Here is a 144,179-nt window from a genome sequence, read left to right on the forward strand (position 1 = left end):
AAAAGACCATTAAGAATTTTCAATAAAATTCTTATGAAATGAAATTAATTCACAAGGCCCAATGATCAAGTCATGGCCGAGTGACATTAAGTCATCAAATGAACTTGTCAAAAAATTTATTGACATTCATTTCATCCTTTGTCTCAAAAGACAAAAATACCCTTTTAACTATTTTCGTTCTTGTTTTGACTTAGCTTCCAGTTTAACTATTCCTATCGATGTGATTCGTGACAGTGACCTTATGGACCCAAATGAACAAAGCTTGAGCTAAACACTTGGACTCAAAAGTTCACAAACCTTTCCCAAGTTTAGCTTAATGCCAAATGACTCCACTAAAGAGCTGACACTGAAAATCTCTCGGTTCAAATGAATTTATTTTCTACTCAAGAATTCGACCTAATTATGATGAGCGGATCCACTGAATATTATCTATGTTTACCCTTCATGAATGTCATCAGCTAGTCGGGATTTACTAAATTACCATTTTACCCTTCTAGCTATTATTTCCTCAACTCCTTTGTCGCTTGTGAATAAGTTAGAAACAATGTATTGACGAGGAGCTAACAAGTCACATTGTTTCATCCAAAAAAAGTCAGGACTCAATTTGGACACTGGCCAGTTCATTTATTCACACTCCAAGGAACAAAGCATGAGGTGACATACATTGCATTTAAGCAATCTTGTACATGAATTCCATATCTATGAGAACTTCACAAAGTTACTCATGACAGACTCACAACTTAGTACTTCACCAATAGGCCTTGTTCGGAATCACATAGTGAGTCCGAACTTTGACTTTCTCAAATGAGAATACTAAGGTGTGAAATGGCATGTCTCATTTCAGGATTAAGGTAAGCATGATGCAATTTATACATAGTGACTTCGAGACATAAGAGGTTAAATGGTTTGTTCTTATATTGTCTCTAGAAGTGCACTGGTCAATTCAGTACCTTCGGAAGATACCTAGAAGAACTATAGAGTCCCCAACTTTCAATGCCTCATAACCAGACATCATAGATTCTTCTAACAATCATACTGAGGTCAATAGTCCTTTGACCCTAAGATTGCGAATATATCGTTTTAAGCAAACTACGAAGAGTTTGTTCATGCAAATCTACATTTGTCTCTTCGTAAGTTGTTAAGTTTGTTTATGGACTAAAAGACTATGGTTTTATCATAAAGCTTCAGACAAGGAATATTGAATGAACGTTTCAACTTTTTATTAATGAATAAGCAATTACAAGCAAGAGTCTTCGTAAGACTATATGACATCAAATGTACATAAATAGACACTACTACTCTTCTTGTGGGCACCATTGACAACACACTCTCGGTCCGCTGGCTAGGTGGAAATGGCGGGAACCACCCGGTAGAAGCCATCAGCTCAGGGGAACAAAATCGTTCGACGGCTTTCCGAGCCTCCGACATTCCCTGGATCTCCTTCACAAAGTCGAGGTCATCGGCCCCTTCGTTAGCAGAAAACTCGGCCAAGGGGCCGAACCGGAGCGGCGCGTCGCCAAAAGCCTCCGCCGAGACCCACACCCATGGTCGTTGATTATACTTCTCTGAATCGACGATCGGCTTAGTATTCCGGCGATCGCGGGCCACAAAGAAACTGGGTTGCCCGGGCGCAGGGAAGACCACGATGAGGTGGCGAAAATCACTCACGGTCATTACCCGCTCAGTCTGGCGATGCCACTCCATGTGGCACATCGCCACTATACGGTAGAATGCCGGGCTCATCTGACATGCGTGCACCCCCAGACAGGCAAGAAGCTGCTGAACGATGGGTTGAAACGGCAGCCGTAACCCGCAGTTGAGACTTGCAACTGAAACTGCGGCAAATCCACGACGAGGCCGGAAAGGACGGTCGTCCTGTAAAGGACGGAGAAGCGCCACGGACGACGGAATGGCGAATGCCTCCCGGAGACCAACGAATGTCCGGTAGGTGAGCGAGCTCGAAGCATCGACCCCCGAACAATCAAAGTCCTCGGGAGCAGCAAGGCCCTCCTCGGGATACCACTCCGTCCTAGCAAGCGACCTCGCCGATACTAACGCCTCTGCGTCAGGGGTCTCGGGCTGAGTGTTGGAATCGATCTAGGGTTTGAGAAAATAATTAACGCTTCGGTAAGCGGCAGAATTTTAAAAATTTTCTTTTACAAGTAAAACAGTTTTTACTAACCTAGACAAGTGCAAGTACATGTAATTAAAAAACCAATATGAGCTAGAAGTTTACTAACCTTTCTTGAAGCTTGAACTTTGAAGAAGCTTGTGGAAAGTTTGCAACGCTCGTCTCCCCTCACAGCACGTCTCTCTTTCTTTCCTCGGCACCTCGAGCAACCACGAAAGTTTCTATCACTAAATCACTCGAAAAGAAGGAATTAGTGAGTGGGCACTTTTAAACACTACGACTTAAGAACGAGTCTCGAAGTCGCAGAGCTAAACACTAGGTCGAGTGAGGACCTAGGTGCCAAAGCAAGAAAAATCGAAAATATAAACTAGAGAGAGAGAAGGGGCGGCCAAGTCTAGAGAGAGAAGCTCTCAATCTCTAAAACTTTGGATGAGTGAAATGTGAGGAATGAGGCTCCTATTTATAGGAGAGGTCTCACCTTCAATAAGGTAGTTTCCTCTTCTATAGAATATCACATATTCATGAGCAAATATTGCCCATTTCCCTCTTATTCCACACGGCCAAGGCAGCCTTCTAGAAGGCTTGGATTTGTTTCCTTTTTGGTTCCTTGCCTTGCCTTTCTCTTACTTGGCCGAAATTCTTAAGCATCCTTATGCAAATTTGTTTCCTCTTTTTCTTTTGGCAAGTATCTTGATACATTTATGCACAAAATATTTTCTCTATCCCTTGGGTATGTTGGGCGCCTATAGCCTTCTAGAAAAGGCTTCTAGAAGCTTTTCCATTTGTTCATGACAACATGAAAAAGGCCCAATAAGAATTTTCAATAAAATTCTTATGAAATGAAATTAATTCACAAGGCCCAATGATCAAGTCATGGCCGAGTGAAACATGTCATAAAATGACCTTGTCAAAAATTTATTGACATTCATTTCATCATATGTCTCAAAAGACAAAAATACCCTTTTGACTATTTTCGTTCTTGTTTTGACTTAGCTTCTAGTTTAACTATTCCTATCGATGTGATTCGTGACAGTGACCTCATGGACCCAAATGAACAAAGCTTGAGCTAAACACTTGGACTCAAAAGTTCACAAACCTTTTCCAAGTTTAGCTTAATGCCAACTGACTCCACTAAAGAGCTGACACTGAAAATCTCTCGGTTCAAATGAATTTATTTTCTACTCAAGAATTCGACTTAATTACGATGAGCGGATCCACTGAATATTATCTATGTTTACCCTTCATGAATGTCATCAACTAGTCGGGATTTACTAAATTACCATTTTACCCTTCTAGCTGTTATTTCCTCAACTCCTTTGTCGCTTGTGAATAAGTTAGAAACAATGTATTGACGAGGAGCTAACAAGTCACATTGTTTCATCCAAAAGAGTCAGGACTCAATTTGGACACTGGCCAGTTCATTTATTCACACTCCAAGGAACAAAGCATGAGGTGACATACATTGCATTTCAGCAATCTTGTACATGAATTCCATATCTATGAGAACTTCACAAAGTTACTCATGACAGACTCACAACTTAGTACTTCACCAATAGGCCTTGTTCGGAATCACATAGTGAGTCCGAACTTTGACTTTCTCAAATGAGAATACTAAGGTGTGAAATGGCATGTCTCATTTCAGGATTAAGGCAAGCATGATGCAATTCATACATAGTGACTTCGAGACATAAGAGGTTAAATGGTTTGTTCTTATATTGTCTCTAGAAGTGCACTGGTCAATTCAGTACCTTCGGAAGATACCCAGAAGAACTATAGAGTCCCCAACTCTCAATGCCTCATAACCAGACATCATAGATTCTTCTAACAATCATACTGAGGTCAATAGTCCTTTGACCCTAAGATTGCGAATATATCGTTTTAAGCAAACTACGAAGAGTTTGTTCATGCAAATCTACATTTGTCTTTTCGTAAGTTGTTAAGTTTGTTTATGGACTAAAGCACTATGGTTTTATCATAAAGCTTCAACCAAACAAAGAATGAATGAACGTTTCAACTTTATTAATGAATAGATAGGCAATTACAAGCAAGAGTCTTCGTAAGACTATATGACATCAAATGTACATAAATAGACACTACTACTCTTCTTGTGGGCACCATTGACAACACTGAGAACCCCCTGGCTCCACGGAAGGGTCCCTGCCCTCCGACACGACCGCGGCAGCTGCCGACGGTACCTCGGGACGCTCCGATGCGAGGCCTTCGGCCCCCGGACATGTCTCTGACTCACCTCCGGGATCTTCAGACTCGGGACCAAAGTCGTCCACGCAGTCTATCTCGTCGAGAACCGACTCTAGCGGAGTCACCGCATCCGCGGCCGTAACATCTCCCGGCACGCCTTGAAAGTCCAAGTCGGACTGCGGCACGTCGAGGCGGACTTTGTCGCGAACCCCCTCGCCAACTAAATTGATCACGAGGCGAGGGGCAGGCTCCCCGTACGCGGGATGATCAAACTCCCCACCTGTATCGCGCCCAGTTGGCGCGCACTCTTCAAGAGGCTGAGCAGCGGGCACGGTCCCACCCAGCTCGCCTTCCTCCAGCCACTGCTCTACTCCGCTTGGATTTTCTTCCACCTGCAGAGGAACTTCCCTTAATCCCGCGAAGAGATCATCCTCTGCGTGTTCAGAACCCTGAAACAAGAGAGAGAAATCAATCTCGGGACTCTCAGGTGAGAAAAGGGGAGGGACACCCATAATGCAAGCGTAAAAAAAGAAAACAAGCGTAGAGAAAAGAGAAAAAATAAAGTGAGGAATAAAGGGAAGGGGGGAGGTCTATTTATAGACTTCTAGGGGGGTAGGAGTCGAAATCCTACTCCCACAAGGAGCAAAATCGGAGAAAAAGCTCCAAAAAGTCGGAGTTCTCCCACGCAAGGCGAACCAGCCCCGCGCACGGGGCGCGCCGCGCAGGCCACGCTGCCCAAACCGCGCGCCGCGCCGTCCAGGGGGCGCGCCGCGCGGCCCCCTAAAAATAAAAAAAAAATAAAAAAAACGAAAGAGAAGAGGAAAAGATTTTTCCTAGGGGTCACAAGGCACGGGAAATATTTTCCCCAAACACCCAACTAGAAGGACAAAAAGTTCATCGCTGGGACGCCTCCCGAGCGACGAACTTGGGGGGCTAATGTTGTCGGTCGTTTTCGGAAAACCCGAGACGCCAAGAAGGCACGTCCCTCAAAGGGCCGATGGTCAGGCCGGAGGTCCCGAAGAGCGGCAGGTCTTCAAGCCCTCGCCCAAACTCTTGACTCCTCGAGTCAAGCTTCGCTCCTCGAGTCGAGCCTTGAGTCAATCTCCTCGAGTCGAGCTTCGCTCCTCGAGTCGAGCCTTGAATTGTTCCTCGAGTCATTCTCGAGTCGTTCCTCGAGTCAAGTCGCTAGTCGCTCTCGTCGAGCTGAGCCTTGCCCCTCGAATCGAGTCACTCTCGTCAAATGGAAATCTTCATATTTCACGTGGGAAGAATGATATTCGAAGGCCCGCAAGAACCCGGCAAGACGAGCCGTTCATCACGCACACAACACGCTACGCCGGCCAGCCGTGCAGCTGACGGCGCGCCGCGCCAGGCAGGCGCGCGCCGCGCGACCTGCGCCACGCCCGGTGACCCTCGCGCCGCGCTCGGTGACCCGCGCGCCGCGCGTTGTGCGCCGCGCTTTGTGCGCCGCACGCGCCGTGCGCCTCCACTTGATGGCATGCGCGTTCCTAGTCCCACATGGATGAAAAAGGGACCTTCTAAGGCTCCCAAACACCTATATAAACCCCCTCCCATTGAGGGGAAAGCCATCCCATTGAATCCTATTCAATACACAAAATTCTCTTCATCTCCTATCGACACGCTCGATTTCTTACTCTTCTCTGCTTCTCTGGATGCCATATTTGGCCTGAAGCAGACTCTCTTCTCCCTCCCTCGTTCTCAAAGGTTCCGAAGCACTCACGGGGACTTCCCGAACGTCGCTCCCTTTGACCGAACGTTCTCCGGTGCTCAAGCACGCCCCTAGGGTTCTCGCCTAGAGTTACCCTCGCGCGTCTAACACGCTAGACGCCTACGCGATCTCCGAAGTTCTGAGACGCCGCCGAGGATTCCTCGCGCCCCGTCTCCTTCGTCGAGCACGCCTCTCCACCAAGGCCCCGCGCCTCATACTGCGTCCTACACGCTTGAACTACGTTCTGACCTGATCCCACGCACGGGTACGTACGCAGCCGACAACCAAGGTACGGTCACTCTTCCTCCTCACCCCCTACCTCTCCCGAGAGGCGGGTTGATCGGAGAAAACCCTAACTCGAGACTATCGAGTTCCCACTCTTGGCCTGGGTGCGATCACTTGGTCCGGCCCTGGATCGAACCGCCCGAGGTTTTAAATAGTTGTTCATTTTCGTGCGACAACAGAAACCATCAGATTCTACAACGCTTATCCATAAGCGTTGTAGAAACACCGAGATTCTACAACGCTTAGCCATAAGCGTTGTAGAAACACTATGTTTCTACAACGCTTATGTTAAGCGTTGTAGAATCCCTAGTTTCTACAACGCTTATGTTAAGCGTTGTAGAAAGTGGGTTGTATAATCCAACATTTGTAGTAGTGTACGACTCTCGAGAGATGAGTCGTGTCCCCGCCACCTCCGTGGGCGCCCGAGCGACTAGCTCGAGGCACGACCTCCAAAGCTTCATGCACCGTCTCGAAGGGCAACCTCATGATAATGAGAGCCAGCCCCGAGACCCGACGAATGACCCCGAGGCTGCAGTCCGAGAGGACACGGCTCGAAGGCTCGCCGAGCTCCTAGACCGCCCCGGCGTCACCGGCACGCTCATCGCCGACCTCCTCGACTTCAACAACGTCGACGATGTCGACCACGACGAGAAAGACCTCGATTACGCGGGGTCGAGAGAGAAGTCGTCTTGGGACATCAACCACCCAACGTTGCTGACCGTGCACCCAACAAAAGGTGCGCCGCCCCACTCATGGCGCCGGCCACCGGTCTCGGCTCGCGAAGGAAGAGGCGTAGGAGCGGTCGAGTCCCTAATGACCATCTGTCTCCAGCCCCGAAGCAACCCTTCGTCCCACTCAACACGGCGCCCGACCGGATCCTGAGCTTACACAGGGAGAAGCTAGGATCTCCGGCCCCGTTAAAAACGGACCCCGCGACGAGGGACAAGAGCAAGCAATGCGAATATCACCATGTCCACGGGCACGCGACAACAGAATGCTACCAGCTTAGGAAGCGAATTGATTCCCTACTTCGAAGTGGGGACTTCAAGGAATTCGTCGCATCTGCTAGCAAGCCATGATTGTCGCAGCCTCCACCCTCAAACTCACGACCGAACTCGATCGACCTCGTGATCGCTTTTATTGCGAAAATGCAATTTTCTTTTTTACAAAAGGGCCAAGTGCCGTGACTACCTGCAACGACCCCCTTACTGCAATAAAGAATTATTCTAACACACTGTTGTACACCTCCAACACGAGAGTTTCTTGGCCTTCGTCTCACAAACGCAAGAAACTCGGGGGGCTAATGGGGATCAATGCTCAATCAAAAACAAAAACAACTCAAAAATAAAAAACATAAATATAAAAAAAGTCCCAAGGGGCCGATGGTCAGGCCGGAGGTCCCAAAGAGAGACTCCACGTTTCTCCTCGAGTTGAGTTCACTCCTCGAGTCGAGTATCGAGTCCACGAGTCGACAAGCTACTCCTCGTGCCGACTCTACGTTTCCCCTCAAGTCGAGTTCACTCCTCGAGTCGAGAACCGAGTCCACGAGTCGACAAGCTACTCCTCGTGCCGACTCTACGTTTCCCCTCGAGTTGAGTTCACTCCTCGAGTCGAGTACCGAATCCGCGAGTCGACAAGCTACTCCTCGTGCCGACTCTACGTTTCTCCTCGAGTTGAGTTCACTCCTGGAGTCGAGTACCGAGTCCACGAGTCGACAAGCTACTCCTCGTGCCGACTCTACGTTTCCCCTCGAGTTGAGTTCACTCCTCGAGTCGAGTACCGAGTTCACGAGTCGACAAGCTACTCCTCGTGCCGACTCTACGTTTCTCCTCGAGTTGAGTTCACTCCTCGAGTCGAGTACCAAACCCACGAGTCGACAAGCTACTCCTCGTGCCGACTCTACGTTTCTCCTCGAGTTGAGTTCACTCCTCGAGTCAGCTCGCTCATCCAGTCGAGCTCGCTCCTCGAGCTCAAGTTCGCTCCTCAAGTCGAGTTCGCTCCTTGAGTCGAGCTCAAGTTCGCTCTTCGAGACGAGCTCGCTCCTCGAGCTCAAGTTCGCTCCTCAAGTCGAGTTCCCTCCTTGAGTCGAGCTCAAGTTCGCTCTTCGAGACGAGCTCGCTCCTCCAGTCGAGCTCGCTCCTCGAGCTCAAGTTCTCTCCTCAAGTCGAGTTCGCTCCTTGAGTCGACCTCAAGTTCGCTCTATGAGACGAGCTCGCTCCTCCAGTCGAGCTCGCTCCTCGAGCTCAAGTTCGCTCCTCAAGTCGAGTTCGCTCCTTGAGTCGAGCTCAAGTTCGCTCTTCGAGACGAGCTCGCTCCTCCAGTGGAGCTCGCTCATCGAGCTCAAGTTCGCTCCTCAAGACGAGTTCGCTCTTCGAGACGAGCTCGCTCCTCAAGTCGAGTTCGCTCCTTGAGTCGAGCTCAAGATCGCTGTTCGAGACGAGCTCGCTCCTCTAGTCGAACTCGCTCCTCAAGCTCATGTTCGCTCCTCAAGTCGAGTTTGCTCCTTGGGTCGAGCTCAAATTCGCCCGTCGATACGAGCTCGCTCCTCAAGTCGAGCTCGCCCCTCAAGTCGAGCTCGCTCCTCAAGACGAGCTCGGTCCTTAAGTCCGGTTCGCCCCTCGAGACGTGCTCGCTCCTCGGGACGGGCTCCGAGTCCGCAAAGTCGGCTGGCACTCGCGCCAAACCTACGCATCTCCAGGAGTCGAGCTCGCTCCTCGGATCGAGCTCGCTCCTCGAGTCAAGCTCGCCCTTCAAATCGAGCTCGCTCATTGAGTCCAGCTCTCTCCTCGAATCGAGCTCGCCCTTCGAGTCGATCCCTGAGTCTACGAGTCGATTGATACTCCTCGTGCTGACTCTTCAAAAAAACAAAAGACACCGGCCTAACCCGGCGCAACCGCGTTCGCTCACCCCAGGGTGAGCGGGCCCAAAAGACGTCGGCCTAACCCGTTGCACAAGGCCTAAGTCCCCCACGGGAGCACAAACTTAGGAAGCTCGGACCCCGACCGCCCTTCGTGCATACGGGTTCGAGTAAAACGTCGGCCTTCCCGGCGTGCCGTAAGACGCGTAAAGGCGCAGGTGAAAGACGTCTTCCGAGACACATGTAAGTCGCGTAAAGGCGCTGCCTCAAACCCGAAAAGGCCAAATTTGAGCCAAAACTAAGGTTCGCTAGCCTTAGGGCACGAACACCAAATGACGCCGGCCTAACCCAGCGCATGTGGTTTGAGTAAAAGACGCCGGCCTAACCCGGCGCACCCATGTTCCGACGGTCAAGAGCGCGAACACCTAAAAAGACGCCGGCCTAACCCGGCACAACCATGTTCTGACGCTCAAGGGCGCGAACACCTAAAAAGACACCGGCCTAACCCGGCGCACCTATGTTCCGACGCTCAAGGGCGCGAACACCTAAAAAGACGCCGGCCTAACCCGGCGCACCTATGTTCCGACGCTCAAGGGTGCGAACACCTAAAAAGACGTCGGCCTAAACCCGACGCAAAGCGCGTTCGCTTGCTTCAGGGCACGAACCCAAAGATGCCGGCCTTACCCGGCGAGCTCGGTCTCTTAAGCAGCGCGAGCTCAAAGACGCCGGCCTTACCCGGCGAGCTTGGTCTCTCAAGCCGCGCGAGCTCAAAGACGCCGGCCTTACCCGGCGAGCTCGATCGCTCAAAGCAGCGCGAGCTCGAAGACGCCGGCCTAACCCGGCGAGCTCGGTCGCTTAAAAGCACGGGCTTCAAAATACGCCGGCCCAACCCGGCGCGACTTACACGTCCAGTCGCCAATGGCACGGATGCAAAGCCCCCGGGGACTACCTGGTACGACCTCTTCGATCGCCGAAAGGCACGAAGCGAAGTCACTGGGCCACGATAAGCCCACAAAGAAGGCACATGTGAGTAAAAAAGGGCTCGAAAAATGAGATATGCATTCAACATGAAAGCAACAAAAATGTCTCGTAAATAAAAAGAGCCACGGCTCTGATAAACACGTGCTGAACAAAAGTACGTGAAAAGTAAATCCTAGAAAAGGAAAAGAAACAAAGCGCTAAGCATACGGGCTGAAAAAGAAAGCCATCTCGGCTCAAGGAGCACCCTCGTCCAACAGAGGGAACAAAGTGTCGAAGAAATCAAAAGTGACCCCGCGGGACTCGTTCTCGGCCGCGGTCGCGTCTCGACATTCCACTGCTCCGCCACGACGGGCTTCCTCGATCCCTATGTCGTAGTCATCCTGCAAGTCGGACGCTCTCCGCTCCGCTTCAGCAATCCGGGACGAGAGTCGAGCGTTTTCCTCCGCCAGAGAGTCGCGCTCGCGCTCCGCCCTAACTCGCGCAACCTTGCTCTAAGTAAGCTGGTGGTGCGACGTCTCCAAGGCGTCGGATCGAGAGTCCAGCTGCCTCCGAAGGTCGGTAACCTCAGTGCGAAAAATCTCCGCTGATCGGGTCGCCACCTCGCCAGCTCCCCGCTCTTCAGTGAGCTCGCCCGCCATCTTGGCCACTGACAGTTGGGCTCCGTCGCGCTGGCCTTGTGCGATCTGGAGTTCCACCCTGGCCTCACGGAGCTGGTCTCGAAGCCTCTCGGTCTCCGCCCCCGGGTGCGAACCTCGCTCGACCTGAGCCAACATAGCCTTCGTCCGGGCGAGCTCCTCCTGAGATGCCCCTAAGCGCCGAATGAAGTCATGCAAAATCCTGTCTCTTCGCACGGCCCTTGCATATGCCTGCGATGACAAAGAAGCAGAGGTTAAAACTAAAAACCTACGCTTACAATAAAAGCAGAAGTACTGACACCCTGAGCGTCGGTAACACCCGCCTGGAAGAAGGCGATGTCACCCTTCGACACCACGCCCTTCCATCAGGATAGTGGGGATCCCTCGAGGTGGCAAAAACAGTCCCCTCGGGCCTCTATCGCCTCCAGCTTCACCGCCCTCTTGGGTTCGGAACGCTCATCGGGAGGTGCCGTTGTCGAAGCCCTCTTCAAAGAAGCCCGAGACTCCGGTTCGACTAGACCGGCGGTCTCCACGAGCTCGCCCTTCGCCTTGCGGTCAGCGACCCTAGAGCGAATCTCCGCCATTGACTCGGGGTCGCGAGAAGCAAGGGCCTACCTCCTAGCTCGCCTCCTCGCAGCTACACAAAACAAAGTGACAAAGGTCAGGTTCCTGTCAAAACAACAAGTTTTACAAAACCATAAGAATACCTCGGGAAGCAGGAGCGACTGATTGAGCCTCGGGACTCGGGGGCCTGCTCGCCCTAAGCGCCTCCTCGGTGCCTGGAGCAAAGGGCGGGAACCACCCGGGGAACGCCATCATCTCGGGGGAACGGAACCGCTCGCCAGCCTTGCGGGCTTCTGACATCCCCAATATTTCTCTCACAAAGGGGAGCTCCGTTGCCCCCTCGTCCGCTGAAAAGTCGGCCAAGCGGCCGAAGTGAAGGGGCGCCTCGCCGAAAGCGTCCGAGGTGACCCATACGCACGCCCGGCGGCTAGGCAGGTCACAATCTTCGACCAGCCTCACGTTGCCCCGGGCACGGGCCATATGGAATCCCAGCTGCCCCGGCGCCAGGAAGACGGCGACCAGGTTACGGAAGTCGTCCACGGTCATGGCACGCTGCGTATGGCAGTGCCACTCCATGAAACATGTGGCCAACAGGCGATAGAACGCCGGGCTCATCTGACATGCATGGACCCCGAGCCGGGTCAAGATCTGCTGGACGATCGCGGGGAACGGGAGACGCAACCCGCAGACAAGACTCCCGATCGCGGGGAACGCCGGCCTCACGCGCGCGCCAGTCTCCCAACGCCAGGCCGCGCGCGGGTCTTGCGGCCCGACCGGCCCGGTCCGGCCCCCAGGGGTCCGACCACAAGAGATATGCGTGCGGACGATCACATGTGATCGAAGGTAAACATACCTCAACGCCCTTCTCTTTTCTAAAAGTTCACGACTTACGTCCCGTAAGCCGTAAACTTGGGGAGCTAATGTTACCGGTCGTTTTCGGAACACCGGAAATTAAAAAACAAGTCGATGCCGGGCGGGATTTGCCGGCCAGAAGCCCAACGAGCCCTGGCCCACCAGGCCCGAACGCCCCGATGCACCCACGGTCCGGCACGGCCGGTGCGCGCGCACCTGCGCCCCCGGCCCTGAGGCCCCCGGCCCAATGGGCCTCGGCGTGCCCTATCGCGCCTGGCTCACGCGCACTCCACGCCACGGCCTCCCGGCCCGCGCGCGCGCTCCTGCATACCCCGGCCTCCCGGCCTGCGCGCACCTCGGCACCCCGGCCGAGCGCCCCTGCTGCCTCAGCCGGGTGTCCCTGCCACCTCGGCCACCTCGGTCGAGCGGCTTCGCCAGCTCAGCCGCTTCGGCCGAGCGTCTTCGTCAGCTCGGCCACCTCGGTTGAGCGCCTTCGCCAGCTCGGCCACCTCGGCCACCCTGGTCGAGCGACTTTGCCACCTCGGCCGAGCGTTCTTTCCACCTCTGCCGAGCGTTCTTGCCACCTCGGCCGGGCACACCCGCTGCCGGGCACGCCGCCTCCGGCCAAGTCCCGCGCCCGTCCAGGCGATATGTCCCACGCGCCCTGCGCCCTCTTAGGCGTGAGGCCTCGCGCACCTCGCTACCGGCCACCCGGTAGGCCTCTTTCTACTTTTGTCAATTGTGCCCACAAGAAGAATTGTAATCTTTATTTTGTACATTTGATGTAATAAAGTCTCATGAAGACTCTTGCTTGTAATTGCCTATTCATTCATTAATAAAGTTGAAACGTTCATTCATTCTTTCTTTGTTTGAAGCTTTATGATAAAACCTTAGTCTTTTAGTCCATAAACAAACTTAACAACTTACGAAGAGACAAATGTAGATTTGCATGAACAAACTCTTCGTAGTTTGCTTAAAACGATATATTCGCAATCTTAGGGTCAAAGGACTATTGACCTCAGTACGATTGTTAGAAGAATCTATGATGTCTGGTTATGAGGCATTGAGAGTTGGAGACTCTATAGTTCTTCTAGGTATCTTTCAAAGGTACTGAATTGACCAGTGCACTTCTAGAGACAAGATAAGAACAAACCATTTAACCTCTTATGTCTCGAAGTCACTATGTATGAATTTCATCATGCTTACCTTAATCCTGAAATGAGACATGCCATTTCACAGCTTAGTATTCTCATTTGAGAAAGTCAGAGTTCGGACTCACTATGTGATTGCGAACAGGGCCTATTGGTGAAATACTAAGTTGTGAGAATGTCATGAGTAACTTTGTGAAGTTCTCATAGATATGGAATTCATGTACAAGATTGCTGAAATGCAATGTATGTCACCTCATGCTTTGTTCCTTGGAGTGTGAATAAATGAACTGGCCAGTGTCCAAAATGAGTCCTGACTCTTTTGGATGAAACAATGTGACTTGTTAGCTCCTCGTCAATACATTGTTTAACTTATTCACAAGCGACAAAGGAGTTGAGGAAATAACAGCTAGAAGGGTAAAATGGTAATTTAGTAAATCCCGACTAGCTGATGACATTCATGAAGGGTAAACATAGATAATATTCAGTGGATCCGCTCATCATAATTAGGTCGAATTCTTGAGTAAAAAATAAATTCATTTGAACCGAGAGATTTTCAGTGTCAGCTCTTTAGTGGAGTCAGTTGGCATTAAGCTAAACTTGGAAAAGGTTTGTGAACTTTTGAGTCCAAGTGTTTAGCTCAAGCTTTGTTCATTTGGGTCCATGAGGTCACTGTCACGAATCGCATCGATAGGAATAGTTAAACTGGAAGCTAAGTCAAAACAAGAACGAAAATTGTCAAAAGGGTATTTTTGTCTTTTGAGACAAAGGATGAAATGAATGTCAATAATTTTTGACAAGTTCATTTCATGACTTAATGTCACTCGGCCATGACTTGATCATTGGGCCTCGTGAATTAATTTCATTTCATAAGAGTTTTATTGAAAATTCTTAATGGGCCTTTTTCATGTTCTCATGAATAAATGAAGAAGCTTCTAGAAGCTCCTTCTAGAGACATGTTGGGCGCCTACCCTATAGAGAAATGAAGAAGTTTATTTTGCATAAGGATGCATAAGGAACTTCGGCCACATGAGATAAAAGGCAAGGCATGGAACAAAATAGGAAACAAATCCAAGGCTTAATGAAGCCTACCTTGGCCGAGTATGTCATAGAGGAAAAGAGGAAATTAGCTCATGAATATGTGATATTCTATAGAAGAGGAAACTACCTTATTGAAGGTAAGACCTCTCCTATAAATAGGAGCCTCATTCTTCTCATTCTATTCATTCCACACAAGTTAGAGATTTAGAGACTCTCTCTCTAGACATTGTGGCCGAAACTCCTCTCTCTCTCTAGTTTATTTTCGATTATTCTTGTTTTGGCACCTAGGTCCTCACTCGACCTAGTGTTTAGCTCTGCGACTTCAAGACTTGTTCTTAAGTCGTAGTGTTTAAAAGTGCCCACTCACTAATTCCTTTATTTCGAGTGATTTAGTGATAGAAACTTTCGTGGTTGCTCGAGGTGCAGAGGAAAGAAAGAGAGACGTGCTGCGAGGGGAGACGAGCGTTGCAAACTTTCCAAAAGCTTCTTCAAAGTTCAAGCTTCAAGAAAGGTTAGTAAACTTCTAGCTCATATTAATTTTAATTACATGTACTAGCTCTTTGTCTAGGTTACTAAAAACTGTTTTTACTTGTAAAGAAATTTTTTAAAATTCCGCCGCTTCCCGAAGTGTTTAATCTTTTTCTTAAACCCTAGATCAATTCCAACATCCACAACATATATACCCCCCCCCCCCTTGGGGAAGGAAAGGGACCCCCCCGGTTTTTGACATAACTTACATCCTGGTTGATGCCAACAACACTTCTCTTCTCTCGAGAACTCTCTCTCGCCCTCTTGTGACATTTCCAAGAGCGCGCACTCCTCCTCCCTCGGCTCAGAAAGTCAAGGACCCCCCTCTACGAGAGGGAGCGCGCTCCTCTTCTGCGACCCGAGCCTCTGCAGTACATTCTGCCCTCCTGCTTCTTGGCCCTTGAGCTAGAACTCCGAGCTACGAGCACGCGACCCCTCTAAAGCCTTCACTAGAAGCTACGAGCTGGATCCTACTCTAAAGCCTGGGATTCACAAAGCCTCCGAGCCCCAGACAGCCTCCCCACGCAAATTGAACTACATTCTGACCTGATCCCTACTAAAGGGTACGTACGCAGCCAACCTTTGGCACAGTCACACCCCCCAAAACACACCTCAGGGTTTGGAGGGTGTAGCTCGGCCTACGAGCTCCCGTTTTTGGCCCGGGCGCGATCACTTGGTCCGGCCTTGGATCGAACCGCCCGAGGTATTTAATAGTTGTTCATTTTCGTGCGACAACAAATAGCGCCAGTCTATGTTATCCCCTGCTAAGCCCATGCTATCCCCAGCCGAGGGGCCCACCAGTGACGCCACCAGCTCTGCGACTTCAAGTGCCCACTCACTAATTCCTTTATTTCGAGTGATTTAGTGATAGAAACTTTCGTGGTTGCTCGAGGTGCCGAGGAAAGAAAGAGAGACGTGCTGCGAGGGGAGACGAGCGTTGCAAACTTTCCAAAAACTTCTTCAAAGTTCAAGCTTCAAGAAAGGTTAGTAAACGTCTAGCTCATATTAGTTTTAATTACATGTACTTGCTCTTTGTCTAGGTAAGTAAAAACTGTTTTTACTTGTAAAGAAATTTTTTAAAATTCCGCCGCTTCCCGAAGCGTTTAATCTTTTTCTTAAACCCTAGATCATTTCCAACAAATGGTATCAGAGCTATGGTCAAAGAGATGCATGTACATGTTTTTAAAATTATGAGCTTGAAAATCGTTTTCGAAAGTTTACTAATTTTGTGACAAGTTAGAATTGTTATCTTAAATTTTTTTTTAATTTATTGCTTTTCCCTATAAATTAAAAACCATGTTGTTTTTCTACAAGTTTGGGATGTTTTTAAAACACACTAGAATCAGTTCTAAAAGTTTTTAATTTTTTATATTGAAAAACGTGTTTTAAAGGTTTGAGCAATTTCGAGTAAAATTTTGTGACTAGTTTTGTTATCTTGCTAGTTTCTTTTTACTTGAATCGTTTTATGCTTATTGTAATTTCTTTTATGCCTTGTTATTACCTTGCTAATAAAACACAAATAAAAGCTTTAACAACCTTCGTTCCGTTACACTCGATTCTTTTTCGCACCTAAAAAGGACCAAGCTTTAATTATTTCTTTTTCTTCGAGCTGGAATAAACCCGCATTAAACGTGGCATAACTCTCTTCTCCGTAATCAAAACTCCAGTGGGCGTTGTCTGAAACTCCGAGGTGCGCGGCTGTCTGAAACTCCAGTTTTTTAGAAATTCGGATTTTCAAACCCCACTACCATGAGTTATAGAACTCTAATGAGAAAATTTTCTTGAGAAAAAATGTTTTTCATATGATTATAAACATGATGTATAAGATTAAAATGTTTTGATTTTTGAAAGTTTAATTGAAATTGAATTTTTAAAAAACTAGTTTGAATTTTGAAAAACCGTTTTCACTTTCAAACTTGAAAATAATTTGTCATCCAAATCAAATAAGTTTTCAAAATGTTTTCAAAACTATATCTATATCACATATGTTCAAAATCTATATGCTCTTGAAAATTTGAGTGGGAGGTCTCCTTGTAGACAAGTCGAAAAATAAAAAGATGTGTAATCTCAAACTTTCAAGTGTTCGAGTGAGTTGAAGTTCACGCTTCCCTTACGCACTTTCCCGAAATAGAAAATAGGAAAAGATTGAGTATGTACCGTGTGCCTTTATGCACTAATACTACTCTGAACATGTCGATCTAGGATTCTCTTCTAGTTGTCGGCTCTGTCGCTCTCTAACTAGGAAATCTGTGTCCATCTCCAAAAACTAAGTGGGAGGGTTATACTTGTTGTTTGTAACCCACGATCCCCAACACTAATGAAAGAAGCAATTAACGTGGGACTAAGAGCCGCTCTTGCGACCCTCACTTAAATGGGAGTACTCCAAGGCGTTATTGCTTCGATCATTGCTCAATGAGCTACGTCCGAGAGTGAGACGATGATGGCAAGGCCTCCCCTTGGGGGATTGTCTTTCAAAGTTGACCTTTTGGACCAAGTGGTTGGTTGCACACTTAGGCTCAATCCCTAGTAATCCTCCCTTGAGGCTCTGCGAAAGGATGTGAGTGATCAAACGAATTTAAAAGGCGGCTAGTCAAAATAGATGTATTGACATCTTGGCTTAGTATTAATGATTTGTCATTTACTTATAAATTATCGTTTGGTTTATAACACCTTTGAATTTTATAAAAGTCTTAATAAAACTTAAATCCTAAACCAAAGACTAATCATAAACTTGTTTCAACTTATATAGGCAATATGTCTCTCAACCATCTCTCTATCTTTCTTTCCTCGATCAAACTTGAAAACGAAAACTACGTAGATTCGAAACATAACCTCGACATAATCCTTACCAAGCACAAATGGGTACTCACCACTGTTGTCGCAGTTTTTCGGACAACGATTCAGGAGTCGTAGACGGTTAGACCCAAGGCCGGACCAAGTGGTCTCGTCTCGACTCGAGCGTGTCGGACTTGGTATCCCAAGTCTTCCCTTAGCTGTCTATGGTATCTGTCTCGTCCAGGCACCTGAAAAGCAAGCAAAGAAGGTGTGAACTACAAAGGGGAAACAGAGGGGTTGGCTCTGTTTACCTCTCCGACGCTCAACATTAGTAGGATTGAGGTGGTTTGTAGAGGGTTTAGTGTTTAGAGGTCGAGACTTGAGAGAAACGAGCGAGGTACGAGTTCGACAGCGTTTCAGTACTCAAATTCGGATTACCTGGACCAAGGGAGGTACCTTGGTATTTATAGGCGACCAAGGAGCATCGTGGACAGCCCCTTGGCCGAGGGCCGCCTCTGACCCGGCCATGGACGGCTCTGACCCGGCCATGGCCGGCTCTGACTCGGCCGTGGAGGCCATGGCCGGCTCTGACCCGGCCATGGCCGGCTCTGACTCGGCTGTGGAGGCCATGGCCGGCTTTGACCCGGCCATGGCCGGCTCTGACTCGGCCGTGGGGGCCATGGCCGGCTCTGACCCGGCCATGGCCGGCTCTGACTCGGCCGTGGAGGCCATTGCCGGCTCTGACCCGGCCATGGCCGGCTCTGACTCGCCCATGGAGGCCATGGCCGGCTCTGACTCGCCCATGGCCGGCTCTGACTCGGCCATGGCCGGCTCTGAGGTGGCCGTGCGCCGGGAAAGGCTCGGGGAAGCCGCCATATGATGTCGTTGCCGTACCGGGCCGGGACAGACCGGTAACATTAGCCCCCCGAGTTTATTATCGAGTGTAACTCGTGTGATAAACTCGAAGCCTCCGCCGTCATTGGCCCACCGGAATAGCCCATCGCCAAGAAGTACGTTTCGACGCCCTTTAATATTATTATTTTATTTTTGTCGGTCACTCTCGTCTTGTTATTCGCGCTCATGGACCCCATTGACCGCCTATCGGGGTGTGGGACCATTGAAGACGATTTGTTTCACTTGCTTGGGGATCAGCACGTGGACTTGAAGACCTTTTGGACTCAATTCTCATCTCTCCCAAGCGTTACTAACGCGCCTCACTCATCGAGCACGAGCAGCGTCGTTACGATGGCCGGGGAAGATCTCGCCTTGGTTGAAGCGTGGTTGACCGGCGATGGAGGGGGCGCTCGTGCCGGAGACTGCCAGCGCCGGCAGGTGGACGTCGGAGACAACGCGTGCGCCGGAGGAGGTGGCTGGGCTCAAGGCGGCGCCGGCGGCCCAGGAGATGTCGAAGAAGACCCACCCAGGCCGAGGGACAGCACCTTGGCGCTCACCGGTGGTTTGGATGGCGCGCGCGTGCCGGAGGCAGTCGCGCCCGGAGCGGCCGACGCTGGAGGGGGCGCGCCAGAGGAGGACGACCGCGGGGATGGTGCCTCGGCCACGGGGGGCACGACCTGGGTCGACCCCAACCTCGAGGGAGCCCTCACTCGGCCGGGCGAGGCCATCGGGACGCCAAGCTGTCGCGTTGTTGGGGAAAGCCACCCGGGCGCAGCGGTCGGCCCCGGGGAAGCCGCGCATGGCGAAACCAGCGCCGGGGGGGGGCGCGCCGGTCGGCGTCGGCGCCGTCTGGGTCGATCCCGACGCGGGGGAGGTCACCGGGTGGCCTGGAGACCGCGCCCAGGGGGAGAGCTCCTCGAGCCCAGCCGTGCCGGCGAAGACGAGCGCCGTCGGGGAGTTGTCGGCGCCGGGGGACGCCGCCCATGAAGGAGCCGACGTCGGGCAGGGGGCGGCCCGGCCTGGTGGCGCTGGGAAAGCGGCGGCGGCCTGCTTGGCCCCTGGGGAAACCCTAGGCCCGAGTGGGCCGGGCTTGTGTGGTGAAGACCCAGCCGGCCAGGAATTGGGCCGGGGGATTGGATCAGGCGCGCGGGAAGAGGGCCCGGCCGGGCAGGGGCTGGACTGGGCCAATGGGCCGCGCGCGCGCGAGGGAAGCCCAACCGGCCGGGAGCCGGGCCAGACCGCCGGGCCGGGCGCGCATGGGGCGAACGTCGGGGTGCCCGGGCAGAGCCCACGGGCCGAGAGTCCGTCTAGCCGGGAGCCGGGCCGGGCCGGCGGGCCAGATACGCGCGTGGGAGGCGCCGGGCCGCTCGCGCCGGGCCCGCGCACGGAGGAGTCACCCAGCCACGAGATGGGCTGGGTCCTTGGGTTACACGCGCACGCCGGAAGAAGCGCGGCCGGCCGGGAGCCGAGCCGGCCCGACGACGGTGGATTGACTGGACGGCAACCGGGCGCGCTCTCGAGCAACCACGCCGGGGCCGAGGGGAGCCAGCCGGCTTGTGAGGGCGGCCATGACGAGGCCCCGCCTTGTCCAAGCGTGGCTCCTGTCGCCGATCGTTCGAGCGACTCGCCTAACCACCACGACGTACCTGCCGCGCCGCTTTCCTTAACCGCGCGGGAAGAAACGCGGGCCTCGGCCTTCCCGATTGGAGAGTCGGCCATACGAGGCGAGCTCAATTGCTCGGGCGTCGACGTCCCGAGTTCGCTCTCGATCATCAACTTCATGAGTCTGAGAAGGCGTTACAGCATCCCAGAGTCCGTGTCGATCCTGAGACCACTACCCGACGATCTTCCAACTCTCCCGCGAAAGGGGTACGCCGCGATTCACGAGGCGAGTCTCCGAGGAGGACTAAGACTACCTTTCCAGCCGGTTATCCAAGAATAGTTGGTTCGATTAGGGGTGCACGCCTCGCAGATGTCTCCGTCCTTCTATCGGGTGGTTGCGGTGTGCCACATGATGTTTTTTCGGGCGAAGAAAAGGGACATCACTGCCGATGATATTCAGGACCTCATGATGGTGCGAGGGGTGCCCGAGAAGCCGGGCTTCTACCTGGCGTCGCATCGCAAGCGCCTCGCCATTCTCACCAAGGTGAACTCGAAGCACAGATACCCCTGGGTGTGGGTGTCCGAATCGGCTTTCGAGGTTGCGCCTCTCGTCTTCGGTGCAGCGTCTGACTTCCCACCCGTGGGTGACATCGAAGGATCCGAGCTCGACACGGTGATTAGAGCGGTCCTGGAATCGAGGCGGCAAGGAACGCTCTTCGAGTCCCCAGACCTAATGGCGAGGATTGGGTGGTTCGTACTTAGCGACGATATTCCTTCGTGCCCTGGCCCCGACACGGGGGCCACGGGGGATCCCGAGTCTGAGGCGGGGGGTTCGTCAGCTCCTTCCCCCGACGCGGGGGGTACTGGCCGCGCATATACTTTTGCGTTATTGTGCTATCGCTGTTTTCCATTACTTATGCTTATCGTTATGTTTTAACTGACCGACGCTCTTTTCTTCTCTGTAGGTACCATGGCTCGACGTCATCGACCGCGTACACAAATGCCGAGAGCAACGCCCACCGGCGATGCTACGATCGTGGCTCGTCCTCCAGCTGAGACCCGTCGCAGGGGGTCGCCATCGCGGGCAAGGAATGAAGCGATCTCCTCCAACAAGCGACCATCATCGTCGGCTTCTCTCGGGTCACCGTCTGGCCACAAACGCGCTCACACATCGACGGTGTCAGACAGCTTGGACTCTATGCTCCTAGCGGAGGCGGCAGAGTTGAGGGACCAATGCTCCCGAGGGATCCTTGAGACCTCCTTGCGGGATTTCAAGGGTCTGCTGACGACGAGCGACCTTCAGCACTTCCAGAACGGGATCGGCGACGCTCGAAAGGTATGACTCGTTTGCTTCTGTTATGTATGACTGTCGTGGTTATTGTAATTATCCGCGTTTCATTTGCTTGCAGATGCTCGCGTGCCAAGAGCGGAGCGATCACATTCTCCGAGATATGCTACGACGCATGCAGATCATGGAGAAGGAGAAGATGAGCATGGCGGCCGCGCACGCTGCCGCCCTAGCGGGGGCTCGCACCGCCCAAGAGTTTGAGGCGCTCGAGGGGGAGCTGGAGCGAGCTCGCGGGGAATCGGCCGCCGAGAAAGCGCTTTGCAAGAAGGCGGAGCAAGCGGCTGACACCTTTCTGGGGGAAACGAAGAAGCTCCAGGCGGCACTCTCGAGCCGGGATGCGGAGCTGAGCATCGTCCATGCTCGGCTATCGGCGAGCGAGATCGCTCGGGTTAAGGTCGAGAGGGAGAGGGATACCCTTCGGACGGAGATGCAGACCCTTGCCGAGGAGAAGGAAGACGCCGTGCGATCCAAGACCGACTTGGAGGACGATTGGGACTTGGCGTTGGAGGCGGCTCGTTACGAGGCGGCCAGGCGAGTTTGGGAAGCGACCGCGAAGGAGAACGCGTCTCGCGGGACCACGTTTTCCTTTTTCAACACCATGTTCCCTCCTTACGATGACGAGCTGCCGGAGGATGACTCGCATCCACGAATCCCCGCCGAGGCTGCGCAATCGACGACCCATCAGCCGGATGGAGAAGCCGTTGGCGGGTTCGGCGCTTCTTGCCCCGAAGAAGATGAGGAGCAGATCGATTTCGACTCGGAGTAGCCAACTTTTCTTTAGTTTTTCGCGCAATTGTTTAGCGCTTACGTATCGTTTGCTTTCGGATTCTCATTTGTTCGGCATGCATCGTATTTTCTTTGTTTTTCTCGCCGGTTTGATTGTGCAACTTGTCGACGTTTCGCTATCTCTCGGCGTACGACCTCAACCCGTGCGAGAGCGTCGCACGAGGAGGGTACGAAGTCGGAGGTCCGGTGCGCGGATCCGATTTATGGGTGTTTTGTTACCGCTTGGTGCGTGAAAAGTGGAGTAGGCGGGCTTGTCACCCTCACCTTATCCTCCTTAGCCCCCCGAGTTTCTTGGGTGCTCGTAGAGGATGCTAGAAACTAAGATACAATGTTTTGAAGTGAAATGTAATTCATTAAATTATTGAAATGGTTCAAAAATTACATCCCAGGCTGTTGGCCAAACTTGAAATTTTAAATTGTCTTTGCTAGAATCGAGAATTACATGAAAACAACAAAGCGAAAAATGGACGAATGAACGTCTACTAGTAATATTGCCGAAGGTGCTCCGCGTTCCACGGGTGTGTGAACACGAGTCCCTCCATGTTCTCGAGCTCGTACGTGCCGTTGTGGATGGCTCGGCGCACACGGTACGGGCCTTCCCAGGTGGGGCCTAGAACTATCGCACCCTGCACCTTGGTGTTTTGGAACACCCTTCGAAGAACGAGGCTTCCGTCAGCAAACTTTCGCAGCTTGATCTTCGAGTTGTAGTATTTCTCGACTTTCCTCTTTTGCGCAGCAAGTCGGGTGAGTGCGTCCGACCTCCTTTCGTCTATGAGGTCTAACTCGAACCTGATTGCGTCGTTGTTGGCGGCTTCTTCGTACTCCTCGATGCGCAAGGTTGGTAGCTTGGTCTCGACGGGTACCACGGCCTCAACGCCGAACGCGAGAGCGAAAGGGGTTTCGCCGGTCGCATTTCGAGCGGTGGTGCGGTACGCCCATAAGACCATGGTGAGCTCGTCGGCCCAAGCTCCCTTTCTTTCCTCCAGCTTCTTCTTCAAGTTCTCTTTAATCGTCTTGTTAACCGCCTCGACTTGACCGTTGGCTTGAGGATGGCGAAGAGAGGAGAAGGTCTTGCTAATGCCTAGTTGTTCGCACATTTCTAGGAGGCGCGCGTTGTCGAATTGTTTCCCGTTGTCGGTTACAATTGACGCTGGGATACCGAAGCGGCAGATGATGCTTTTCCAAATAAAGCTCGTCGTGTTCGCCTCAGTGATCTTCGCTAGCGGCTTGGCCTCTACCCACTTTGTGAAGTAATCGATGGCTACGATTGCGTGCTTGTATTGCCTCGGGGCCGTAGGTAGCTCACCAATGAGGTCGATTCCCCACTTCGCGAAAGGTCGCGGCACGATGATTGGGCACAATGGGGCCGGTGCTTGACGCGGGATGTGGGCGAACCTTTGGCACTTATCACACTTTTTGGCCCACTCGTGGGAGTCCTTTTTCAAGGTCGGCCAAAAGTATCCAAGTCTCAGTAGCTTCAATGCCAACGATTGCCCAGCGGCGTGGTTTTCGCACACCCCTTCGTGCACTTCGCGGAGCGCTTTCCTCGCCTCGACTTCGGTTAGGCAGCGGAGAAGGGGCATGGAGTAGCCTCTCTTGAACAGGTTATCCTCCCTCATTGTGTACTTTGGCGCCAAGCTTCTCAGCTTTCTGGCCTCTTCTTTGTCTTCGGGGACGACTCCTCGCCTAAGGAATTCCACGAGCGGAGTCATCCACGAGGGAGGCGGAGTCTCGTCAACTACCCCCACGTCGCCTCTCGAGACGTAGGGTCAGGTTAGTACCTCGATCGGGACGCTGCCTTCGCCCTCCTCGTCTATCCCAGATGCGAGGCGGGCCAGGGCGTCAGCGTCAATGTTCGCTTCTCGAGGAACCTGGACGATCTCGAACCACGACAGGGCCTCTAGGTTCTTTTGGGCCTTGGACAAGTATGCGATCATGTGTGGCTCCTTTGCGGCGTAGTCACCCTTAACCTGGTTCACAATCAGTTGCGAATCGCAATGGATGCGCAGGTTTTGGGCGCCTAACTTGTTCGCTAGCTCCAAGCCAACGATCAGAGCCTCGTACTCTGCCTCGTTGTTGGAAGCCTTGAACTCGAACCGTAGGGCGTATCTCAGCTTTTCCCTATCGGGATTTGTAAGCACAACGCCGGCGCCAGCCCCCCGGGCGTTTGACGCGCCATCCACGTGCAAGTCCCAGACCGGCCCTATCGGGTCATTGGTTCTCTTCTTTGACGACTCGCTGTGGTCGTCCTCCTTGTGTTCCGTGCTCTTACCACTCTCGTAGCCCTCGTTGGTTGGGGGCGCGCTTGTGAACTCGGCGATGAAGTCGGCGAGGGCCTGACCCTTAATGGCGGTTCTCGGTTGGAACTCGATCCCGTACTCGCCCAGCTCTTGGGACCATATTGCCATTCGAGAGGAGGTCCCTTTTTGAAGGGCCTTCTCGATGGGATGTCCCGAGCGGACCACAATGGGGTGCGCTTGGAAGTAAGGCCGGAGCTTTCTCGCGCTCATGACGAGGGCCAGGGACAGTCTCTCGATTTCCGGGTATCGCGTTTCAGCGTCGAGGAGCGCCTTGCTAACGTAATAGACCGGCCATTGTACCTTGTCTTCTTCGCGTATGAGAACCGCGCTCACGGCCCTATCGGAAACCGCGAGGTAGAGGTACAAGGTTTCGCCATTCTTTGGCTTCGCGAGGAACGGGGGGAAGGTGAAATAGGCTTTCATATCGCGGAATGCTTCCTCGCACTCCTCCGTCCATACGAACCCGTCGGTCTTCTTCAGTGCCTTGAAGAACGGTTGGCACCTATCAGTGGCTTTGGAAACGAATCGCGTCAGGGCGGCGATCCTTCCCGTCAAGCTTTGAACTTCTTTGACCTTTTGTGGCGACCTCATTTATAAGATCGCCTTAATCTTCTCACGATTGGCCTCGATCCCGCGGCGGCTCACCATGTAGCCCAGAAACTTTGCAGACTCGACCCCGAAAGCGCACTTGTTGGGGTTGAGCTTCATTTTGTAGCGTCGCAGGATCGTGAACATTTCCCTAAGGTCTCGAACGTGGTCGTGGGCTTTGAGGCTTTTGACAAGCATGTCGTCCACGTAGACCTCCATAGTTTTGCCAATTTGATTGGCGAACATGCGGTTCACCAACCTTTGATACGTCGCTCCCGCATTTTTTAGGCCAAAGGGCATGACCTTGTAACAGTAAAGTCCGCGGTTCGTAACAAAGGTGGTTTTGATCTGATCCGGCTCGTGCATGCGGATCTGGTTGTAGCCTGAATAGGCGTCCATGAAGCTCAGCAACTCGTGGCCCGCCGTGGCGTCCACGAGCTGCTCGATCCTCGGGAGAGGGAAGCTGTCTTTCGGGCAGGCTTTGTTGAGATCTTTGTAGTCAATACAGATCCGCCACTTCCCGTTTGGTTTCTTGACCATCACCACATTGGACACCCACTTGGGGTGCTCCGCCTCCCTGATGAAGTCGGCGGCGAGAAGTTTGTCAACTTCTTCACCAATGGCTTGGTACCTCTCCCCGCTGAACGCCCGTCGCGGTTGAACGCGCTCGGCCACTCTCTTGTCGTCATTGAGGCGATGAACCATTATTTCGGGGTCAATTCCCGGCATGTCGGCGTGTGTCCACGCAAAGACATCTTTGTGCTCTCGGAGGAAAGCGGCGAGCTCGATTCGGGTCTCAGATGAGAGTTGGGTGCCTACCTTGACTACTTGGTCAGGCTTGGCGTCGTCCAACACGACGGGAACGAGGTCGTTCGGCGTCTCCACCTTTCGACGCTCGACATCGTCTCTTTGGTCTAGCTCTCCGAAGGTGCCTCCCTCCTCTAAGTTGCACGGGAATTTGTCCCCGAGTTGGAAGACGGTGCTCACCATCTTTCCTTTCCCTTTTCCGTCCACGCCCTGGATGTAGCACATCCTAGCCATGGATTGGTCTCCCAACATCACGGCGATTCCTTTCTCGGTCGGGAACTTCATCATCAGGTGGTACGTGGACGTTATGGCTTTCAACCGATTGAGAGTCGGGCGGCCGACGATGATGTTGTAAGCCGAGGGCTGATCCACCACTAGGAACGACACGATGTGGGTAACCTCGAGCCCCCCCGGCGTACCGAAGGTAACCGGGAGGTCGATAGTTCCCTCCGTCATGACCCTCTCCCCGGAAAAGCCGAAGAGCGGGGTTGAGATTGGGGTCGGTCTTACCCCAGATAGCTTCATCCTGTCCAGTGCCGACTTGAAGATTATGTCGGCGGAGCTCCCGTTGTCGATCAGGATTCTCCGGATGAGGTTGTTGGCGACCGGGCCAGAGACGACTATCGCGTCGTTGTGTGGATGGAGTACTCGCGCCGCTTCTTGTCCGGTGAAGAACATGGACTCGAAGGGGGCCGGAGGAGGGACCTCGTACGTATGGTTGATGTAGTGCGCTATTTTCCCTTGGGAAACTTTGCGCACGTACTTCTTCCTTTGCGTAGCCGAGTCTCCGAACTCCGGGCCGCCCAAGATCGCGCCCACGACGTGAAGTTGCGAGCTCTCCGGTTCTTCGGTTGCCGCGCGGTCTGTGACAGTCACCGTCGCCGGACCTTTCTTTCCTTGCCGCGGGCGGCCCCCGTGCGCCGCGGCCGTCCCGATAGTTCTAAGGACGTACTCTTTTAGTTTCCCATCTTGAATCAGGGCTTCAATCTGACGCTTGAGTTGATAGCATTCGGATGTCAGGTGCCCGTGATCCTGATGGTAGTCACAGTACTTGCTTTGATCCCTTTTGGCGGGATCCTTCGTGAGAGGGGTCGGACTCCCCAACTTATCACGATGCAGAGCTAGGATTCGCTCCGGCGAAGTGTTCAGAGGAGTGAATGTCGAGAACTTTCAGAAGCTATCGACATGTGGCGGCCTTGGCCCGGGAAGGGAGCGGCCGTTAGGGGCCTGGCTTCCCTTATTCCTCCTCTTTCGAGGGTCGGGACGATCTTCATCTCGATCGTCGCGGCGGCGACTCCCCTGTCCTCCTGACTTTCGGCCATCGAGATAGTCCTCGACTCCCATATGTGTGCGGGCTCTAGCTCCGCCATGTCTCGTGGGACTTGGCCAACAATGGACTTGAGGAAGTCGCTCGTGCGGACTCCCTCGGTGATCTCCGTGATGGCGTCTCTGTCGTCGAACCCTTCGACCTTATCAGATTCCTCAGTGAAGCGAGCGAGGTATTGTCTCAGCGTCTCGTCTCTTCCTTGTCGGATAGAGAGGAGGTGGGTCTTTGGTTTCTTTTGCGCCACGAGGGTGGCGAATCGGGCAACGAACGCCTCTCGTAAGGCCCGGAAAGAGGGGATGCTTCCCGGCCTCAAACTTTGGAACCACTCAAACCCCGACCTTGTGAGGGTCAGGCTGAAGGCCTGGCAGAGGGTGGCGTCCATCTGCCCTTGCATCGTCATCCACGTCTCATAGTGTTGGACGTGGAAGTGGGGGTCCGTACGTCCATCGTAGGGGGGAATGGACGGTAACTTGAAGTTTCCCACGCATGGTTGCGCGAGGACTTGTGCGGCGAAGGGAGAGTATGATTTCTCGATCCCTCCGTACGGCCTTTGCCTCCCTGACTCCCTCATTTCGATGATTTGATTTTGGAGGCTCTGAATCATCGTGACCATGTCAAGCCCGTTAGCGGGGCCGACCGTCGGGGCCACGGGAGTCAGCGGTTGGCGTTCGTTGGATGCTTGGTCCACGACATTGGCCTGAGGCCGGCCGAGAGTTGCGGCGGGGAGCGCGTCCCTTCGAGAGTTTAGCCTTTGGCGGAGATCCTCCCCTCGGGAGTTTCTCTGCGCCGTCAAGCGTTCTCTAAGGTCCACGCTTGGTGCGGGGCGAGGCGAGGTCGCCCTTGGTCGAACCGTCCGGCGGGCGCTTCGGCTATCGGCCCCATCATCTACCAGAGTCGCTCTCTCCTCGGCGAGGGGCCGTGTCCGGCCGCCTCTTGAAACCGAGGGGGCGAGTCCCCGGGAATGTGACCGTGCCTGCTGCCGCGCTAGGTGCGACGGCCCGGCCAAAGCGTTGTTAGACCTCTCGGGCCGTGAAGGGGTAAGGCTTGGCGTTGCCTCATTGGTCCTCGACTCCCCCATATATTCGGGGTCGGAGTCGTCTTGGGCGGACCTATCTTCAATGTCATAGCCGAGGAGGTCGGCTATGAGCGTACCGTCGACGCCGGGGCGGTCAAGGAGCTCCGCAAGCCGCCGGGCCGTGTCCTCTCGGAGCTCGGCCTCGGGGTCAATCATCGGGTCTTGGGGCTGGCTCTCGCTATCGCGAGGTTGCCCTTCAACACGATGTGCGAGGCGTCGAAGGCCGTACCTCGAGCTCGTCGCTCGGGTACCCACGGAGGTGGTGGGAATATGACTCATCTCTCGAGAGTCGTGAGAACAAAGGGAGAAAACTGGTAGAGGGAATGCGTCGTCAAGGTCGTTCGAGCCCTCCTTCTAGCGTCAAAATGTTGTCGCAGTTTTTCGGACAACGATTCAGGAGTCGTAGACGGTTAGACCCAAGGCCGGACCAAGTGGTCTCGTCTCGACTCGAGCGTGTCGGACTTGGTATCCCAAGTCTTCCCTTAGCTATCTATGGTATCTGTCTCGTCCAGGCACCTGAAAAGCAAGCAAAAAAGGTGTGAACTACAAAGGGGAAACAGAGGGGTTGCCTCTGTTTACCTCTCCGACGCTCAACATTAGTATGATTGAGGTGGTTTGTAGAGGGTTTAGTGTTTAGAGGTCGAGACTTGAGAGAAACGAGCGAGGTACGAGTTCGACAGCGTTTTAGTACTCAAATTCGGATTACCTGGACCAAGGGAGGTACCTTGGTATTTATAGGCGACCAAGGAGCATCGTGGACAGCCCCTTGGCCGAGGGCCGCCTCTGACCCGGCCATGGACGGCTCTGACCCGGCCATGGCCGGCTCTGACTCGGCCGTGGAGGCCATGGCCGGCTCTGACCCGGCCATGGCCGGCTCTGACTCGGCCGTGGAGGCCATGGCCGGCTCTGACTCGGCCATGGCCGGCTCTGAGGTGGCCGTGCGCCGGGAAAGGCTCGGGGAAGCCGCCATATTATGTCGTTGCCGTACCAGGCCGGGACGGACCGGTAACAACCACCCCGTGTCCTCCTCTTACGAATGATGATTCGACTCAAGAGGACAATGACGCCTTAGCGGCCTGGCTTCGATCCGATGAGATTGTGAGGTGCTATATCTTGGCATCTATGAACAATATGCTGAAAGAGAACCATTGTGACATCGAGACCGCTGCCGAAATGCTCTACAATCTCCTTGAGATGTTTGGAGGGCAAGGGCGTCAAACTAGGCAACAAGCAGTCCGACAGTTTATGAACTGTCATATGAAGGCTAGGACTCCTGTTAGAGACTTTATGATACTGATCATTAGTTTTCCAAATAAAATGGAAATCCTAGGATCTGAGAATGGTGGGAAGAATATCATAGATATGATCTTAGAAACTCTCCCCGCATCTCTTGATACCTCCAAGATGAACTACTTCATAAACAAGCTAGAGTACACTGTTACCATGCTTATGAAGGAACTTCACACTGCTGTAGGTCTCACTAAGAGAAAGAGGAATCAAGGAGAGGCATATGATGCTGAGCAAAAAGCCTCCGCCTCTGGAACTAAGAAGAGACCTCACAAAGCCGATAATAAGAACTGTTCAGCCTATCTCAAAGCAAAGGAACATAGTATTGTACTAGTTACCGAAACATGCTTAGTAGCTGATAATGTATCAACGTGGATTCTTGACTCCGTTGCTACTAACCATATTTGTTGTTCCTTGAATGGTTTCAAGAAAACCAAAAGCTTAGAGGAAGGCGAGTTCTGTTTCAAATGGGGTGATGGGAGCCTGGTGTCTGCAAAGGCTGTGGGATCCATGACACTGTCTTTTGAAGACCGCACTTTAAACTTGAATAATGTTTATTTTGTTCCTACCTTTGGGAAGAACTTAATATCCGTTGCTCGTCTTCGTGAGCAAGATCATTGTGTTGTCGCTGATTTTCGGACAACTATTTAGGAGCCCAGAGTGGTTAGACCCAAGGCCGGACCAAGTGGTCTCACTCCGGCTCGAGCGTGTCGGACTTGGTGTCCTAAGTCATCCCTTAGCTGTGGGTGAAGCTCACCATGTCTCGATACCTGAAAAGCAAGAAAGAGATTGTGAACTACAAAGGGGAAACAGGGGGTACCCCTGTTTACCTCTCCGACGCTCAACATTAGTGGGATTGAGGTGGAGTATAGAGGTTTTAGGGGTGATGAGAGGCCAAAGATGAGCGAAACGAGCGAAGTACGAGTTCGGCAGCGTTTCGGGACTCAAAAATGGATTACCTAAACCAAGGGGGGTGCCTTGGTATTTATAGGCAGCCAAGGGGTGGTTTGAAGACCCCTTTGCCGAGTGAACAAGTTTGGGTCGGCCAATGGCCGAGGGAAGGCTCTAGAGCCGGCCATTGGCCGAGGCAAGACTCTAGAGCCGGCCAATGGCCGAGGCAAGGCTCTAGAGCCGGCCATTGGCCGAGGCAATGCTCTAGAGCCGGCCATTGGCCGAGGCAAGACTCTAGAGCCGGCCAATGGCCGAGGCAAGACTCTAGAGCCGGCCAATGGCCGAGGCAAGACTCTAGAGCCGGCCAATGGCCGAGGCAAGGCTCTAGAGCCGGCCATTGGCCGAGGCAATGCTCTAGAGCCGGCCATTGGCCGAGGCAAGACTCTAGAGCCGGCCAATGGCCGAGGGAAGGCTCTAGAGCCGGCCATTGGCCAAGGCAAGGCCCTAGAGCCGGCCAATGGCCGAGGTAAGGCTCTAGAGCCGGCCAATGGCCGAGGCAAGGCTCTAGAGCCGGCCATTGGCCGAGGCAATGCTCTAGAGCCGGCCGTTGGCCGAGGCAAGCCTTGGGCCGGCCATTGGCCGAGGCAAGCCTTAGGGCCGGCCAATGGCCGAGGCAAGCCTTGAGCCGGCCAATGGCCGAGGCAAGCCTTGGGCCGGCCAATGGCCGAGGCAAGCCTTGGGCCGGCCATTGGCCGAGACAAGCCTTGGGCCGGCCAATGGCCGAGGCAAACCTTGGGCCGGCTGCATGGGCATTTGATTTGGCTCTTGGTTTGGGCCGGCACCTGGTTGGGTCAGGGCCTCGCCGTTCAAGACCTCGTACCGGCCGCGAGGGTCGAGGAAGTGCCTTTGTCCTTGTCGGCCCTAGACGGGCCGACAACATTAGCCCCCCGAGTTTCCGATCGAGCGTAGATCGAGTGGAAACTCAAAATCTATGCATTTATACAGATGCGGGACGAACGCTCTCGGGTTTGCGTCATAAGGAATGGCCTTCGCGCGTCGCAAGGGACGTCCTATGGTTTCGGGTTGATCGTGCGCGGCTTACTTGCTCGATCTACCAATGAGGGCGTGATCGATTAGCACGGCTTTATTATGCGTGGCCTATTTTCTCGACTTGCCAACGAAAGCGTGATCGATTTGCACGTCTTTGTTGTGTTGTGCGCGTCTTGTTTTCTCGATTTGCCAACGAAGGCATAATCGATTTGCACGTCTTTGTTGTATTGTGCGCGTCTTATGTTCTCGATTTGCCACCGAAGGCATAATCGACTTGCACGTCTTTGTTGTGTTGACGCAGACCTTGAACCCATTGGTAACTCGTTGCCTATCGGCCCACGAGCTGGGCGGCGAGCGCGACGCCACATTTGTGTGGCGAGGTTTCCCGTGGACGCTGGCTAGACCAGATACGCCCTGCGGACGCAGACCTTGAACCCATTTGTAACTCGTTGCCTATCGGCCGACGAGCTGGGCGGCGAGCGCGATGCCACATTTGTGTGGCGAGGTTTCCTGTGGACGCTGGCTAGACTAGATACGCCCTGCAGACGCAGACCTTGAACCCATTTGTAACTCGTTGCCTATCGGCCGACGAGCTGGGCGGCGAGCGCGATGCCATATTTGTGTGGCGAGGTTTCCCGTGGACGCTGGCTAGACCAGATACGCCCTGCGGACGCAGACCTTGAACCCATTTGTAACTCGTTGCCTATCGGCCGATGAGCTGGGTGGCGAGCACGATGCCACATTTGTGTGGCGAGGTTTCCCGTGGACGTTGGCTTGACCAGATACGCCCTGGCGGACGCAAGCCTTGAACCCATTTGTAACTCGTTGCCTATCGGCCGACGAGCTGGGTGGCGAGCGCGATGCCACATTTGTTTGGCGAGGTTTCCCGTGGACGCTGGCTTGACCAGATACGCCCTGGCGGACGCAAGGCTTGAACCCATTTGTAACTCGTTGCCTATCGGCCGACGAGCTGGCCGGCGAGCGCGATGCCACATTTGTGTGGCGAGGTTTCCCGTGGACGCTGGCTAGACCAGATACGCCAAGCGGACGCAGACCTTGAACCCATTTGTAACTCGTTGCCTATCGGCCCACGAGCTGGGCGGCGAGCGCGGACTTGAGACTCAGCTCGAGGACTCATGTAGAGCCTGCACGAGGAGTAGTTAGTTGATTTGTTGACTTGGGACTCAACTCGAGGGCTCTCGTAGAGCCTGCACGAGGAGTGGTTAGTTGGCTTGTGGACTCGTAACTCGACTCGAGGAACGAATTTATCTCGAGGAGACATATGAAGAGTCGGCACGAGGAGTATCAGTCGACTCGTGGAGTCGAACTCGACTCGAGGACTCGCGTAGAGCCTGCACGAGGAGTTTCGTGAAGAGTCGGCGCGAGGAGTCTCGGTCGACTCGCGGACTCGTAGCTCGACTCGAGGAATGAATTCATCTCGAGGAGACATGTGAAGAGTCGGCACGAGGAGTATCAGTCGACTCGCGGACTCGAACTCGACTCGAGGGCTCGCGTAGAGCCTGCACGAGGAATTTCATGGAGAGTCGGCGCGAGGAGTATCGGTCGACTCGTGGACTCGGAGCTCGACTCGAGGAATGAACTCATCTCGAGGAGTCATGTGAAGTGTCGGCATGAGGAGTATTAGTCGACTCGTGGACTCGGACTCTACTCGAGGAGTGAACTCAACTCGAGGAGATACGTGAGGAGTCGGCACGAGGAGTATTAGCGACTCGTGGACTCAAACTCGACTCGAGGAATGAACTCGTCTCGAGGAGATATGTGAAGAGTCGGCACGAGGAGTATTAGTCGACTCGTGGACTCAAACTCCACTCGAGGAATGAACTCGTCTCGAGGAGATACGTGAAGAGTCGGCACGAGGAGTATCAGTCGACTCGTGGACTCGGACTCAACTCGAGGAGTGAATTCAACTCGAGGAGATATGTGAAGTTTCGGCACGAGGAGTATTAGTCGACTCGTGGACTCGGACTCTACTCGAGGAGTGAACTCAACTCGAGGAGATACGTGAGGAGTCGGCACGAGGAGTATCAGTCGACTCGTGGACTCGGACTCAACTCGAGGAGATATGTGAAGAGTCGGCACGAGGAGTGTCAATCGGCTCATGGACTCGAACTCAACTCGAGGAGTGAATTCAACTCGAGGAGATACGTGAAGAGTCGGCACGAGGAGTATCAGTCGACTCATGGACTCGGACTCAACTCGAGGAGTGAATTCAGCTCGAGGAGATATGTGAAGAGTCGGCACGAGGAGTATCAGTCGACTCGCGGACTCGAACTCGACTCGAGGGCTAACGTAGAGCCTGCACGAGGAATTTCGTGGAGAGTCGGCGCGAGGAGTATCGGTCGACTCGCGGACTCGGAGCTCGACTCGAGGAATGAACTCATCTCGAGGAGACATGTGAACTGTCGGCACGAGGAGTATTAGTCGACTCGTGGACTCGGACTCTACTCGAGGAGTGAACTCAACTCGAGGAGATACGTGAGGAGTCGGCACGAGGAGTATTAGTCGACTCGTGGACTCAAACTCGACTCGAGGAATGAACTCGTCTCGAGGAGATATGTTAAGAGTCGGCACGAGGAGTATTAGTCGACTCGTGGACTCAAACTCGACTCGAGGAATGAACTCGTCTCGAGGAGATATGTGAAGAGTCGGCACGAGGAGTATTAGTCGACTCGTGGACTCAAACTCGACTCGAGGAATGAACTCGTCTCGAGGAGATATGTGAAGAGTCGGCACGAGGAGTATTAGTCGACTCGTGGACTCAAACTCGACTCGAGGAATGAACTCGTCTCGAGGAGATATGTGAAGAGTCGGCATGAGGAGTATTAGTCGACTCGTGGACTCAAACTCGACTCGAGGGCTGAACTCATCTCGAGGAGATATGTGAAGAGTTGGCACGAGGAGTGTCAATCGACTCGTGGACTCGAACTCAACTCGAAGAATGAGCTCGTCTCGAGGAATTACGTGCAGGTTGTCTCTCTTTGGGACCTCCGGCCTAACCACAGGCCCCTTGAGACTTTATTATGCTTTTATCTGTTTTTTGTTTTTGAGAGAGTTAGCCCAACACGGTTGGGCGAACTGATGAACCGAATCCTAAGACGTTTGGACAAAGCGACGAAGTCCCTCCAGCTCGTCTAGACGAAGTGCCGAGCTCGACCAGGCGAGGCAACGAACTCAACCAGACGAGGTGACGAGCTCGACCAGACGAGCTTGGCCAGGCGAAATCAACCAGGCGAGTTGACGAGCTCGGCCAGGCGAGGCGAGCTGATGAGCTCGGCCAGGCGAGGCGAGCTGCTGAGCTCGGCCAGGAGAGGCGAGCTGATGAGCTCGGCCAGGGCGAGGCGAGCTGATGAGCTCGGCCAGGCGAGGCGAGCAGATGAGCTCGGCCAGGTGAGGCGAGCTGATGAGCTCGACATCCCGAAAATTCGTGAGAATCGGCACGAGGAGTATCAGTCGACTCGTGGACTCGGGCTCAACTCGAGGACTCATGTAAAGCCTGCACGAGGAGCTACGTGATGAATCGGCACGAGGAGTATCGGTCGACTCGTGGATTCGAACTCGACTCGAGGAATGAACTCATCTCGAGGAGTTACGTGAAAAGTCTTTCTTTGGGGCCTCCGGCCTAACCATCGGCCCCATGAGACTTTATTATTATTATTATTTTTTTTTTTTTTGAGTTGTTGTTGAGTTGTTTTTGATTGAGCATTGATCCCTGTTAGCCCCCCGAGTTTCTTGCGTTTGTGAGACGAAGGCCAAGAAACTCTCGTATTAGAGGTATACAATAGTGTGCGTTACACTTTTTCATGTGTGAAATAACTCTTTATTGCAATAAGGGGGTCGTTACAGTTTGTCATGGCACTTGGCCTTCTTTGAAAACGGGAAATTACATTTTCGAAATAAAAGCGATCACGAAGCCGATTGGGTTCGGGCGTGAATTTAAAGGTCGAAGCTGCAACAATCACGGCTTGCTAGTAGATGCGACGAATTCCTTGAGATCCCCACCTCGAATTAGGAAATCAATTCGTTTCTTAAGCTGTTTGCATTCGATCGTCACGTGCCCGTGATCCTGGTGGTATTCGCAGAACCTACTTCGATTTCGCTTCGCGGGGTCCTTTGTGAGTGGAGCGGGGCTTCCCAGCTCATCGCGGCGTAAGCTTAGGATCCGGTCGGCCGTTGTGTTGAGCGGGACGAAGGATTGCCTCGGGGCTTGAGAAGGGTGCTCATTAGGGACTTGACCCTTCCGGCGCCTTTTCCTTCGTGACTCGGGACCAACGGTCGGCGCGGCAAGTGTGGTGGCGCGTTTCTTGTTGGGCGCGCAGCTAGTAGTGTCAAGTGGTTGGCGTCCCAAGATGACCTCGCTCGCGATCTCGCGTCGGGCGTCGAGTTTTTCTCTCAAGTCGAACTCGTGATCCTCTCTTTGAGAGTTGAGGCGGTCTCTCAAGTCTCCGGAGGCCGTCCCTATCACCCTCGTTACGGGCGCGTCATTCAGGCGACGCCTTTGGCGGGGGCCGAGACCATCGACGTCGTCACCTTCACAAGGGTTTTAGACGCGGACGGTGAGCTTGGAGCGTCCCTTTCGGGACCTCGAGATCGAGCGTCCTCGGGTATTGTGCGAGCTTTGGCGCCTTGACGTGGTCGCCCGAGGGTGTCCCCTTGAGGGCGCGTGCGCGTGCTCATCAGAAAGTTGACGTCTCGGCGCGGTCGCCCGAGGGTGTCCCCTTGGAAGCGTGCGCGTGCGTCCCCTTTCGTGAACAGCGTGGTCGGGGTTGGTCTCGTGGTTGACGTCGTCGACGTCGTTGGAGTCGAGGAGGTCGGCGATGAGCGCGCCGGTGACGCCGGGGCGTTCTAGGAGCTCGGCGAGCCTTCGAGCCGTGTCCTCTCGGACTGCGGCCTCGGGGTCATTCGCCGGGGCTCGGGGCTAGCTCTCATTATCATGAGGTTGCCCTTCGAGACCGGGCGTAGAGCTTTGGAGGCCGTGCCTCGAGCTAGTTGCTCGGGCGCCCACGGAGGTGGCAGGCACATGACTCATCTCTCGAGAGTCGTAGGTGTAGTGATAGAGGAATGGAAGGGAGAGTGTCGAGGTCCCCTCCTTCTAGCGCCAAAATGTTGTCGCTGATTTTCGGACAACTATTTAGGAGCCCAGAGTGGTTAGACCCAAGGCCGGACCAAGTGGACTCACTCCGGCTCGAGCGTGTCGGACTTGGTGTCCCAAGTCGTCCCTTAGCTGTGGGTGAAGCTCACCTTGTCTCGATACCTGAAACGCAAGAAAGAGATTGTGAACTACAAAGGGGAAACAGGGGGGGTGCCCCTGTTTACCTCTCCGATGCTCAACATTAGTGGGATTGAGGTGGAGTATAGAGGTTTTAGGGGTGATGAAAGGCCAAAGATGAGCGAAACGAGCGAAGTACGAGTTCGGCAGCGTTTCGGGACTCAAAAATGGATTACCTGGACCAAGGGGGGTGCCTTGGTATTTATAGGCAGCCAAGGGGTGGTTTGAAGACCCCTTGGCCGAGTGAACAAGTTTGGGTCGGCCAATGGCCGAGGGAAGGCTCTAGAGCCGGCCATTGGTCGAGGGAAGGCTCTAGAGCCGGCCATTGGCCGAGGCAAGACTCTAGAGCCGGCCAATGGCCGAGGCAATGCTCTAGAGCCGGCCATTGGCCGAGGCAATGCTCTAGAGCCGGCCATTGGCCGAGTCAAGACTCTAGAGCCGGCCAATGGCCGAGGCAAGACTCTAGAGCTGGCCAATGGCCGTGGCAAGACTCTAGAGCCGGCCAATGGCCGAGGCAAGGCTCTAGAGCCGGCCATTGGCCGAGGAAATGCTCTAGAGCCGGCCATTGGCCGAGGAAAGACTCTAGAGCCGGCCAATGGCCGAGGGAAGGCTCTAGAGCCGGCCATTGGCCGAGGCAAGGCCCTAGAGCCGGCCAATGGCCGAGGCAAGGCTCTAGAGCCGGCCATTGGCCGAGGCAAGGCTCTAGAGCCGGCCATTGGCCGAGGCAAGCCTTGTGCCGGCCATTGGCCGAGGCAAGCCTTAGGGCCGGCCAATGGCCGAGGCAAGCCTTGAGCCGGCCAATGGCCGAGGCAAGCCTTGGGCCGGCCATTGGCCGAGGCAAGCCTTGGGCCGGCCAATGGCCGAGGCAAACCTTGGGCCAGCTGCATGGGCATTTGATTTGGCTCTTGGTTTGGGCCGGCCCCTGGTTGGGTCAGGGCCTCGCCGTTCAAGACCTCGTACCGGCCGCGAGGGTCGAGGAAGTGCCTTTGTCCTTGTCGGCCCTAGACGGGCCGACAACACATTGTTTAAAGTTTATTAAAGAATGGAATTCGTATTTCGTTTCCTGATAATTCTTTTGTCACTGATGCATGTATGAAGAATGCTCTTTTGTACATCTATCCCACTCAACCTTCTCTTTTAGACACCGAAATAGATAATGATCTAATTAGGGAGCCAAAGAGGATCAAACTTTCTGAATCCTCCGATCTAACAAAATCAACATACCTATGGCACTTAAGACTTGGTCATATCAGTCTAGATATGATTAAGAGACTTGTGAGGGATGGTCCACTCCAAGCCTCTGCAATAGGTTCACTACCTACTTGTGAATCCTGCATAGAAGGAAAAATGACTAAGCGACCTTTCTCCGATAAGGGTCGAAGAGCCACTGAGTTGCTGGAACTAGTACATTCTGATGTATGTGGTCCACTCAACCAACAGGTACGTGGAGGATACGAATACTTCATTACCTTCACCGATGATTACTCACGATATGGGTTTGTCTATTTGCTCAAACACAAATCCGAGACCTTTAACGTATTTAAGGTCTTTAGGGCTTTAGTGGAAAAGCAAACTGGCAAAGTGATCAAAACCCTTCGATCTGATCGAGGTGGTGAGTATATGTCTGGAGAGTTCGATGAGTTTCTTAAAGAAGAAGGTATCGCTTCTCAGCTTACCACACCTGGCACGCCTCAACAAAACGGAGTGTCAGAGAGAAGAAACCGAACTCTTATGGAGATGGTTAGATCAATGATGAGTTACTCATCACTCCCTCTTTCCTTTTGGGGATATGCCCTTGAAACAGCCGCCTATATTCTGAACCAAGTTCCGTCCAAAACGGATCCTGGTACTCCTTATGAACGATGGACTGGCCGTGAAGTGAATCTTGGCCGCATCCGAATTTGGGGTTGCCCTGCACACGTGCTGAGGCAAAAGACTAGCAAGTTGGCTAGTAGGTCAGAATTGTGCCTGTTTGTGGGATATCCAAAGGAAACCAAAGGTTTTACTTTCTATAGTCCCGAGGACGATAAGACTTTCGTTAGCACGAATGCTCGTTTCCTTGAGGAGGACTTTATGAAGGATGCAAAACCTAGAAGCAAAATTGTGCTTGAAGAAAAGTTGGGTGAGGAAGCTTCTACCTCATCTGTAAGAACTGTTCTTACCCCAACTGAAACACAACCTAACTCATCAGAATCTCGTCAAGTAGTACTTCGACGTAGTGGGAGGGCTACTCAAAAGCCTGACAGGTACATGTCTTATGGAGACTCTCTTGTAGCCATCTCTGACATGGATGATCCTGTTTCCTATAGCCAAGCGATGGCTTGTTCTGAATCAAACCTTTGGCTTGACGCCATGAAAGTTGAAATGCACTCGATGTATGTCAACAATGTCTGGAAACTTGTAGACCTTCCTGAAGGGATTAAACCCGTAGGGTGTAAGTGGATATACAAGAAGAAAAGGGGTCCTGATGGGAACGTCGATACGTTCAAAGCACGACTTGTGGCGAAGGGTTATGTTGGAATTGATCTAGGGTTTGAGAAAATAATTAACGCTTCGGTAAGCGGCGGAATTTTAAAAATTTTCTTTTACAAGTAAAACAGTTTTTACTAACCTAGACAAGTGCAAGTACATGTAATTAGAAACCAATATGAGCTAGAAGTTTACTAACCTTTCTTGAAGCTTGAACTTTGAAGAAGCTTGTGGAAAGTTTGCAACGCTCGTCTCCCCTCGCAGCACGTCTCTCTTTCTTTCCTCGGCACCTCGAGCAACCACGAAAGTTTCTATCACTAAATCACTCGAAAAGAAGGAATCAGTGAGTGGGCACTTTTAAACACTACGACTTAAGAACGAGTCTCGAAGTCGCAGAGCTAAACACTAGGTCGAGTGAGGACCTAGGTGCCAAGACAAGAAAAAATCGAAAATAAACTAGAGAGAGAGAGAGAGGATTTTCGGCCACAATGTCTAGAGAGAGAGTCTCTCAATCTCTAACTTGTGTGGGATGAGAAAACAATGAGAATGAGGGCCCTATTTATAGGAGAGGGATTACCTTCAATAAGGTAGTTTCCTCTTCTACAAAATATCACATAAATAGGGCCCTCATTCTCATTGTTTTCTCATCCCACACAAGTTAGAGATTGAGAGACTCTCTCTCTAGACATTGTGGCCGAAAATCCTCTTTCTCTCTCTCTAGTTTATTTTCTATTTTTTCTTGTCTTGGCACCTAGGTCCTCACTCGACCTAGTGTTTAGCTCTGCGACTTCGAGACTCGTTCTTAAGTCGTAGTGTTTAAAAGTGCCCACTCACTGATTCCTTCTTTTCGAGTGATTTAGTGATAGAAACTTTCGTGGTTGCTCGAGGTGCCGAGGAAAGAAAGAGAGACGTGCTGCGAGGGGAGACGAGCATTGCAAACTTTCCAAAAGCTTCTTCAAAGTTCAAGCTTCAAGAAAGGTTAGTAAACTTCTAGCTCATATTGGTTTTTAATTACATGTACTTGCACTTGTCTAGGTTAGTAAAAACTGTTTTACTTGTAAAAGAAAATTTTTAAAATTCCGCCGCTTAACGAAGCGTTAATTATTTTCTTAAACCCTAGATCGATTCCAACAAATGGTATCAGAGCTATGGTCAAAGGAATGCATGTGCATGTTTTTAAATTATGAGCTTGAAAATCGTTTTCGAAAGTTTACTAATTTTGTGACAAGTTAGAATTGTTATCTTAGATTTTTTTTTAATTTATTGCTCATGTCTTTAAATTAAAAAGCATGTTGATTTTCTATGAGTTTGGGATGTTTTTAAAACACATTAGAATCAGTTCTAAAAGTTTTTAATTTTTTATATTGAAAAACGTGTTTTAAAGGTTTGAGAAATTTCGATAAATTTTGTGACTAGTTACTTTGTCTTTCTAGTTTCTTTTATTTACCGTATTCGTTTTATGCTTGTTGTTATTTCTTTTATTCTATGTTATTACCCTGCTAATAAAACACAAATAAAAGCTTTAAACAACATCTTAAAACGTTCCGTTACACTTGATTCTTTTTCGCACCTAAAAAGGACCAAAGTTTTAATTTATTTCTTTTTCTTTGAGCTGGAGTAAACCCGCATTAAAAGTGGCATAACTCTCTTATCAGAAATAGAAATTTAATGATTCTTAAATCAAATTAAAGCTCTGTATGTCCTCTGTCCAATGCCACCGGTTTCGGCTGAAAAGGACATCGGAGCCGCCAGATATGGCGATTTTACTCCGAGGTGCGCGGCTGTCTGAAACTCCAGTTTTTTTTAGAAATCCGGATTTTCAAACCCCACTACCATGAGTTATAGAACTCTAATGAGAAAACTTTCTTGAGCAAAAATGTTTTTCATATGATTATAAACATGATGTGTAAGATTAAAATGTTTTGATTTTTGAAAGTTTAATTGAAATTGAATTTTTACAAAACTAGTTTGAATTTTGAAAAACCGTTTTCACTTTCAAACTTGAAAATATTTTGTCATCCAAATCAAATAAGTTTTCAAAATGTTTTCAAAACTATATCTATATCACATATGTTCAAAATCTATATGCTCTTGAAATTTTGAGTGGGAGGTCTCCTTGTAGACAAGCCGAAAAATAAAAAGATGTGTAATCTCAAACTTTCAAGTGTTCGAGTGAGTTGAAGTTCACACTTCCCTCACGCACTTTCCCGAAATAGAAAATAGGAAAAGATCGAGTATGTACCTTGTGCCTTTATGCACTAATACTGCTCTGAACATGTCGATCTAGGATTCTCTTCTAGTTGTCCGCTCTGTCGCTCTCTAACTAGGAAATTTGTTTCCGAACTTATAAGAGTCGATGAACCAACTCCAAAAACTAAGTGGGAGGGTTATATTCGTTGTTTGTAACCCGCGATCCCCAACACTAGTGAAAGATGCAATAACGTGGGACTAAGAGCCGCTCTTGCGACCCTCACTTAAATGTGAGTACTCCAAGGCGTTATTGCTTCGATCATTGCTCAATGAGCTACGTCCGAGAGTGATGCAATGATGGCAAGGCCTCCCCTTGGGGGATTGTTTTTCAAAGCTGATCTTTTGGACTAAGTGGTTGGTTGCACGCTTAGGCTCAATCCCTAGTATCCTCCCTTGAGGCTCTACGAAAGGATGTGAGTGATCAAACCAATTTACAAGGTGGCTAGTCAAAATAGATGTATTGACATCTTGGCTTAGCATTAATGATGTGTCATTTACTTATAAATGGAGATTTTTTGCGGCCTTCTCTTGAGGGAGTAAATTATCGTTTGGTTTATAACACCTTTGGGTTTTACAAAAGTCTTAATGAAACTTAAATCCTAAACCAAAGACTAATCATAAACTTGTTTCAACTTTTATAGGCAATATGTCTCTCAACCCTCTCTCTACAATTCTTTCCTCGAATAAATTCGAAGGCGACAATTACGTCAACTGGAAACGTAACCTCGACATAGTCCTTACTGTCGACAAGCACAAATGGGTTCTCACCACCCCCTGTCCTCAAACGAATGATGATTCGACGCAAGAGGAGAAAGACGTCCTGGCGGCCTGGCTTCGATCCGATGAGATTGCGAGATGCTACATTTTGGCATCGATGAACAATGTGTTGCAACAACAACATCGTGATTATGAAACTGCCACCGATATGCTCCACAATCTCCATGAGATGTTTGGAGGGCAAGGACGTCAAGCTAGGCAACAAGCGGTCCGACAATTCATGAACTGTCGTATGAAGGCTGGAACTCTCGTTAGAGATCATATGATGCTGATCATTAGCTATCTCAACGAGATGGAGATTCTTGGATCTGAGATTGATGGGGAGACTAAAATAGATATGATCTTGGAAACTCTCCCCGAAACCTTTGATACCTTCAAGTTGAATTATTCCATGAACAAGCTGGAGTACACTGTTACCGAGCTCATGAAGGAACTTCAAACCGCTGAGGCACTCACTAAGAAATAGAGGACTCAAGGAGAAGTACATGCTACTGCCTCCACCTCTGATCTAAGAAGAGACCTCGCAATGCCGAGAAGAAGAACCAACTTAAGGTTCAAACGAAGAAGAAGGCGCCAAAGGCTCCGAAGGTGGACAAGTCTAAAGACAAGTTCCACCACTGCAACGAGCCTGGTCACTGGCGTAGGAACTGTCCTGCCTACCTCAAAACCAAAGCAAAAGGTATTGTACTTGTTACTAAAGCCTGTTTAGTAGCTGATAATGTATCATCGTGGATTATTGACTCCGCTGCTACTAACCACATTTGTTGCTCCTTGAATGGTTTTAGGAAAAGCAAAAGCTTAGAGGATGGCGACTTCTGCTTCAAGTGGGGTGATGAGAGCGTGTTGTCTGCGAAGGCTGTGGGATCCGTGACGCTATCTTTTGAAGATCGAACTTTAAATTTGAATAATGTGTATTATGTTCCTTCCTTTGGGAAAAACCTAGTATCTGTTGCTCAACTTTTCGAGCAAGATTATTATTTAAAGTTTATAAAGAATGGAATTCGTATTTCTTTTCTGATTCTTTCGTCACTGATGCATGTATAAAGAATGGTCTTTTTTACATCTATCCCACTCAACCTTCTCTTTTAGACACCGAAATAGATAACGATCTAATTAGGGAGCCAAAGAGGATCAAACTTTCTGAATCCTCCTATCTAACAAAATCAACATACCTCTGGCACTTAAGACTTGGTCATATCAGTCTAGATAGGATTAAGAGACTTGTGAGGGATGGTCCACTCAAAGCCTCTGCAATAGGCTCACTACCTACTTGTGAATCCTGTATAGAAGGAAAAATGACTAAGCGACCTTTCTCCGATAAGGGTCGAAGAGCCACTGAGTTGCTGGAACTAATACATTCTGATGTATGTGGTCCGCTCAACCAACAGGCACGTGGAGGATACGAATACTTCGTTACCTTCACTGATGATTACTCAAGATATAGGTTTGTCTATTTGCTTAAACACAAATCCGAGACCTTTAACATATTTAAGGTCTTTAGGGCTTTAGTGGAAAAGCAAACTGGCAAAGTGATCAAAACCCTTCGATCTGATCGAGGTGGTGAGTATATGTCTGGAGAGTTCGATGACTTTCTTAAAGAAGAAGGTATCGCTTCTCAGCTTACCGCACCTGGCACGCCTCAACAAAACGGAGTGTCAGAGAGAAGAAACCGAACTCTTATGGAGATGGTTAGATCAATGATGAGTTACTCATCACTCCCGCTTTCCTTTTGGCGATATGCCCTCGAAACAGCTGCCTACATTCTGAACCAAGTTCCGTCCAAGACGGTTCCTGGTACTCCTTATGAACGATGGACTGGCCGTAAAGTGAATCTTGGCCGCATCCGAATTTGGGGTTGCCCTGCACACGTGCTGAGGCAAAAGACTAGCAAGTTGGCTAGTAGGTCAGAATTGTGCCTGTTTGTAGGATATCCGAAGGAAACCAAAGGTTTTACTTTCTATAGTCCCGAGGACGATAAGACTTTCGTTGGCACGAATGCTCGTTTCCTTGAGGAGGACTTTATGAAGGATGCGAAACCTAGAAGCAAAATTGTGCTTGAAGAAAAGTTGGGTGAGGAAGCTTCTACCTCATCTGTAAGAACTGTTCTTACCCCAACTGAAACACAACCTAACTCATCAGAATCTCGTCAAGTAGTACTTAGACGTAGTGGGAGGGCTACTCAAAAGCCTGACAGGTACATGTCTTATGGAGACTCTCTTGTAGCCTTCTCCGACATGGATGACCCTGTTTCCTATATCCAAGCGATGGCTTGTTTTGAATCAAACCTTTGGCTTGACGCCATGAAAGTTGAAATGCACTCGATGTATGTCAACAAAGTCTGGAAACTTGTAGACCTTCCTGAAGGGATTAAACCCGTAGGGTGTAAGTGGATATACAAGAAGAAAAGGGGTCCTGATGGGAACGTCGAGACGTTCAAAGCACGACTTGTGGCGAAGGGTTATACCCAACAAGAAGGGATTGACTATGAAGAAACCTTCTCGCCAGTCGCGATGCTTAAATCCATCCGCATACTCCTATCCATAGCTGCAGCTCTCGACTATGAGATCTGGCAAATGGATGTCAAGACAACCTTTCTGAATGGCAATCTTGACGAGTGCATTTACATGGCTCAACCAGACGGTTTCGTGGATAAAGGTCAAGAGACCAAGGTTTGTGAGTTGCTTAAATCCATTTATGCACTAAAGCAAGCATCTAGGTCATGGAATATTAGATTCGATGAAACTGTAAAGAGCTTCGGCTTTGAACAGTCAATAGATGAGCCTTGTGTTTACAAGTTAATACACGAAGGCAAAGTTGTGTTTCTGGTACTATATGTCGATGATATACTACTCATTGGTAATGACGTGGGTAAGTTATCTGAGGTTAAGGTCTGGCTAGCAAAGCAATTCGATATGAAGGATCTAGGAGAAGCCGCGTACATTCTGGGAATCCAAATCTTTCGAGATAGGAAAAACCGGACCCTGTCGCTCTCTCAAGCATCTTATATTGATAAGGTGATGGATCGCTTCTCGATGCAAGACTGCAAGAGGGGTCAAACACCCTTTAGGCATGGAGTTTCACTCTCTAAGGACCAGTCTCCCAAGACTGCACAAGAGATTGAAGACATGAGAAAGATTCCTTACGCCTCTGCCGTGGGAAGTCTCATGTATGCCATGCTTTGCACTAGACCTGACATCTGTTTCGCCGTTGGCGTAGTTAGCCGTTTCCAATCCAACCCTGGACCCGAGCACTGGATTGCTGTTAAGCATGTTCTTAAGTATCTTCGAAGAATTAGGAACTTGATGCTTACATACTCAGGTACTGACCTGACTATGACGGGATATACCGACTCCGATTTTCAAGCGGATAAGGATTCCAGGAAATCCACTTCGGGATCTGTGTTCATCCTTAATGGTGGAGCTGTTGTGTGGAGAAGTATTAAGCAATCTTGCATTGCTGACTCCACAATGGAAGCAGAATATGTGGCTGCTTGTGAAGCATCCAAAGAGGCTGTATGGCTTAGAAAGTTCCTTAAGTATTTGGAAATTGTTCCAAACGTCGACGAGCCCATGACCCTTTATTGTGATAATAGTGGGGCTGTCGCTAACTCAAAGGAACCTAGAAGCCATAAGCGCTCTAAGCATATTGAGAGGAAATACCATTTGATTCGAGAGATCCTGCAGCGCGGAGACGTGGAAGTGAAGAAGATCTCAACGGTGGACAACCTCGCAGATCCATTCACCAAGGCCCTAGCGAACAAGGTCTTCGACCAACATCGTGAGGGATTAGGCATGAAGGACTACACACACCTTCTTTGAGTCAAGTGGGAGTTTGTTGTCAATGGTGCCCACAAGAAGAGTTGTAGTCTTTATTTTGAACATTTGATGTAATAAAGTCTCATGAAGACTCTTGCTTGTAATTGCCTATTCATTCATTAATAAAGTTGAAACATTCATTCAATCTTCCTTGTCTGAAGCTTTATGATAAAACCATAGTCTTTTAGTCCATAAACAAACTTAACAACTTACGAAGAGACAAATGTAGATTTGCATGAACAAACTGTTCGTAGTTTGCTTAAAACGATATATTCGCAATCTTAGGGTCATAGGACTATTGACCTCAGTAGGATTGTTAGAAGAATCTATGATGTCTGGTTATGAGGCATTGAGAGTTGGAGACTCTATAGTTCTTCTAGGTATCTTCCGAAGGTACTGAATTGACCAGTGCACTTCTAGAGACAATATAAGAACAAACCATTTAACCTCTTATGTCTCGAAGTCACTATGTATGAATTGCATCATGCTTACCTTAATTCTGAAATGAGACATGCCATTTCACACCTTAGTATTCTCATTTGAGAAAGTCAAAGTTCGGACTCACTATGTGATTCCGAACAAGGCCTATTGGTGAAGTACTAAGTTGTGAGTCTGTCATGAGTAACTTTGTGAAGTTCTCATAGATATGGAATTCATGTACAAGATTGCTGAAATGCAATGTATGTCACCTCATGCTTTGTTCCTTGGAGTGTGAATAAATGAACTGGCCAGTGTCCAAATTGAGTCCTGACTCTTTTGGATGAAACAATGTGACTTGTTAGCTCCTCGTCAATACATTGTTTCTAACTTATTCACAAGCGACAAAGGAGTTGAGGAAATAACAGCTAGAAGGGTAAAATGGTAATTTAGTAAATCCCGACTAGCTGATGACATTCATGAAGGGTAAACATAGATAATATTCAGTGGATCCGCTCATCATAATTAGGTCGAATTCTTGAGTAGAAAATAAATTCATTTGAACCGAGAGATTTTCAGTGTCAGCTCTTTAGTGGAGTCAGTTGACATTAAGCTAAACTTGGAAAAGGTTTGTGAACTTTTGAGTCCAAGTGTTTAGCTCAAGCTTTGTTCATTTGGGTCCATGAGGTCACTGTCACGAATCACATCGATAGGAATAGTTAAACTGGAAGCTAAGTCAAAACAAGAACGAAAATTGTCGAAAGGGTATTTTTGTCTTTTGAGACATAAGGATGAAATGGATGTCAATAAATTTTGACAAGTTCATTTGATGACCTAATGTCACTCGGCCATAATTTGATTAACTGGGCCTTGTGAATTAATTTCATTTCATGAGAATTTTATTGAAAATTCTTAATGGGCCTTTCTCATGTTGTCATGAACAAATGAAGAAGCTTCTAGAAGCTCCTTCTAGAGAGACTTGGGCGCCTACCCTAATAGAGAAATAGGAGAGTTTATTTTGTGCATAAATGTATTTAGATACTTGCCAAAAGAAAAAGAGGAAACAAATTTCCTCCAAGAGGAAAGTGGGAATCGGCCAAGTGAGAGACAAGGCAAGGCCTTGAACAAAATTGGAAACAAATCAAGGCTTCTAGAAGCCTTGAGTTGGCCGAGTGTCTCAAAGGGAAAAAAGAGGAAATTGCTCATGAATATGTGATATTCTATAGAAGAGGAAACTACCTTATTGAAGGTGAGACCTCTCCTATAAATAGGAGCCTCATTTCCTCACATTTCATTCATCCAAGTTTAAGAGATTTGAGAGACTCTCTCTCTAGAACTTTGGCCGAAAATCCTCTCTCTCTCTCTCTAGTTTATTTTCGATTTTTTCTTGTCTTGGCACCTAGGTCCTCACTCGACCTAGTGTTTAGCTCTGCGACTTCGAGACTTGTTCTTAAGTCGTAGTGTTTAAAAGTGCCCACTCACTGATTCTTTCTTTTCGAGTGATTTAGTGATAGAAACTTTCGTGGTTGCTCGAGGTGCCGAGGAAAGAAAGAGAGACGTGCTGCGAGGGGAGACGAGCATTGCAAACTTTCCAAAAGCTTCTTCAAAGTTCAAGCTTCAAGAAAGGTTAGTAAACTTCTAACTCATATTGGTTTTTAATTACATGTACTTGCACTTGTCTAGGTTAGTAAAAACTGTTTTACTTGTAAAAGAAAATTTTTAAAATTACGCCGCTTAACGAAGCGTTAATTATTTTCTTAAACCCTAGATCGATTCCAACAAATAATCCACGATGATACATTATCAGCTACTAAATAGGCTTCAGTAACAAGTACAATACCTTTTGCTTTGGTTTTGAGGTAGGCAGGACAGTTACTACGCCAGTGACCAGGCTCGTTGCAGTGGTGGCACTTGTCGTTAGACTTGTCCACCTTCGGAGCCTTTGGCGCCTTCTTCTTTGTGTGAACCTTAAGTTGGTTCTTCTTCTCGGCATTGCGAGGTCTCTTCTTAGATCAGAGGTGGAGGCAGTAGCATGTACTTCTCCTTGAGCCCTCTATTTCTTAGTGAGTGCCTCAGCGGTTTGAAGTTCCTTCATGAGCTCGGTAACAGTGTACTCGAGCTTGTTCATGGAATAATTCAACTTGAAGGTATCAAAGGTTTCGGGGAGAGTTTCCAAGATCATATCTATTTTAGTCTCCCCATCAATCTCAGATCCAAGAATCTCCATTTCGTTTAGATAGCTAATGATCAGCATCATATGATCTCTAACGGGAGTTCCAGCCTTCATACGTCAGTTCATGAATTGTCGGACCGCTTGTTGCCTAGCTTGACGTCCTTGCCCTCCAAACATCTCATGGAGATTGTAGAGCATATCGGTGGAAGTTTCATAATCACGATGTTGTTGTTGCAAAACATTGTTCATCGATGCCAAAATATAGCAGCTCGCAATCTCATCGGATCGAAGCCAGGCCGCCAGGGCATCTTTCTCCTCTTGCGTCGAATCTTCATTCGTTTGAGGACAGGGGGTGGTGAGAACCCATATGTGCTTGTCAATAGTAAGGACTATATCGAGGTTACGTTTCCAGTTGACGTAATTGTCGCCTTCGAGTTTATTCGAGGAAAGAATTGTAGAGAAAGGGTTGAGAGACATATTGCCTATAAAAGTTGAAACAAGTTTATGATTAGTCTTTGGTTTAGGATTTAAGTTTTATTAAGACTTTTGTAAAATCCAAAGGTGTTATAAACCAAACGATAATTTACTCCCTCAAGAGAAGGCCGCAAAAAATCTCCATTTATAAGTAAATGACACATCATTAATGCTAAGCCAAGATGTCAATACATCTATTTTGACTAGCCACCTTTTAAATTGGTTTGATCACTCACATCCTTTCGCAGAGCCTCAAGGTAGGATTACTAGGGATTGAGCCTAAGTGTGTAACCAACCACTTAGTCCAAAAGATCAGCTTTGAAAAACAATCCCCCAAGGGGAGGCCTTGTCATCATTGCATCACTCTCGGACGTAGCTCATTGAGCAATGATCGAAGCAATAACGCCTTGGAGTACTCACATTTAAGTGAGGGTCGCAAGAGCGGCTCTTAGTCCCACGTTATTGCATCTTTCATTAGTGTTGGGGATCGTGGGTTACAAACAACGAATATAACCCTCCCACTTAGTTTTTGGAGATGGTTCATCGACTCTTATAAGTTCGGAAAGAAATTTCCTAGTTAGAGAGCGACAGAGCGGACAACTAGAAGAGAATCCTAGATCGACATGTTCAGAGCAGTATTAGTGCATAAAGGCACAAGGTACATACTCGATCTTTTCCTATTTTCTATTTCGGGAAAGTGCGTGAGGGAAGTGTGAACTTCAACTCACTCGAACACTTGAAAGTTTGAGATTACACATCTTTTTATTTTTCGGCTTGTCTACAAGGAGACCTCCCACTCAAATTTTCAAGAGCATATAGATTTTGAACATATGTGATATAGATATAGTTTTGAAAACATTTTGAAAATTTATTTGATTTGGATGACAAAATATTTTTCAAGTTTGAAAGTGAAAACGGTTTTTCAAAATTCAAACTAGTTTTGTAAAAAAACAATTTCAATTAAACTTTCAAAAATCAAAACATTTTAATCTTACACATCATGCTTATAATCATATGAAAAACATTTTTGCTCAAGAAAATTTTCTCATTAGAGTTCTATAACTCATGGTAGTGGGGTTTGAAAATCCGGATTTCTAAAAAACTGGAGTTTCAGACAGCCGCACACCTCGGAGTAAAATTGCCATATCTGGCGGCTCCGATGTCCTTTTCAGCCGAAAACGGTGGCATTGGACAGAGGACAGAAATAGATTTAATTTGATTTAAGAATCATTAAATTTCGATTTCTGAACAGAGAGTTATGCCACTTTTAATGCGGGTTTACTCCAGCTCGAAGAAAAAGAAATAAATTAAAGCTTGGTCCTATTTAGGTGCGAAAAAGAATCAAGTGTAACGGAACGTTTTAAGATGTTGTTTAAAGCTTTTATTTGTGTTTTATTAGTAGGGTAATAACATAGAATAAAAGAAATAACAACAAGCATAAAACGAATCAAGTAAAAATAAGAAACTAGCAAGATATCAAAACTAATCACAAAATTTTACTCGAAATTTCTCAAACCTTTAAAACACGTTTTTCAATATAAAAAATTTAAAACTTTTAGAACTGATTCTAATGTGTTTTAAAAACATCCCAAACTCATAGAAAATCAACATGCTTTTTAATTTAAAGACAAGAGCATTAAATTAAAAAAAAAATCTAAGATTACAATTGTAACTTGTCACAAAATTAGTAAATTTTCGAAAACGATTTTCAAGCTCATAATTTTAAAAACATGTGCATGCTAATCTTTGACCATAGCTCTGATACCATTTGTTGGAATCGATCTAGGGTTTGAGAAAATAATTAACGCTAGGGTAAGCGGTGGAATTTTAAAAATTTTCTTTTACAAGTAAAACAGTTTTTACTAACCTAGACAAGTGCAAGTACATGTAATTAGAAACCAATATGAGCTAGAAGTTTACTAACCTTTCTTGAAGCTTGAACTTTGAAGAAGCTTGTGGAAAGTTTGCAACGCTTGTCTCCCCTCGCAGCACGTCTCTCTTTCTTTCCTCGGCACCTCGAGCAACCACGCAAGTTTCTATCACTAAATCACTCGAAAAGAAGGAATCAGTGAGTTGGCACTTTTAAACACTACGACTTAAGAACGAGTCTCGAAGTCGCAGAGCTAAACACTAGGTCGAGTGAGGACCTAGGTGCCAAGACAAGAAAAAATCGAAAATAAACTAGAGAGAGAGAGAGAGGATTTTCGGCCACAATGTCTAGAGAGAGAGTCTCTCAATCTCTAACTTGTGTGGGATGAGAAAACAATGAGAATGAGGGCCCTATTTATAGGAGAGGGATTACCTTCAATAAGGTAGTTTCCTCTTCTACAAAATATCACATATTCATGAGCAAAAAACTAGTTTCCTCTTTACCCATGTTGGGCGCCCAACTCATGCCTTTAAAGGCTTGGATTTGTTTCCTATTTTGTTCCATTCTCTAGTTGGCCGATTCCCATGTGCATCCATATGCAAATTTGTTTCCTCCTTTTCTTTTGGCAAGTATCAATACATTTATGCAGCAAATAAACTCTCTTCTCTTGGGTTTGGGCGTATAAGACTTTCTAGAAGCCTTCTAGATTTTTCTTCATTTGTTCATAACAACATAAGAAAAGCCCATTAAGAATTTTCAATAAAATTCTTATGAAATGAAATTAATTCACAAGGCCCAATGATCAAGTCATGGCCGAGTGACATTAAGTCATCAAATGAACTTGTCAAAAAATTTATTGACATTCATTTCATCCTTTGTCTCAAAAGACAAAAATACCCTTTTGACTATTTTCGTTCTTGTTTTGACTTAGCTTCCAGTTTAACTATTCCTATCGATGTGATTCGTGACAGTGACCTCATGGACCCAAATGAACAAAGCTTGAGCTAAACACTTGGACTCAAAAGTTCACAAACCTTTTCCAAGTTTAGCTTAATGCCAACTGACTCCACTAAAGAGCTGACACTGAAAATCTCTCGGTTCAAATGAATTTATTTTCTACTCAAGAATTCGACCTAATTATGATGAGCGGATCCACTGAATATTATCTATGTTTACCCTTCATGAATGTCATCAGCTAGTCGGGATTTACTAAATTACCATTTTACCCTTCTAGCTGTTATTTTCTCAACTCCTTTGTCGCTTGTGAATAAGTTAGAAACAATGTATTGACGAGGAGCTAACAAGTCACATTGTTTCATCCAAAAGAGTCAGGACTCAATTTGGACACTGGCCAGTTTATTTATTCACACTCCAAGGAACAAAGCATGAGGTGACATACATTGCATTTCAGCAATCTTGTACATGAATTCCATATCTATGAGAACTTCACAAAGTTACTCATGACAGACTCACAACTTAGTACTTCACCAATAGGCCTTGTTCGGAATCACATAGTGAGTCCAAACTTTGACTTTCTAAAATGAGAATACTAAGGTGTTAAATGGCATGTCTCATTTCAGGATTAAGGTAAGCATGATGCAATTCATACATAGTGACTTCGAGACATAAGAGGTTAAATGGTTTATTCTTATATTGTCTCTAGAAGTGCACTGGTCAATTCAGTACCTTCGGAAGATACCTAGAAGAACTATAGAGTCCCCAACTCTCAATGCCTCATAACCAGACATCATAGATTCTTCTAACAATCATACTAAGGTCAATAGTCCTGTGACCCTAAGATTGCGAATATATCGTTTTAAGAAAACTACGAAGAGTTTGTTCATGCAAATCTACATTTGTCTCTTCGTAAGTTGTTAAGTTTGTTTATGGACTAAAAGACTAAGGTTTTATCATAAAGCTTCAAACAAAGAAAGAATGAATGAACGTTTCAACTTTATTAATGAATAGATAGGCAATTACAAGCAAGAGTCTTCATGAGACTTTATTACATCAAATGTACAAAATAAAGACTACAACTCTTCTTGTGGGCACCATTGACAACATGTTATACCCAACAAGAAGGGATTGACTATGAAGAAACCTTCTCGCAAGTCGCGATGCTTAAATCCATCCTCATACTCCTATCCATAGCTGCAGCTCTCGACTATGAGATCTGGCAAATGGATGTCATGACAGCCTTTCTGAATGGCAATCTTGACGAGCGCATTTACATGGCTCAACCAGACGGTTTCGTGGAAGAAGGTCAAGATACCAAGGTTTGTGAGTTGCTTAAGTCCATTTATGGATTAAAGCAAGCATGCATCTAGGTCATGGAATATTAGATTCGATGAAACTGTAAAGAGCTTTGGCTTTGAACGGTCAATAGATGAGCCTTGTGTTTACAAGTTAATACACGAAGGTAAAGTTGTGTTTCTGGTACTATATGTCGATGATATACTACTCATTGGTAATGACGTGGGTAAGTTATCTGAGGTTAAGGTCTGGTTGGCAAAGCAATTCGATATGAAGGATCTAGGAGAAGCCGCGTACATTCTGGGGATCCAAATCTTTCGAGATAGGAAACACCGGACCTTGTCGCTCTCTCAAGCATCTTTTATTGATAAGGTGATGGATCGCTTCTCGATGCAAGACTCCAAGAAGGGTCAAACACCCTTTAGGAATGGATTTTCACTCTCTAAGGACCAGTCTCCCAAGACTGCACAAGAGATTGAAGACATGAGGAAAATTCCTTACGCCTCTGCCGTAGGAAGCCTCATGTATGCTATGCTTTGCACTAGACCTGACATCTGTTTCACCGTTGGCGTAGTTAGCCGTTTCCAATCCAACCCTAGACCCAAGCACTAGATTGTTGTTAAGCATGTTTTTAAGTATCTTCGAAGAACTAGGAACTTGATGCTTACATACTCAGGTACTGACCTGACTATGACGGGATATACCGACTCCAATTTTCAAGCGGATAAGGATTCCAGGAAATCCACTTCGGGATCTGTGTTCATCCTTAATGGTGGAGCTGTTGTGTGGAGAAGTATTAAGCAATCTTGCATTGCTGACTCCACAATGGAAGCAGAATATGTGGCTGCTTGTGAAGCATCCAAAGAGGCTGTATGGCTTGGAAAATTCCTTAAGTATTTGGAAGTTGTTCGAAACATCGACGAGCCCATGACCCTTTATTGTGATAATAGTGGGGCTGTCGCTAACTCAAAGGAACCTAGAAGCCATAAGCGCTCTAAGCATATTGAGAGGAAATACCATTTGATTCGAGAGATCGTGCAGCGCGGAGACGTGGAAGTGAAGAAGATCTCAACGGTGGACAACCTCGCAGATCCATTTACCAAGGCCCTAGCGAACAAGGTCTTCGACCAATATCGTGAGGGATTAGGCATGAAAGACTACACACATCCTCTTTGAGTCAAGTGGGAGTTTGTTGTCAATGGTGCCTACAAGAAGAGTTGTAATCTTTATTTTGTACATTTGATGTAATAAAGTCTCATGAAGACTCTTGCTTGTAATTGCCTATTCATTCATTAATAAAGTTGAAACGTTCATTCATTCTTTCTTTGTTTGAAGCTTTATGATAAAACCTTAGTCTTTTAGTCCATAAACAAACTTAACAACTTACGAAGAGACAAATGTAGATTTGCATGAACAAACTCTTCGTAGTTTGCTTAAAACGATATATTCGCAATCTTAGGGTCAAAGGACTATTGACCTCAGTACGATTGTTAGACGAATCTATGATGTCTGGTTATGAGGCATTGAGAGTTGAAGACTCTATAGTTCTTCTAGGTATCTTTCGAAGGTACTGAATTGACCAGTGCACTTCTAGAGACAAGATAAGAACAAACCATTTAACCTCTTATGTCTCGAAGTCACTATGTATGAATTGCATCATGCTTACCTTAATCCTGAAATGAGACATGCGATTTCACAGCTTAGTATTCTCATTTGAGAAAGTCAGAGTTCGGACTCACTATGTGATTCCGAACAAGGCCTATTGGTGAAATACTAAGTTGTGAGAATGTCATGAGTAACTTTGTGAAGTTCTCATAGATATGGAATTCATGTAGAAGATTGCTGAAATGCAATGTATGTCACCTCATGCTTTGTTCCTTGGAGTGTGAATAAATGAACAAGCCAGTGTCCAAATTGAGTCCTGACTCTTTTGGATGAAACAATGTGACTTGTTAGCTCATCGTCAATACATTGTTTCTAACTTATTCACAAGCGACAAAGGAGTTGAGGAAATAACAGCTAGAAGGGTAAAATGGTAATTTAGTAAATCCCGACTAGCTGATGACATTCATGAAGGGTAAACATAGATAATATTCAGTGGATCCGTTCATCATAATTAGGTCGAATTCTTGAGTAGAAAATAAATTCATTTGAACCGAGAGATTTTCAGTGTCAGCTCTTTAGTGGAGTCAGTTGGCATTAAGCTAAACTTGGAAAAGGTTTGTGAACTTTTGAGTCCAAGTGTTTAGCTCAAGCTTTGTTCATTTGGGTCCATGAGGTCACTGTCACGAATCACATCGATAGGAATAGTTAAACTGGAAGCTAAGTCAAAACAAGAACGAAAATTGTCAAAAGGGTATTTTTGTCTTTTGAGACAAAGGATGAAATGAATGTCAATAATTTTTGACAAGTTCATTTGATGACTTAATGTCACTCGGCCATGACTTGATCATTGGGCCTCGTGAACTAATTTCATTTCATAAGAGTTTTATTGAAAATTCTTAATGGGCCTTTTTCATGTTCTCATGAATAAATGAAGAAGCTTCTAGAAGCTCCTTCTAGAGACATGTTGGGCGCCTACCCTATAGAGAAATAGGAGAGTTTATTTTGTGCATAAATGTATTTAGATACTTGCCAAAAGAAAAAGAGGAAACAAATTGGCATAAGGATGGATAAGGAACTTCGGCCACATGAGATAAAAGGCAAGGCATGGAACAAAATAGGAAACAAATCCAAGGCTTAATGAAGCCTACCTTGGCCGAGTATGTCATAGAGGAAAAGAGGAAATTAGCTCATGAATATGTGATATTCTATAGAAGAGGAAACTACCTTATTGAAGGTAAGACCTCTCCTATAAATAGGAGCCTCATTCTTCTCATTCTATTCATTCCACACAAGTTAGAGATTGAGAGACTCTCTCTCTAGACATTGTGGCCGAAACTCCTCTCTTTCTCTCTCTAGTTTATTTTCGATTATTCTTGTTTTGGCGCCTAGGTCCTCACTCGACCTAGTGTTTAGCTCTGCGACTTCAAGACTTGTTCTTAAGTCGTAGTGTTTAAAAGTGCCCACTCACTAATTCCTTTATTTCGAGTGATTTAGTGATAGAAACTTTCGTGGTTGCTCGAGGTGCCGAGGAAAGAAAGAGAGACGTGCTGCGATGGGAGACGAGCGTTGTAAACTTTCCAAAAGCTTCTTCAAAGTTCAAGCTTCAAGAAAGGTTAGTAAACTACTAGTTCATATTAGTTTTAATTACATGTACTTGCTCTTTGTCTAGGTTACTAAAAACTGTTTTTACTTGTAAAGAAATTTTTTAAAATTCCGCCGCTTCCCGAAGTGTTTAATCTTTTTCTTAAACCCTAGATCAATTCCAACATCCACAACATATATACCCCCCCTTGGGGAAGGAATGGGACCCCCCCGGTTTTTGACACAACTTATATCCTGGTTGATGCCAACAACACTTCTCTTCTCTCGAGAACTCTCTCTCGCCCTCTTGTGACATTTCCAAGAGCGCGCACTCCTCCTCCCTCGGCTCAGAAAGTCAAGGACCCCCCTCTACGAGAGGCAGCGCGCTCCTCTTCTGCGACCCGAGCCTCTGCAGTACATACTGCCCTCCTGCTTCTTGGCCCTTGAGCTAGAACTCCGAGCTACGAGCACGCGACCCCTCTAAAGCCTTCACTAGAAGCTACGAGCTGGGTCCTACTCTAAAGCCTGGGATTCACAAAGCCTCCGAGCCCCAGACAGCCTCGCCACACAAATTGAACTACATTCTGACCTGATCCCTACTAAAGGGTACGTAGGCAGCCAACCTTTGGCACGGTCACACCCCCCAAAACACACCTCAGGGTTTGGAGGGTGTAGCTCGGCCTACGAGCTCCCGTTTTTGGCCCGGGCACGATCACTTGGTCCGGCCTTGGATCGAACCGCCCGAGGTATTTAATCGTTGTTCATTTTCGTGCGACAACAAATAGCGCCAGTCTATGTTATCCCCTGCCGAGCCCATGCTATCCCCAGCCGAGGGGCCCACCAGTGACGCCACCCTATGCTATCCTCGGCCTGGCCTATGCTAACCTCGGCCAAGGGCCGAACCCATGTTATCCTCGGCCAAGGGGCCGACCAATGGCCCCTTGGTCGCCTATAAATACAGGCGCCTCTCACCTTCTCCAGGTAATCCAAGTTTGAGGACTGAAACGCTGCCGAACTCACCTTTCGCTCGTTTCTCTCAAGTCTCGGCCCCTAAACACTTAAATCCTCTATTCTCCACCTCAATCCCACTAATGTTGAGCGTCAGAGAGGTAAACAGAGGCACCCCCTCTGTTTTCCCTTCTTAGCTCACGGTTCTCTCATCCTTTCCAGGTACCCCGGCGAGCTCAGACACCATCGACAGCCAAGGGAAGATCTGGGCAACCAGGTCCGACACACTCTAGCCCAGGCGAGGCCACTTGGTCCGGCCTTGGGTCTGACCGCCTGTGGCTTCTAAATCGTTGTCCAGAAAACGGCGACAACACTAGTCACAAAATTTACTCGAAAGTTTCTCAAACTTTTAAAACACGTTTTTCAATATAAAAATTAAAAAATTTTAGAAGTGATTCTAATGTGTTTTAAAACCATCCCAAACTCAAAGAAAAACAACATGATTTTTAATTTAAATGCAAGAGCAATAAATTAAAAATAAATCTAAGATAACAATTCTAACTTGTCACAAAATTAGTAAACTTTCGAAAACGATTTTTAAGTTCATAATTTTAAATACATGTACATGCATATCTTTGACCATAGCTCTGATACCATTTGTTGGAATCGATCTAGGGTTTAAGAAAAAGTTTAACGCTTCGGTAAGCGACGGAATTTTAAAAAATTTCATTTTACAAGTAAAACGATTTTACTAACCTAGACAAGAGCAAGCACATGTAAATAAAGACTAATATGAGCATTAAAGATTACTAGCCTTTCTTGAAGCTTGAACGTTAAGAAGCTTTTGGAAAGTTGCAACGTTCGTCTCCCTCGCAACACGTCTCTCTTTCTTTCTTCGCTAACTTGAGCGACCACGAAAGTTTCTATCACCTAATCACTCAAGATAAAAAGGAATTAGTGTGTGGGCACTTTTAAACACTACGACTTAAGAACGAGTCTTGAAGTCGAAGAGCTAAACACTAGGTCAAATGAGGACCTAGGTGCCAAAACAAAAAAAACCGAAATTGAATAGAGAGAGAGAGGAGAGGGGCGGCCAAGGTTCTAGAGAGAGAGTCTCTCAAAATCTCTAAGACTTGGATGAATGAAATATGTGGAATGAGGCTCCTATTTATAGGATAGGTCTTACCTTCAATAAGGTAGTTTCCTCTTCTATAGAATATCATATATTCATGAGCAAATATTGCCCATTACCTCTTTGATTCACACGGCCATAGAGCATCTAGAAGGCTCTTGGATTTCTTTCCTTTTATGTTTTGCTCTCTCCTTGCCTTAGTTGGCCGCCCATATTGTTTTCCACTTACAGGAAATTTGGTTCCTCTTTTTCTTTTCGCAAGTATCTTGATACATTTATACCCAAAATATTCTCTCTCTCCCTTGGGTAGTAGGCGCCCATTTCCCATCTAGAAGGAGCTTCTAGAAGCTCCTTCATTTGTTCATGACAACATGAAAAAGGCCCATTAAGAATTTTCAATTAAATTCTTATGAAATGAAATTAATCCATAAGGCCCAATAAGACTAATATTGGCCGAGGGATACATGTCATTAAATGACCTTGTCAAAAAATTTATTGACATTCATTTCATCCTATGTTTCAAAAGACAAAAATACCCTTTTGACAATTTTTGTAAAACTTGTCTCCTTTTTTTTTTGACTTAGCTTCTAGTTTGACTATTCCTACTCGATGTGATTCGTGACAGTGACCTCATGGACCTAAATGAACAAAGCTTGAGCTAAACACTTGGACTCAAAAGTTCACAAACCTTTTCCAAGTTTAGCTTAATGTCAACTGACTCCACTAAAGAGTTGACACTGAAAATCTCTCGGTTCAAATGAATTTATTTTCAACTCAAGAATTCAACCTAATTGTAATGAGCGGATCCACTGAATATTATCTATGTTTACCCTTCATGAATATCATCAGCTAGTCGGGATTTACGAAATTACCATTTTACCCTTCTAGTTGTTATTTCCTCAACTCCTTTGTCGCTTGCGAATAAGTTAGAAACAATGTATTGACGAGGAGCTAAAAAGTCACATTGTTTCATCCAAAAGAGTCAGGACTCAATTTGGACACTGGCCAGTTTATTTATTCACACTCCAAGGAACAAAGCATGAGGTGACATACATTGCATTTCAGCAATCTTGTACATGAATTCCATATCTATGAGAACTTCACAAAGTTACTCATGACATTCTCATAACTTAGTATTTCACAAATAGGCCTTGTTCGGAATCACATAGCGAGTCTGAACTCTGACTTTCTCAAATGAGAATACGTAAGTTTTGAAATGGCATGTCTCATTTCAGGATTAAGGTAAGCACGATGCAATTCATACGTCGTGAATTCGAGACATAAGAGGTTAAATGGTTTGTTCTTATTTGGTCTCTAGAAGTGCACTGGTCAATTCAGTACCTTCGGAAGATACCTAGAAGAACTATAGAGTCTCCAACTCTCAATGTCCCATAACCAGACATCATATATTCTCCTAACAATCATACTCTTAAGCAAACTACGAAGAGTTTGTTCATGCAAATCTACATTTGTCTCTTCGTAAGTTGTTAAAGTTGTTTATGGAATAAAGACTAATGTTTTATCATAAAGCTTCAGACAAGGAAGATTGAATGAATGTTTCAACTTTTATTAATGAATATGAAATTACAAGCAAGAGTCTTCTTGAGACTTTATTACATCAAATGTACAAAATAAAGACTACAACTCTTTTTGTGGGCACCGTGTCTGCTGTCGGGTCGGGTGACCAGGTCCGGCTAAAGTGCCATTCGACCTCTCGGGCCGTGAATGGGCGAGGCTAGGAGTTGCCTCATCGGTTCTTGACTCCCCCACATAGTGGGGGTCGGAGTTGTCTTGGGCGGACCTATCCTCGACATCATATCCGAGAAGGTTGGCGATGAGCATGCCGTCGACGCCGGGACGGTCCAGGAGCTCTGCGAGCCTACGAGCAGAGTCCTCTCGGAGCGCTGCATCGAGGTCGTTCACTGGATCTTGGGGCTGGCTCTCATTATCATGAGGTTGCCCTCCAAGATGGTGTGCGAGGCTTTGGAGGCCATATCTCGAGCTCGTCGCTCGAGTGTCGGTGGAGGCGACGGGAACCTGACTCATCTCTCGAGAGTCGTAGATGCAGAAAAAGAAGGGATTGGGAGGGAGAGCGTCGCCAAGGTCGGGAGGTCCCCTCCTTCTAGAGCCAAAATGTTGTCGCTCGTTTTCGGACAACGATTTAGGAACCGGAAGTGGTTAGGCCCAAGGCCAGACCAAGTGGCCTCGCTTCGGTTCGAGCGTGTGGGACTTGGTATCCCAACTCGTCCCTTAGCTGTCGGTGATGTCTATCTCGTCCGAACACCTGAAAAGATAAGAAAAGAGGTGTGAACTACAAAGGGAAAACAGAGGGGGTGCCTCTGTTTACCTCTCCGACGCTCAGCATTAGTATTATTGAGGTGGAATATTGAGGGTTTAAGTGTTTAGAGGCCAAAGATGAGCGAAACGAACGAGTTATGAGTTCGGCAGCGTTTCGGGACTCAAAATTGGATTACCTGTTACCGGTCGTTTTCGGGACTCCGGAAATTCAAAAATGATTCAAGGCCGGCCGGGCTTTGCCGGCCGGAAGCCCAACGGGCCCCGGCCCACCAGGCCCGAGCGCCCCGACGCACCCACTGCCCGGCACGGCCGGCGCGCGCGCACCTGCGCCCCTGGCCCTGAGGCCCCCGGCCCAACGGGCCTCAGCGCGCCCTATTGCGCCTGGCTCGCGCGCACCCTGCGCCCCGGCCTCCCGGCCCGCGCGCGCACTCTTGCGCCCCCGGCCCAACGGGCCTCAGGGCGCCCTATCGCGCCTGGCTCGTGCGCACCCTGCGCCCCGGCCTCCCGGCCCGCGCGCGTACCCTGCGCCCCGGCCCTCGCGCGCACTCCTGCGCCCCCGGCCCTGAGGCCCCCGGCCCAACGGGCCTCAGCGCGCCCTATCGCGCCTGGCTCGCGCGCACTCCTGCGCCCCGACCTCCCGGCCCGCGCACACACTCCCGCGCACCTCGGCCTCCTGGCCTGCGCGTGCCTCAGCGCCCCGGCCGAGCGCCCCTGCTGCCTCAGCCGGGTGTCCCTGCCACATCGGCCACCTCGGTGGAGCGCCTTCGCCAGCTCGGCCACCTCGGTGGAGCGCCTTCGCCAGCTCGGCCACCTCGGTGGAGCGCCTTCGCCAGCTCGGCCACCTCGGTCGAGCGCCTTCGCCAGCTCGGCCACCTCGGTCGAGCACCTTCGCCAGCTTGGCCAGCTCGGCCGAGCGTCTTCGTCAGCTCGGCCGCCTCGGCCGAGGGTCTTTGCCACCTCGGCCGAGCGTCTTTGGCCCCTTGGCCACCTCGGCGGAGCGTCTTTGCCACCTCGGCCGAGCGTCCTTGCCACCTCGGCCGGGCACGCCCACTGCCGGGCACGCCGCGCCCGGCCATGTCCCGCGCCTGGCACGCCCCGCGCTCATACAGGCGACATGTCCCGCGCGCCTCGCTCCCGGCCACCCGGTGGGCCTCAAGGGGCCGGCCCAAGGCCTCCCCTCAAATACTATAAATACCCCCCCCCTAGGGGAGGAAAGAAAGACATTGATATTTTTTCGAGAACAATACTCCTCTTCTCTGAAGAATTCTCTCGTGCTCTTGTGACATTCCAAGAGCGCGCACTCCTCTTCCCTCGGCTCAGAAACCAGGACTCCCCTCCACGAGAGGGAGCGCGCTCCTCTTCTTCGACCCGAGCTTCTGCAGTACACACTGCGCTCCTGCTTCTTGGCCCTTGAGCTAGAACTCCGAGCTACGAGGCAAGCGACCCCTCTAAAGTCTTCACTAGAAGCTACGAGCCCGGTCCCCCTCTGAAGCCTTGGATTCACAAAGCCTCCGAGCCCAAGATAGCCTCCCCACACAAATTGAACTACGTTCTGACCTGATCCCAACTAAAGGGTACGTAGGCAGCTAACCTTTGGCACGGTCACACCCCCCAAAACACACCTCAGGGTTTGGAGGGTGCAGCTCGGTGTACGAGCTCCCATTTTTGGCCCGGGCACGATCACTTGGTCCGGCCTTGGATCGAACCGCCCGAGGTATTTAATCGTTGTTCATTTTCGTGCGACAACATTTTGGCGCTAGAAGGAGGGGACTTCCCGACTTACACAACCCAAAATCCCTTCTACAGCTCGACCCCTTTCTTCTCGACTCGAGAAAGACATGAGTGGTCAACCACCCGTTCGTTCTGAGGGCGTGAATCACCCCGAAAATGCAACCGCGGTGAAGAAATACTTCCTGCGCTCCCGAGCGCAAGGCGACAAGGAGTCTCTCAACGACGAGAGCCATACTCCCTCGCCCCCTCCTCTTCAGGACAATCGGGACGACCGCATCCTTGAAATGGAGGAGAAAATCCGCCAGCTAAAAATAGCTAATGCAAGGTACCACCGCCAACTTGCGGGCAAGGCACCTGCACACGGCGCCCCCCAAGGGGAATCTGAGGACTTCATGGACGAGGGACATGATTATGACCCTGACTATGAAGGCTTGGAAATTTTGGCTGACATCGAGACTTCTCTCACGAAAGACGGGGAACTCCCTGTTGAGATCGAAGCTGGCCCGTCGAAAACAAGAGCAATACCGGTCTCCTCTCAAGAAGAGACCTCCCGACGTTCAGCCCATGACCGACTCGGTCAAAGAGGCAATGTCAGGGAAGGTACAACGACTCGGCGAGTAAGGCGTGTGGCTCGAAGCTCACGCGCCCATACCGCCGGGCCGGATCTTAGAGATCGACTTACCGCCCAACGGAACAACCGTGGCGAAGACCTCCGAGAGAGGCTGAGCGCTCGTAAGGGTCATAACCCTACGGCCCCAATTAATGGGGACCCTCGCACGGCGCAAGGGTCGAACGAAAGGCGACAGGTGACTCCTCCTGAACAAGGAGTGACCCCCAACACTGGCCTCGACGTCGTTACCATGATTCACAACCTTCGTAATGAGGTGCGTGACCAGCGTGAAGGCGGCTTGGCCGGTGATACATACGGGGTCGTGGAAGAACATTCCTCTCCCTTCACCGCCCAAATCCTTGCTGAGGTGCGTACGGGAAACTTCAAACTCTCGAATCTCCCTCCATACAATGGGAAATTTGATCCCACGTATCACATCCAACATTACGAAACTTGGATGACGATGCAGGGCGTCTCACCTGGGGCTCTATGCCAAGCTTTTAGTCTTACCCTCACCGGACCCGGTTTCGAGTGGTTTAAGAATTTAAGACCAGGGAGCGTCCAATCGTTCAAAGACCCGAAGGACATGTTCCTGGCACGGTTTGCTACATCCATGGTCCAAAAGAAGACCAAGATGTACTTATGGTCAATCAGGCAAGAGAATAACGAGTCCTTGAGACAGTATCTCACCCGGTTCACCGCAAAATCAAATAAGGTTGACCGCTTTGACGACAGTGGCGCAATTACAGCCATCATCGAGGGCTTGCGCACCGGAGACTTCCTAAAGTCCGTCATCGGCAGAGTCCCTTCTACGATGGCCGAGTTAATGAACCGAGCCAAAACCTTTATGGGGGTAGAAGATTACCTCGACGGCCGCAGGAGCAACAACCAAAGCTCCCACCGTCGGGACGAGTCCGGCAACGAGCCTGGAAACCCCTGCAAAAGGGTGAACAAGGGCGGTTGTTGTCGCTCGTTTTAGGACAACTATTTAGGAGACCAGAGTGGTTAGACCCAAGGCCGGACCAAGTGGTCTCACTGCGGCTCGAGCGTGTCAGACTTGGTATCCCAAGTCATCCCTTAGCTGTGGGTGAAGCTCACCTCGTCTCGATACCTGAAAAGCAAACAAGAGATTGTGAACTACAAAGGGGAAACAGGGGGGGTGCCCCTCCCCCCCTGTTTCCCTCTCCGACGCTCAACATTAGTGGGATTGAGGTGGAGTATAGAGGTTTTAGGGGTGTTTAGTGGCCGAGACTTGAGAGAAAGGAGCGAGGTACGAGTTCGACAGCGTTTCGGTACTCAAAAATGGATTACCTGGACAAGGGGAGCGGCCCCTGTATTTATAGGCAGCAAAGGGGTGGTTTGAAGACCCCTTGGCCGAGTGAGCAAGTTTGGGTCGGCCATTGGCCGGCTGAAGGGTTGGGTCGGCCAATGGCCGAGTGAGGAGTGTGGCCGGATGAAGGTTCACTCGGCCATTGGCCGAGTGAACTGCTGGAAGGTTCACTCGGCCATTGGCCGAGTCAACTGCAAGGCCGACTGAAAGGTTCACTCGGCCATTGGCCGAGTGAATTGCTGGAAGGTTCACTCGGCCAATGGCCGAGTGAACTGCTTGGGCGGCTGGAAGGTTCACTCGGCCATTGGCCAAGTGAACTGCTGGAAGGTTCACTCGGCCAATGGCCGAGTGAACTGCCTTGGTGGCTGGAGGGTTCACTCCGCCATTGGCCGAGTCAACTGCTGGAAGGTTCACTCGGCCAATGGCCGAGTGAACTGCCTTGGTGGCTGGAGGGTTCACTCGGCCATTGGCCGAGTGAACTGCTGGAAGTTTCACTCGGCCAATGGCCGAGTGAACTGCCTTGGTGGCTGGAGGGTTCACTCGGCCATTGGCCGAGTGAACTGCTGGAAGGTTCACTCGGCAATGGCCGAGTGAACTGCCTTGGTGGCGGGAGGGTTCACTCGGCCATTGGCCGAGTGAACTGCCCAATGGCCGAGTGAGCCATTTGACCCAGCCAATGGCCGAGCAAGGCGTTTGACTTGGCCATTGGTTTGGGCCGGCCCCTGGTTGAGTCAGGGTTTCGCCGTCCAAGTCCTCGTACTAGCCACGTGGGTCGAATAGATGCCTTTGTTCCCGTTGGCCCTAGACGGGCCGACAACATTAGCACCCCGAGTTTCCGGTCGAGCGTTGGTCGAGTGGAAACTCAACATCTACGCTTTTATGCAGATGCGGGATGAATGCTCTCGGGTTTGCAGCACGGGGAACGGCCTTTACGCGTCGCGAGGGACGGCCTTTGTGCGTCACGAGGGACGGCTTTTGTGCGTCGCGAGGGATGGCTTTTGTGCGTCACGAGGGACGGCTCTTGTGCGTCGCGAGGGACGGCTTTTGTGCGTCACGAGGGACGACTTTTGTGCGTCACGAGGGACGGCTCTTGTGCGTCGCGAGGGACGGCTTTTGTTGCGCATGGCTTATTTTCTCGACTTACCGATGAAGGCATAATCGACTTGCACGCCTTTGTTGTGCGCGGCTTATTTTCTCGACCTACCAGTGACGGCGTGATCGATTAGCACGCCTAGGGCCTCGGGGGGCCTCGGTGTCACGTTTGCATGATCGGGTTTTCCGCGGACGCTGGCCAGACCAGATAAGCTCTAGCGGATGCAAGCCTTGAACCCATTTGTAACTCGTTGCCCATCGGCTCACGAGCTGGGCGGCGAGCGCGATGCCACATTTGTGTGGCCAGGTTTCCCGTGGACGCTGGCTAGACCAGATACGCCCAGCGGACGCAAACCTTGAACCCATTTGTAACTCGTTGCCTATCGGCCCACGAGTTGGGCGGCGAGCGCGATGCCACATTTGTGTGGCGAGGTTTCCCGTGGACGCTGGCTAGACCAGATACGCGCTGTGGACGTAAACCTTGAACCCATTTGTAACTCGTTGCCTATCGGCCCACGAGCTGGGCGGCGAGCGCGATGCCACATTTGTGTGGTGAGGTTTCCCGTGGACGCTGGCTAGACCAGATACGCCCAGTAGACGCAAACCTTGAACCCATTTGTAACTCGTTGCCTATCGGCCCACGAGCTGGGCGGCGAGCGCGATGCCATATTTTTGTGGCCAGGTTTCCCGTGGACACTGGCTAGACCAGATACGCCCAGCGGATGCAAACCTTGAACCCATTTGTAACTCGTTGCCTATCGGCCCACGAGCTGGGCGGCGAGCGCGATGCCACATGTAAAGACTCGGCACGAGGAGTATTAGTCGACTCGTGGACTCGAACTCGACTCGAGGACTCACGTAGAGCCTGCACGAGGAGTTTCGTGGAGAGCCGGAGCGAGGAGTATTGGTCGACTCGCGGACTCGGAGCTCGACTCGAGGAATGAACTCATCTCGAGGAGACATGTGAAGAGTCGGCACGAGGAGTATTAGTCGACTCGTGGACTCGAACTCGACTCGAGGACTCACATAGAACCTGCACGAGGAGTTTCGTGGAGAGCCGGAGCGAGGAGTATCGGTCGACTCGCGGACTCGGAGCTCGACTCGAGGAATGAACTCATCTCGAGGAGACATGTGAAGAGTCAGCACGAGGAGTATTAGTCGACTCGTGGCCTCGAACTCGACTCGAGGACTCACATAGAACCTGCACGAGGAGTTTCGTGGAGAGCCGGAGTGAGGAGTATCGGTCGACTCGCGGACTCGGAGCTCGACTCGAGGAATGAACTCATCTCGAAGAGACATGTGAAGAGTCGGCACGAGGAGTATTAGTCGACTCGTGGACTCGAACTCGACTCGAGGACTCACATAGAACCTGCACGAGGAGTTTCGTGGAGAGCCGGAGCGAGGAGTATCGGTCGACTCGCGGACTCGGAGCTCGACTCGAGGAATGAACTCATCTCGAGGAGATATGTGAAGAGTCGGCACAAGGAGCATCAGTCGACTCGTGGACTCGAACTAGACTCGAGGACTCATGTAGAGCCTGCACGAGGAATTTCGTGAAGAGTCGGCGCGAGGAGTATCGGTCGACTCGCGGACTCGAAGCTCGACTCGAGGAATGAATTCATCTCGAGGAGACATGTGAAGAGTCGGCACGAGGAGTATCAGTCGACTCATGGACTCGAACTCGACTCGAGGACTCACATAGAGCCTGCACGAGGAGTTTCGTGGAGAGCCGGAGCGAGGAGTATCGGTCGACTCGCGGAATCGGAGCTCGACTCGAGGAATGAACTCATCTCGAGGAGACATGTGAAGAGTCGGCACGAGGAGTATTAGTCGACTCGTGGACTCGAACTCGACTCGAGGACTCACATAGAACCTGCACGAGGAGTTTCGTGGAGAGCCGGAGCGTGGAATATCGGTCGACTCGCGGACTCGGAGCTCGACTCGAGGAATGAACTCATCTCAAGGAGACATGTGAAGAGTCGGCACGAGGAGTATTAGTCGACTCGTGGACTCGAACTCGACTCGAGGACTCACATAGAACCTGCACGAGGAGTTTCGTGGAGAGCCGGAGCGAGGAGTATCGGTCAACTCGCGGACTCGGAGCTCGACTCGAGGAATGAACTCATCTCGAGGAGACATGTGAAGAGTCGGCACAAGGAGCATCAGTCGACTCGTGGACTCGAACTCGACTCGAGGACTCATGTAGAGCCTGCACGAGGAATTTCGTGAAGAGTCGGCGCGAGGAGTATCGGTCGACTCGCGGACTCGAAGCTCGACTCGAGGAATGAATTCATCTCGAGGAGACATGTGAAGAGTCGGCACGAGGAGTATCAGTCGACTCATGGACTCGAACTCGACTCGAGGACTCACGTAGAGCCTGCACGAGGAGTTTCGTGGAGACCCGGAGCGAGGAGTATCGGTCGACTCGCGGAATCGGAGCTCGACTCGAGGAATGAACTCATCTCGAGGAGACATGTGAAGAGTCGGCACGAGGAGTATTAGTCGACTCGTGGACTCGAACTCGACTCGAGGACTCACATAGAACCTGCACGAGGAGTTTCGTGGAGAGCCGGAGCGAGGAGTATCGGTCGACTCGCGGAGTCGGAGCTCGACTCGAGGAATGAACTCATCTCGAGGAGACATGTGAAGAGTCGGCACGAGGAGTATTAGTCGACTCGTGGACTCGAACTCGACTCGAGGACTCACATAGAACCTGCACGAGGAGTTTCGTGGAGAGCCGGAGCGAGGAGTATCGGTTGACTCGCGGACTCGGAGCTCGACTCGAGGAATGAACTCATCTCGAGGAGACATGTGAAGAGTCGGCACAAGGAGCATCAGTCGACTCGTGGAGTCGAACTCGACTCGAGGACTCATGTAGAGCCTGCACGAGGAATTTCGTGAATAGTCGGCGCGAGGAGTATCGGTCGACTCGCGGACTCAGAGCTCGACTTGAGGAATGAATTCATCTCGAGGAGACATGTGAAGAGTCGGCACGAGGAGTATCAGTCGACTCGTGGACTCGAACTCGACTCGAGGACTCACGTAGAGCCTGCACGAGGAGTTTCGTGGAGAGTCGGCGCGAGGAGTATCGGTCGACTCGCGGACTCGAAGCTCGACTCGAGGAATGAACTCATCTCGAGGATACATGTGAAGAGTCGACACGAGGAGTATCAGTCGACTCGTGGACTCAAACTCGACTCGAGGACTCACGTAGATCCTGCACGAGGAATTTCGTGAAGAGTCGGCGCGAGGAGTATCGGTCGACTCGCGGACTCAGAGCTCGACTCGAGGAATGAACTCATCTCGAGGAGACATGTGAAGAGTCGGCACGAGGAGTATCAGTCGACTCGTGGACTCGAACTCGACTCGAGGACTCACGTAGAGCCTGCACGAGGAGTTTCGTGGAGAGCCGGAGTGAGGAGTATCGGTCGACTCGCGGACTCGGAGCTTGACTCGAGGAATGAACTCATCTCGAGGAGACATGTGAAGAGTCGGCACGAGGAGCACCAGTCGACTCATGGACTCGAACTCGACTCGAGGACTCACGTAGAGCGTGATCGAGGAATTTCGTGAGGAGTCGGCGCGAGGAGTATCGGTCGACTCGTGGACTCGGAGCTCGACTCGAGGAATGAAATCATCTCGAGGAGACATGTGAAGAGTCGGCACAAGGAGTATCAGTCGACTTGTGGACTCGAACTCGACTCGAGGACTCACGCAGCCTACGCGAGGAGTTTCATGAAGAATCGGCACGAGGAGTATCGGTCGACTTGTGGATTCGAACTCGACTCGAGGAATGAACTCATCTCGAGGAGACATGTGAAGAGTCCGCACGAGGAGTATCAGTCGACTCGTGGACTCGAACTCGACTCGAGGACTCACGCAGCCTGCGCGAGGGGTTTCATGAAGAATCGGCACGAGGAGTATCGGTTGACTCGTGGATTCGAACTGGACTCGAGGAATGGACGCATCTCGAGGAGATGTGTGGAGTCACCACGAGGAGTAGCTTGTCGACTCGTGGATTCGAACTCGACTCGAGGAATGGACGCATCTCGAGGAGACATGTGGAGTCGCCACGAGGAGTATCGGTCGACTCGTGGACTCGAACTCGACTCGAGGGCTTATGTATCCTGCACGAGGAGTTTCGTGAAGAGTCGGCGCGAGGAGTATCGGTCGACTCGCGGACTCGGAGCTCGACTCGAGGAATGAGTTCGTCTCGAGGAGATATGTGAAGAGTCGGCATGAGGAGTATCAGTCGACTCATGGACTCGGGACTCGACTCGAGGACTCATGTAGAGCCTGCACGAGGAGTTATGTGAAGAATCGACACGAGGAGTATCGGTCGACTCGTGGATTCGAAACTCGACTCGAGGAATGAACTCATCTCGAGGAGTTACGTGAGAAGTCTTTCTTTGGGACCTCCGGCCTAACCATCGGCCCCTTGAGACTTTATTATTATTATTATTTTTTTTTGAGTTGTTGTTTAGTTGTTTTTGATTGAGCATTGATCCCTATTAGCCCCCCGAGTTTCTTGCGTTTGTGAGACGAAGGCCAAGAAACTCTTGTGTTGGAGGTATACAATAGTGCGTGTCAAAAAGGTTGTCATGTGTAGAATAACTCTTTATTGCAATAAAGGGGGTTGTTACAGGTAGTCATGGCACTTGGCCTTCTTTTGAGAAAAAAGAAAATTACAATTTTGAAATAAAAGCGATCACGAAGCCGATCGAGTTCGGGCGTGAGTCTAATGGCGGAAGCCGTGGTAGTCGTCACGGCGAGTGGTGGGCGCTTGTCTCTCTTTGGGACCTCCGGCCTAACCATCGGCCCCTTGAGACGCCTCATTCCATATGACGAGTCGGGCGCTCGGTCGGGGTTGTCACCTTGCCAACGGATGCGAGGAATTCCTTGAGATCCCCACCTCGAATCAGGGAGTCAATTTGCTTCCTAAGTTGGTAGCATTCAGTGGTTGCGTGTCCGTGATCTTGGAGATAGTTGCAGAACCTACTTCGATCACGCTTCGCGGGATCCTTTGTGAGTGGAGCGGGGCTTCCCAGCTCATCGCGGCGTAAGCTCAGGATCCGGTCGGGCGTTGTGTTGAGCGTGACGAAGGATTGCTTCGGGGCTGGAGAAGGGTGGTCATTAGGGACTTGACCCTTCCGGCGCCTTTTCCTTCGTGGCCCGGGATCAACGCCCGGTATCACAAGCGCGGCCGCACGCTTCTGATTGGGTGCTCGATCAATGTTGGGTGGTCGCAGCCCCAAGACGATCGCGGGCTCGCATTGAGCGTCGATTTTTTCTCTCAAATCGAACCCGTGATCTCCTCTTTGAGAGCTGAGGCGGTCTCTCAAGTCTCCGGAGGCCGTCCCTATCACCCTTGTTAAGGGCGTGTCACTCAGGCGACGCCTTTGGCGGAGGCCGCGACCATCGACGTTGCCACCTTCACAAGGGTTTTGGACGCGGATGGTGAGCTTGGAGCGTCCCTTTCGGGACCTCGAGACTGAGCGTCCTCGGGTATTGCGCGAGTTTTGACGCCTTGACGTGGTCGCCCGAGGGTGTCCCCTCGAGGGCGCGGGCGCGTACTCATCAGAAAGCTGACGTCTCGGTGCGGTCGCTCGAGGGTGTCCCCTTGGAAGCGTGCACGTGCGTCCCCTTTCGTGAACAGCGTGGTTGAGGCCGGTCTCGTGGTTGACGTCGTCGACGTCGTTGGAGTCGATGAGGTCGGCGATGAGCGCGCCGGTGACGCCGGGGCGGTCTAGGAGCTCGGCGAGCCTTCGAGCCGTGTCTCGGGGCTGGCTCTCGTTATCACGTGGTTGCCCTCCAAGACGACGCACGGGGCTTCGGAGGCCGCACCTCGAGCTCGTTGCTCTGGCGCCCACGGCGGTGGCGGGGCCATGACTCATCTCTCGAGAGTCGTAGAAGTGAGAAGAAGATTGGTAGAGGGGATGTGTCGCCAAGGTCGAGAGATCCCCTCCTTCTAGCGCCAAAATGTTGTCGCTCGTTTTTGGACAACTATTTAGGAGCCCCGAGTGGTTAGACCCAAGGCCGGACCAAGTGGTCTCACTCCGGCTCGAGCGTGTCGGACTTGGTATCCCAAGTCGTCCCTTAGCTGTGGGTGAAGCTCACCTCGTCTCGATACCTGAAAAGCAAACAAGAGATTGTGAACTACAAATGGGAAACAGGGGGGGTGCCCCTGTTTCCCTCTCCGACGCTCAACATTAGTGGGATTGAGGTGGAGTATAGAGGTTTAAGGGGTGTTTAGAGGCCGAGACTTGAGAGAAACGAGCGAGGTACGAGTTCGACAGCATTTCAGTACTCAAGAATGGATTACCTGGACTAGGGGAGCGGCCCCTGTATTTATACGCAGCCAAGGGGTGGTTTGAAGACCCCTTGGCCGAGTGAGCAAGTTTGGGTCGGCCATTGGCCGGCTGAAGGGTTGGGTCGGCCAATGGCCGAGTGAGGAGTCTTGGCCGGATGAAGGTTCACTCGGCCATTGGCCGAGTGAACTGCTGGAAGGTTCACTCGGCCATTGGCCGAGTGAACTGCCACTACTACAAATGTTGGATTACACAACGGATATTCCACAACGGAACACAGTACCGTTGTGGAATCTATATGCTTCCACAACGGTACAGTCGTACCGTTGTGGAATGTCCAAGATTCAACAACGGGACACCGTACCGTTGTGGAATATCCAGGATTCCACAACGGTACCACAGTACCGTTGTGGAATCTTTATGATTCCACAACGGTAATGTAGTAACGTTGTGGAATTCTGGACATTCCAGAACGGTACAGTGACCCGTTGTTCGATCTCGCCGCGGCCAAGGCTCAAACTCGCCGCGGCCAAACTTTTCCACAACGGTACAGTGTACCGTTGTGGGAAAGGTATGAAGTCAGACATCTCGCCGCGGCGAAACTTATGAGTCACCGCCGCGAATCGATTCCACAACGGGAAATTAACCCGTTGTGGAAATTTTTTACGACATTTCGCCGCGGCGAAGTGTCGTAAAAATTTTAGGGCTTCACTATAAAAGCATCATTTCGATTTCTTTTTTCATTTTTTACACTTTCTCTCGCCTCAGACCTTCATTTCGGCCGATTCTGTGCCATTTCTCCTCCCAAACCAACCTTGAAACTTCGCCGCCATTTCGCCGCCGCCAAATCTCGCCGCCCTCCTCGCCCAAGCAAAATCTCGCCGTGCTCTTCTTTCTTTCTCTCGGTGTTGCCTCCCTTGCTCTCTCTCCCACCAAATTCTTTTATCAAGGTATGTTTTTATCTCAATTTCATATCAAAATCCTTATTTTTATGAATACTTTGTGTGATTTATAAACTAATTTATGATTTTGGTTGATTTTGGTTGTAATTTATGATATTGGGGGTGTAGATTTGGCCGAAATTAGGGTTTTTTATTTTGGGTTTTTTGTTCTAATTTATGATTTTGGGTATAATGTTATTTTAGATTTAAAATGAGTTGTATTTTGATATTGTAGTTAAATTGAGGTCGGATTTGAGTTTGAATTTGTGTTTGTGATGAGTTTTATGTTTTATTTATTTGAATATAATGTGTTTTTATATGTATTTAGTGTTGAATTGAGTTTAATTTTGTGTTGAAGATGATTTATTGTTTGAAAATGTTGTTGAATTTGAGTTTGAAATGATTTGTTCAATTAGGTGAAAATGGGCCGTTCAAAGACAACCGCCGGTCACAAAGAAGCCGCCCCTAGCTCTTGTCGCCCCCCCACAAAAAAAAAATAAGAGGTCTCGTCAAGCCGAACCCGAACCCGTAGTGGATTATAATAGTCGGGTATTCACTAGCAAGGCCGCAGAAGAACGCTACGACATCCTCGTTCAACGAAGTCCGATCTTTGAACGAGGGTTGAAGGTGAGCTCAACCACGCCTATAGGGTCTCAAATCAACAATACCATCGAAGGTTTCTCTTGGAGAAAATTTTGTGCCACACCCGAGCACAAAGCAAACGTTACGCTCATGTACGAATTCTACGCGAACTTACCAGATCACGAGGATGATGTGGTGACGGTTCGTGGTGTAGACGTTGATTGTAGTGTCGGAGCCATCAACGCATTGCTAGGAACCCCGGACATCGAATTCGAGAATGAGGGTTATCGACAATGGTTGAGAAATCCTAATCTCGATGAAATGTTGAGTGTGTTGACTACTCCAGGAGAGAATTGGGTCATGGACAAAGGAGTTAGAAAGCTTTTCCGTAAATCACTGACGAGGTTAGACTTTTCTTCTTTTTTGCGTGTATTATTTTATCTATTGTATGTTTTAAATAGAACGGTGTTTATTTTTTCTATTAATTGCATGTTTTAAATATAACGGTGTTCAATTTACAGGCTCGCAAAAACGTGGATTTATTTCATTTGCTCCCGTCTCTTTCCGATAAAGCACTTCACCCGTCTCGACGAGGAACATGTCCATCTTTTGTTTTGTATCATTCGTGGTAACACCATCAACGTCGGTCGATTCATCTACAATTGGATGAAGAGAATCGACTACATGAATATCAAAAATGGGTTGCCGTATCCGTCAATCATCTACGGCTTGTGTCTGAATGCCGGTGTTGGAGGCGCAAAACACGACACAACCAAGAAGTGTGGGGCGCCTATTAATGACAAGACGATCGAGAGATACATTGTCAAAGAGCCGGAAGAGGAGGAAGAGGATGAAGAAGATGAGGATGAACCGTCACTCAACGAGCCACTGTTGTGTTTACAACCACCTCCGGGGTATGATCCCGCCACCCAAGAGTACATTGCTCGGTGTAGCCACTATCTCGTTGGCGGGTATCAACACACCCAAGATTACATGTACCAACAAGGACAATATGGCGCCACGGCTTTCGAAGGATTGAACGAGATGATTGGTCGATGGGACATGAATCAGGAGAATCAATACCGGTTTCCTCCATATCCTCAATACACATACTATCAGGCGCAAGCACCGCAATGGCCACCGCATATGGCACCTCCTCAGTACCCGGGGCCACCACCACCACCACCACAACCACCTACAAATGACAACGACGACAACGAGTAAATTTTTTTATGTGTTTTTTGAAACCTTCTAAGTTTAATAATTGTTTTCATCTTTTTTTTATGTGTGTGAGACTTAAATATTTATGTCTTTATGTGTGTTTGATACTTGTTTCAGATTTTAATTTGTGTTTGAGAGTCGTTATGGTATTGTATGAATTTATGTTTGAGACTTGTTATGGTATTGAATGGATGATTTGAGTATTTAAAATTTATGTATTGATTGTGTTTGATATTACTTCAGATTAAAAAGTAATAACTATAGATTCTCCCCGATGAAGAAGACATTAGCCGCGGCCACATGTTGTTTTGGCTGCGGCGAGTCATCTTCGCCGCGGCGTGTTTACAAATGGCCGCGGCGAATTGGGTTTCTAAAAAAACATAGACTCTGGAACTTATTTCGCCGCGGCCAGGTGTTCTATTTGCCGCGGCGAGACATCTTGGCCGCGGCGTGTTTTGTACATGGCCGCGGCGAAGTGGGTTCCTAAAAAAACATAGACTCTGGAACTTATTTCGCCGCAGCCAGGTGTTCTATTGGCCGCGGCGTGACATCTTGGCCGCGGCGTGTTTTGTACATGGCCGCGGCGAGGTATCTTGGCCGCGGCGTGTTTTGTACATGGCCGCGGCGAAGTGGGTTCCTAAAAAAACATAGACTCTGGAACTTATTTCGCCGCGGCCAGGTGTTCTATTGGCCGCGGCGAGACATCTTGGCCGCGGCGTGTTTTGTACATGGCCGCGGCGAAGTGGGTTCTTAAAAAAACATAGACTCTGGAACTTATTTCGCCGCGGCCAGGTGTTCTATTGGCCGCGGCGAGACATCTTGGCCGCGGCGGGTTTTGTACATGGCCGCGGCGATGTGGGTTCCTAAAAAAACAAAGTATCTGGAACTTATTTCGCCGCGGCCAGTTGGTCTATTGGCCGCAGCGTGTTTTCATCATGGCCGCGGCGAGTTATCATGGCCGCGGCGGAATATTAAGCCTTGACGTTTTATAGTCTTGGAAGCGGCCATATTAGTATTTATCAACAGGATATTAAAAATAATCATATAAAGTATATATCATAAAATAAACTAAAATACATATTTTTTTTGTTTTCACACTAAAATATGATTGATATCCGAACGATGTAAATGAGAAACATCGTCATCATCAAAATCTTCGATCTCTTCATCAACAAGTGGCAAGCCGGATGTGAATGGGGGGATATTAGACATGTTGTCGTCTTCATCTTCTTCAATATTTCTCGCTTTCATGTGAACCACTAATGACAAATCTGGATTGACGGGTTCTGGTACGTAAAACACTTGAGTTGCTTGTGAGGCCAAAATAAATGAATCATTCTCGTAACTTGTACGTCGAAAGTCGACAATCGTAACTCCGTCTTTATCAACTTTAACATGATTGTTGTCTGCCCATTTGCACTTAAACAAAGCTATTCGTAGCCCACAATAATCAAGTTCCCAAATGTCTTCAATGTACCCATAATAGTTCATAAAAGCTTTTTTTGGATTTTTATCCTTTGCCGAAGAAACGTGTAATGCTTCAGCAAGTAATGTAACACCACTATTTTGAACGGGATGCTTGTTGTCTCTTTCTTTGGTGTAAAAAGTAAAACCATTAACAGACCAAGCAGTGTACCTTGTAACCATTGACGAAGGACCGCCAGATATTTTGCTCAACGTTTCTGAATGTCCTGATTCTTGAAATAATCGTTTTCCAAGCCACTTCTGAAACAAACGATTGTGCTCTTCTTGTAACCATTTTTCATTTTTAGCTCTTTTTGGATCATTTGCCCTCAATTCTTTCAAATGAATATCCACAAACGGCGTGACCTCGGAAACGTTATGCAAGACATGGAGACTGGCTTGCTCCCACTCTTTCCGGTTGACGATAGAATAAGTACCTATACATAACCACTCATATAAGTAGTGGTCCTCTCATGAATAAGTTAAATACACAAAAGAAAGTGTCAGAAAACATACCTGTAGATAAAGCTTTTGATTCATGACTTGTGTTCTTTGGCAACCCAATCGCGTCTGCATTAGTTAAATACTCCGAACAAAATTCAACGGACTCCTCAGCTATATAGTTTTCTACTATGCTCCCTTCCGGTCTATTGTAGTTCTTCACATAACTCTTCAACACTTTCATGTAACGTTCGATTGGATACATCCAACGTAAAAATACGGGCCCACATAATTTCACTTCACGTACCAAGTGAACAGTTAATTGAATCATGATGTCAAAAAACGAAGGTGGGAAAAACTTCTCTAGCATGCATAGAGTTTTTACCAACTCCGATTGCATGGAATCCAACCGAGTAGGATCAATAACCTTCGAGCAAATCGAGTTGAAGAATACACATATCTTGGATATTGCAAAATCTCACATCGGGTGACAAAATTCCACGCAAGGCGAGAGGTAACATTTGTTGTAGAAGCACATGACAATCGTGAGTCTTCATTCCAATAAGTCTCAAATCTTTCATAGATACAAATCTCGTATAGTTTGAAGAATGACCATCGGGAACTTTGATAGACGCAAACCATTTACACAACTTCTTCTTCTCCTTCCGATCTAGAGTATACTTAGCCGCTGGAAATTTAGTTTTTTGTCCGACCTCCTCATCGGCGTGCCAAATACTTCTTATATTCAGCTCCTTGAGATCCCTTCTAGATTTTATTCCGTCTTTCGATTTATGTGGATCATCAAGAAGAGTACCGATAACGGATTCGCAAACATTTTTCTCGATATGCATAACATCCAGACAATTCCGAACGTAGTGCGTCTTCCAATACGGAAGGTCATAAAATATCGATTTCTTCTTCCAAGGATTCTCTTGAAACGACTCTTTAGTACTAGCACGACGCTTTCTTTTTCCAAGGACTTCATTGACGTTTTTTACCATCTCGTAGACATCTTCACCAGACAAAATTCGAGGAGGGAGCCGTTCTTCTGTGTTGCCATCAAATACCTGTTTTAACCTTCTAAATGGGTGGTCTCTTGGTAAAAATCTTCTATGCCCGAGAAAAACAGTCTTCTTACTATGCTTCAACCGAATGGAAGATGTGTCTTTCATACAAATAGGACAACCAATCGAGCATTTCACATAATATCCTGACAAATTTCCATAGGCCGGAAAGTCGTTAATAGTCCACAATAACATTGCCCGTAAGTTGAAAGAATCTCGACGATAAGCGTCTTTAACGTCATAGCCCTTATCCCATAACATCTTCAAATCATCAACAAGCGGTGCCAAATAAACATCGATATCATTACCTGGTTGACTCGGTCCTGATATCAGAAGCGTTAACATCAAGAACTTTCTCTTCATACATAGTTTTGGAGGGAGATTGTAGTTCACCAATATAACCGGCCAAACACTGTATTTACTGCTCATCATGCTAAACGGGTTCATACCATCAGTTGCTAAACCAAGATGAAGATTTCAGGGATCAGCACTGAAATCCTTATACTCAAAATCAAAGGATTTCCATTGGGCAGCATCGGCAGGATGTCTGAGAACACCATCATTGACACGTTTTTCGGAGTGCCAAACCATGTTCTTCGCGTGTTTGGCACTATTAAACATTCGTCGGAAGCGTGGCATTGGAGGAATGTACCATAACGACTGTAATCATAAAAAAACAATAAGAAGCATACCATTATAGGCTATACATGTATTTGATAATCGAGTAGTGAAAACATACCTTAACGGGAACTCCTTTGACTCCGTCACGTGGCATTTTACCCTTCTTCCACCTCGACTCTTTGCAGATCGGACATTCATCTAGATTTTCATGCTCGTGTCTGTATAAAATACAATCATTCGGGCACGCATGGAACTTCTCGTACTTCATACCTAATGTGCCCAAAGTCTTCTTCGCCTCATACATACTTAAAGGAACTTTATTGTCTTTCGGAAAGGCTTCTTTAAGTGTTTCCAACAATTTTGTAAAGCTAGTGTTTGTCCAACCACCCGACGCCTTCAAATGAAACAACGTAACTAAAAACGACAACTTCGAAAAGCTTGTACACCCTTCGTATAATGGTGTCTCCGCATCAATCATCATCGACTCAAACAACTCCGGCCGGTCAACAAAATCGTCCTCCAAATCATTCATCATTCCGGGCATATCATCAACATCATTTTCAATATCATCAACGCTATTGTTTATCGTCGAACGAAAAACCTCACCATGATAGTACCATCTTTGATAGGAGGTCATTATTCCATACGCAAACAAATGGGTTCGAACAACATCAAGCGAAAAATGCCTATGATTTCCACATCGAACACAAGGGCAACAAATAGATTTCACGCCGTCCATATTATCTCTAGCAAATTTACAAAACTCATCTACACCTTCTTGATATATCTCAGTTAATCTATTCTCCCACATCCATTTTTTCATCTTCCATGATAGAAAATCCTAGATTTTACAACAAATACCCATTCTAATTACCAAGTTATAAAAAACAAGTATATTCAAAGCAAGTAGGAGAATAACTTACAAGATTTGGACGTATAGTTGAGAGTGATATCCAAGAATGGTGCAGAACAGGTCGGAATTAGGTTTGGAGTGGGTTTCCGAATGAGGTTTTGAGATTAGAAAGTGAAAATGACGAGAAATTTTAATTTATAGATCCAGTGCGCGATGTTTCGCCGTGGCTAACACTATACCTAGCCGTTGTGGAATAGATTCCACGACGGTCATACCGTTGTGGAATGAACTCGCCGCGGCGACGTTGGACTTTGGCCGCGGCGAAATATCGCGGTCAGACCCTAAAACAGTTTTCCCACTCGATTTTTTTCAAAATTTTCAGAAATTTCATTTTTCTTCTTCTTCTCTCTTTCTCTCCGACCCACCCTCTTCTTCTCTCTTTCTCTCCGACCCACACCCACTCCGTCGCCGTCGTCTCTCTCTCTATCCTCTTCTTTCTCGGCCGCCGTCCCTCTCTCTCCTCTCTTCTTCCTCGGCCGCCGTCCCTCTCTCTCCTCTCTTCTTCCTCGGCCGCCGTCCCTCTCTCTCCTCTCTTCTTCCTCGGCTGCCGTCCCTCTCTCTCCTCTCATCTTCCTCGGCCGCCGTCCCTCTCTCTCCTCTCTTCTTCCTCGGCCGCCGTCCTTCTCTCTCCTCTCTTCTCCACAAATTTCTAAGTCCACAAAACCTTGCCTCCGACCACAACCCTCCGACCACAAGTCCCGACAACGTCATTGACGTTTTATCTCTCCACCACGCCTCCGTGCTCGTCATCTTCACTCCGGGTAAGTGTTTTTTCTATGTAATTTGTATTTTTATATTGAAATTAGGTTATGGGTAAGTGTTTTTTTTTATGTAATTTGTATTTTTATGTTGAAATTAGGTTAGAATTGTGTATTTGGGTTTAAGTTATATAGAAATTGAATATGGAATTTGATATTTATGTAGAAAATTAGTGTGGAATCGAATTTCGATTTGAGTTTATATTGAAATTGGTTTGAATTGAAATTGAATTTAAGTTTGAGTTTGTGTTGGAATTGGTTTGAATTGAGTTTATGTTGAATTTTGTTTTTTCATAGATTATGTCTGATACTTCCACTAGTACCGTTAGCGGTAAACGGAGATCCACCAATATCGATGGTCCCGGGAAAAGAAGAAATACTCTTATGCCCAAGATTAATAAGGTTAAAACTCTTGGTAAAAAGATAAACGTCAAATTTAATGATAGAGATGAACCATTGGATAAGGAGGGTGATGAGTTATCGAGTTATTTTGGCGTGTTAGCTAGAGAACACGTTCCAATTTCGATGATCGATTGGAGACTAAAAGAGCATAAACAGCTAAAAGAAAGGATTTGGAACGAAATATGTGAAGCATTTACGGTCCCTATCGAACTTAAGAATAATTGTCTTATGAGAGTTGGAGAAGCGGCGAGGTTATTCCGTCACGAGCTATACAACGATCTAGTCAAAGACAACCTCAATGATCCAAGCGTATTGAAGAGGCCGGAATACGTTTTAAAACGCTATGGAAATATCACCGAAGAAGATTGGATAAAATTTGTTGAGTATAGACGTTCCGATATGTTCAAAAAATCATCGGACAATGGGAAAGAAATAGCGAGGAAGAACGTGTACAAATCTAGAACCGGCCGAAATGGATATCGAAAACTTGATCAACAAAAGGTTAGATTTACATGATTTATTTTGTTGTCCATGTTTCATAATATTTATTAATTAATTTGTGGTATTGCTTGATAATAGTATGAGGAAACGGGTGAATGGCCTACAAAAGAGGTATTATGGGTTGAGTCGAGAATGAAGGGAAAATCATCTCAAGAAGTTACGGATGAGTCTATGGAAAGTGTCTTGCAATCTAAGGAACATCCCGGTCGTGTTCGTGGGCAATCTAAATACTCGTCAAGTTCCAATTCCGTATCTCGTCGGTCAAACTCGAGTGACGAGGTAACTAAGTTACGTCGAGAAATGTGTGAGTTAAAATCTTTCATTATGAAAGCCTTAACTCATAATGGTTTGAGTCTCAAAGATGCTAATGACGAGTTGCCTAGTGTCCTACGTCCCACAAATGAAGAGGAAAATATTGGTGTTGATGAAGAGATGCCTAAGGGTGATGATGTAGAGATGGCTAAGGGCGGTGATGAAGACATGGCTAAAGATGGTGATGAAGACAAGGCTAATGAAGTAACGTCTTTAGGTAATTTTTAATTTTTTAATACAAGTAGAAAAGTCAAATATTTTTATATATATTTTTTAATAACATTAGTGAATTTATTAGATAAACAATCTCAACATGAAGTTGCCGACAAACCCGATAGTGTTCGAGCAAGTTGCTCAATGAATCCAACCACGCCGGTGACACCGTGTTCGAATGAAAGCATAGAATGCATTCTCCTCCTTGATGATTTCATGAATGGAGGCACGATTCATGTAGCAAACGGGCGAGCGTACATGAATGCCGAACACATTCATTTTTCATCTTTGGAGGATGTAAACGTTCGAGTGAGCATTGCGACGGCTTTGATTAAGAAAGCTTTTTTGCCGATTCCCACCGATGAAGCCAAGACTATTGAAGAAGCCGTAGGGGGGCTTCGTTAAGTGGCCAAAGAGATTAATAGAAACTGAAATTGCAAAAGAGAGTCGCGGCCCGGTGGTCACACAAGTGTTGAAGGTCGGTGGTGGTAGTGAACCTAGCGCCGATGACGATAAGAAGATTTCATATACGTTGATTAATCCAAAGTTTCGATTGCTCGCCCAACATGCCAACCGAGTAATGTTACCGAAAGGGGATGCAATCAATGTCAAAGTTTGTGCAAGTATCGCCGTAGAGCGTATTCCGGTGATGTTTGACGATGTTAAAGAATTCCTTACATACGAGGAAATAGGCGCGTCATGCATAACGGTTTACATGGGGTAAATATTTCTTTTATATTCTTTTTCTTATATCAATATACAATATTTCATTTTATTAACTAATCCAATAATTGTTTTTCGTAGTTATCTACAATCCATATTAGACAAAAATAAGCGGAGTGAAGTAATGTGTTTTGTTGAAGCGGGTTTGAGTTGCTACCTCGAAACCAACAACGATGAGGCCCATTTATCCGAACGCGTCAAGCAAATTGGTAAAATAGTACGAAATTGCAAACCAAAACAACTAGTTTTGATGCCGTACAATTTAAATGAACATTGGATGCTTGTTGTCTTCGATCTTTGGAAAGATCAAGCGATGTTCTTCGATCCGTTGAAAAATAAAATCCCATTGGATTTAAGGATGTTGATAAAAAGGTAAATTAATTACATGTTATTTGAAATATTTCATTTCCACTAATGCTTCTTTTCTAATTTGTTTTTTTTTGGCGTATAAGGATTTTTTCGGATTTCAAGCTTCACAATCAAGAAGCCCGAAGTAACGGTCAATCAACCTTAATCACAAATGCCTCGGCTCCCAAACAAATCGGAAACACGGAATGCGGGTATTATGTTTTAAGTTATATGCGTGATATTGTTGGAGTTGGTATAGATAAATTACAAATGAAGAAGTCATATACACCGGATAACTTAGAGACAGTTCGAGAAGAGTGGGTGTTATACGTACAAACGTTTATAGAATGTGAATATTAGTTTGATTTTGGATATAGATATTTATTTTTGGATTTTTTGGATATATATTTGGTTTTGGATGTTATGTATATATTTTGGATGTTATGGATGTATTTGGATTTTTTGGATATATATTTGGTTTTGGATATATTTAATTTTCAGGTTTTTAATTGGAAAACAAAAAAATAGCTCTCAGGTACAATTTGGCCGCGACGTGTAATCATTACGCCGCGGCAAAGTTTCATGGGAATTCATCTCGCCGCAGCCAAAGGTATTCCTTGCCGCGGCGAGAATTTTTAAAAAAACAAAATTCTTGTTCGCCGCGGCCATGTATGTCATTGGCCGCGGCGAACTATTCCACAACGGTATGTCTGTACCATTGTGGAAGATCACGCCGCGGCGAGTACGTACCGTTGCCGCGGCGAGAAACGGAAATCAACATAATTCTTGTTTGCCGCGGCCATGTATGTCATTGGCCGCGGCGAACTATTCCACAACGGTACGTCTGTACCGTTGTGGAAGATCACGCCGCGGCGAGTATGTAACGTTGCCGCGGCGCGTTTCGGAAATCAACATAATTCTTGTTCGCCGCGGCCATGTATGTCATTGGCCGCGGCGAACTATTGCACAACGGTACGGGGTACCGTTGTGGAAGATCACGCCGCGGCGAAGTCAATACGTGGCCGCGGCGAGTGTTAAAAAAAATTGATTCATTTTTCACAACGGGACCGTCCCGTTGTGGAAACGTGGAGGTTTCCACAACGGTACTGTACCGTTGTGGAATCCCTAAGATTCCACAACGGTACTGTACCGTTGTGGAATCCACTCTTTGTAGTAGTGTGCAAGGCCGACTGAAAGGTTCACTCGGCCATTGGCCGAGTGAACTGCTGGAAAGTTCACTCGGCCAATGGCCGAGTGAACTGCTTGGGCGGCTGGAAGGCTCACTCGGCCATTGGCCGAGTGAACTGCTGGAAGGTTCACTCGGCCAATGGCCGAGTGAACTGCCTTGGTGGCTGGAGGGTTCACTCGGCCATTGGCCGAGTGAACTGCTGGAAGGTTCACTCGGCCAATGGCCGAGTGAACTGCCTTGGTGGCTGGAGGGTTCACTCGGCCATTGGCCGAGTGAACTGCTGGAAGGTTCACTCGGCCAATGGCCGAGTGAACTGCCTTGGTGGCTTGAGGGTTCACTCAGCCATTGGCCGAGTGAACTGCGCAATGGCCGAGTGAGCCATTTGACCCAGCCAATGGCCGAGCAAGGCGTTTGACTTGGCCATTGGTTTGGGCCGGCCCCTGGTTGAGTCAGGGTTTCACCGCCCAAGACCTCGTACTAGCCACGTGGGTCGAAGAGTTGCCTTTGTTCCCGTTGGCCCTAGACGGGCCGACAACAGCGGTCAAGCTACCGATAGCCGGCCCCCTACGTCTCGAAAGTCGCGCCTTGCGAGCAATTTTAGAGACTACTCGGGTTACACTCCCTTGAACGCCCCGGTATAGCAAATCTACGCCGTGGCGCGTGACAAGTTCGTCGCTCCGGCTCCAATAAGGGGCAGCCCCGCATCTGGCGACCGGTCCTGTTATTGTGAGTTCCACCGGGATTACGGCCACACGACCGCTCAATGCTTCCACCTTAGGAAACAAATTGGGGCATTAATCCAGAAGGGAGAGCTCAAAGAGTTCGTCCTTCGCTTGGTAGGAGTGGCAGCCCCCGCCGGCAACAGGCCGCAGCCTGAGAAAGGTGGAGGGAGCAATGCAAACACCGACCGCACAGCAGTCACAGCTACGGCTCATGCGTAACTCCACGTCGTCACCACCATACTAGGTGGCTTGCAAGACGGGGACTCGGCCCGGCAAAGGAAAAAGCTCCTCAGAGCTGCCTCTCAAGAAGGCCTTGCCGGGCAGGTTAACCTCACCTACGAGGAACCTCCGTCCGTACCTTACGAGACGATACAATTCACCAATGAAGAGGCCAAGCGAGTTGTGCACCCGCACAATGACGCTATAGTCCTCAAGGCGCAGGTGGCCAACAACTTGGAGAAAAGAGTTCTTATTGATAACGGCAGCACGGCCGATATAATCTTTAAGACCACCCTCGAGCGCATGAAGCTCGGGGGGCTCCCCCCTGTCCCAACTCAGACACCCCTGTTTGGGTTCACGGGAGAAAAGGTCATGACTGAAGGAATCATTGATTTACCAGTCACCTTCGGAACTACCGGAGGCATCGAAGTCGTTCACATGATCCCCTTTCTTGTGGTCGACCAGGAGTCGCCCTACAATGTTATCATTGGGTGACCCACGTTGTACAGACTAAGGGCTATCACGTCCACCTATCACCTACTAGTGAAATTCCCCACCGAAGAGGGAATTGGCGTCATGGCCGGTGATCAAACCCAGGAGAGGATATGCTACGTCCAAGGCGTGGATGGCAAGCACGCTGAGAAAAGGGTTAACACGATCTACCAACTGTAAGACGACTACCCGTGTGATCAAAAAGACGCACCGCAACTCGGGGAATTAGACCCCCGCGACGATGTCGAGATTGAAAGTTGACACCCCCGATGATCTCACTTCGATCGTTCTCGACGAAGCTAAGCCTGACCAGGTAGTAAAGATCGGTGCACAACTCCCTCTCGCCATCAAAACTCAACTCGCGTCCTTCCTTCGGGAGTTGAAGGATGTCTTTGCATGGACACATGCAGACATGCCCGGCATAGACCCCAATGTGATTGTGCACCGATTGAATGACGATAAAACCATCGCTGAAAAGGTACAAGCTAGACGTGCGTTCAACCCCGAACGGTACCTAGCAATAAACGAGGAAGTCGAAAAACTTCTCTTCGCTGGTTTCATCCGAGAAGCCAAGTACCCAAAGTGGGTGGCCAATGTGGTCATGGTCAAAAAGCCCAACGGGAAGTGGCGCATTTGCATAGATTACAAACATCTTAATAAAGCCTTCCCGAAAGATTGCTTTCCACTCCCACGCATCGAACAACTGGTCGACGCCACGGCAGGACATGAACTCCTAAGTTTCATGGACGCCTACTCGGGCTATAAGCAGATACTAATGAACGAGCCCGATTAAATCAAGACAACCTTTGTCACTGATCGCGGCCTCTACTGCTACAAGGTCATGCCTTTCGGCCTTAAGAATGCAGGAGCTACTTACCAACGATTGGTAAACCGGATCATTGCCGACCTAATCGGCAAGACCATGGAAGTGTACGTGGACGACATGCTCGTTAAAAGCCTGCTGGCTACCAACCACGTAGACAACCTGAGGGAGATGTTCTTAATCCTCCGCCGGTACAAAATGAAGCTCAACCCCAACAAATGTGTGTTCGGGGTCGAGTCCGGGAAGTTCCTAGGCTACATAGTTAGCCGTCGAGGTATCGAAGCGAACGCCGAGAAAATCAAGGCACTCCTTGACATGAAGTCCCCGCGACGTGTTAGGGAAGTCCAAAGTCTGAGCGGTCGGAGCTCGCTCAAAAGCTCAACGTACAGAATTTACGAATACACTGTTACTCATAGTTAATCGTAAATCAGGTTAAAGGCGACTACGTTGCCAAAGAACCTAACATGATCGCCTACTTGACAAAGACAAACGCCAAGCTAGATGCCTTCTCCTGGTTCGAGATCATCCAGATCCCACGAGAAGAGAACTCCAAGGCTGATGCCTTAGCTTGCCTCGGATCCGGTATCACCGAAGACGGGTTGGGAACTATCCCAATCGAGTCTCTCTCGCGACCATCCGTCTCACGTGACGAGGTTGGAACGATTGAGAGCACCGCTCATCCAACTTGGATGACCCCGCTTACGGACTTCTTGCGAAGAGGGGTACTTCCCGAAGACCGCAAAGAAGCCGAAAGGCTAAAAGCCCTCGCATCCAGATACGTGTTGAGAGGCGAAGCCTTATGCAGCGCGGGTATTCAACCCCGCTGCTCCGATGTCTCAACAGCGTCAAGTCGACCAAGGTCCTCCGCGAGATCCACGAAGGCCTCTGCGGAAACAACGCCGCTGGAAGGTCCCTCGCGCTCAAAGTGCTTAGACAAGGCTATTTTTGGCCAACGATGAAAAAAGACGCCTACGACTGGGCGAGAAAGTGCGACAAGTGTCAACGTTTCTCCAACGTTCCACGATAGCCGCCATCTCCCCTAAGTAGCATCGTTGTTCCACGCCCCTTCCAAAATGGGGCGTAGACATTATAGGCAAGCTTCCCAAAGCTCCGAGGCAATACGAATACGCCATCGTCGCTATCGAGACTTCACCAAGTGGGTCGAAGCCGAGCCTCTGGCCAGGATCACCGAGGCCAACACTACGAACTTCATCTGGAAGTCCATAATATGCCGCCACGGCATCCCCGCGACAATCGTGACCGATAACAGCGCGCAATTCGACAACGCGAGGGTTAGAGAGATCTGCGCCCAACTAGGGATAAGCAAAACATTCTCATCCCCGCGACATCCACAAGCTAATGGCCAAGTGGAAGCCGTCAACAAGACGATTAAGAGCAACCTCAAGAAAAAGCTCGAAGCCAAAAAAGGCGCCTGGGCTGAAGAACTGCCTTTCATCCTATGGGCCTATCGAACGACCGTTCGAAACACCACCGGAGAGACCCCCTTCTCCCTAGCTTTTGGGGTTGAGGCGGTGGTCCCCGTGGAAATAGGAATCCCCACCTATCGGGTTGACAATTTCGACAAAAAAGAAAATGATGAAGCCATGCGCCTCGAACTGGATCTAATCGACAAGAAAAGATCCGAGGCTCTCACCAGACTCGCTGCACAAAAGCGAAAGGTCGAGAGATACTACAACGCCAAAGTCAAAAGGCGGATCTTCGCCGTCGACAGCCTTGTACTCAGACGCGTGTTCCAGAACACCCAAGTGCAAGGCGCCAGAGTCCTAGGCCCAAATTGGGAAGGACCGTATAGAGTCCGACAAGTCATACACGACAGGACCTACTACATCGAACAGACGGAAGGAACTCCAATCCGGCACCCGTGGAACGCCGAACACTTGAGGCTGTACCACCAGTGATCAAGTCCCCTCATTATTGCTCTGATTTTCCTTATTCAATAAAGGCCTATGTGCCACTGTTCAAGGATGTTCCCCGTTAGCAAAAATCAATAAAAAGTAAAGTTCGCGGTCCTTTTTACCCAATTTATAAAAAAAAGAAGTTTTAAGTCATCATGGCACGGCCTGTAAACTAAAAAGTTGGGGGGCAAAGGGGTCCTGCGACATACAAGAATTCACGGCCAAAAAAAAAGGTAAACACCTTAAGCTCCCCACTTCCAGGATGAGGATCAGGTCGACCTAACTCGGCGAGCTCGGTCGCTCACCAGAGCAAGCTCCACGAGGCCGGCATCGAGTCGAGCTCGCTCCTCGGGTCGAGCTCAAGCTTGCTCCTCGAGTCGAGCTCGCTCCTCGAGCCCAGTTCGCTCCTCGAGCCTAGTTCGCTCCACAAGTCGAGCTCGCTCCTTGAGTCGAGCTCAAGTTCGCTCCTCAAGTCGAACGCGCTCCTCAAGTCGAGCTCCAATTCGCTCCTCAAGTCGAGTTCGCTCCTTGAGTCGAGCTCAAGTTCGCTCCTCAAGTCGAACTCGCTCCTCAAGTCGAGCTCCAGTTTGGTCCTCAAGTCGAGTTCGCTCCTTGAGTCGAGCTCAAGTTCGCTCCTCGAGTCGAGCTCGCACCTCAAGTCGAGCTCACACCTCAAGTAGAACTTGCTCCTCAAGTCGAGCACGCTCCTTGAGTCGAGCTCCAGTTCGCTCCTCAAGTCTAGTTCGCTCCTTGAGTCGAGCTCAAGTTTGCTCCTCGAGTCGAGCTCGCACCTCAAGTCGAGCTCACTCCTCGAGCCCAGTTCGCTCCTCAAGTCGAGCTCGCTCCTTGAGTCGAGCTCAAGTTCGCTCTTCGAGTCGAGCTCGCTCCTCAAGTCGAATTCGCTCCTCAAGTCGAGCTCGCTCCTTGAGTAGAGCTCAAGTTCGCTCCTCGAGTCAAGCTCGCTCCTCAAGTCGAGCTCGCTCCTCGAGTCGAGCTCGCTCCTCAAGTCGAGCCCGCTCCTTGAGTCGAGCTCATGTTCGCTCCTCGAGTCGAGCTCGCTCCTCAAGTCGAGCTCGCTCCTCGAGCCCAGTTCGCTCCTCAAGTCGAGCTCGCTCCTTGAGTCGAGCTCAAGTTCGCTCCTCAAGTCGAGTTCGCTCCTTGAGTCGAGCTCAAGTTCGCTCTTCGAGTCGAGCTCGCTCCTCAAGTCGAACTCGCTCCTCGAGCCCAGTTCGCTCCCCAAAGTCGAGTTCGCTCCTTGAGTCGAGCTCAAGTTCGCTCCTCGAGTTGAGCTCGCTCCTCGAGTCGAGCTCGCTCCTCGAGTCGAGCTCGCTCCTCAAGTCGAACTCGCTCCTCAAGTCGAGCTCAAGTTCGCTCCTCGAGTCGAGCTCGATCCTCAAGACGAGCTCACTCCTCGAGCCCAGTTCGCTCCTCAAGTCGAGCTCGCTCCTTGGGTCGAGCCCAGTTCGCTCCTCAAGTCGAGCCCGCTCCTTGAGTCGAGCTCAAGTTCGCTCCTTGAGTCGAGCTCGCTCCTCAAATCGAGCTCGCTCCTTAAGTCCAGTTCATTCCTCGAGTCGAGCTCGCTCGTCGAGACGAGCTCCGAGTCCGTCAAGCCGACCGGTACTCCCCACACCGAATCTACGCCTCCTCGAGTCGAGCTCGCTATTCGAGTCGAGCTCCGACTCTACGAGTCGACTGATACTCCTCAAGCCGACTCTTCAAAAAAAAAATAAGAGAAAAACCTTAAGCCCCCCACTCATGGGAGACAAAGGCTTAAGAAGCTCGGGCCCCCGATGGCCCATCAGACTTACGGGTCCGAGAAAAGACGTCGGCCTAACCCGACGCACCCGCGTTCGCTCACTCCAAGGTGAGCGGGCCCAAAAGACGTCGGCATAACCCGACGCACAAGGCCTAAGTCCCCCACGGGGATACAGACTTAGGAAGCTCGGACCCCGACGGCCATTTGTGCATACGGGTTCGAGTAAAACGTCGGCCTTCCCGGCGCACCTATGTTCCGACGCCCAATGGCGCGAACACTAAAAAGACGCCGGCCTAACCCGGCGCACCTACGTTTCGCCGTTCATGGAACGTCGGACACCCAAAAAGACGCCGGCCCAACCCGGCGCACCTATGTTCCGACGCTCAATGGCGCGAACACTAAAAAGACGCCGGCCTAACCCGACGCACCCACGTTTTGATGCTCCAGGGCGCGAACACTAAAAAGACGTCGACCTAAACCCGACGCAAAGCGCGTTCGCTTGCTTCAGGGCACGAACCCAAAGACGCCGGCCTAACTCGACGAGCTCGGTCGCTCAAACAGCACGAGCTCAAAGACGCCGGCCTAACCCGGTGAGCTCAGTCGCTTAGCAGCGCGAGCTTAAAGACGCCGGCCTTACACAGCGAGCTCGGTCGCTCAAGCAGCACGAGCTCGGAGACGCCGGCCTAACCCGGCGAGCTCGGTCGCTCAAACAGCGCGAGCTCGAAGACGCCGGCCTAACCCGGCGAGCTCGGTCGCTTAAAAGCACGGGCTCCGAAAGACGCCGGCCCAACCCGGCGCGACTTACACGTCCAGTCGCCAATGGCACGGATGCAAAGCCCCCGGGGACTACCCGGTACGACCTCTTCGATCGCCGAAAGGCATGAAGCTAAGTCACTGGGCCACGATAGCCCACAAAGAAGGCACATGCAAGTAAAAATTGCTCGGAAAATGAGATAGCATTCAACGTGAATGCAACGAAAATATCTCATAAATAAAAAGAGCCACGGCTCTAATAAACACGTGCTGAACAAAAAGTGCGTGAAAAATAAATAAAATCCTAGAAATAGGAAGAGAAAGCAAAGCGCTAAACATGCGCGCTGTAAAAGAAAGCCACTCGGCTCAAGGAGCACGCTCGTCCAACAGAGGGAACAAGGTGTCGAAGAAGTCAAAAGTGACCCCCCGGGCCTCGTTCTCGGCCGCGGTCGCGTCTCGACATTCCACCGCTCCGGCAGGATGGGCTTCCTCGGTCCCTATGTCGTAGTCATCTTGCAAGTCGGACGCTCTCCGCTCCGCTTCAGCAAGCTGGGGCGAGAGTCGAGCGTTTTCCTCCGCCAGATAGTCGCGCTCACGCTCCGCCCTAACATGCGCCACTTCGCTCGAGGTAAGCTGGCGGTGCGATGTCTCCAAGGCATCGGATCGGGCGTCCAGTTGCCTCCGAAGGTCGGTAACCTTAGTGCGAAAAATCTCCGCTGATAGGGTCGCCACCTCGCAAGCTCGCCGTTCTTCGGTGAGCTCGCCCGCCATCTTGGCCACTGACAGTTGGGCTCCGTCGCACTGGCCTTGTGCGATCTGGAGTTCCACCTTGGCCTCTCGAAGCTGGTCTCGAAGCGTCTCGGTCTCCGCCCCCGGGTGCGAACCTCGCTCGACCTGAGCCAACCTAGCCTTCGTCCGGGCGAGCTCCTCCTGAGATGCCCCTAAGCGTCGGATGAAGTCGTGCAAAATCCTGTCGCTTCGCACGGCCCTCACATACGCCTGCGACGACAAAGAAGCAAGGGTTAAAACTAAAACCCACGCTTATAACGAAACAAACAGAAGTACTAACCCTCTGAGCGTCGGTATCACCCGCCTGGAAGAAAGCGATGTCGCCCTTCTACACCACGCCCCTCCACCAGGATAATGGGGATCCCTCAAGGTGGCGGAAACAATCCCCTCGAGCCTCTATCGCCTCCAGCTCCACCGCCGAGTTCGCCCTCTTGGGTTCGAAACGCTCGTCGTTAGGTGCCGATGTCGAAACCCTCTTTAAAGAAGCCCGAGACTCCGGTTCGACTAGACCGGCGGTCTAGACGCGCTCTCCCTTCGCCTTGCGGTCAGCGACCCTAGAGCGAATCTCTGACATCGACTCGGGGTCCCAAGAAGTGAGAGCCAACCTCCTAGCTCGCCTCTTCGTAGCTACGCAAGGCAAAGTAACGAAAGTCAAGTTCTGCCGAACAGAAAATTTTTACAAAAACGTAAAAGTTACCTCGAGAAGCATGAGCGGCTGGCTGAACCACGGGACTCGGGGGCCTGCTCGCCCGGAGCGCCTCCTCGGTGCCCGGAGCAAAGGGCGGGAACCACCCAGTGAGCGCCATCAACTCGGGGGAACAGAACCGTTGGAAATTCGGCCAGACGACCGAAACAAAGGGGCACCTCGCCAAAAGCGTTCGAGGTGACCCACACCCATGCCCGGCGGCTAGGGGGGTCACAATCTTCGACCAGCCTCACATTGCCCCGGGCACGGGCCATATGAAATCCCGGCTGCCCGGGCGCCGGGAAGACGGCGACCAGGTTACGGAAGTCGTCCACGGTCATGGCACGCTGCGTCTGGCAGTGCCACTCCATGAAACATGTAGCCAACAGGCAATAGAATGTCGGGCTCATCTGACATGCATGGACCCTGTTGTCGCTGATTTTTGGACAACTATTTAGGAGCCCAAAGTGGTTAGACCCAAGGCCGGACCAAGTGGTCTCACTCCGGCTCGAGCGTGTCGGACTTGGTATCCCAAGTCGTCCCTTAGCTGTGAGTGTCCCTTGAGTTCGTCCAAGTACCTGAAAAGGAAGAGAGAACACGTGAACTACAAAGGGGAAACAGATGGGGTGTCTCTGTTTACCTCTCCGACGCTCAACATTAGTAGGATTGAGGTGGAGTATAGAGGTTTTTGATGGTGAGAGGCTAAAGATGAGCGAAATGAGTGAAGTATGAGTTCGACAGCGTTTCGGGGCTAAAAATGGATTACCAGGACCAAGGGAGGGGCCCCTGTATTTATAGACGTGGTTTGAGGCCCTCTTTGGCCGAGTAGAGCATGAGAGGCGCGAGTGGAGGTCGAGCTCGGGCGACCGAGTGGAGGTCGAGCTCGGGCGGCCGAGTGGAGGTCGAGCTCGGGCGGCCGAGTGGAGGTCGAGCTCGGTCGACCAAGTGGAGGCCGAGCTCGCGCGGCCGAGCTGAGGCCGAGCTCGGGCGGCCCAGTGGAGGCCGAGCTCGCGCGGCCGAGTGGAGGACGAGCTCGCGCAGCCGAGTGGAGGCCGAGCTCGCGCGGCCGGGCTGAGGCCGAGCTCGGGCGGCCAAGTGGAGATCGAGCTCGCGCGGCCGAGTGGAGGCCGAGCTCGCGCAGCCGAGTGGAGGTCAAGCTCGGGCGGCCGAGCTGAGGCCGAGCTCGGGCGGCCAAGTAGAGGTCGAGCTGAGAAGGCCGAGCTGAGGCCGAGCTAAGGAGGCCGAGCTGAGGCCGAGCTAAGGAGGCCGAGCTGAGGCCGAGCTAAGGAGGCCGAGCTGAGGCCGAGCTAAGGAGGCCGAGCTGAGGCCGAGCTAAGGAGGCCGAGCTGAGGCCGAGCTAAGGAGGCCGAGCTGAGGCCGAGCTAAGGAGGCCGAGGTCGAGCTCATCAGGCCGAGGTCGAGCTGAGGCCGAGCTAATCAGGCCGAGGTCGAGCTCGTCAGGTAGAGCTGAGGCCGAGGTCGAGCTCATGAGGTTAGAGGTCGGCCATGGAGTTGGAGGCCGAGCTCATGAGGCCGGAGGTCGGCCATGCGTCGGGGGAGTCCCGGGGTGGTTGCTATCACGGCCGTCGCTGCTCTACCGGGCCGAGATGGACCGGTAACATTAGCCCCCCGAGTTTCCGGTAGAGCGTAGGTCGAGTGGAAACTCATAATCTACGCTTTCATGCGGATGCGGGATGAACGCTCTCGGGTTTGCGTCACGGGGGACGGCCTTTACGCGTCGCGAGGGACGGCCTTTGTGCGTCACGAGGGACGGCTTTGTGCGTCACGAGGGACAGCCTTTGTGCGTCGCGAGGGACGACTTTCGTTCGTCGCGAGGGACGACTTTTGTTCCGGGTTGTTCGTGCGAGGCTTATTTTCTCGACCTACCAATAAAGGCGTGATCGATTAGCACGACTTTATTGTGCGTGGCTTATTTTCTCGACCTACCAATGAAGGCGTGATCGATTTGTGTGACCTGGTTTTCCGCAGACGCTGGCTAGACCAAGTGCGTCCGGCGGACGCAAGCCTTTGAAACCCATTTGTGATTCGCTGCCCGTCGGCGCACGAGCTGGGCGGCGAGCGCGGTGCCACATTTGTGTGGCCATGTTTCCCGTGGACGCTGGTTAGACCAGGTACGTCCGGCGGACGCAAGCCTTTGAAACCCATTTGTGACTCGCTGCCTATTCGCGCACGAGCTGGGCGGCGAGCGCAATGCCACTTTTGTGTGGCCGGGTTTCCCGTGGACGCTGGCTAGACCAGATACGTCCAGCGGACGCAAGCCTTTGAAACCCATTCGAAACTCGCTTCCTTTCGGCTCACGAGCTGGGCGGCGAGCGCGGTGCCACATTTGTGTGGCCATGTTTCCCGTGGACGCTGGCTAGACCAGGTACGTCCGGCGGACGCAAGCCTTTGAAACTCATTTGTAACTCGCTGCCTTTCGGCTCACGAGCTGGGCGGTGAGCGCGGTGCCACATTTGTGTGGCCGGGTTTTCCGCAGACGCTGGCTAGACCAGGTACGTCCGGCGGACGCAAGCCTTTGAAACCCATTCGAAACTCGCTGCCTTTCGGCTCACGAGCTAGGCGGCGAGCGCGGAGCCACATTTGCGTGGCGAGGTTTTCCGTGGAAGCTGGCTAGACCAGATACGTCCGGCGGACGCAAGCCTTTGAAACCCATTTGAAACTCGCTGCCTTTCGGCTCACGAGCTGGGCGGCGAGTGCGGTGCCACATTTGTGTGGCTTGGTTTCCTATGGACGCTTGCTAGACCAGATACGTCCGGCGGACGCAAGCCTTTGAAACCCATTTGTAACTCGCTGCCTTTCAGCTAATGAGCTGGGCGGCGAGCGCGGTGCCACATTTGCATGACGAGGTTTCCCGTGGACGCTGGCTAGACTAGATACGTTCGGCGGGTGCAAGCCGTTGAAACCCATTTGTAACTCGCTGCCTTTCGGCTCACGAGCTGGGTGGCGAGCGCGGACTCGGGACTCAACTCGAGGACTCATGTAGAGCCTACACGAATAGTTACGTGAAGAGTCGGCACGAGGAGTATCAGTCGACTTGTTGACTCGGGACTCAACTCGAGGACTCATGTAGAGCCTGCACGAATAGTTACGTCAAGAGTCGGCACGAGGAGTATCAGTCGACTTGTGGACTCGGGACTCAACTCGAGGACTCATGTAGAGCCTGCACGAGGAGTTACGTGAAGAGTCGGCACGAGGAGTATCAGTCGACTCGCGGACTCGGGACTCAACTCGAGGACTCATGTATAGCCTGCACGAGGAGTTACGTTAAGAGTCGGCACGAGGAGTATCAGTCGACTCGCGGACTCGAGACTCAACTCGAGGACTCATGTAGAGCCTCCACGAGGAGTTACGTGAAGAGTCGGCACGAGGAGTATCAGTCGACTCGTGGACTCGAAACTCAACTTGAGGACTCATGTAGAGCCTGCACGAGGAGTTACATGAAGAGTCGGCACGAGGAGTATCAGTCGACTCGCGGACTCGAAACTCAACTCGAGGACTCATGTAGAGCCTGCACGAGGAGTAACGTGAAGAGTCGGCACAAGGAGTATCAGTCGACTCGTGGACTCGGGACTCAACTCGAGGACTCGTGTAGAGCCTGCATGAGGAGTTACGTGAAGAGTCGGCACGAGGTGTATCAGTCGACTCGTGCCTCGGGACTCAACTCGAGGACTCGTGTAGAGCCTGCACGAGGAGTTACGTGAAGAGTCGGTACGAGGAGTATCAGTCGACTCGTGGACTCGAATTCGACTCGAGGAATGAACTCATCTCGAGGAGATATGTAGAGTCGGCACGAGGAGTATCAGTCGACTCGTGGACTCGGGACTCAACTCGAGGACTCATGTAGACCCTCCCCCAAGAGTTACGTGAAGAGTCGGCACGAGGAGTATCAGTCGACTCGTGGACTCGAATTCGACTCGAGGAATGAACTCATCTCGAGGAGACATGTAGAGTCGGTACGAGGAGTATCAGTCGACTCGTGGACTCGGGACTCAACTCGAGGACTCATGTAGAGCCTGCACGAGGAGTTACGTGAAGAGTCGGCACGAGGAGTATCAGTCGAGTCGTGGACTCGGGACTCAACTCGAGGACTCGTGTAGAGCCTGCACGAGGAGTTACGTGAAGAGTCGGCACGAGGAGTATCAGTCGACTCGTGGACTCGAACTCGACTCGAGGAATGAACTCATCTCGAGGAGATATGTAGAGTCGGCACGAGGAGTATCAGTCGACTCGTAGACTCGGTACTCGACTTGAGGAGTGAACTCAACTCGAGGAGAAACATAGAGTCGGCACGAGGAGTGGCTAGTCGACTCGTGGACTCGATACTCGACTCGAGGAGTGAACTCAACTCGAGTAGAAAGGAAGAGTCAGCACGAGGAGTAGCTAGTCGACTCGTGGACTCGGTACGCGACTCGAGGAGTGAACTCAACTTGAGGATAAAGAGTCAGCACGAGGAGTAGCTAGTCGACTCGTGGACTCGGTACTCGACTCGAGGAGTGAACTCAACTCGAGGAGAAATGAAGAGTCAGCACGAGGAGTAGCTAGTCGACTCGTGGACTCGGTACTCGACTCGAGGAGTGAACTCAACTCGAGGAGATATGTATAGGGTGTGTTTTTCTTTGGGACCTCCGGCCTGACCATCGGCCCCTTGAGACTTCGCTACACTTTTATTTTTGTTTGTTGTCTTTGTTTTTGAGTTGTTTCGAGTAGTGTTCCCTATTAGCCCCCCGAGTTTCTTGTGTTTGTGAGTCGAAAAGCAGGAAACTCTCGTGTAGGGGATATACAATAATGCGTTACAATGTGTGGAATAACTTTTTATTGCAATAAGGTGGTCGTTACAGGCTATCATGGCACTTGGCCTTCTTTGAAAAAAGAAAATTACATAATTGAAATGAAGCGATTACAAAGTCGAGCGAGTTCGGGCGTGAGTTTAAGGGCGAGAGCTGTGGCAATCACGGCTTGCTAGCAGATGCGACGAATTCGTTGAGGTCCCCACTTCGAATTAGGGAGTCAATTTGCTTCCTAAGCTGATAGCATTCCGTCGTTGCGTGTCCGTGGTCATGGTCATATTCACACTGTTTGCTCTTGTCCCTCGTTGCAGGGTCCGTCTTCAGCGGGGGCCACTAGTACAAAAAATAGCAACAGGTGCGACTTTTTTCGCACCTGAAATTAGAATCTCGAATAACAATAGATAAAACACAACAAAAAAAATATTGACATAAATCTTGAAATTAAAAAAATATTTTGAATCGCAGAGAGGGGTTGAGAAATTAGAATTCAGACCTTAGTGATTTTGAGTTTGTTAAAAACATCTTGAAGGACCTTGTAATTCTGGATCATCTCGTACTCGCTCTTGGCGTCGAAGTTGACCTTATGCATTGGCACCATCCCCGGATGAGCCGCGTCCATCAGCTGGCAGTGAACCGCGGCAGAACAAGCCTAATTTTGAACGAACCAACTCGAAAAAATATCATCAGAAAGAAACTCTAAATTGAACGAGGCCATGAAATTAGGGTTTCTATATCGTACCTCCTCGAGATGGTTTCGGGTCTCGGTGGCTTGCTGTTGGTCGAGCTTCCTCCTCCTCCGTGAGCTCACCCCCGTCGCTCACTCCCTCGCTCTCTTCCTCTCTCTCCTTCTCTCGGCTCTCTCTCTCCTTCTCTCGGTCTCTCTCTTTCCCTTTCTCTCTTCTTTCTTTTCTTTCTTTTCTTTATTTCTATTCTTTTCGCAAGATTTAGAAGTGAAATTTTAGAAGTGAAATAAGAGAGGGAACAAAATCCCGCTAATTTTTTAGACGAAATGTTTTGGACTTTTGGGTGCGACTTTGTCGCACCCAAAGGTATGATGAACTTTTGGGTGCGACTTTTCGCACCCAAATGTAAAAAAAAAATCAGCGAAGTTTTTTGGTTACTTCGGTGACTTTTGGGTGCGAAAAGTCGCACCCGAAAGTAATTTTGGTGCGACTTTTAGGTGCGAAAAGTCGCACCCAAAACTTATCCGCACCGAAAAACTGTATTTGTAGTAGTGGGCGGAGATCCCAGCTTCTCCCTGTGTAAGCTCAGGATCCGTCCGGGCGTCGCGTTGAGTTTCTCTCTCTAGTCGCCTCCATGGGATTCCCTTCGGGACTCGAGGTGGTCTCTCAAGTCTCCATTGGGCGTCCCTATCACTTTGGGCAAGGGTACGCCATTCGAGTGACGTCCTCGACAGACGTCGCGGCCATTGACGTCGTCACCTCCCAGGGGGTTTTGGACGCGGAAGGTGAGCTTGGAGGGTCCCTTTCGGGACCTAGAGGTCGAGCATCCCCGAGTGTTACTCGACACTTGACGCCTTGGCGTGGTCGCCCGAGGGTGTCCCCTCGAGGGCGCGTGCGTGTGCTAGTTATAAAGCTGACGTCTAGACGCGGTCGCCTGAGGATGTCCCCTTGGAAGCTTGCGTGGGCGTCCTTTTTCATGAAGAGCGTGGTGGTGGTCGGTCTCGTCGTGGTAGACGTCGTCGATGTCGTTTGAGTCGAGGAGGTCGGCGATGAGCGTGCCGATGACGCCGGGACGGTCTAGGAGCTCGGCGAGCCTTCGGGCCGTGTCCACTCGAACCACCCAGTGAGCGCCATCAACTCGGGGGAACGGAACCGCTGGATATTCGGCCAGACAACCGAAACAAAGGGGCGCCTCGCCAAAAGCGTTCGAGGTGACCCACACCCACGCCCGGCGGCTAGGCGGGTCACAATCTTCGACCAGCCTCACATTGCCCCGAGCACGGGCCATATGAAATCCCGGCTGCCCCGGCGCCGGGAAGACGGCGACCAGGTTACGGAAGTCGTCCACGGTCATGGCACGCTGCGTCTGGCAGTGCCACTCCATGAAACATGTAGCCAGCAGGCGATAGAACGCCGAGCTCATCTGACATGCATGGACCCTGTTGTCGCTGATTTTTGGACAACTATTTAGGAGCCCAAAGTGGTTAGACCCAAGGCCGACCAAGTGGTCTCACTCCGGCTCGAGCGTGTCGGACTTGGTATCCAAGTCGTCCCTTAGCTTTGAGTGTCCCTTGAGTTCGTCCAAGTACCTGAAAAGTAAGAGAGAACACGTGAACTACAAAGGGGAAACAGAGGGGGTGCCTCTGTTTACTTCTCCGACGCTCAACATTAGTGGGATTGAGGTGGACTATAGAGGTTTTTGAGGGTGAGAGGCCAAAGATGAGCGAAACGAGTGAAGTATGAGTTCGACAGCGTTTCGGGGCTCAAAAATGGATTACCAGGACCAAGGGAGGGGCCCTTGTATTTATAGGCGTGGTTTGAGGCCCCCTTTGGCCGAGTAGAGCATGAAACGAGCGAGTGGAGGTCGAGCTCGGGCGGCGGAGTGGAGGTCGAGCTCGGGCAGCGGAGTGGAGGTCGAGCTCGGGCGACCGAGTGGAGGCCGAGCTCGCGCGGCCGAGCTGAGGCTGAACTCGGGCGGCCAAGTGGAGGCCGAGCTCGCGCGGCCGAGTGGAGGCCGAGCTCGCGCAGCCGAGTGGAGGCCGAGATCGCGCGGCCGAGCTGAGGCCGAGCTCGGGCGGCCAAGTAGAGGCCGAGCTCACGCGGCCGAGTGGAGGCCGTGCTCGCGCAGCCGAGTGGAGGTCAAGCTCGGGCGGCCGAGCTGAGGCCGAGCCCAGGCGGCCAAGTGGAGGTCTAGCTGATGAGGCCGAGCTGAGGCCGAGCTAAGGGGGCCGAGCTGAGGCCGACCTAAGGAGGCCGAGCTATGGAGGCCGAGCTGAGGCCGAGCTAAAGAGGCCGAGCTAAGGAGGCCGAGCTGAGGCCGAGCTAAGGAGGCCAAGCTGAGACCGAGCTAAGGAGGCCGAGGTCGAGCTCATCAGGCCGAGGTCGAGCTGAGGCCGAGGTCGAGCTCATCAGGCCGAGGTCGAGCTGAGGTCGAGCTCATCAGGCCGAGGTCGAGCTCGTCAGGCCGAGGTCGAGCTTGTTAGGTCGAGCTGAGGCCGAGGTCGAGCTCATGAGGTTGGAGGTCGGCCATGGAGCTGGAGGCCGAGCTCATGAGGCCGGAGGTCGGCCATGCGTCGGGGGAGTCCCGGGGTGGTTGCTATCATGGCCGTCGCTACTCTACCGGGCCGAGATGGACCGGTAACTGACCCCTAGTCGGGTCAGGATCTGCTGGACGATCGTGGGAAACGGGAGACGCAACCCGCAGACAAGACTCCCGATCGTCACGGCCGCATACCCGTCCCTAGGGAGAGAGGGCCTATCCTCGGGAGCGGGTCTAAGCAATCCCACCAAGGGAGGGATGTTATACGTCTCCCGAAGCGTGCTGAAGACTCGGGAAGTGAGCGTGCTCGCAGCATCGACTCCCTTGCAGTCTAAGCCGACGGGAGCGACAGAGTCGCCTACTCCGTACATACGAGTTCTCTCCAGCGATCGGGCATAAGTGTAGCCCGAAGCCTCCGCGGACTCGAGGACCGGCCATGCCGTCGCCAACACCTCGCCACCATGTTTCTCCTTCCCCCGCGCGGGAGGAGCCTCCGAGTCCTCCTCAAGAGCCTCTGAGCCGGACCCTTGGGGATCGTCGGAGTAAATCTCATCCAAGTAAATCTCGACACTCACCGCCACTTCACCTTGCTGCTTGAGCAGGGGGGCTTCAAAGGACGCCTCGCGGGAGACAAGATTGATAACCAACCTTGACGAACACGGATCCTTGGACCCTTTTTCCTCCCCTTCGGGGCCGCACATAGCAGGTGGGCCGCTCTCGGGCCCCGCCTGCTCGGCGATCGCCACAGCGTCGGTCTCCAACTCCGCGAGCCATTTGTCGGCCGCACCAAAGTCTTCCTCGACAAAGATGGGAATCCCGTCGAGTTCCTCAAAGGGACCCTTGGCCGCCCCCCCAAAATTTGGGAGTGGGCAGGTATCGACAACCTCGGGATCATCAACATGGGAAACGAGCTCACTCCCCATCATGAAAAAGGAAAAAAGTCAACTGCCCGGGGGAAATTTCAAATTCAAAAGGAATTTTCCGATTACCCGCAGGCCGCCAGTGTGAACAAGAGAGAGCGGGAACTCTCCTATTTATAGAGAGGAAGGAGCAAACCCTGATCCTTCCCCCTACGCGCGCGACACAAGGCCCGGCCCGCGGGCCGGCCTCACGCGCGCGCTAGTCCCCCAGCGCCAGGCCGCGCGCGGGTCTTGCTGCCCGATCGGCCCGGTCCGGCCCCCAGGGGTCCGGCCACAAAAGATATGCGTGCGTGCGGTCACGCATGATCGAAGGTGAAATTACCTCAACGCCCTTTTCTTTTCTAAAGTTCACAACTTACGTCCCGTAAGCAATAAACTTGGGGGGCTAATGTTACCGGTCGTTTTCGGGACACTGAAAATTCAAAAACGATTCAAGGCCGGCCGGGCTTTGCCGGCCGGAACCCCAACGGGCCCCGGCCCACCAGGCCCGAGCTCCCCGACGCACCCACGGCCCGGCACGACCGGCGGGCGCGCACCTGCGCCGCCGGCCCTGAGGCCCCCGGCCCAACGGGCCTCAGCGCGCCCTATCGCGCCTGGCTCGCGCGCACCCTGCACCCCGGCCTCCCGGCCCGCGCGCGCACTCCTGCGCCCCCGGCCCTGAGGCCCCCGGCCCAACGGGCCTCAGCGCGCCTTATCGCACCCGGCCCGCGCGCGCACGCTGCGCCCCGGCCTCCCGGCCCGCACGCGCACTTCTACGCCCCCGGCCCTGAGGCCCCCGGCCAAATGGGCCTCAGCGTGCCCTATCGCGCCTGGCTCCCGGCCCACGCGCGCACTCCTGCGCCCCGACCTCCCGGCCCACGCGCGCACTCCCGTGCACCCCGGTCTTCCGTCCTACGGGCGCCTCGGCGCCCCGATCGAGCGCCCCTGCTGCCTCAGCCGGGTGTCCCTGCCATATCGTCCACCTCGGTCGAGCGCCTTCGCCAGCTCGGCCACCTCGGTCGAGCGCCTTCGCCAGCTCGGCCACCTCGGTCGAGCGCCTTCGCTAGCTTGGCCACCTCGGTCGAGCGCCTTCGCCAGCTCGGCCGAGCGTCTTCGTTAGCTCGGCCGTCTCGGCCGAGCGTCTTTGCCACCTCGGCCGAGCGTCTTTGCCACCTCGGCCGAGCGTCTTTGCCACCTCGGCCACCTCGGCCGAGCGTCCTTGCCACCTCGGCCGGGCACGCCGCGCCCGGCCAAGTCCCGCGCCTGGCACGCCCCGCGCTCATCCAGGCGACATGTCCCACGCGCCCTGCGCCATCTTCGGCATGAGGCCTCGCGCGCCTCGGTCACGGCCACCCGGTGGGCCTCAAGGGGCCGGCCCAAGGCCCTCAAATACTATAAATACCCCCCCCCCCTAGGGGAGGAAAGAAAGACATTGATATTTTTTCAAGAACAATACTCCTCTTCTCTGAAGAATTCTCTCGTGCTCTTGTGACATTCCAAGAGCGCGCACTCCTCTTCCCTCGGCTCAGAATCCAGGACCCCCCTTCCACGAGACGGAGCGCGGTCCTCTTCTGTGACCCGAGCTTCTGCAGTACACACTGTCCTCCTGCTTCTTGGCCCTTGAGCTAGAACTCCAAGCTACGAGGCAAGCGACCCCTCTAAAGTCTTCACCAGAAGCTACGAGCCCGGTCCCCCTCTAAAGCCTTCGATTCACAAAGCCTCCGAGCCCAAGATAGCCTCCCCACACAAATTGAACTACGTTCTGACCTGATCCCGACTAAAGGGTACGTAGGCAGCCAACCTTTGGCACGGTCACACCCCCCAAAACACACCTCAGGGTTTGGAGGGTGCAGCTCGGTCTACGAGCTCGCATTTTTGGCCCGGGCGCGATCACTTGGTCCGGCCTTGGATCGAACCGCCCAAGGTATTTAATCGTTGTTCATTTTCGTGCGACAACATTACCTATCTTGAGGGGTTGAGCATCGTATTTATAGAAGACCAAGGGACGTTTTGAAGGTCCCTTGGCCGAGTGAAATTGAGTCGGCCATCGGCCGAGTGAGACTCGGCCGGCCGATGGCCGAGTGAAGTGTTGGCCGCTGGGGGAGATTCACTCGGCCATTGGCCGACTGAGTTGCTGGACGTCGGGTGAGATTCACTCGGCCACTGGCCGAGTTAATTGCTGGCCGCCGAGAGAGGTTCACTCGGCCAATGGCCGATGTTGTCGCCGTTTTTCGGACAACGATTTAGGAGTCAAAAGCGGTTAGACCCAAGGCCGGACCAAGTGGCCTCGCCTTGACTCGAGCGTGTCGGAGTTGGTATCCCAAGTCTTCCCTTAGCTGTCAATGGTGTTTGAGCTCGCCGGCATACCTGAAAAAGATAAGAGAACCGTGAGCTAAGAAGGGAAAACAGAGGGGGTGCCTCTGTTTACCTCTCCGACGCTCAACATTAGTGGGATTGAGGTGGAGTATAGAGGTTTAGAGGTGGTGATAAGCCAAAGGTGAGAGAAACGAGCGAAGTATGAGTTCGGCAGTGTTTCGGGACTCAAAGTTGGATTACCTGGACCAGGGGAGGGGCCCTGGTATTTATAGGCGACCAAGGGGTGCTTTGGGCGTCCCCTTGGCCGAGGGCCGGCTCTGAGGCGGCCTTGGAGAGGAGGGACGGCTCTGAGGCGGCCTTGGAGAGGAAGGACGGCTCTGAGGCAGCCTTGAAGAGGAAGGACGGCTCTGAGGCGGCCTTGGAGAGGAGGGACGGCTCTGAGGCGGCCATGGAGAGGAAGGACGGCTCTGAGGCGGCCTTGGATAGGAGGGACGGCTCTGAGGCGGCCTTGGAGAGGAGGGACGGCTCTGAGGCGGCCTTGGAGAGGAGGGACGGCTCTGAGGCGGCCTTGGAGAGGAAGGACGGCTCTGAGGCGGCCTTGGAGAGCAAGGACGGCTCTGAGGGGGCCTTGGAGAGGAGGGACGGCTCTGAGGTGGCCTTGGAGAGGAAGGACGGCTCTGAGGCGGCCTTGGAGAGGAAGGACGGCTCTGAGGCGGCCTTGGAGAGGAGGGACAGCTCTAAGGCGGCCTTGGACGAGCACCGGCTCTGAGGCGGCCTTGGACGAGCGCCGGCTCTAAGGCGGCCTTGGACGAACACCGGCTCTGAGGCGGCCTTGGATGAGCGCCGGCTCTGAGGCGGCCTTGGACGAGCGCCGGCTCTGAGCCGGCCTTGGACGAGCACCGGCTCTGAGGCGGCCTTGGACGAGCGCAGGCTCTGCGGCGGCCTTGGACGAGCGCCGGCTCTGAGTCGGCCATGGACGAGCACCGGCTCTGTGCCGGCCTTGGACGAGCGCCGACTCTGAGGCGGCCTTGGACGAGCGCCGACTCTGAGCTGGCCTTGGACGAGCGCCGGCTCTGAGGTGGCCTTGGACGAGCGTCGGCTCTGACCCGGCCTTGGACGAGCGCCGGCTCTGAGGCGGCCTTGGACGAGCGCCGGCTCTGAGTCGGCCTTGGACGAGCGCCGGCTCTGTGCCGGCCTTGGACGAGCGCCGGCTCTGAGGCGGCCTTGGACGAGCGCCGGCTCTGAGGCGGCCTTGGACGAGCACCGGCTCTGAGGCGGCCTTGGACGAGCGCCGGCTCTGAGGCGGCCTTGGACGAGCGCCGGCTCTCAGCCGGCCTTGGACGAGCGCCGGCTCTCAGTCGGCCGCGGGCGGGGGAGTCTCAGGACGGCCGCCAGCGTGGCTGTCGTCGATCTACCGGGCCGAGACGGACCGGTAACATTAGCCCCCCGAGTTTTCGGTCGAACGTAGGTCGAGTGGAAACTCAAAATCTACGCTTTTATGCGGATGCGGGATGAACGCTCTCGGGTTTGCATCACGGGGAACGGCCTTTGCGCGTCACAAGGGACGGCTTTTGCGCGCCACGAGGGACGGCTTATGTGCGTCACGAGGGACGGCCTTGTGTGCGTCACGGGGGACGACTTTATTGCGTCGCGAGGGACGGATTTTGTGCGTCGTGAGGGACGACTTATGTGTGTCACGGGGGACGGCTTTTGTTCCGAGTTGGTCGTGCGTGGCTTATTTTCTCGACCTACCAATAAAGGCGCGACCGATTTGCACAACTTTACTGTTCGCGGCTTATTTTCTCGACCTACCAATGAAAGCGTGATCGATTAGCACGACTTGGGCCTTCGGGGGCCTTGGTGTCACGCTTGTGTGACCGGGTTTCCCGCGGACGCTGGCTAGACCAGGTACGCCCGGCGGACGCAAGCCTTTGAAAACCATTTGTGACTCGCTGCCTTTTGGCTCATGAGCTGGGCGGCGAGCGCGGTGCCACATTTATGTGGCGAGGTTTCCAGTGGACGCTGGCTAGACCAGGTACGCCCGGCGGACGCAGGCCTTTGAAACCCATTTGACACTCGCTGCCTTTCGGCTCACGAGCTGGGCGGCGAGCGCGGAGCCACATTTGCGTGGCGAGGTTTCGCGTGGACGCTGGCTAGACCCGATACGTCCGGCGGACGCAAGCCTTTGAAACCCATTTGAAACTCGCTGCCCTTCGGCTCACGAGCTGGGCGGGGAGCGCGGAGCCACATTCGCGTGGCGAGGTTTCCCGTGGACGCTGGCTAGACCAGATACGTCCGGCAGACGCAAGCCTTTGAAACCCAATTGAAACTCGCTGCCTTTCGGCTCACGAGCTGGGCGGCGAGCGCGGAGCCACATTTGCGTGGCGACTTTCCCGTGGACGCTGGCTAGACCAGATACGCCCGGCGGACGCAAGCCTTTGAAACCCATTTGAAACTCGCTGCCTTTCGGCGCACGAGCTGGGCGGCGAGCGCGATGCCACATTCGTGTGGCCAAGTTTCCCGTGGGCGCTGGCTAGACCAGATACGCCCGGCGGACGCAAGCCTTTGAAACCCATTTGTAACTCGCTGCCTATCGGCGCACGAGCTGGGCGGCGAGCGCGATGCCACATTCGTGTGGCCAGGTTTCCCGTGCACGCTGGCTAGACCAGATACGCCCGGCGGACGCAAGCCTTTGAAACCCATTTCTAACTCGTTGCCTATCAGCGCACGACCTGGGCGGCGAGCGCGGACTCGAGACTCAACTTGAGGACTCATGTAGAGCCTGCACGAGGAGTAGTTAGTTGACATGTTGACTCGGGACTCAACTCGAGGGCTCATGTAGAGCCTGCACGAGGAGCGGTTAGTTGACTCGTGGACTCGGTATTTGACTCGAGGAGTGAACTCAACTCGAGAACTCATGTAGAGCCTGCACCAGGAGCTACGTGAGGATTCGGCACGAGGAGTATCGGTCGACTCGTGGATTTGAACCTAACTCGAGGAATGAGCTCGTCTCGAGGAGGTATGTGAAGAGTCGGCACGAGGAGCACCAGTCGACTTCTGGACTCGAACTCGACTCGAGGAATGAACTCATCTCGAGGAGTTACGTGAAGAGTCGGCACGAGGAGTATCAGTCGACTCGTGGACTCCGACTCATGTAGAGCCTGCACGAGGAGCCACGTGAAGAGTCGGCACGAGGAGTATCAGTCGACTCGTGGATTCGAACTCGACTCGAGGACTCATGTAGAGCCTGCACGAGGAGTTTCGTGAAGAGTCGGCGCAGGAGTATCAGTCGACTCGTGGACTCGGACTCAACTCGAGGACTCATGTAGACCTTCACGAGGAGCCAGGTGAAGAGTCGGTGCGAGGATTATCGGTCGACTTGCGGATTCGAAACTCGACTCGAGGAATGAACTCATCTCGAGGAGTTACGTGAGAAGTCTTTCTTTGGGACCTCCGGCCTATCCATCGGCCCCTTGAGACTTTACTATTATTATTATTTTTTGAGTTTTTGTTGAGTTGTTTTTGATTGAGCATTGATCCCTATTAGCCCCCCGAGTTTCTTGCGTTTGTGAGACAAAGGCCAAGAAACTCTCGTGTTAGAGGTATACAATAGTGTGCGTTACATTTTTTCATGTGTGAAATAACTCTTTATTGCAATAAGGGGGTCGTTACAGTTTGTCATGGCACTTGGCCTTCTTTGAAAAAAGGAAATTACATTTTCGAAATAAAAGTGATCACGAAGCCGATCGAGTTCGGGCGTGAGTCTAATGGCGGAAGCCGTGGTAGTCGTCACGGCGAGTGGTGGGCGCTTGTCTCTCTTTGGGACCTCCGGCCTAACCATCGGCCCCATCCCCACCTCGAATCAGGTAATCAATTTGCTTCCTAAGTTGGTAGCATTCAGCGGTTGCGTGTCCGTGATCTTGGTGAAAGTCGCATTGCTTGCTACTGTCCCGTGTCGCGGGGTCCGCTTTCAACGGGGTCGGGGTTCCTAGCTTTTCCTTGTGTAAGCTCAAGATCCGGTCGGGCGTCGTGTTGAGAGGGATGAAGGCGCAAGGCGCGTGGAGCGTGGTGCTCGGACGGGCGAGGGGCGCGCGGGGCGAGATGCTTGGACGAGCGCGAGGTGCCCGGCCGAGGCAGCAGGACCGCCCGGACGGGGCAGCAGGAGCACCCGGCCGATGCAGCAGGGGTGCTCGGTCGGGGCAGCAGGAACACCCATCCGAGGGAGCAGAGGCGCTCGGCCGGGGCAGCAGGGGCACCCGGCCGAGGAAGTAGGAGCTCTCAGCCTGGGCAGCAGGGGCACCCGGCCGAGGAAGTAGGAGATCTCGGCCGGGGCAGCAGTGGCACCCGGCCGAGGTAGTAGGAGCACTCTACCGGGGCAGCAGGAGCACTCAACCGGGGCAGCAGGGGCACCCGGCCGAGGCAGTAGGGGCGCCCGGTCGGGGCAGCAGGAGCGCTCGGCCGAGGAGGCGCCGTGCGCACATGGGCCACACGGTCGGGGCACGGAATCGCGCACGGGCCGGAATGCCCGGGGGCGCAGGGATGGGCGCGGGCGCGCTAGGACGTGCGGGCCCGGTGGGCTGAGGCCCATTGGGTGATCCGGCCGGCGATACCGGCTGGTCTTAAATTATTTTTAAATTTCCGGTTTGACGAAAACAAATGGTAACATTAGCCCGCCAAGTTTACGGCTTGCGAGTCGCGAGTCGTGAACTTAAGTTTGATAAAAGGGCGTTGAGGTCTTTTTACGTCCTTGATCATGTGCGATCATTCGCGATTTTTTTTTTACTCGGCCGGACCCAGCGGGGTCGTACCGGGCCGGCTGGGCAGCACGGCTTGCGCGCGGCTTAATCCCGGCAGGACAGCGCGCGCGCGTGGCCTGCGCAAGGGACGGGCCCATCAGGCACACTTGAGAAAAGGGGGGGGGGGAAGGAGCAGGGTTTGCTCCTTCCTCTCCTATAAATAGGAGGATCTCCCTCCCCTTTTCTTCACACTGGCAACCTCTTGGAGATTGGAAAATTTCTCTTAGTTTGAAATTTCCTTTGGGCAGCCGATTTTTACCCTTTTAAATGGGGAGTTAACTTTTTTCCGACGTTGATGATCCCAAGGCTGACACTTTCTGCCCTTCACAAGATTTTGGGAGGGTTGTCAAGGGTCCCTTTGAGGAACTCGACGGGATTCCCATCTTCGTCGAGGAAGACTCTCGCGCGGCCGATCAATGGCTCGCGGAGTTAGAGACCGACACCGCAGCGGTTGCCAAGCCTGCGGAGCCCGCGAGCGGCCCACCTACCTGGAGCTGCCCCGAAAGGGAGGAGGAAGGGTCTACAGACTCGTGTTCATCACGACTAGTGGTTAACCTCGTCTTCCGCGAGGCGTCTTTTGCCGTCCCCTTACTCAAGCGGGGAGGTGACGCGAACGAGTGCGCAGGGCTTCCCCGGGTGCCGAACTTGCGATAGTACCATCCGAATCTTTCTTGGACAAAATCTACTCCGATGACCCCCTAGGGTCGGGCTCAGAAGGCCTTGGAGAGGACTTGGAGGCTCCCCCTGCGATGGGGAAGGCGAAGCACAGCAGAAAGGTATTGGAGACGGCCAGGACCGCCTTTGAATCCGTGGAGTCTTCGGGCTATACCTATGCCAAATCTTTGGAGAGGACTCGCCTGTACGGAGTAGGCAACTCTGTTGCCCCCATCGGCTTAGACTGCAAGGGGGTCGATGCCACGAGCATGCTTACCACCCGAGTCTTTAGTGCGCTCCGTGAAACATACGACATCCCTTCCTCGATGGGGCTGCTTAGGCCTACCCCCGAGGACAGGCCCTCCCGCCCGAGGAAGGGGTTTACAGCCGTGATGATCGGTAGCCTTATTTGTGGGCTGTGTCTCCCGTTCCCGCCAATCGCCCAGTAGATTTTGACCCAACAAGGGGTCCATGCTTGTCAAATGAGCCCGGCGTTCTATCGCATGTTGGCTACATGTTTCATGGAGTGGTACTGTCAGACACAGTGTGCCATGACTGTGGATGACTTCCGCAATCTGGTTGCCGTCTTCTCGGCGCCGGGTCAGCCGGGCTTCCACATGGCCCGCGCTCGGGGCAACGTGAGGCTAGTCAACAATAGTGACTTGGCGGATGAAGGGGCGGCAGAGCTCCCCTTTGTGAAGGAGATATCGGGGATGTCGGAGGCCCGCAAGGCAGGTGAGCGGTTCCATTGTCACGAGGAGATGGCACTTACTGGGTGGTTCCCGCCCTTTACTCCGAGCATCGAGAATGCGCGCCGGGCGAGCAGGCCCCCAAGTCCCGAGGCTCATCTAGCCATTCCGGCTTCTCGAGATAATTGTTGTCGTAGTTTTTCGGACAACTATTTAGGAGTCAAAGGCGGTTAGACCCGAGGCCGTACCAAGTGGTCTCGCCTCGACTCGAGCGTGTCGGACTTGGTGCCCCAAGACGTCCCTTAGCAGTGATTGAAGCTCACCTCGTCTCGATACCTGAAAATCAGTAGAGGATTCATGAACTACAAAGGGGAAACAGAGGGGTTGCCTCTGTTTCCCTCTCCGACTCTCAACATTAATAGGATTGAGGTGGATATAGAGGGTTTAAGTATTTAGAGGCCGAGACTTGAGAGAAACGAGCGAGGTACGAGTTCGGCAGCGTTTCAGTACTCAAGAATGGATTACCTGGACTAGGGGAGGGATCCCGGTACTTATAGGCGACCAAGGGGCATTTTGGGCAACCCCTTGGCCAAGGATGGCCTTGGCTCGGCCATTGGCCCAGGCAGACCCTTGGGCCGGCCAATGGCCGAGGCTATTTGAGTCGGCCATTGGCCGAAGATGGCCCTAGGACCGGCCAATGGCCGAGGCTATTTGAGCCGGCCATTAGCCGAGGCTGGCCCTAGGGACGGCCAATGGCCGAGGCTATTTGAACCGGCCATTGGCCGAGGATGGCTCTAGGGCCGGCCAATGGCCGAGGTTATTTGAGTCGGCCTTTTGGCCGAGGCTGGCTCTAGGGCCGGCCAATGGCCGAGGCTATTTGAGCTGGCCATTGGCCGAGGATGGCCGATGGCCGAGGATAGCCACGCTCGGCCATTTGCCGAAGATGGCCGATGGGCGAGGATAGCCGAGCTCGGCCTTAGGCCGAGGTCGAGCTCATGAGGCCGGGGGTCGGCCATGGAGCTAGAGGCCGAGCTCATGAGGCCGGAGGTCGGCCATGGAGCTGGAGGCCGAGCTCATGAGGCCGGAGGTCGGCCACGGAACTGGAGGCCGAGCTCATGAGGCCGGAGGTCGGCCATGGAGCTGGAGGCCGAGCTCATGAGGCCGGAGGTCGGCCATGGAGCTGGAGGCCGAGCTCATGAGGCCGGAGGTCGGCCATGGAGCTGGAGGCCGAGCTCATGAGGACGGAGGTCGGCCATGGAGCTGGAGTCCGAGCTCATGAGGCCGGAGGTCGGCCATGGAGCTGGAGGCCGAGCTCATGAGGCCGGAGGTCGGCCATGGAGCAGGAGGCCGAGCTCATGAGGCCGGAAGTCGGTCATGGAGCCAGAGGCCGAGCTCATGAGGCAGGAGGTCGGCCATGCGTCGGGGGAGTCCCGAAGTGGTCGCTATCGCGGCCGTCGCTGCTATACCGGGCCAAGATGGACCGGTAACATTAGCCCCCCGAGTTTCCGGTCGAGCGTAGGTCGAGTGGAAACTCAATGCTTACGCCGGTGTGTGGGCGCGGGACGAACGCTCTCGGGTTTGCGAGCGTGCCGCAAAAGGGCTTTTAATGCATCGGGAGGTTATTTGAACCGGCCATTGGCCGAGGATGGCTCTAGGGCCGGCCAATGGCCGAGGTTATTTGAGTCGGCCTTTTGGCCGAGGCTGGCTCTAGGGCCGGCCAATGGCCGAGGCTATTTCAGCCGGCCATTGGCCGAGGATGGCCGATGGCCGAGGATAGCCACGCTCGGCCATTGGCCGAGGATGGCCGATGGGCGAGGATAGCCGAGCTCGGCCTTAGGCCGAGGTCGAGCTCATGAGGCCGGAGGTCGGCCATGGAGCTGGAGGCCGAGCTCATGAGGCCGGAGGTCGGCCATGGAGCTGGAGGCCGAGCTCATGAGGCCGGAGGTCGGCCACGGAGCTGGAGGCCGAGCTCATGAGGCCGGAGGTCGGCCATGGAGCTGGAGGCCGAGCTCATGAGGCCGGAGGTCGGCCATGGAGCTGGAGGCCGAGCTCATGAGGCCGGAGGTCGGCCATGGAGCTGGAGGCCGAGCTCATGAGGCCGGAGGTCGGCCATGGAGCTGGAGTCCGAGCTCATGAGGCCGGAGGTCGGCCATGGAGCTGGAGGCCGAGCTCATGAGGCCGGAGGTCGGCCATGGAGCAGGAGGCCGAGCTCATGAGGCCGGAGGTCGGCCATGGAGCCGGAGCCCGAGCTCATGAGGCCGGAGGTCGGCCATGCGTCGGGGGAGTCCCGAAGTGGTCGCTATCGCGGCCGTCGCTGCTATACCGGGCCAAGATGGACCGGTAACATTAGCCCCCCGATGTTCCGGTCGAGCGTAGGTCGAGTGGAAACTCAATGCTTACGCCGGTGTGTGGGCGCGGGACGAACGCTCTCGGGTTTGCGAGCGTACCGCAAAAGGGCTTTTAATGCATCGCGAGGTTATTTGAGCCGGCCTTTTGGCCGAGGCTGGCTCTAGGGCCGGCCAATGGCCGAAGCTATTTGAGCCGGCTATTGGCCGAGGCTGGCTCTAGGGCCGGCCGATGGCCGAGGATAGCCAGGCTCGGCCATTGGCCGAGGATGGCCGATGGCCGAGGATAACCACGCTCGGCCATTGGCCGAGGATGGCCGATGGCCGAGGATAGCCGAGCTCGGCCTTTGGCCGAGGTTGAGCTCATGAGGCCGGAGGTCGGCCATGGAGCTGGAGGCCGAGCTCATGAGGCCGGAGGTCGGCCACGGAGCTAGAGGCCGAGCTCATGAGGCCGGAGGTCGACCACGGAGCTGGAGGCCGAGCTCATGAGGCCGGAGGTCGGCCATGGAGCTGGAGGCCGAGCTCATGAGGCCGGAGGTCGGCCATGGAGCTGGAGGCTGAGCTCATGAGGTCGGAGGTCGGCCATGGAGCTGGAGGCTGAGCTCATGAGGCCGGAGGTCGGCCATGGAGCTGGAGGCCGAGCTCATGAGGCCGGAGGTCGGCCATGGAGCAGGAGGCCGAGCTCATGAGGCCGGAGGTCGGCCATGGAGCCGGAGGCCGAGCTCATGAGGCCGGAGGTCGGCCATGCGTCGGGGGAGTCCCGAAGTGGTCGCTATCGCGGACGTCGCTGCTATACCGGGCCAAGATGGACCGGTAACATTCGCCCCCCGAGTTTCCGGTCGAGCGTAGGTCGAGTGGAAACTCAATTCTTACGCCGGCGTGTGGGCGCGGGATGAACGCTCTCGGGTTTGCGAGCGTGCCGCAAAAGGGCTTTTAATGCATCGCGAGGGAAAGCCTCTGTGCATCATGAGGGACGGCCTTTGCGCGTCGCGAGGGACGGCTTTTGTGCGTCACGAGGGACGGCTTTTGTGCATCACAGGGGACGGCTTTTGTGCGTCACGAGGGATAGCCTTTGTGCGTCACGAGGGACGGCCTTTGTGCGTCACGAGGGACGGCTTTATTGCGTCGTGAGGGACAGCTTTGACGCGTCGCGAGGGACGGCGTTGATGCATCGCGAGGGACGGTTTTTGTTCCGGGTTGATCGTGCGTGGCTTATTTTATCGACCTGCCAATGAAGGCGTGATCGATTAGCACGACTTTATTGTGCGTGGCTTATTTTCTCGACCTACCAATGAAGGCGTGATCGATTTGCACGGCTTTATTGTGCGTGGCTTATTTTCTCGAACTACCAGTGAAGGCGTGATCGATTCGCACGACTTTATTGTGCGTGGCTTATTTTCTCGACCTACCAATGAAGGCGTGATCGATTTGCACGACTTTATTATGCGTGGCTTATTTTCTCGACCTATCAATGAAGGCGTGATCGATTTGCACGGCTTGGGCCTCGGGGGGCCTCGGTGTCATGTTTGTGTGACCGGGTTTTCCGCGGACGCTGGCTAGACCGGATATGTCCGGCGGACGCAAGCCTTTGAAACCCATTTGTAACTCGCTGCCTTTCGGCTCACGAGCTGGGCGGCGAGCGCGATGCCACATTTGTGTGGCGGGGTTTCCCGTGGACGCTGGCTTGACCAGATACGTCCGGCGGACACAAGCCTTTGAAACCCATTCGTAACTCGCTGCCTTTCGGTTCACGAGCTGGGCGGCGAGCGTGATGCCACATTTGTGTGGTGGGGTTTCCCGTGGACGCTGGCTAGACCAGATACGTCCGGCGGACGCAAGCCTTTGAAACCCATTTGTAACTCGCAGCCTTTCGGCTCACGAGCTGGGCGGCGAGCGCGGCACCACATTTGTGTGGCCATTCAACCTTACGAGCGTGGCACCCTTGGGTGCGCGTGTCGTGCGATAGGCGGGGTTAGGTGTGGACTTGATCCCCCAGCGAGTGTGGCACCTTAGTGCACTGATCGCATTTTTGGGTTGAGTCTCTTATCCCCCGGCGAGTGTGGCACCTTAGTGCACTGGTCGCGTTTTCGGGTTGAGTCCTTCGGGTCGAGTCTTGTGCCCTTGCGAATGTGACCCCATGGCGCGCGTGTTACGCCTGGGGACTCAACTGGCCCATTCTTTCTCTCACGAGAGCGTCGTGGAGCGAATTTTGGTTTACCGTTTAGGGGCGATTTTTGTTGCTTGTGTGAGAGCATTTAGATTTATCGTTGAATCTTGTGAGTCTATCGTTGATCGGTAACTCAGGAAGTTGTAGCTTCTTGACACGAGGACTTTCAAGTTGACTTGTGGGTTTTGGGACTCGACTTGAGGAAAAGACTCGACTCGAGGAGTTACGCGTAAGGTTAACTCGGGGGCCAGTAAGGTGCAGAGCTGGCACGAAGACTTATCAGTCGACACATGGACCCGGGCCTATCCTCGAGGAGTGATCTCAACTCGAGGAGTCGTGTGGAGCCGGCACGAGGAGTAGCTAGTTGACTCGTGGACTCGGTACTCGGCTCGAGGAATGAACTCAACTCGAGGAGAAATGTAGAGTCGGCACGAGGAGTAGCTAGTCGACTCGTGGACTCGGTACTCGACTCGAGGAGTGAACTCAACTCGAGGAGGAACGTAGAGTCGGAACATGGAGTAGCTAGTCGACTCGTGGACTCGGTACTCGACTCGAGGAATGAACTCAACTCGAGGAGGAAAGTAGAGTCGGCACGAGGAGTGGCTTGTCGACTCGTGGACTTGGTACTCGACTCGAGTAGTGAACTCAACTCGAGGAGGCACGTAGAGTCGGCACAAGGAGTGGCTTGACGACTCGTGGACTCGGTACTCGACTCGAGGAGTGAACTCAACTCGAGGAGAAATGTAGAGTCGGCATGAGGAGTAGCTAGTCGACTAGTGGACTCGGTACTCGGCTCGAGGAGTGAACTCAACTTGAGGAGAAATGTAGAGTCAGCACGAGGAGTAGCTAGTCGACTCGTGGACTCGGTACTCGACTCGAGGAGTGAACTCAACTCGAGGAGGCACGTAGAGTCGGCACGAGGAGTGGCTTGTCGACTCGTGGACTCGGTACTCGACTCGAGGAGTGAACTCAACTCGAGGAGAAATATAGAGTCGGCACGAGGAGTAGCTAGTCGACTCGTGGACTCGGTACTCGACTCGAGGAGTGAACTTAACTCGAGGAGAAATGTGGGGTCGGCACGAGGAGTAGCTAGTCGACTCGTGGACTCGGTACTCAGCTCGAGGAGTGAACTCAACTCGAGGAGAAATGTATAGACCGTTTCTCTCTGGGACCTCGGGCCTAACCATCGGCCCCTTGAGATGTTGTTATGCTTTTATTTTTATTTTGTTTTTGAGTTGTTTAGTTGATTGGGCATTGATCCCTGTTAGCCCCTCAAGTTTCTTGCGTTTGTGAGACGAAGGCCAAGAAACTCTCGTGTTGGAGGTGCACAATAGAGTGTGTTGACATGTGTAGAATAATCCTTTATTGCAGTAAGGAGATCGTTACAAGTTTTCATGGCCCTTGGCCTTCTTTGGAAAAGGAAAATTACATAATTGAAATGAAGCGATTACAAAGTCGAGTGAGTCCGGGCATGAGTTTAAGGGTGGAAGTTGCGACAGTCATGGTTTGCTAGCCCGTGGTCTCGATGATATTCGCATTGTTTGCTCCTGTCCCTCGTCGCGGGGTCCGTCTTTAACGAGGCTGGCGAGCCTAGCTTCTCCCTGTGTAAGCTCAGGATTCGGTAGGGCGTTGCGTTGAGTGGGACGAAGGATTGCTTCGGGGCCGGAGAAGGATGGTCATTAGGGACTCGACCATTTCTACGCCTCTTCCTTCGCGAGCCGAGACCGGTGGCCGGTGCCATGAGTGTGGCGGCGCGTTTCTTGTTGGATGCGCGGTCGGCAACATTGGGTGGTTGATGTCCCAAGACGACTTCTCTCTCGATCCCGCGTTGGGCGTTGAGTTTTTCTCTCAAGTCGCTCTCATGAGATTCCCTTCGGGAATTGAGGCGATCTCTCAAGTCTCTGGTGGCCGTCCCTATCACTTTAGGCGAGGGGACATCACTCGAATGACGTCCTCGACAGACGCCACGGCCATTGACGTCGTCACCTCCCCGGGGGTTTTGGACGCGGATGGTGAGCTTGGAGCGTCCCTTTCGGGACCTAGAGGTCGAGCGTTCCCGAGTATTACTCGACACTTGATGCCTTGGCATGGTCGCCCGAGGGTGTCCCCTCGAGGGCGCGTGCGTGTGCTCAGTAGAAAGTTGACGTCTAGACGCGATCGCCCGAGGGTGTCCCCTTGGAAGCGTCCGTGTGCGTCCCCTTTCGTGAAAAGCGTGATGGATGTTGGTCTCGCTGGTTCCCAACTCCGCCACGTAATCGGGGTCTTTCTCGTCGTGGTTGACGTCGTCGACGTTGTTGGAGTCGAGGAGGTCTGCGATGAGCGTGCCAGTGACGCCGGGGCGGTCTAGGAGCTCGGCGAGCCTTCGAGCCGTGTCCTCTCGGACTGCGGCCTCGGGGTCATTCATCGGGTCTCGGGGCTGGCTCTCATTATCATGAGGTTGCCCTTCGAGACGGTGTGCGGAGCTTTGGAGGTCGTGCCTCGAGCTAGTCGCTCAGGCGCCCACGGAGGTGGCGGGGACACGACTCATCTCTCGAGAGTCGTATAAGTAGCGAAAATGTGGAATGGAAGGGAGAGCGCGCTAAGGTCGGTGGTCCCCTCCTTCTAGCGCCAAAATGTTGTCGCAGTTTTTCGGACAACTATTTAGGAGCCAAAGGCGGTTAGACCCGAGGCCGGACCAAGTGGTCTCGCCTCGACTCGAGCGTGTCGGACTTGGTGCCCCAAGTCATCCCTTAGCTGTGATTGAAGCTCACCTCGTCTCGATACCTGAAAAGCAGTAGAGGATTCGTGAATTACAAAGGGGAAACATAGGGGTTTCCTCTATTTACCTCTCCGACGCTCAACATTAGTAGGATTGAGGTGGATATAGAGGGTTTAAGTGTTTAGAGGCCGAGACTTGAGAGAAACGAGCGAGGTACGAGTTCGGCAGCGTTTCAGTACTCAAGAATGGATTACCTGGACTAGGGGAGGGATCCCGGTACTTATAGGCGACCAAGGGGCATTTTGGGCAACCCATTGGCCGAGGATGGCCTTGGCTCGGCCATTGGCCGAGGCAGACCCTTGGGCCGGCCAATGGCCGAGGCTATTTGAGCCGCCCATTGGCCGAGGCTGGCCCTAGGGCCAGCCAATGGCCGAGGCTATTTGAGCCGGCCATTGGCCGAGGCTGGCCCTAGGGCCGGCCAATGGCCGATGCTATTTGAGCCGGCCATTGGCCGAGGCTGGCTCTAGGGCCGCCCAATGGCCGAGGCTATTTGAGTCGGCCTTTTGGCCGAGGCTGGCTCTAGGGCCGGCCAGTGGCCGAGGCTATTTGAGCCGGCCATTGGCCGAGGCTGGCTCTAGGGCCGGCCAATGGCCGAGGATAGCCAGGCTCGGCCATTGGCCGAGGATGGCCGATGGCCGAGGATAGCCAGGCTCGGCCATTGGCCGAGGATGGCCGATGGCCGAGGATAGCCGAGCTCGGCCTTTGGCCGAGGTTGAGCTCATGAGGCCGAAGGTCGGCCATGGAGCTGGAGGCCGAGCTCATGAGGCCGGAGGTCGGCCATGGAGCTCGAGGCCGAGCTCATGAGGCCGGAGGTCGGCCATGGACCTAGAGGCCGAGCTCATGAGGCCGGAGGTCGGCCATGGAGCTGGAGGCCGAGCTCATGAGGCCGGAGGTCGGCCATGGAGCTGGAGGCCGAGCTCATGAGGCCGGAGGTTGGCCATGGAGCTGGAGGCCGAGCTCATGAGGCCGGAGGTGGGCCATGGAGCTGGAGTTAGAGCTCATGAGGCCGGAGGTCGGCCATGGAGCCGGAGGCCGAGCTCATGAGGCCGGAGGTCCGCCATGCATCGGGGGAGTCCCGGTGTGGTTGCTATCGCGGCCGCCGCTGCTATACCGGGCCGAGATGGACCGGTAATAATAATTTTGTTGTCTAGAAATTGTTTTGTTAACAGAAACCTGACCTTTGTTGTTTTGACTTGTGTAGCTGCGAAAAGGAGAGGTCGGAGACTGGCTTCTGCTTCTCGGAACCCCGACAGGATGGCAGAGATTCGCTCCAGGGTCACTGACATAAGGGCGAGAGTAGGTCGTGTCGAGTCTGCCGGCCTAGTTAAGCCTTAGCCCCGCGTCTTTGTTGAAGAGGGCTTCGACCTCAGTCCCTTTCGATGAGCGTTCTGAGCCCAAGAGGGTGAACTCGGCGGTAGAACTTCAGGCGATGGAATCCCGAGGCGACTGTTTTTGACATCTCGAGGAGTCCCAACTGTCTTGGTGGCAAGGCGTGGTGTCAAAGAGGACATCGCCTTCTTTCAGGCAGGAGTTACCGACGCTAAAAGGGTAAGTATTCTTATTCATTCTATTGTAAGCATAGGTTCTGTTACTGGTCTGTCATGGCTAGGTGAAACGACGACGGTCGCGGTAGCGGCCAGCCTTGGATCTCCCCTCCGCGCACAGTGGCCCTGGGCCATCACCCGGCCAATGGCCGGCCCATGGCCGTCACTCGGCCATTGGCTGGCCTTGGGAAGTCACTCGGCCGGACCCGGGCTGTCACTCGGCCAATGGCCGGCCTAGGGCCGTCACTCGGCCATTGGCCGGCCCTGGGATGTCGCTCGGCCAGCCCTATGCGTTCACTCGGCCATTGGCCGGCCCTAGGAAGTCGCTCGGCCATCCCTGGGCCGTCACTCGGCCAATGGCCGGCCCAGGGCCATCACTCGGCCATTGGGCGGCCCTGGGAAAGTCCCTCGGCCGGCCCAGGGCCGTCACTCGGCCATTGGCCGGCCCTGGGAAGTAGCTTGTCCGGCCCTGGGCTATCACTCGGCCAATGGCCGGCCCAGTGCTGTCACTCGGCCGGTCCTGAACCTTCACTCGGCCAAGGGACCTCCAAAACGTCCCTAGGTCGCGTATAAATATGAGGCTCGACCCCTCGAGTCAGGTAATCTGGAATTTGAGTACCGAAACGCTGCTGAACTCATAACACACTCGTTTCTCTCATGCTTCTACTCTCTAAACACCTAAGCTCTTTTACCCACCTCAATCCTACTAATGTTGAGCGTCGGAGAGGTAAACAGAGGTACCCCCTCTGTTTCCCCTTTGTAGTTCACCCATTCTTTCTCGCTTTTTAGGTTTTGGGACGAGACATGCATCTTCAATAGCTAAGGGAAGACTTGGGATGCAAAGTCCGACACGCTTGAGCCCGAACGCGACCACTTGGTCTAGCATTGGGTAGAACCGTTTAGGGCTCCTAAATCGTTGCCCGAAAACGAGCGACAACATTTTGGCGCTTGAAGGAGGGGACTTCCCGACCTTGGCGACGCTCTCCCTTCCAATCCCTTTTCTTGCGACCTCTACGACTCTCGAGAGATGAGTCAAATTCCTACTACCTCCGCAGGCACTCGAGTGACGGGCTCCAGATATGGCCTCCGAAGCCTCGCGCATCGCCTAGGAGGGCTGCCTCATGACAACGAGAGCCAGCCCCAAGACTCGGCGAATGACCCCGAGGCCGCGCTCCGAGAGGACACGGCTCGAAGACTCGCCAAGCTCCTAGATCGTCCCGGCATTGATGTCTCGCTTATCGCCGACCTTCTCGGTTATGACGTCGAGGATAGGACAGCCCAGGGTGACTCCGACCCCAACTATGAGGGGTAGTCAAGAACCGACGAAGCAACACCTAGCCTCGTCCAATCCCGGTCGGTAAGGACAAACGGTGCCCCGGCCGGACCGTCCCATCCGGCGTGACAACATATGCGGTCCCACTCTCGGGGGCCTGCCCCCTCGGTTTCAAGAGGCGGCCGGACACGGCCCCTCGTCGGGGAGAGGGCCGCCCTCGGGGACGATGGGGCCTACAGCCGAAGCGCTCGTCGGACGATCCGGCCAAGGGCAACTTCACCTTGCCAAGCGCTGAGCGGAGACCTGAGGTAGCGCTCCCCGCCACCACAATTGGCTTACCTCAGGCCAACGCCCGCGGCCACGGCGGTCAGCTCAGCCAATGGGTTTGACATGGTGACTGTTATCGGCCCGACCCCAGCGTCTTGCCCCGGCCATTGGCCGAACAAAGGCGAAACGACGTCAAGAGCGCCCCGGCGTCTTGCCCCGGCCATTGGCCGGCCCTAGGGCCAGCCTCGGCCAATGGCCGGCCCAAGTATACTCGGCCATTGGCCGGCCCAAGGGCTTGCCTCGGCCACTGGCCGGGCCAAATTATCCTCGGCCATTGGCCGGCCCAAGGACCAGCCTCGGCCAATGGCCGAGTCAAAGCTATACCCGGCCATTGGCCGGCCCAAGGGCCAGCCTCGGCCAATGGCCGGGCCAAGTATACCCGGCCATTGGCCGGTCCAAGGGCAAGCCTCGACCAATGGCCTGGCCAAATTACCCTCGGCCATTGGCCGAGTCAAAGCTATACCCGGCCATTGGCCGGCCCAACGACCACTCGGCCAATGGCCGGGCCAAATTATCCTCGGCCATTGGCCCGCCCAAGGGCCAGCCTCGGCCAATGGCCGAGTCAAAGCTATCCCCGGCCATTGGCCGGCCCAAGGTTTGGCCCTGGCCAATGGCCGAGTCAAAGCTATACGCGGCCATTGGCCGGCCCAAGGGCCAGCCTCGGCCAATCGCCGGGCCAAATTATCCTCGGCCATTGGCCGGCCCAAGGGCAAACCTCGGCCAATGGCCGAGTCAAAGCTATCCCCGGCCATTGGCCGGCCCAAGGTTTGCCTCGGCCAATGGCCGGGCCAAATGCATCCACTCGGCCAAGGGGTTGCTCAAAACGCTCCTTGGTCGCCTATAAATACAAGGGTCCCTCCCTTGATCCAGGTAATCCGAATTTGAGAACTGAAACGCTGTCAAACTCGTAATTCACTCGTTTATCTCAAGTCTCGTCCTCTAAACACCTAAACCATCTATATCCACCTCAATCCTACTAATGTTGAGCGTCGGAGAGGTAAACTGAGGCACCCCCTCTGTTTCCCCTTTGTAGTTCACACCTATTTGCTTACTTTTTCAGGTGCTTGGACGAGATAGACACCACCGACAACTAAGGGATGACTTGGGATACCAAGTCCGACACGCTTGAGCCCGAACGCGACCACTTAATCCGGCCATGGGTCGAACCGTTTGGGGCTCCTAAATAGTTGTCCAAAAATGAGCGACAACATTTTGGCGCTAGAAGGAGGGGCCCTCCCGACCTTGGTGACGCTCTCCCTTCCAATCCTTTCTCTTACGGCATCTACGACTCTCGAAAGATGAGTCACGTTCCCGCTACCTCCATAGGCACCGGAGCGACGAGCTCAAGATACAGCCTCCGAAGCCTTGTGCACCGTCTTGGAGGTGAACCTCGTGATAATGAGAGCCAGCCCCAAGACCCGATGAATGACCCCGAGGCCGCGCTCCGAGAGGACACGGCTCGTAGGCTAGCAGAGCTCCTAGACCGTCCCGGCGTCGACGACACGCTCATCGCCAACCTTCTCGTCTACGACGTCGAGGATAGGTCCGCCCGGGACAATTCCGACCCCGGCTATGTGGGGGAGTTGAGGACCGATGAGGCAACTCCTAGCCTCGCCCATTCACGGCCCGAGAGGTCGAATGGCGGTTTGGCCGGACCGTCGCACCCGACACGACAACAGGCACAGTCACAATCCCGGGGACTCACCCCCTCAGTTCCAAGAGGCGGCCGGACACGGCCCCTCATTGGGGAAAGGGCGACCCTAGGAGACGATGGGGCCGATAGCCGGAGCGCTCGCCGTACAATCCCGCCGAGGGCGTCCTCGCCCCGCCAAGTGCCGAGTGCGGATCTTAGAGAGTGCCTGACGGCGCAGAGAAACTCCCGATGGGAGTATCTCCGCCAAAGGCTCAACTCTCGGAGGGACGCGCTCCCTGCCACAACTCTTGGCCAACCTCAGGCCAATGCCGAGGACCAAGCGTCCAACGAGCGCCAACAGGCGACTCCCGCGGTCCCGGCGGTCAGCCCTGCTAACGGGCTCGACTTGATGACAATGATTCAAAGCCTCCATAATCAAATCATCGAGATGAGGGAATCGGGGAGGCAAAGGCCTTATGGAGGTTTCAGAGTCTAAGACCAGGGAGCATCTCGTCCTTCTGGGCTTTGCGAGAAGCCTTCCTTGCTCGTTTTGCCACTCTCGTGGCGCCAAAGAAGTCGAAGACCTACCTCCTATCCATCCGGTAAGGGAGAGACGAGACCTTGAGGCAATACCTCGCTCGTTTCACAGAGGAATCTCATAAGGTCGAAGGGTTCGACGACAAGGATTCCATCACGGCGATCACCGAGGGAGCACGCACGAGCGACTTCCTCAAATCTATTGTCAGAAAGGTCCCGCGGGACATGGCGGAGCTAATGTCTAGAGCCCGCACCTACATGGGAATCAAGGACTATCACGATGATCGAGATGGCTGGAAGTAAGGGGAACAAGGAAGTCACCGTCGCGATGACCAGGACGGAGAATGTCCTGACCCTCGAAAGAGGAGGAACAAGGGAGGCTTGGCCTCTAACGGCCGTTCCCTCCCCGGGCCGAGGCCCTCGCACGTTGATAGCTTCCGTAAGTTTTCGACATTCACCCCCTTGAATACTCCACAAGAGTGGATCCTAGGTTTGCAACCGCGACAAGCTAGGAAGCCCCGCTCCGCTCACAAAGGATCATGGGAATCTGACGTCCGAGTGTTACCATCTCAAACATCAGATCGAGGCCAATGGCCGAGTGAACCTCCCTCGGTGGCCAGCATTTCATTCGGCCATCGGCCTGCCGAGTCTCACTCGGCCGATGGCCGACTCAACCTCACTCAGCCAAGGGACCCTCAAAACGTCCCTTGGTCGCCTATACATACCGGGGTCCCTCCCCTTGTCCAGGTAATCCAATTTTGAGCCCCGAAATGCTGTCGAATTCATAACTCGCTCGTTCCACTCATCTTTGGCCTCTAAACACTCAAAGCCTCTACAATCTACCTCAACCCTACTAATGTTGAGCGTCAGAGAGGTAAACAGAGGCAACCCCTCTGTTTCCCCTTTGAAGTTCACGTATTCTCTATTGCTTCTCAGGTATCGAGACGAGGTGAACACCGACCACAGCTAAGGGAAGACTCGGGATACCGAGTCCGACACGCTCGAACCAAAGCGAGATCACTTGGTCCGGCCTTGGGTCTAACCGCTTTCTGTTCCTAAATCGTTGTCCGAAAACGAGCAACAACAATGAACCGAATGCTCGCCAATCAAATTGGCAAAACGATGGAGGTCTACATGGTGAGCCGCCGCGGGATTGAAGCTAATCTCGGGAAGATTAGGGCGATCTTAGAGATGAGGTCGCCGTAGAAAGTCAAAGAAGTACAAAGTTTGATGGGAAGGATCGCCACCCTAACGTGATTCGTTTCCAAGGCAACCGATAGGTGCCAACCATTTTTCAAGGCATTAAAGTGTTGTCAATGGTGCCCACAAGAAGAGTAGTAGTGTCTATTTATGTACATTTGATGTCATATAGTCTTACGAAGACTCTTGCTTGTAATTGCTTATTCATTTAATAAAAAGTTGAAACGTTCATTCAATCTTCCTTGTTTGAAGCGTTATGATAAAACCTTAGTCTTTTAGTCCATAAACAAACTTAACAACTTACGAAGAGACAAATGTAGATTTGCATGAACAAACTCTTCGTAGTTTGCTTAAAACGATATATTCGCAATCTTAGGGTCAAAGGACTATTGACCTCAGTATGATTGTTAGAAGAATCTATGATGTCTGGTTATGAGGCATTGAGAGTTTGGGACTCTATAGTTCTTCTAGGTATCTTCCGAAGATACTGAATTGACCAGTGCACTTCTAGAGACAATATAAGAACAAACCATTTAACCTCTTATGTCTCGAAGTCACTATGTATGAATTGCATCATGCTTACCTTAATCCTGAAATGAGACATGCCATTTCACACCTTAGTATTCCAATTTGAGAAAGTCAAAGTTCGGACTCACTATGTGATTCCGAACAAGGCCTATTGGTGAAGTACTAAGTTGTGAGTCTGTCATGAGTAACTTTGTGAAGTTCTCATAGATATGGAATTCATGTACAAGATTGCTGAAATGCAATGTATGTCACCTCATGCTTTGTTCCTTGGAGTGTGAATAAATGAACTGGCCAGTGTCCAAATTGAGTCCTGACTCTTTTGGATGAAACAATGTGACTTGTTAGCTCCTCGTCAATACATTGTTTCTAACTTATTCACAAGCGACAAAGGAGTTGAGGAAATAACAGCTAGAAGGGTAAAATGGTAATTTAGTAAATCCCGACTAGCTGATGACATTCATGAAGGGTAAACATAGATAATATTCAGTGGATCCGCTCATCATAATTAGGTCGAATTCTTGAGTAGAAAATAAATTCATTTGAACCGAGAGATTTTCAGTGTCAGCTCTTTAGTGGAGTCAGTTGGCATTAAGCTAAACTTGGAAAAGGTTTGTGAACTTTTGAGTCCAAGTGTTTAGCTAAAGCTTTGTTCATTTGGGTCCATGAGGTCACTGTCACGAATCACATCGATAGGAATAGTTAAACTGGAAGCTAAGCCAAAACAAGAACGAAAATAGTTAAAAGGGTATTTTTGTCTTTTGAGACAAAGGATGAAATGAATGTCAATAAATTTTTTGACAAGGTCATTTTGTGACATGTTTCACTCGGCCATGACTTGATCATTGGGCCTTGTGAATTAATTTCATTTCATAAGAATTTTATTGAAAATTCTTATTGGGCCTTTTTCATGTTGTCATGAACAAATGGAAAAGCTTCTAGAAGCCTTTTCTAGAAGGCCTTGGGCGCCCAACATACCCAACCAAGAGAGTTTATTTTGTGCATAAATGTATTTAGATACTTGCCAAAAGAAAAAGAGGAAACAAATTTCCCACACAAGCATGAGGAATTTCGGCCAAGTGAGAAAAGGGAAAGCCAAGGAACAAAAAAGGAAACAAATCCTAGCCTCTAGGAGGCAGCCTTGGGCGCCCAACATGAAATGGGAAATGAAGGATTTTTGCTCATGAATATGTGATATTCTATAGAAGAGGAAACTACCTTATTGAAGGTGAGACCTCTCCTATAAATAGGAGCCCCATTTCCTCACAATTCATTCATCCAAGTTTAAGAGATTTGAGAGACTCTCTCTCTAGAACTTGGCCGAAGTCCTCTTCTCTCTCTCTCTAGTTTATTTTCGGTTTTCTCTTGTCTTGGCACCTAGGTCCTCACTCGACCTAGTCTTTAGCTCTGCAACTTCGAGACTCGTTCTCAAGTCGTAGTGTTTAAAAGTGCCCACTCACTAATTCCTTCTTTTCGAGTGATTTAGTGATAGAAACTATCGTGGTTGCTCGAGTTCCCGAGGAAAGAAAGAGAGACGTGCTGCGAGGGGAGACGAGCGTTGCAACTTTCCAAAAGCTTCTACAAGGTTCAAGCTTCAAGAAAGGTTAGTAACTTCCATAGCTCATATTAGTTTTTATTTACATGCATATGCTCTTGTCTAGGTTAGTAAAAACTAGTTTTACTTAAAAAGAAAATTTTTAAAATTCCGCCGCTTAACGAAGCGTTAAACTTTTTCTCAAACCCTAGATCGATTCCAACAAATGGTATCAGAGCTATGGTCAAAGGAATGCATGTGCATGTTTTAAAATTATGAGCTTGAAAATCGTTTTCGAAAGTTTACTAATTTTGTGACAAGTTAGAATTGTAATCTTAGATTTTTTTTAATTTATTGCTCATGCCTTTAAATTAAAAACCATGTTGATTTTCTATGAGTTTGGGATGATGTTAAAACACATTAGAATCAGTTCTAAAAGTTTTTAATTTTTTATATTGAAAAACGTGTTTTAAAGGTTTGAGAATTTTCGAGTAAATTTTGTGACTAGTTTTATTTTCTTTCTAGTTTCGTTTATTTACTTGAATCGTTTTATGCATGTTGTTATTTCTTTTTTCTATGTTATTACCCTGCTAATAAAACACAAATAAAAGCTTTAAACAACATCTTAAAACGTTCCGTTACACTCGATTCTTTTTCGCATCTAAAAGGACAAAGCTTTAACTTATTTCTTTTTCTTCAAGCTGGAATGTAAACCCGCATTAAAAGCGGCATAACTCTCTTCTCAGAAATCGAAATTTAATGATTCTTGAATCAAATTAAAGCTCTGTATGTCCTCTGTCCAATGCCACCGGTTTCGGCTCAAAAGGACATCGGAGCCGCCAGTTATGGCGATTTTACTCCGAGGTGCGCGGCTGTCTGAAACTCCAGTTTTTTAGAAATCCGGATTTTCAAACCCCACTACCATGAGTTATAGAACTCCAATGAGAAAACTTTCTTGAGCAAAAATGTTTTTCATATGATTATAAACATGATGTGTAAGATTAAAATGTTTTGATTTTTGAAAGTTTAATTGAAATTGAATTTTTACAAAACTAGTTTGAATTTTGAAAAACCGTTTTCACTTTCAAACTTGAAAATATTTTGTCATCCAAATGAAATAAGTTTTCAAAATGTTTTCAAAACTATATCTATATCACATATGTTCAAAATCTATATGCTCTTGAAAATTTGAGTGGGAGGTCTCCTTGTAGACAAGCCGAAAAATAAAAAGATGTGTAATCTCAAACTTTCAAGTGTTCGAGTGAGTTGAAGTTCACACTTCCCTCACGCACTTTCCCGAAATAGAAAATAGGAAAAGATCGAGTATGTCCCTTGTGCCTTTATGCACTAATACTGCTCTGAACATGTCGATCTAGGATTCTCTTCTAGTTGTCCGCTCTGTCGCTCTCTAACTAGGAAATTTGTTTCCGAACTTATAAGAGTCGATGAACCAACTCCAAAAACTAAGTGGGAGGGTTATATTCGTTGTTTGTAACCCGCGATCCCCAACACTAGTGAAAGATGCAATAACGTGGGACTAAGAGCCGCTCTTGCGACCCTCACTTAAATGTGAGTACTCCAAGGCGTTATTGCTTCGATCATTGCTCAATGAGCTACATCCGAGAGTGATGCAATGATGGCAAGGCCTCCCCTTGGGGGATTGTTTTTCAGAGCTGATCTTTTGGACTAAGTGGTTGGTTGCACACTTAGGCTCAATCCCTAGTATCCTTCCTTAAGGCTCTGCGAAAGGATGTGAGTGATCAAACCAATTTACAAGGTGGCTAGTCAAAATGATGTACTGACATCTTGGCTTAGCATTAATGATGTGTCATTTACTTATAAAAGGAGATTTTTTGCGGCCTTCTCTTGAGGGAGTAAATTATCGTTTGGTTTATAACACCTTTGGATTTTATAAAAGTCTTAATAAAACTTAAATCCTAAACCAAAGACTAATCATAAACTTGTTTCAACTTATATAGGCAATATGTCTCTCAACCATCTCTCTATCTTTCTTTCCTCGATCAAACTCGAAAACAAAAACTACGTAGATTCGAAACGTAACCTCGACATAATACCTACCGTTAACAAGCACAAATGGGTACTCACCACCCCGTGTCCTCCTCTGACGAATGATGATTCAACTCAAGAGGACAATGACGCCTTAGCGGCCTGGCTTCGATCCGATGAGATTGTGAGGTGCTATATCTTGGCATCTATGAACAATATGCTGAAAGAGCAACATCGTGACATCGAGACTGCCGCTGACATGCTCTACAATCTCCTTGAGATGTTTGGAGGGCAAAGGCGTCAAACAAGGCTACAAGCAGTCCGACAGTTTATGAACTGTCGCATGAAGGCTAGGACTCCTGTTAGGGACCATATGATGCTGATCATTAGTTACCTAAATGAAGTGGAAATCCTAGGATCTGAGATTGATGGGAAGAATATCATAGATATGATCTTAGAAACTCTCCCCACCTTCATGCTGAACTACTCCATTACAAAGCTAAAGTACACTGTTACCGAGCTTATGAAGGAGCTTCACACTGCTGTAGGTCTCAATAAGAGAAAGAGGAATCAAGGAGAGGCACATGCTACTGAGCAAAAAGCCTCCGCCTCTGGAACTGTGAAGAGACCTTACAAGGCCGATAAAAAGAACTGTCCCGCCTATCTCAAAGCAAAGGAACATAGTATTGTACTAGTTACCGAAGCACGCTTAGTAGCTGATAATGTATCAACGTGGATTCTTGACTCCGCTGCTACTAACCATATTTGTTGTTCCTTGAATGGTTTCAAGAAAACCAAGAGCTTAGAGGAAGGCGAGTTCTGTTTCAAATGGGGTGATGGGAGCCTGGTGTCTGCAAAGGCTGTGGGATCCGTGACGCTGTCTTTTGAAGACCGCACTTTAAACTTGAATAATGTTTATTTTGTTCCTACCTTTGGGAAGAACTTAATATCCGTTGCTCGTCTTCGTGAGCAAGATTATTGTTTAAAGTTCATTAAGAATGGAATTCGTATTTCGTTTCCTGATAATTCTTTTGTCACTGATGCATGTATGAAGAATGCTCTTTTCTACATCTATCCCACTCAACCTTCTCTTTTAGACACCGAAATAGATAACGATCTAATTAGGGAGCCAAAGAGGATCAAACTTTCTGAATCCTCCGATCTAACAAAATCAACATACCTCTGGCACTTAAGACTTGGTCATATCAGTCTAGATAGGATTAAGAGACTTGTGAGGGATGGTCCACTCCAAGCCTCTGCAATAGGCTCACTACCTACTTGCGAATCCTGCATAGAAGGAAAAATGACTAAGCGACCTTTCTCCGATAAGGGTCGAAGAGCCACTGAGTTGCTGGAACTAATACATTCTGATGTATGTGGTCCGCTCAACCAACAGGCACGTGGAGGATACGAATACTTCGTTACCTTCACTGATGATTACTCAAGATATGGGTTTGTCTATTTGCTTAAACACAAATCCGAGACCTTTAACGTATTTAAGGTCTTTAGGGCTTTAGTGGAAAAGCGAACTGGCAAAGTGATCAAAACCCTTCGATCTGATCGAGGTGGTGAGTATATGTCTGGAGAGTTCGATGACTTTCTTAAAGAAGAAGGTATCGCTTCTCAGCTTACCGCGCCTGGCACACCTCAACAAAACGGAGTGTCAGAGAGAAGAAACCGAACTCTTATGGAGATGGTTAGATCGATGATGAGTTACTCATCACTCCCGCTTTCCTTTTGGGGATATGCCCTCGAAACAGCCGCCTACATTCTGAACCAAGTTCCGTCCAAAACGGTTCCTGGTACTCCTTATGAACGATGGACTGGCCGTAAAGTGAATCTTGGCCGCATCCGAATTTGGGGTTGCCCTGCACACGTGCTGAGGCAAAAGACTAGCAAGTTGGCTAGTAGGTCAGAATTATGCCTGTTTGTAGGATATCCGAAGGAAACCAAAGGTTTTACTTTCTATAGTCCAGAGGACGATAAGACTTTCGTTAGCACGAATGCTCGTTTCCTTGAGGAGTACTTTATGAAGGATGCGAAACCTAGAAGCAAAATTGTGCTTGAAGAAAAGTTGGGTGAGGTAGCTTCTACCTCATCTGTGAGAACTGTTCTTACCCCAACTGAAACACAACCTAACTCATCAGAATCTCGTCAAGTAGTACTTAGACGTAGTGGGAGGGCTACTCAAAAGCCTGACAGGTACATGTCTTATGGAGACTCTCTTGTAGCCGTCTCCGACATGGATGACCCTGTTTCCTATAGCCAAGCGATGGCTTGTTCTGAATCAAACCTTTGGCTTGACGCCATGAAAGTTGAAATGCACTCGATGTATGTCAACAAAGTCTGGAAACTTGTAGACCTTCCTGAAGGGATTAAACCCGTAGGGTGTAAGTGGATATACAAGAAGAAAAGGGGTCCTGATGGGAACGTTGAGACGTTCAAAGCACGACTTGTGGCAAAGGGTTATACCCAACAAGAAGGGATTGACTATGAAGAAACCTTCTCGCCAGTCGCGATGCTTAAATCCATTCGCATACTCCTATCCATAGCTGCAGCTCTCGACTATGAGATCTGGCAAATGGATGTCAAGACAGCTTTTCTGAATGGCAATCTTGACGAGCGCATTTACATGGCTCAACCAGACGGTTTCGTGGATAAAGGTCAAGAGACCAAGGTTTGTGAGTTGCTTAAATCCATTTATGGACAAAAGCAAGCATCTAGGTCATGGAATATTAGATTCGATGAAACTGTAAAGAGCTTCGGCTTTGAACAGTCAATAGATGAGCCTTGTGTTTACAAGTTAATACACGAAGGCAAAGTTGTGTTTCTGGTACTATATGTCGATGATATACTACTCATTGGTAATGACGTGGGTAAGTTATCTGAGGTTAAGGTCTGGCTAGCAAAGCAATTCGATATGAAGGATCTAGGAGAAGCCGCGTACATTCTGGGAATCCAAATCTTTTGAGATAGGAAAAACCGGACCCTGTCGCTCTCTCAAGCATCTTATATTGATAAGGTGATGGATCGCTTCTCGATGCAAGACTGCAAGAGGGGTCAAACACCCTTTAGGCATGAAGTTTCACTCTCTAAGGACCAGTCTCCCAAGACTGCACAAGAGATTGAAGAAATGAGAAAAATTCCTTACGCCTCTGCCGTAGGAAGCCTCATGTATGCTATGCTTTGCACCCGACCTGATATATGTTTCGCCGTTGGCGTAGTTAGTCGTTTCCAATCCAACCCTGGACCCGAGCACTGGATTGCTGTTAAGCATGTTCTTAAGTATCTTCGAAGAACTAGGAACTTGATGCTTACATACTCAGGTACTGACCTGACTATGACGGGATATACCGACTCCGATTTTCAAGCGGATAAGGATTCCAGGAAATCCACTTCGGGATCTGTGTTCATCCTTAATGGTGGAGCTGTTTTGTGGAGAAGTATTAAGCAATCTTGCATTGCTGACTCCACAATGGAAGCAGAATATGTGGCTGCTTGTGAAGCATCCAAAGAGGCTGTATGGCTTTAGAAAGTTCCTTAAGTATTTGGAAGTTGTTCCAAACGTCGACGAGCCCATGACCCTTTATTATGATAATAGTGGGGCTGTCGCTAACTCAAAGGAACCTAGAAGCCATAAGCACTCTAAACATATTGAGAGGAAATACCATTTGATTCGAGACATCGCGCAACGCGGAGACGTGGAGGTGAAGTAGATCTCTGGAAGATCCATTCACCAAGGCCCTAGCGAACATGGTCTTCGACCAACTTCGAGAGGGATTAGGCATGTAGGACTACTCACATCTTCTTTGAGTCAAGTGGGAGTTTGTTGTCAATGGTGCCCACAAGAAGAGTAGTAGTGTCTATTTATGTACATTTGATGTCATATAGTCTTACGAAGACTCTTGCTTGTAATTGCTTATTCATTTAATAAAAAGTTGAAACGTTCATTCAATCTTCCTTGTTTGAAGCGTTATGATAAAACCTTAGTCTTTTAGTCCATAAACAAACTTAACAACTTACGAAGAGACAAATGTAGATTTGCATGAACAAACTCTTCGTAGTTTGCTTAAAACGATATATTCGCAATCTTAGGGTCAAAGGACTATTGACCTCAGTATGATTGTTAGAAGAATCTATGATGTCTGGTTATGAGGCATTGAGAGTTTGGGACTCTATAGTTCTTCTAGGTATCTTCCGAAGATACTGAATTGACCAGTGCACTTCTAGAGACAATATAAGAACAAACCATTTAACCTCTTATGTCTCGAAGTCACTATGTATGAATTGCATCATGCTTACCTTAATCCTGAAATGAGACATGCCATTTCACACCTTAGTATTCTCATTTGAGAAAGTCAAAGTTCGGACTCACTATGTGATTCCGAACAAGGCCTATTGGTGAAGTACTAAGTTGTGAGTCTGTCATGAGTAACTTTGTGAAGTTCTCATAGATATGGAATTCATGTACAAGATTGCTGAAATGCAATGTATGTCACCTCATGCTTTGTTCCTTGGAGTGTGAATAAATGAACTGGCCAGTGTCCAAATTGAGTCCTGACTCTTTTGGATGAAACAATGTGACTTGTTAGCTCCTCGTCAATACATTGTTTCTAACTTATTCACAAGCGACAAAGGAGTTGAGGAAATAACAGCTAGAAGGGTAAAATGGTAATTTAGTAAATCCCGACTAGCTGATGACATTCATGAAGGGTAAACATAGATAATATTCAGTGGATCCGCTCATCATAATTAGGTCGAATTCTTGAGTAGAAAATAAATTCATTTGAACCGAGAGATTTTCAGTGTCAGCTCTTTAGTGGAGTCAGTTGGCATTAAGCTAAACTTGGAAAAGGTTTGTGAACTTTTGAGTCCAAGTGTTTAGCTAAAGCTTTGTTCATTTGGGTCCATGAGGTCACTGTCACGAATCACATCGATAGGAATAGTTAAACTGGAAGCTAAGCCAAAACAAGAACGAAAATAGTTAAAAGGGTATTTTTGTCTTTTGAGACAAAGGATGAAATGAATGTCAATAAATTTTTTGACAAGGTCATTTTGTGACATGTTTCACTCGGCCATGACTTGATCATTGGGCCTTGTGAATTAATTTCATTTCATAAGAATTTTATTGAAAATTCTTATTGGGCCTTTTTCATGTTGTCATGAACAAATGGAAAAGCTTCTAGAAGCCTTTTCTAGAAGGCCTTGGGCGCCCAACATACCCAACCAAGAGAGTTTATTTTGTGCATAAATGTATTTAGATACTTGCCAAAAGAAAAAGAGGAAACAAATTTCCCACACAAGCATGAGGAATTTCGGCCAAGTGAGAAAAGGGAAAGCCAAGGAACAAAAAAGGAAACAAATCCTAGCCTCTAGGAGGCAGCCTTGGGCGCCCAACATGAAATGGGAAATGAAGGATTTTTGCTCATGAATATGTGATATTCTATAGAAGAGGAAACTACCTTATTGAAGGTGAGACCTCTCCTATAAATAGGAGCCCCATTTCCTCACAATTCATTCATCCAAGTTTAAGAGATTTGAGAGACTCTCTCTCTAGAACTTGGCCGAAGTCCTCTTCTCTCTCTCTCTAGTTTATTTTCGGTTTTCTCTTGTCTTGGCACCTAGGTCCTCACTCGACCTAGTCTTTAGCTCTGCAACTTCGAGACTCGTTCTCAAGTCGTAGTGTTTAAAAGTGCCCACTCACTAATTCCTTCTTTTCGAGTGATTTAGTGATAGAAACTATCGTGGTTGCTCGAGTTCCCGAGGAAAGAAAGAGAGACGTGCTGCGAGGGGAGACGAGCGTTGCAACTTTCCAAAAGCTTCTACAAGGTTCAAGCTTCAAGAAAGGTTAGTAACTTCCATAGCTCATATTAGTTTTTATTTACATGCATATGCTCTTGTCTAGGTTAGTAAAAACTAGTTTTACTTAAAAAGAAAATTTTTAAAATTCCGCCGCTTAACGAAGCGTTAAACTTTTTCTCAAACCCTAGATCGATTCCAACATAAAGAAGACGGACGGGTTTGTATTGACGAAGGAGTGCGAGGAGGCGGTGTTGTCGCCATTTTTCAGACAACGATTTAGGAGCCACAGGCGGTTAGACCCAAGGTCGGACCGAGTGGCCTCGTCTGGGCTCGAGCGTGTCGGACCTGGTTGACCAGATCTTCCCTTGGCTGTCGGTGGTGTCTGAGCTCGCCGGGGTACCTGGAAAGGTTGAGGGAACCGTGAGCTAAGAAGGGAAAACAGAGGGGGGGCCTCCTATTTACCTCTTCGACGCTCAACATTAGTGGGATTGAGGTGCAGAATAGAGGGTTTAAGTGTTTAGGGGCCGAGACTTGAGAGAAACGAGCGAGAGGTGAGTATGGCAGCGTTTCAGTCCTCAAGAGTGGGTTACCCGGAGAAGGTGAATGGTGCATGTATAGGCGACCAAGGGGCCATTGGTGGGCCCCTTGGCCGAGGATAACATGGGCTGGCGTCAATGGTATGTCCCTTGGCAGAGGATAACATAGGCTTGACAGAGGATAGCATAGGATGGCGTCATAGGTATGCCCCTTGGCAGAGGATAACAAAGGCTCGGTCCTTCGCCGAGGATAGCATAGGCTCGGCCGAGGATAGCATAGGGCCGTGGATAGGCTTGTGAGGCCGAGGTCGAGCTCGCGAGGCCGAGGTCGAGCTCGTGGGGCCGAGGTCGAGCTCGTGAGGCCGAGGTCGAGCTCGTGGGGCCGAGGCCGAACTCGTGCGGCCGAGGTCGAGCTCGCGAGGCCGAGGTCGAGCTCGTGGGCCGAGGTCGAGCTCGCGAGGCCGAGGTCGAGCTCGCGGGGCCGAGGTCGAGCTCGTGAGGCCGAGGTCGAGCTCGCGAGGCCGAGGTCGAGCTCGTGAGGCCGAGGTCGAGCTCGTGAGGCCGAGGACGAGCTCGTGAGGCCGAGGTCGAGCTCGTGAGGCAGAAGGTCGGCCATAGAGCTGGAGGCCGAACTCATGAGGCCGGATGTCGGCCATGGAGCTGGAGGCCGAACTCATGAGGCCGGAGGTCGGCCATGCGTCGGGGGAGTCCCGGGGAGGTTGCTATCGCGGCCGTCGCTGCTCTACCGGGCCGAGATTGACCGGTAAGATTAGCCCCCCGAGTTTTCGGTCGAGCTGGGCGGCGAGCGCGGCGCCACATTTGTGTGGACATGCCATCTCATGAACATGGTACCACTGGGCGCGTGCGTCACGTGACAGGCAAGGTTGGGTGCAGACTTGATCCCCCGGCGAGTGTGGCACCTTAGTGCGCTGGTCGCATTTCCGGGTTGGGTCTCTTGGGTCGAGCCTTGGGCCTTTGTGAGTGCGGCGCCCTGGTGCGCGTTTCGTGTTTGGGTACTCAGGTGGCCGGTTCTTATATTGTACTCGACTCGAGGAGTGAACTCGACCCGAGGAGACATGTAGAGTCGTCACGAGGAGTAGCTAGTCGACTCGCGGACTCGGTGCTTGACTCGAGGATTGGACTCAACTCGAGGCGACATGCAGAGTCGGCACGAGGAGTAGCTTGTCGACTCGTGGACTCGGTACTCGATTCGAGGAGTGAACTCAACTCGAGGAGAAACGTAGAGTCGGCACGAGGAGTAGCTTGTCGACTTGCGGACTTGGTACTCGACTCGAGGAGTGAACTCAACTCGAGGAGAAACGTAGAGTCGGCACGAGGAGTAGCTTGACGACTCGTGGACTCGGTACTCGATTCGAGGAGCGAACTTAACTCGAGGAGAAACGTAGAGTCGGCACAAGGAGTAGCTTGACGACTCGCGGACTCGGTACTCGACTCGAGGAGCGAACTCAACTCGAGGAGAAACGTAGAGTCGGCACAAGGAGTATCTTGACGACTCGCGGACTCGGTACTCGACTCGAGGAGCGAACTCAACTCGAGGAGAAACGTAGAGTCGGCACGAGGAATAGCTTGTCGACTCGTGGATTTGGTACTCGACTCGAGGAACGAACTCAACTCAAGGAGAAACTTACAGTCGGCACGAGGAATAGCTTCTCGACTCGTGGACTCGATACTCGACTCGAGTAGTGAACTCAACTCGAGGAGAAACGTAGAGTCGGCACGAGGAATAGATTGTCGACTCGTGGACTCGGTACTCGACTCGAGGAGTGAAGTCAACTCGAGGAGAAACGTAGAGTCGGCACGAGGAGTAGCTTGTCGACTCGTAGGCTCGATACTCGGCTCGAGGAGTGAACTCAACTCGAGGAGAAACGTAGAGTCGGCAGGAGGAGTAGCTTGTCGACTCGTGGGCTCGGTACTCGACTCGAGGAGTGAACTCAACTCGAGGAGAAACGTATAGTCGCCACGAGGAGTAGCTTGTCGAATCGTGGGCTCGGTACTCGACTCGAGGAGTGACCTCAACTCGAGGAGAAACGTAGAGTCGGCACGAGGAGTAGCTTGTCGACTCGTGGGCTCGGTACTCGACTCGAGGAGTGAACTCAACTCGAGGAGAAACGTCGAGTCGGCACGAGGAGTAGCTTGTCGACTCGTGGGCTCGGTAATCGACTCGAGGAGTGAACTCAACTCGAGGAGAAACGTAGAGTCGGCACGAGGAGTAGCTTGTCGACTCGTGGGCTCGGTACTCGACTCGAAGAGTGAACTCAACTCGAGGAGAAACGTAGAGTCGGCACGAGGAGTAGCTTGTCGACTCGTGGGCTTGGTACTCGACTCGAGGAGTGAACTCAACTCGAGGAGAAACGTAGAGTCGGCACGATGTTGTCAATGGTGCCCACAAGAAGAGTTGTAGTCTTTATTTTGTACATTTGATGTAATAAAGTCTCATGAAGACTCTTGCTTGTAATTGCCTATCTATTCATCAATAAAGTTGAAACGTTCATTCATTCTTTCTTTGTTTGAAGCTTTATGATAAAACCTTAGTCTTTTAGTCCATAAACAAACTTAACAACTTACGAAGAGACAAATGTAGATTTGCATGAACAAACTCTTCGTAGTTTGCTTAAAACGATATATTCGCAATCTTAGGGTCAAAGGACTATTGACCTCAGTATGATTGTTAGAAGAATCTATGATGTCTGGTTATGAGGCATTGAGAGTTGGAGACTCTATAGTTCTTCTAGGTATCTTCCGAAGGTACTGAATTGACCAGTGCACTTCTACAGACAATATAAGAACAAACCATTTAACCTCTTATGTCTCGAAGTCACTATGTATGAATTGCATCATGCTTACCTTAATCCTGAAATGAGACATGCCATTTCACACCTTAGTATTCTCATTTGGTGAAGTACTAAATTGTGAGTCTGTCATGAGTAACTTTGTGAAGTTCTCATAGATATGGAATTCATGTACAAGATTGCTGAAATGCAATGTATGTCACCTCATGCTTTGTTCCTTGGAGTGTGAATAAATGAACTGGCCAGTGTCCAAATTGAGTCCTGACTCTTTTGGATGAAACAATGTGACTTGTTAGCTCCTCGTCAATACATTGTTTCTAACTTATTCACAAGCGACAAAGGAGTTGAGGAAATAACAGCTAGAAGGGTAAAATGGTAATTTAGTAAATCCCGACTAGCTGATGACATTCATGAAGGGTAAACATAGATAATATTCAGTGGATCCGCTCATTATAATTAGGTCGAATTCTTGAGTAGAAAATAAATTCATTTGAACCGAGAGATTTTCAGTGTCAGCTCTTTAGTGGAGTCAGTTGGCATTAAGCTAAACTTGGAAAAGGTTTGTGAACTTTTGAGTCCAAGTTTTTAGCTCAAGCTTTGTTCATTTGGGTCCATGAGGTCACTGTCACGAATCACATCGATATGAATAGTTAAACTGGAAGCTAAGTCAAAACAAGAACGAAAATAGTCAAAAGGGTATTTTTGTCTTTTGAGACAAAGGAAGAAATGAATGTCAATAAATTTTTTGACAAGTTCATTTGATGACTTAATTTCACTCGGCCATGGCTTGATCATTGGGCCTTGTGAATTAATTTCATTTCATAAGAATTTTATTGAAAATTCTTATTGGGCCTTTTTCATGTTGTCATGAACAAATGGAAAAGCTTCTAGAAGCCCATTCTAGAAGGACATAGGCGCCCAACATACCCAACCAAGAGAGAATATTTTGTGCATAAATGTATTTAGATACTTGCCAAAAGAAAAAGAGGAAACAAATTTGCATGTAGATGCACTAGGGTAATCGGCCAAGCAAGGAATGGAACAAAAAAGGAAACAAATCCAAGGGCTTCTAGAAGCCTATTTGGCCGAGTGACTCTAAGGGAAGGAGAGCAATATTTTCTCATGAATATGTGTTATTCAATGAAAGAGGAAACTACCTTATTGAAGGTAAAACCTCCCCTATAAATAGAGGCCTCATTCCCTTCATTCCATTAATTCAACATAAGTTAGAGATTGAGAGACTCTCTCTCTAGACATTGTTGGCCGAACTCCTCTCTCTCTCTCTCTAGTTTATTTTCGATTTTTTCTTGTCTTGGCACCTAGGTCCTCACTCGACCTAGTGTTTAGCTCTGCGACTTTGAGACTCGTTCTTAAGTCGTAGCGTTTAACAGTGCCCACTCACTGATTCCTTCTTTTCGAGTGATTTAGTGATAGAAACTTTCGTGGTTGCTCGAGGTGCCGAGGAAAGAAAGAGAGACGTGCTGCGAGGGGAGACGAGCGTTGCAAACTTTCCACAAGCTTCTTCAAAGTTCAAGCTTCAAGAAAGGTTAGTAAACTTCTAGCTCATATTGGTTTTTAATTACATGTACTTGCACTTGTCTAGGTTAGTAAAAATTGTTTTACTTGTAAAAGAAAATTTTTAAAATTCCGCCGCTTACCGAAGCGTTAATTATTTTCTCAAACCCTAGATCGATTCCAACACACGAGGAGTAGCTTGTCGACTTGTGGACTCGGTACTCGACTCGAGGAGTGAACTCAACTCGAGGAGAAACGTAGAGTCGGCACGAGGAGTAGCTTGTCGACTCGTGGGCTCGGTTCTCGACTCGAGGAGTGAACTCAACTCGACGAGAAACGTAGAGTCGGCACAAGGAGTAACTTGTCGACTCGTGGACTCGGTACTCGACTCGAGGAGTGAACTCAACTCGAGGAGAAACGTAGAGTCGGCACGAGGAGTAGCTTATCGACCCGTGGACTCAGTACTCGACTCGGGGAGTGAACTCAACTCGAGGAGAAACGTAGAGTCGGCACGAGGAGTAGCTTGTTGACTTGTGGACTCGGTACTCGACTCGAGGAATGAACTCAACTCGAGGAGAAACGTAGAGTCGGCACGAGGAGTAGCTTGTCGACTTGTGGACTCGGTACTCGACTTGAATTCGACTCAAGGAGCGAACTCGACTTGAGGAGAGAACTTGAGCTCGACTCAAGGAGCGAGCTCGACTGGAGGAGCGAACTTGAGCTCGAGGAGCGAGCCCGACTGGAGGAGCGAGCTCGTCTCGAAGAGCGAACTTGAGCTCGACCCAAGGAGCGAACTCGACTTGAGGTGCGAACTTGAGCTCGAGGAACGAGCTCGACTGGAGGAGCGAGCTCGTTGTTGTCGGTCGTTTTCGGAAAACCCGAGACGCCAAGAAGGCACGTCGCTCAAAGGGCCGATGGTCAGGCCGGAGGTCCTGAAGAGCGGCAAATCTTCAAGCCCTCGCACAAACTCCTGACTCCTCGAGTCGAGCTTCGCTCCTCGAGTCGAGCCTTGAGTCAATCTCCTAGAGTCGAGCCTTGAATGGTTCCTCGAGTCGAGCCTTTAATTGTTCCTCGAGTCGAGCCTCGAGTCATTTTCGAGTCGAGCCTCGAGTCATCCTCGAGTCACTCCTCGAATCAAGTCGCTAGTCGCTCTCGCCGGGCCGAGCCTTGCTCCTCGAATCGAGTCACTCTCATCAAGTACAAAGCTTCATATTTCACGTGAGAAGAATGACATTCGAAGGCCCGCAAGAACCCGGCCACGACGAGCCGTCCATCACGCACACAGCGCGCTACGCCGGCCGGCCATGCAGCAGACGGCGCGCCGCGCCATACAGGCGCGCGCCGCGCGCTCCATGCGCCGCGCGACCTGCGCCGCGCCTGGTGACCCTCGCGCCGCGCCCGGTGACACGCACGCCGCGCCCCTTGCGCCGCGCGCCGCGCGCCGCGCGTTGTGCGCCGCTCTTTGTGCGCCGCGCGCGCCGTGCGCCTCCACTTGATGGCATGCGCGATCCTAGTCCCACATGGATGAAAAAGGGACCTTCTAAGGCTCCCAAACACCTATAAATACCCTCTCTCATTGAGGGGAAGATCCATCCCAAAATATCCAATAATTCTCTTCATCTCTTATCGACACGCTCGATTTCTCTGCTTCTCTGGATGCCACATTTGGCCTGAAGCAGGTTCTCTTCTCCCTCCCTCGTTCTCAAAGGTCCCGAAGCACTCACGGGAACTTCCCGGACGTCGCTCCCTTTGACCGAACGTTCTCCGGTGCTCAAGCACGCCCCTAGGGTTCTCAACTAGAGCTACCCTCGCGCGTCTATCACGCTAGACGCGTACGCGATCTCCGAAGTTATGAGACGCTGCCGAGGACTCCTCGCGCCCCGTTTCCTTCGTCGAGCACGCCTCTTCGCCAAGGCTCCACGCCTCATACAGCGTCACACACGCTTGAACTACGTTCTGACCTGATCCCACGCACGGGTACGTAGGCAGCCGACAACCAAGGCACGGTCACTCATCCTTCACTCCCCCTACCTCTCCCGAGAGGCGGGTTGATCAGAGAGAACCCTAGCTCGAGACTATCGAGTTCCCACTCTTGGCCCGGGTGCGATCACTTGGTCCGGCCTTGGATCGAACCGCCCGAGGTTTTAAATAGTTGTTCATTTTCGTGCGACAACATTTTGGCGCTAGAAGGAGGGGACTTCCCGACCTATTCATCCCAAAATCCCTTCTGTTCATCTTCTTCTTTTCTTCTGCGAACTCAACCTTCTCGAACTTGAGAGACGATGAGTAGCCAACCACCCGTACGTTCTGAGGGCGCAAACAACCCCGAAAACGTCGCTAAGACCAAGAAATACTTCTTGCGCTCCCGAGCGCATGGTGACGAAGAGTCGCTCCACGAAGAGAGCTCGACCCACACACCATCTCCATCTCCTGATAGCAGGGACAACAGCATCACGGAGTTGGAGGAGAGTATCCGCCGACTGAAGGCGAGGAACGCAAGGTATCACCGCCAACTGGCTGCGAAGCAACCTATGCGTGACACGACGATCCCCAACGGGGATCCTGAGAACCTCAACGAGGAAAGCCGCGACCCTGATTATGAGGATACTGGTGACTCGGAGGATGTCGAGACTTCTCTCACGAAGGACGGGGGACTCCCCGCCGTGTTTGAAGCCGGTCCGTCGAATCCCTTACCCCGAACAGGCGATGCGCCGGTAGCTTCTCAAGAGGGGAATTCCCGACGTTCGGCCCTCGACCGACTAGGTCCGAGGGAGAATGTTGCGGAAAGTCAGGGCGCGCGGAGAGCGCACCGCCGCAAGCAGAGCCGGCGCCTCCGTACGGCCAGCCCTGATCTTAGGGACCACCTCACTGCCCAACGCATTGGGCGTGGCAATGATCTGAGAGAGCGACTAAGCTCTAGACCCAACATCCCGCTGGCAGCCCCAACTAACGGGAACCGCCGTGCAGGACAGGGGTCTAACGAGAGGCTGCAGGTGACTCCTCCCGATCAAGGGGTTACTCCAACGACCGGTCTCGATGTGGTCACTATGATCCACAACCTTCGAAATGAGGTACGAGATCTCCGAGAATACGGAATAGGTGGAAGTGCCTACGGAGTCGCTGAGGAGAACTCATCGCCTTTCACTACTCAGATATTGGCTGAGGTTTGTACGGGGAATTTCAAGCTCCCGAACCTCGCTCCCTATGATGGGAAAGCAGATCCTGCTTACCACATCCAGCACTATGAGACCTGGATGACGATGCAGGGTGTTTCTCCTGGTGCCATGTGCCAAGCCTTTAGTTTGACCCTCGCCGGACCCGGCTTTGAGTGGTTCAAAAACTTAAGACCAGGAAGCATCCACTCGTTCAAAGACCTGAAGGACATGTTCCTGGCGCGGTTCGCTACGTCTATGGTCCAAAAGAAGACCAAGATGTACCTGTGGTCAATCAGGCAAGAGAGTGGCGAGTCTCTTAGACGATACCTCGCCCGATTCACAGAAGAGTCAAACAAGGTCGACCGCTTTGACGACAGTGACGCAATTGCCGCTATCATAGAAGGCTTGCGCACGAGTGACTTCCTCAAGTCTATCGTCAGCCGTGTCCCTTCCACCATGGCCGAGTTAATGACTCGAGCTAAGACCTTCATGGGAGTCGAAGATTACCTCGACGGACGCAAGAGCACTACTCAAAGCTCTCGCCGTCGAGAAGAACCTATCCGCGAGCAGAACGAACCTCGTAAGAGGCGAAACAAGGGGAACCAGGTTTCTAGCAACCAACCCCCTGTACCTCAGAAACCGCGACTTGCGGAAAATTTCAAAGGGTACTCGTCGTTCACGCCGCTGAACACGGCGCCGGAAAGGATCTTGGCTCTGGCACGTGACAAGTTCACGCCCCCGGCTCCAATGAAGAAGGACCCCGCAACTCGCGATTGGTCCCGGTATTGTGAGTTCCATCGGGAATATGGTCATTTGACCTCGGAATGCTACAACCTCAAAAGGCAAATCGAGGCTCTGATCCAACGGGGCGAGCTGAAGGAGTTCGTGTTGCGCATGATTGGCGCTGCGGGCCCCACCGCGAACAAGCAGCAGTCTGGTCAAGGAGGAGGAGCAGCCGCCTCTGCCAACCAAACCCCGGCTACTGCCAACGCCAACCCACAACTGCACGTGGTAACCACCATACTGGGAGGTCCATAAGATGGGGATTCAGCCCGTCAACGGAAGAAATTCCTTAGGGCCGTGTCTCAGGAAGACGCTGCTATGCACGTCAACTTCACATATGAAGAACCTCCGTCCGTGCCTCACGAGACGATGTATTTCACCAATGAAGAGGCCAAGCGAGTTGTGCATCCGCACAATGACGCGATCGTGCTCAAAGCCCAAGTGGCCAATAACTTGGTGAAAAGGGTTCTCATCGATAACGGCAGCGCTGCCGACATAATTTTCAAGTCCACCCTAGAGCGCATGAAGCTCGGGGGGCTGCGCCCGACTCCGACCCAAACGCCATTGTTTGGGTTCACTGGGGAAAAGGTTATGACCGAGGGCATCATCGACCCCGGTCACCTTTGGGACTGTTGGAATCGATCTAGGGTTTGAGAAAAAGTTTAACGCTTCGTTAAGCGGCGGAATTTTAAAAATTTTCTTTTTAAGTAAAACTAGTTTTTACTAACCTAGACAAGAGCATATGCATGTAAATAAAAACTAATATGAGCTATTAAAGTTACTAACCTTTCTTGAAGCTTGAACCTTGTAGAAGCTTTTGGAAAGTTGCAACGCTCGTCTCCCCTCGCAGCACGTCTCTCTTTCTTTCCTCGGCACCTCGAGCAACCACGAAAGTTTCTATCACTAAATCACTCGAAAAGAAGGAATCAGTGAGTGGGCACTTTTAAACACTACGACTTGAGAACGAGTCTCGAAGTCGCAGAGCTAAAGACTAGGTCGAGTGAGGACCTAGGTGCCAAGACAAGAAATAATCGAAAATAAACTAGAGAGAGAGAGAGAGGACTTCGGCCAAGTTCTAGAGAGAGAGTCTCTCAAATCTCTTAAACTTGGATGAATGAATTGTGAGGAAATGAGGCTCCTATTTATAGGAGAGGTCTCACCTTCAATAAGGTAGTTTCCTCTTCTATAGAATATCACATATTCATGAGCAAAATAACCCTTATTTCCCATTCCTCTTAGGCGCCCAAGGCAGCCTTCTAGAAGGCTAGGATTTGTTTCCTTTTTTGTTCCTTGGCTTGCCTATTAGCCTCTTGGCCGAAATTCCCATTGCATGTGTGGGAAATTTGTTTCCTCTTTTTCTTTTGGCAAGTATCTAAATACATTTATGCACAAAATATTCTCTCTTGGTTGGGTATGTTGGGCGCCCAAGGCCTTCTAGAAAAGGCTTCTAGAAGCTTTTCCATTTGTTCATGACAACATGAAAAAGGCCCAATAAGAATTTTCAATAAAATTCTTATGAAATGAAATTAATTCACAAGGCCCAATGATCAAGTCATGGCCGAGTGAAACATGTCACAAAATGACCTTGTCAAAAAATTTATTGACATTCATTTCATCCTTTGTCTCAAAAGACAAAAATACCCTTTTAACTATTTTCGTTCTTGTTTTGGCTTAGCTTCCAGTTTAACTATTCCTATCGATGTGATTCGTGACAGTGACCTCATGGACCCAAATGAACAAAGCTTTAGCTAAACACTTGGACTCAAAAGTTCACAAACCTTTTCCAAGTTTAGCTTAATGCCAACTGACTCCACTAAAGAGCTGACACTGAAAATCTCTCGGTTCAAATGAATTTATTTTCTACTCAAGAATTCGACCTAATTATGATGAGCGGATCCACTGAATATTATCTATGTTTACCCTTCATGAATGTCATCAGCTAGTCGGGATTTACTAAATTACCATTTTACCCTTCTAGCTGTTATTTCCTCAACTCCTTTGTCGCTTGTGAATAAGTTAGAAACAATGTATTGACGAGGAGCTAACAAGTCACATTGTTTCATCCAAAAGAGTCAGGACTCAATTTGGACACTGGCCAGTTCATTTATTCACACTCCAAGGAACAAAGCATGAGGTGACATGCATTGCATTTCAGCAATCTTGTACATGAATTCCATATCTATGAGAACTTCACAAAGTTACTCATGACAGACTCACAACTTAGTACTTCACCAATAGGCCTTGTTCGGAATCACATAGTGAGTCCGAACTTTGACTTTCTCAAATGAGAATACTAAGGTGTGAAATGGCATGTCTCATTTCAGGATTAAGGTAAGCATGATGCAATTCATACATAGTGACTTCGAGACATAAGAGGTTAAATGGTTTGTTCTTAT

This window comes from Urtica dioica, chromosome 7 (assembly GCF_054948205.1).
Source record: "Urtica dioica subsp. dioica isolate 48M chromosome 7, U.dioica_male_clone48M_v1_H2, whole genome shotgun sequence".
Lineage (NCBI taxonomy): Eukaryota > Viridiplantae > Streptophyta > Magnoliopsida > Rosales > Urticaceae > Urtica > Urtica dioica.